The sequence below is a fragment of the Salmo salar genome, chromosome 03, assembly GCF_965601325.2.
Source record: "Salmo salar chromosome 03, fSalSal1, whole genome shotgun sequence".
Classification (NCBI taxonomy): domain Eukaryota; kingdom Metazoa; phylum Chordata; class Actinopteri; order Salmoniformes; family Salmonidae; genus Salmo; species Salmo salar.
The window spans coordinates 89,767,689-89,903,807 of record NC_138293.1 but is presented as its reverse complement, the minus strand read 5'-3'; the positions used below and the strand labels follow the sequence as shown (position 1 = coordinate 89,903,807).

Sequence of the window (136,119 nt, the reverse complement as noted above, 5' to 3'; positions counted from 1 at the left end):
ACGGTAATTTTTTATTTTTTTAGACCTTTATTTAACTAGGCAAGTCAGTTAAGAACACATTCTTATTTTCAATGACGGCCTAGGAACGGTGGGTTAACTGCCTTGTTCAGGGGCAGAAAGACTGATTTTTACCTTGTCAGCTCAGGGATTCAATCTTGCAACCTTACGGTTAACTAATCCAGCGCTCTAACCACCTGCTTTACATTGCACTCCACGAGGAGCCTGCCTGTTACGCGAATGCAGTAAGAAGCCAAGGTAAATTGCTAGCTAGCATTAAACTTATCTTATAAAAAACAATCAATCAATCATAATCACTAGTTAACTACACATGGTTGATGATATTACTAGTTTATCTAGCCTGTCCTGCGTTGCATATAATCGCTTAGGTACACGTTGCTCCAACCATAAACATCAATGCCTTTCTTAAAATCAATACACAAGTATATATTTTTAAACCTGCAAATTTAGTTAATATTGCCTGCTAACATGAATTTCTTTTAACTTGTGAAAATGTGTCACTTCTCTTGCAAACAGAGTCAGGGTATATGCAGCAGTTTGGGCCGCCTGGCTCGTTGCGAACTGTGAAGACTATTTCTTCCTAACAAAGACAGCCGACTTCGTCAAACGGGGATGATTTAACAAAAGCGCATTTGCGAAAAAAAGCACAATCGTTGCACAACTGTACCTAACCATGAACATCAATGCTTTTCTTAAAATCAATACACAGAAGTATATATTTTTAAACCTGCATATTTAGCTAAATGAAATCCAGGTTAGCAGGCAATATTAACCAGGTGAAATTGTGTCATTTTGCGTTCATTGCACGCAGTCAGGGTATATGCAACACTTTGGGTAATTTTTCAGAATTTTATGTAATTATGACAACACTGAAGGTTGTGCAATGTAACAGGAATAACGTTTTGTTTTCGAGATGATGGTTTCCAGATTCGACCATATTAATGACCTAAGGCTCGTGTTTCTGTGTGTTATTATGTTATAATTAAGTCTATGATTTGATAGAGCAGTCTGACTGAGCGATGGTAGGCAGCAGCAGGCTCGTAAGCATTCATTCAAACAGCACTTTCGTGCGTTTTGCCAGCAGCCCTTTGCAATGCATTGTGCTGTTTATGGCTTCAAGCCTATCTACTCCTGAGATTAGGCTGGTGTAACCCATGTGAAATGGCTAGCTAGTTAGCCGGGTGCGCACTAATAGCGTTTCAAACGTCACTCGCTCTGAGACTTGGAGTAGTTTTTTCCCTTCCTCTACATGGGTAATGCTGCTTCGAGGGTGGCTGTTGTCGATGTGTTCCTGGTTCAAGCCCAGGTAGGAGCGAGGAGAGGGACGGAAGCTATACTGTTACACTGGCAATACTAAAGCGCCTATAAGAACATCCAATAGTCAAAGGTATATGAAATACAAATCGTATAGAGAGAAATAGTCCTATAATTCCTATAATAACTACAACCTAAAATATCGTACCTGGGAATATTGAAGACTCATGTTAAAAGGAACCACCAGATTTCATATGTTCTCATGTTCTGAGCAAGGAACATAAACGTTAGCTTTTTTACATGGCACATATTGCACTTTTACTTTCTTCTCCAACACTTTTTTTTTGCATTATTTAAATCAAATTGAACATGTTTCATTATTTATTTGAGGCTAAATTGATTTTATTGATGTATTATATTAAGTTAAAATAAGTGTTCATTCAGTATTGTTGTAATTGTCATTATTACAATAAATAAACAAATAAAAATTGGCCGATTAATCGGCATCAGCTTTTTTTGGTCCGCCAATAATCGATATCGGCGTTGAAAAATCATAATCAGTCGACCCCTAATTATAACCTATACAGCTATCAGATGTGGGCGTTAACAAGCAAGAACTGAGATGGAAAGATGGAGAAAGGTCAAGGGAAGCTATTTTCATATAGAGGGAGGGGACTCTATATGTTTTGCAAAGACAGAATACTATAAAGGTAGGACACTGTAAAATGAGAATTTAGTATTTTCCATGGAGAGGCTCGGCTTTGCGACGTTTGTAATAAAGTCTATATTGAATTCACAGGTTCTAGTAAGTGTTATATTTCTGAGTCAATATTCCACGACAGCCCATGGATGGAAACGGACAGTGCCCCAAAACCTTAAATTCCTTCCCTGTGTAGGCCTATATACATTTGTATTTAGAAAGTGACAGGTCCATTAACACAGTCTAGCCTATGTCATCACTATTTGAATTTTGGATTTGTAAGGGGTGCGTACTGGCGGCAGAGAAGTCAGATGCAGGAGAGCAAAAAAAATGTGTTTCCAACGGCGCAGTTTAATAATATAAACCACCGGAAAACAGAACAATCAATAAATGGGTACAAAACCCAACGCACACCAGACATAACGTGCACAAGCACTTACAATAAACAATTCCGGACAAGGACATGGGGGGAGCAGAGGGTTAAATACACAACATGTAATTGATGGAATTGAAACCAGGTGTGTGGGAAGACAAGACAAAACAAATCGAAAATGAAAGGTGGATCGGCGATGGCTAAAAGACCGGTGACGTCGACCGCCGAACGTCGCCCGAATAAGGAGAGGGACCGACTTCGGAGGAAGTCGTGACAGGATTAAAGAAGTTTCAATATAAACCAAAGTTGATCACATTCACATTTTCTCTTAAGACAAATACATTGTCTCAGGCCATAAATACATAGTGTTACCACTTTGTTTCCCCTGGCCAGATGCTTCTACACCTGCATTCCTTGCTGTTTGGGGTTTTAGGCTGGGTTTCTGTACAGCACTTTGTGACATCAGCTGATGTAAGAAGGGCTTTATAAATACATTTGATTGATTGATTGATTGATGGGACAGGACATATAGAGGCTTACAGTTGATCAGACTGATACTGCAGGTCAGATCACTAATGTTTAGGTGTAGGCTGCTACAACATTTCTCTAAAGAGTTTTTGCTTGTGTCTTTCAGGAGTGAGTTATTTTCTGTTTGCTAAAATAATACCTTATGAAAGTGGAATGCACACTCTGAATTCTATAGACTTGTGCCATGCCTGACCTGCGATTTCCGGGAATCTGATTGGACACAGAGGTGGCAGTGGCACCACAGGTCCCAGATTGTTGGGGCCATTTTTTCTCTCCTGATGGTAACCAGGTAACATTTTGGAACCTAGTCGTAGCAGGGACCTTAACTCCTTAATCTTGTCAAAATTGGCCTGTGTGGGCCAAATAAAAATGTTTCTAACAGAAGAACTATAAAAAGGATATGCAAGACATGGTAGCAATTGGATGGGGACACCAAAGGTGCGGACAAAACAGTTCACCTGACACAAGACTGAATCCAAACATTACACTGTGGAATTTATGTGCATTTTACATTTACTGTGCTATTTACAGCATTTGTCAATAACGAAATCTGAAAATACTCTGTAAACATTCAGTAATATTAATAAGAATTTTCGTTTACATTTTTCATTAGGTGCAAGATAAGAAAAAACGATTACAACGGTTTGAGTGAGAGGTCCAACTAGTGTCTCCAAGTGGCAACACAACTCTGCAAACTGTAAAATGTTCCTAAATCATTTCAATGCTCTATTATGACTCAAGGAAAGAGCCTTAAACTATAAGGTGCTTTTTTGAGCGCTCCTAGCTTTGCCATGGAGGAACTGAATTAAACACACTTGTAGTTTACAATCCAAAAACATTCCATTATAAATCAATCTGGGTTAGGTGGGTGGGCATCATTTGAAAGGTATTCTATTGCCAACATGGCAGTGTTAGCCCAGCTAGCACATAATGTTCTGAGAACCATTTATTTCTTAGTGCTTGGTGTGAGTGAGGTTGTCCTATGGTTATATTGCATAAAACCTTCCCACAATGCAGGCCCATCATTAGGGGTGGGCCTTAGATGGCCTCGTTACCTCCTTGCCTGTCCAAATAAAATATAAAAATATTGATCATTTATTTGATAGAGACTCATGCAGATAGAAAGATGTATCTGACGTTGTGTGGACGAAAATAGTTCAGCATGTCATACTATTTCTGGCCAGACAGCATCAGATACATGGGTTACATACAGTAAGACAGAGTGGCGCTGTTTCGCTCGCACAGATGCTTTCTCTGGTATGATAGTTTCAGCAGAGAGGAAGAGGTGAAGCGAGAGGACACACTCTCGCAAAAAATCTGTGCAGAATGAGCCCAATGCGTTTCTATGGGCATTATATGCAGACTTAAACTTGTCGCCTGCCTTCCTGCCTGTTGGATGACTCCCATTGTTAGGGTGGAGACATGAGCATCTCGTCATTATAACAGATATCTGGTTTCAGTACAGTTGCGAATTGGAAAGGAAAGTTGGTGGGTGCACAGTGCACTGTTCTGATGCTGGATTCCCCTAAAGTAAATGTATGTTTTACCAAAATTATATAATTACTCATGTCTAAATAAAATAATTAAACATACTTCACCAAAGACCATGACTTAACCATGGAGTATCATTAGCTTCTTTAAAAGAAAATAGCTCTGGATTGTTTCAAATTACAAGTGCATAAAAATGTTGTTAGCACGCGTGACAAGATAAATACTTGATTATTGAATTGTGGCTGTCAGTGAAAAGAAACTAAAATATGTGTGAAGATAACGTGTTTTGAGTATAATTAAAAATATTGAGATGAAGAAGGGGAGGGGTGTGTGGCGGGGAGGGGTGTGTGGCGAAGATATGGCGCGTTTCACTCCAGAATGCATGCACTCAGCTCTCCAGAATGCATGCACTCAGCTCTCCAGAATGCATGCACTCAGCTCTCCAGAATGCATGCACTCAGCTCTCCAGAATGCATGCACTCAGCTCTCCAGAATGCATGCACTCAGCTCTCCAGAATGCATGCACTCAGCTCTCCAGAATGCATGCACTCAGCTCTCCAGAACGCATGCACTCAGCTTTCCAGAACGCATGCACTCAGCTCTCCAGAACGCATGCACTCAGCTCTCCAGAACGCATGCACTCAGCTCTCCAGAACGCATGCACTCAGCTCTCCAGAACGCATGCACTCAGCTCTTCAGAACGCATGCACTCAGCTCTTCAGAACGCATGCACTCAGCTCTCCAGAACGCATGCACTCAGCTCTCCAGAACGCATGCACTCAGCTCTCCAGAATGCATGCACTCAGCTCTCCAGAACGCATGCACTCAGCTCTCCAGAACGCATGCACTCAGCTATCCAGAACGCATGCACTCAGCTCTCCAGAACGCATGCACTCAGCTCTCCAGAATGCATGCACTCAGCTCTCCAGAATGCATGCACTCAGCTCTCCAGAATGTGCTCAGCTCTCCCAACAATTCTTGCACATTCATTGTTTCATTGTGTGAATTGTTTGCCCTTTGTTTATTTTGATAAATTCTCCATTACATATGTACCAGTAGGCCTACTAGTAGTAGGCCTACTGTTAATATCCATCGTTTGGTTACATAGAGTTCTGTTAATGCCGGTAGTAATTAGATTCATTTACCGTTCTCACTCTCCGAGTGGAAACATTCGCAGAGTTCAACCTGCTAGACTTTATTTCATAACCATCATTTACGAGTTTTGTCATGTTTTTCATTTACCTTTGTTTGGAGTGCCCCATGTGTGCAATGAGCATGTGTCTGGTTTCCCTCTCCTGATAATGCAGCCCGACCTCACATTCAATTCGCGCATATATGTACATAATGTATTTCAGCAGATTTCGTGCGTTTTTGTGTTGTTCAATTCGTGCGAAAAGACACGAATTTATGAGCTACTTAATTAGTGCGAAAAGACACGAATTTACGTGCTACTTAAATCGTGCGAAAAGACACGAATCTAACCAGTAGAATCTAACGTGATAGCCTGTATTTAATTATTTATTTTACGTTATGAATATATTTTGACTTTATCTAATCCCTATTAAAACACTGTAGTTGTATGCCTATATGTACTTTTTTCGATTTTTCTGAACAGACTTTCTGGATAATATTGAGTGAGCGTGCATAAAAGTAAGCCTAACTGACCTGCTGTGGGCATATGTAGGAACATGCCCATTAGGGGATATCGGATTTCTGATTGTCTTAACTCACCACGTCCACCACTAATAAGCTGAGCTTCTTCACCTCACACAGTAGACTTGAGTCAACGAAGTCATTTTTTTTTTACACATCCATTACATATAATAATAGTTCCTCACTGTATTTGAAAAGTCTTTCCAACACCCGATATTCCCCAAGCCTCGATATGAAATAGCAAAATATCATGATCTGATGATCCCATATATGATATATCCAGTGGAAACGAAATTTTAAAAACAAAGCTGTCTGTCCGGAGCTCACTGGTTCGGGATACTCTGAGGGCCCAGAATAGGCCTTCTCTAGTTGATACAATGTTGCAAGTTCACTAGCAACTGCTTCGGCCCAGACCCAGTTGAATTATTTGGTAGCCTACAATGTTGCACTTCACCAGCTATGGCTCAAGTCAAGACAGATAGAAAGTGGGGCAGACAGGCAGAAAAGAGAGATTAATGTGATTGAAAGAACCTGCATTTTCATCAGGATATTTTCTTCTGTTTTTATTTCTTGGGTTTAGGATGATGTATTTTACTTAGTTGAAGATGGAAGTTACTGTATAGGCCTACTTCTGCATTGGCCTATAGGCTCTAAGTTCCATGCGTTAATTTATTTAGCCACCAATGAATGGATCACGGTGTATCAATGTGTCCACATGGCAGAGGCTGGTACTCTTGCATTAGTTGAATTTTAATTCACATTTTTATGATTAACCAAGTGAAAAACAATTAGAAAAACCAAAAGGTTATTATTGAAATGAAACTGTTCCACGAAATACTGTTATAAAAATGATCAACTGGTAAGTAGATCGGTAGAAGTTGTAGGATAAGTTGTAAGCTTCCCCAAACTTGAAACTCACGAGCGGCCTATGGTCTTTACTCTTACACCGTTAAAAAGCGTGCCTGCCTGTAGAAATCAAATGCCCTTCCAACTGATTCCTTCTGGCGCTGGCCACAACTTTCTGGGAATGGTGCAGGATACCCAGCTAGCACATAACGTTCTGAGAACCATATGTTTCTTAGGTGGAAATTTCAGTACTTCAGCATAACGTTTGTTACAGGTTAGCTTATGGTTCTGTTAAAAGTAATGTTCTTAAATTGTTCAGGGAACATTAAGAAACAACATTCTTCTGTGGGAATTGCAGTACTTCAACATAGCATTTTCTACAGGTTTCCTCATGGTTCTATTTAAAATAATGTCCTAAAAAAAACTCAGAGAGCGTAAAGAAACAAAGTTCTTCTATGGAATTTCAGTACTTCAGCATAACATTTTCTGCAGGTTTCCTCATGGTTCTATATAAAGTCATGTTCTCAGCACATTAAGAAAACTTTCTATAAAAACCACACAAAAACATTGGTAACGTTCAAAGAACGTCATAAGAATGTTATTTAAAAACATATATTCTGTTCTTAGCATCAAGAAACTCTATCCTGTGTGTGTGTTCAGGTGTGTTGCCCGTACCCACTAATTGTCCACACCTGATCTTAACCTCCCTGGGCAACAGCCAGTGGAATCGCGTGGCGCGAAATACAAATACCTCAAAAATGCTTTAACTTCAATTTCTCAAACATATGACTATTTTACACCATTTTAAAGACAAGACTCTCGTTAATCTAACCACATTGTCCGATTTCAAAAAGGCTTTACAGCAAAAGCAAAACATTAGATTATGTCAGGAGAGTACCCTGCCAAAAATAATCACACAGCCATTTTCAAAGCAAGCATATATGTCACAAAAAACAAAACCACAGCTAAATGCAGCACTAACCTTTGATGATCTTCATCAGATGACACTCCTAGGACATTATGTTATACAATACATGCATGTTTATATCAAAAACCAGCGTTTTACATTAGCATGTGATGTTCAGAACTAGCATACCCACCTCAAACTTCCGGTGAATTAACTAAATTACTCACGATTAACATTCACAAAATACATAACAATTATTTTAAGAATTATAGATACAGAACTCCTTTATGCAATCGCGATGTCAGATTTTAAAATAGCTTTTCGGCGAAAGCACATTTTGAAATATTCTGAGTACATAGCCCGGCCATCACGGCTAGCTAATTTGACACCCACTAAGTTTGGCCCTCACCAAACTCAGATTTACTATAAGAAAAATTGGATTACCTTTGCTGTTCTTCGTCAGAATGCACTCCCAGGACTTCTACTTCAACAACAAATGTTGTTTTGGTTCCAAATAATCCATAGTTATATTCAAATACCTCCATTTTGTTCGTGCGTTCAGGTCAGTATCCGAAGGGCGAGCGCATTTCGTGACAAAAAATTTCAAAATATTCCATTACCGTACTTCGAAGCATGTCAAACGCTGTTTAAAATCAATTTTCATGCTATTTTTCTCGTAAAATAGCGATAATATTCCAACCGGGCGACGTTGTATTCATTCAAAAGCTGAAAGAAAAAAATGGAGAATTCACATGAACGCGCATCTCCAGTGTCACTGCTCACAGCATGACCACTCACAAAATCTCCTGCTGTTTTTCGCCCAGAGATTGGAGAGACGTCATAACACTTTCTGGCGCCTTCTGAGAGCCAATGGAAGCCTTAGAAAATGTCACGTTACAGAAGAGATGCTGTATTTTCGATAGAGATGCCACAGAAGGAGAACAAATTGTCAGACAGGGCACTTCCTGTATGGAATCTTCTCAGGTTTTGGCCTGCCATATGAGTTCTGTTATATGCATATTCTCGTTTCTGGGCAAGAGTAGTAACCAGTTTAAATCGGGTACATTTTTTATCCGGCCGTGCAAATACTGCTCCCTAGCCCCAACAGGTTAATGACTGCTTTTTTCCTTTGAAAGGGGTCTGTTTGAATAGACTAAAATGAACAGCTTTGTGTGAGTTAAAAAAACATGGCATGCTAGTTCCATCCTGGTGGTGCAGTGGAATAATTCCATGGATTGAGAACAGAGCATGTGAGCGGAGCTGGAGCGAAGCTGGAGCGAAGCTGGAGCGGAACTAGAGCGTTCTCAAATCTGACTGAAGCGCGGAGCAAGTTGCCCAATGGCTGTAGCGTCGGGCCTTCTCGCCCCCTCCAATTTTGCTCCATTACCACTCCAGTAACACTCACTTCACAAGCTTAGGGCATGCCCGGCCCAGCATGCATTTATAGGCTATTTGTGTGCTGCTATAGCCCCTTGCTTTAGCTACTGTCATGGAGTTCGCAAATATTTTCATAACGAAACTGATAAAACACAAAGGTGTGAAATCAAGGTGACTTACAAAGATTAGGAGGACCAAGAGCAAGAGAGGGAGTGTGGTGATGTAGTGTCCCAACTAAATAATCATTGTGAAATCTGAAAAGACATCCCGAAAGCATGATGGTGTACTACGTGCACATTCTAACAGAAAGGAACGTGGTGGGTAGCTAGCTAGGTGTGTCATTATAGCAAAGTATTTAAAAACTAAAAATAACTATGATCACTAGTCACTTTAATATGCCACTTTAATAATGTTTACATATCTTGCATTACTCATCCCATGTGTATATACTGTATTTTTATACCATCTATTGCTTCTTGTCTATGCCGCTCAGTCATCGCTCATCCATATATTTATATGTATCTATTCTTATTCCATCCCTTTACTTAGATTTGTGTGTATTAGGTATTTGTTGAGGAATTGTTAGATTACTTGTTAGATATTACTGCACTGTCAGAACTAGAAGCACAAGCATTTCACTACACTCGCAATAACATCTGCTAACCATGTGTATGTGACCAATAAAATTTGATTTGATTTGAATGGCTGACAATGGCTGTTGATATGTAACACAACATAGCATGCTTGCTAGCTTGTTAGCACCAACATCAGGGCGAGGCTAGCTTGGCTAGGTGAGTTACCACTATAATAGTATCTCAGCCAGTCAGAGAAGTAGGGTAAAGTTGCTCAAGCTCTGCTCGCCCTGACCAAAAGTTATGCCTCCAGTGTAGCAGGTAAAAAATGGACTTATTTTGCAGCACCCCTACTTGAATTTTTTGCAGTTTGGTTGTTTTCAGTAAAAAAAAATCCCCTGCCTATTGGGACAACCACAGAGCAGGCTCCACTTGCCCGGCTGCCATAAATGCCATAAATTGTCCATTGTTCACTTAAACAATAGGGATGAACCAGAAAGATCAGCTTTAGGCTACGCCTACTGGAATTCCTCACTGTTTTTTTCACCAATCACCTGTTGGCAACTTTAGAGCCTCACTTGACCCAGTGTCAGGCTATGGGTAACTGGTGCATGGAATCAGGCGCAGGAGAGCAGAGATGAGTGTACAATGTAATTTATTCCACGAACAGCACCAGTATAAAACAAATACTAAAGGTGCGTGAACTACCGGTCACTCGTAAATAACGGGCGTAATAACGAACCCGGCAAACAATACCAGCCAACAAGTTACGACCTGAACATTTTATACAAACACGCACACAAACATGGGGGAAACAGAGGGTTAAATAATGAACATGTAATTGGGGAATAGAAACCAGGTGTATAGAAAACAAAGACAAAACAAATTAAAAATGGATCGGTGATGGCTAGAAAGCCGGTGACGTCGACCGCCGAACGCCGCCCGAACAAGGAGAGGGACCGACTTCGGCGGAAGTCGTGACACCCAGGCAATGGGGTAACTCTTAAAGTCCCTGGTACAACTACATTGTACATACAAAAGTATGGGGACACCCCTTCAAATTTGTGGATTGGGCTATTTCAGCCACACTCGTTGCTAACAGGTGTATAAAATCAAGCACACAGCCATGCAATCTCCTTAGCCAAACATTGGTAGTGGAATGGCCTTACTGAAGAGCCTTCTTTAATCCAAAATGTATTAAATCAATAAGTAGTGATGACATAGGCTAGACTGTGTTATACAACTGTTATACACCAGAGGTCTGTCTGTAATAAAGCACTGCTCTGCTTTCTTGACATCACTATCAACAAAACAAGTCCTACAAGCCCTAGTTTTGTCGCACATGGACTACTGCCCAGTCGTATGGTCAAGTGCCACAAAGAGGGACATTGGCAACTTACAACTGGCCCAGTACAGAGCAAAAGTACATGGAGAGCTAGCATTAATAATATGCATGTCAATCTCTCCTGCCTAAAGTGGAGGAGAGATTGACTTCCTCACTGCTTGTTTTTGTGAGAGGTATTGACGTGTTGAATATACCGAGCTGTCTGTTTAAATTACTAGCACACAGCTCAGACATCCATGCATACCCCACAAAACATGCCACTAGAGGTCTCTTCACAGTCCCCATAGCTAGAACAGACTATGGGAAATGCACAGTACTACATAGAGCCATGGCTACATGGAACTCTATTTCACATCAAGTAACTCAAGCGAGCAGTAAAATCAGATTTAAAAAGCAGATAAAACAACACCTCACGGCACAACCCGGACTGTGAGGACACACACGCACACATTGTAAATTGTAGTAATGTAGTATTATGCATTTTATATTGTACATGTATAATATTAGAGTAATGATGTAATAATGTCTTGTATGATATATTGTTTTATTTATGATGTAGGCTGTTGTTTTGTTGTGATGTAATTGTTTTATTTATGATGTAGGCTGTTGTTTTGTTGTGATGTAATTGTTTTATTTATGATGTAGGCTGTTGTTTTGTTGTGATGTAATTGTTTTATTTATGATGTAGGCTGTTGTTTTGTTGTGATGTAATTGTTTTATTTATGATGTAGGCTGTTGTTTTGTTGTGATGTAATTGTTTTATTTATGATGTAGGCTGTTGTTTTGTTGTGATGTAATTGTTTTATTTATGATGTAGGCTGTTATTTTGTTGTGATGTAATTGTTTTATTTATGATGTAGGCTGTTATTTTGTTGTGATGTAATTGTTTTATGTATGATGTAGGCTGTTATTTTGTTGTGATGTAATTGTTTTATGTATGATGTAGGCTGTTGTTTGTTGTGATGTGAATTTATTATTCCTGTTTGGAACCCAGTAAGAGGAGCTGCTAAATACTACAAATACAAAATACTTTTGCCAAAGTGATACACTCCTATTAATTTAAAATAAAATAAAATGTTATTCGTCACATGCGCTGAATACAACGGTGTTGACTTTACCATGAAATGCTTGCTCATGAACCCTTCCCAACAATGCAGAGTAAAAAACAATATTATTAAAATAGTAACACAAAAGGAATAGTACCAGATCAATGTGCAGAGGTACGAGTTATTTGAGTTAGATATGTACATAAAGGCAGTGTAAAGTGACTAGGCATCAGGATAGATAATAATAAGGTATTTGAGGTAGATATGTACATGAAGGCAGGGTAAAGTGACGAGGCATCAGGATAGATAATAATAAGGTATTTGAGGTAGATATGTACATGAAGGCAGGGTAAAGTGACTAGACATCAGGATAGATAATAATAAGGTATTTGAGGTAGATATGTACATGAAGGCAGGGTAAAGTGACTAGGCATCAGGATAGATAATAATAAAGTATTTGAGGTAGATATGTACATGAAGGCAGGGTAAAGTGACGAGGCATCAGGATAGATAATAATAAGGTATTTGAGGTAGATATGTACATGAAGGCAGGGTAAAGTGACTAGACATCAGGATAGATAATAATAAGGTATTTGAGGTAGATATGTACATTAAGGCAGGGTAAAGTGACTAGGCATCAGGATAGATAATAATAAGGTATTTGAGGTAGATATGTACATGAAGGCAGGGTAAAGTGACTAGGCATCAGGATAGATAATAATAAGGTATTTGAGGTAGATATGTACATGAAGGCAGGGTAAAGTGACTAGACATCAGGATAGATAATAATAAGGTATTTGAGGTAGATATGTACATAAAGGCAGGGTAAAGTGACTATCTCTTAGAAACAAATATTGCAACCATGACTTAAAAAGAACTGATGTTGGCACAAGATGGATGGACAGTTGGAGCATAACTAACACAGTTACAGTTAACTAAAATGTACACTTAATCCAGTATAAACTAATGTATAGAATTTATTATGCAAGAGACAAATTCTACAGCACAACAGCAGGGGGTCATGTCCTAAGTGTAAAACTAATAATGACTCAATAAACCATGCTTTCAGAACCAATAGAACTAACAGGGCTGAGCTTGCTTTATGCATGGTTGCATCATGTTGGTCTATAGTGCCTTCAGAAACTATTCAGACCCCTTGACTTTTTCCACTTTATGTTAGGTTATAGCCTTATTCTAAAATTGATTAAAACAACATTTTTGTTATCAATCTACACACAATACCCCATAATGACAAAGCAAAAACAGGTTTTAAGAAATGTTAGCTAATTTATAAAAAATATAAAACAGAAATATCACATTTACACAAGTATTCAGACCCTTTACTCAGTACTTTGTTGAAGCACCTTTGACAGCAATTACAGCCTCAAGTCTTCTTGGGTATGACACTACAAACTAGGGACACTGGTATTTGGGGAGTTTCTTCCTTTCTTCTCTGCAGATCCTCTCAACCTCTGTCAGGTTGGATGGGGAGCGTCGCTGCACAGCTATTTTCAGGTCCCTCCAGAGATGTTCAATCGGGTTCAAGTCCGGGCTCTGGCTGGGCCACTCTCGGACATTCAGAGACTTGTCCCGAAGCCACTCCTGCATTGTCTTGGCTGTGTGCTTAGGGTCCTTGTCCTGTTGGAAGGTGAACCTTCGTCCCAGTCTGAGGTCCTGAGTGCTCTGGAGCAGGTTTTCGTCAAGCATCTCTCTGTACATTGCTTCGTTCATCTTTCCCTCGATCCTGACTAGTCTCCCAGTCCCTTCCTGCTGAAAAACCTCCCCACAACATGATGCTGCCATGCTTCACCGTAGGGATGGTGCCAGGTTTCCTCCAGCCGTGACGCTTGGCGTTCAGGCCAAAGGTTTCAATCTTGGTTTCATCAGACCAGAGAATATTATTTCTCAAGGTTTGACAGTCTTTTGATGCCTTTTGGCAAACTCAAAGCAGGCTATCATGTGCCTTTTACTGAGGAGTGGCTTCCATCTGGCCACTCTAACATAAAGGCCTGATTGTGGAGTGCTGCAGAGATGGTTGTCTTTCTGGAATGTTCTCCCATCTAGAGGAACTCTGGAGCTCTGTCAGAGTGACCCTCCGGTTCTTGGTCACCTCCCTGACCAAGGCCCTCCTCCCCCGATTGCTCAGTTTGGCCAGGCGGCCAGCTCTATGAAGAGTCTTGATGGTTCCAAACTTCTTTCATTCAAGAAGGATGGAGGCCACTGTGTACTTGGTACACTGCAATGCTGCAGAAATGTTTTGATACCCTTCCCCAGATCTGTGCCTCGACACAATCCTGTCTCGGAGTTCTGTGGACAATTCCTTTGACCTCATGGCTTGGTTTTTGTTCTGACATGCACTGTCAACTGTGTGACCTTATATAGCCAGGTGTGTGCCTTTCTACATTTTTATTTGTAATTTTTTTTATTTCACCTTTATTTAACCAGGTAGGCAAGTTGAGAACAAGTTCTCATTTACAATTGCGACCTGGCCAAGATAAAGCATAGCAGTTCGACATACAACAACACAGAATTACACATGGAGTAAAACAAACATACAGTCAATAATACAGTAGAAAAATAAGTCTATATACAAATGAGCAAATGAGGTGAGATAAGGGAGGTAAAGGCAAAAAAGGCCATGGTGGCAAAGTAAAAACAATATAGCAAGTAAAACACTGGAATGGTAGATTTGCAGTGGAAGAAAGTGCAAAGTAGAAATAGAAATAATGGAGTGCAAAGGAGCAAAATAAATAAATAAATAAATACAGTAGGGGAAGAGGTAGTTGTATGGGCTAAATTATAGATGGGCTATGTACAGGTGCAGTGATCTGTGAGCTGCTCTGACAGCTGGTGCTTAAAGCTAGTGAGGGAGATAAGCGTTTCCAGTTTCCGAGATTTTTGTAGTTCGTTCCAGTCATTGGCAGCACCATTTACCAGTTGTGCACTCATTCTCAGAGAGTCGTTTTTGCAGTGGTGTAAAGTACTTAAGTAAAAATGCTTTAAAATACTACTTAAGTCATTTTTTGGGGTATCTGTACTTTACTTTACCAGTTATATTACTTCACTACATTCCTAAAGAAAATAATGTATTTTTTAGTCCATACATTTTTCCTGATACCCAAAACTACGTGTTTACATTTTAATGCTTAGCAAGACATGAAAATGGTCCAATTCACGCACTTATTAAGAGAACATCCCTGGTCATCTACTGCGTCTGATCTGGTGGACTCACTAAACACAGATGCTTTGTTTGTAAATGATGTCTGAGTGTTGGGGTGTGCCCCTAGCTATTCATAAGGTAATACAATTGTGCCGTCTGGTTTGCTTAATATAAGGAATTGGAAGTTATTTATACTTTTACTTTGATTACTAAGTATATATTAGCAATTACATTTACTTTTGATACTTTAGTATATTTAAAACCACATACTTTTAGACTTTTACTCAAGTAGTATTTTACTGGGTGACTTTCACTTTTACTTGAGTCATTTTCTATTTAGGTATCTTTACTTTTACTCAAGTATGACAATTGAGTACTCTTTCCACCACTGCGTTTCTGTTTGTTTGGGGATGTCTGTAGACATGGCAGGAGTCACAGAAGAGTTTTAAAATTGCCTTTTGTCCGCAGAGCGGCGTTTCTAGTTTTGCCTACTTCTCTAGTGAGTGTTGATCGACACTGGAAGCAATATTTAGATGTTGACCCATCATTTATTTTCTTTATTGTGTATAAAATATAGATTTGCGTTATTCATTTATTTGTCAGATTAGATAAAATTACAGAAGTCTGGATCTCGGTGTCCTCATATGTATACTGAACAAAAATAGAAATGCAATATGCAACAATTTCAAACATTTTACTGAGTTACAGTTCATATAAGGAAATCAGTCAATTGAAATAAATCAATTAGGCCCTAATTTATGGATTTCACATGACTGGGCAGAGGTACAGCCATGGGTGGGCCTGGGATAGAAATAAGCTTTTTGTGTGTATGGAACATTTCTGTGATCTTTTATTTCAGCTCATGAAACATACTGTAGGACCAACACTTTACATGTTGCGTATATATCTTTGTTCAGTGTATTTACAGTTATGATTGGAGAATCTGACTTTGTCAAATGACAAAGAAAAGGACACACTTAAACATGTCATTCCCTGTTAGTTGTGCACTTCAGAAGTGTATGCTTCAGTTGATGACCTTGTTAGACTGCTTTCCCTCTTCAGGAAGTCCACAATATGTGATTTGTCCATTACACGAAAGAGGAAGTACTGTAGCTAACTAACAGGTTTTGACAACATGTTGAGGTTGTTTTCACAACTTCGAGAATGATGAAATGCTCAGTGTATACCAGTTACTTGACAGAAAAATAAGAAGTATAGTGTATAAATTAAGATGGATGATAGCAACCTCTTGCAATACTGATTGTGAAATCTTTTTTTTTTGTTGCTTTGACACATCAAACCACATTTTCCCTTTTCTCAAACGTATGAAATCATCCGTCTCTATTTCAAAAAGTTTACAGATTTAAAAATAAATGCACAACAACGATATAAAAAGAGAACTGGCTGAACTTTAAGCCATATAAGTTGCTTTGATTGTCTCAGCTACACAAAAACAAAATGGTATCTTATTGCTTCACCAATCATCTTGCCTATATCTCTGGGACTTTATTATTTTGGTTGTAGGTTAACATCTGATTTCCTGTGATAACCACTCAACATGTCTTAGTAGAGAGTGAAATATATTTATCGTCATGTGTGCCAGATCAAACCTCTTGATACTGGGCCCAATATGAGATCTCTCTGCAGGAAAAGGCTGTGAGATGGCTGTAGGCCTATTGTACAGTGGCTCTAGGAGAACGTGCCTGTCTTGATAGTGGCGTACTCTGTTTCTCCACCTCTCTCCAGACTCACTACTGCGTTCCTTTTTCCTTTCATGTGGACGATGGTGGAGTATGTCACTGAGGGATCCTCCTGTAGAGAGGGACAGTAAGAGACACAGGCACTGCTGCTGATATCTATAGGGATGCACAGATTCACACTCATTTACACTGTAGATAATGTTTATACTAACAAACACACCCCCTCTCTTTCACTCACTCACACACACACACACACACACACACACACACACACACACACACACACACACACACACACACACACACACACACACACACACACACACACACACACACACACACACACACACACACACACACACACACACACACACACACACACACACAGTACTTCTCTTACTGGAGCACTGAGGGGTGTTGTTGTCTCCTCTTGGTTGTTGTTTCTGGGTTCTTGAACCGTATCATACATTACAGAGGGATCATCCTAGAGAGGAGAGATACAATGAGACACCACAGGTGGCTGGTGGCACCTTAATTGGGGAGGATGGGATCATAGTAATGGCTGGATTGGAATCAATGGAATGGTATTGAACCCGTTTTCTATGTGTTTGGTGCCATTCCATTTTCTCCATTCAAGCCGTTGTTATGAGCCGTCTTCCTCTCAGCAGCCTCCTGTTTGAGACGAAACAGTGACATCCACAGCACAGAAATAGCACAATGATCGAGACGTTATCTTTCTTGAGACCCTAATTTGGCCACTGAATTTGACATGACTTGATCCAGTAACAGTCTTTAAGACACACACAAACACACTGTCTCTTACTGGTGCACTGAGCGGTATTGTTATCTTGTCGCCTAAACCAGTGTTTCTGTCTGCAATCATGGCACACATTGCAGAGGACTCATCCTAGGAGACAGAAAATAAGACACACCTACAGTAACCTTGTCCCATTAACCATATAATACCACAATGATAAGTGGGATGTGAAAAGTGGAGTAATAAAGCCTCTCTTGAAAAAGCCAAACCTTGACACAGAAAATATAAAAAACTATCGGCCTATATCGAATCTCCTATTCCTCTCTAAATTTTTGAAAAAGCTGTTACGCAGCAACTCACTACCTTCCTGAAGACAAACAAAGTATACGAAATGCTTCAGTCTGGTTTTAGCCCCATCATAGCATTGAGACTGCACTTGTGAAGGTGGAAAATGACCTTTTAATGGCATCAGACCGAGGCTCTGCATCTGTCTTTGTGCTCCTAGACCTTAGTGCTGCTTTTGACACCATCGATCACCACATTCTTTTGGAGAGATTGGAAACCCAAATTGGTCTACACGGACAAGTTCTGGCCTGGTTTAGATCTTATCTGTCGGAAAGATATTAGTTTGTCTCTGTGGATGGTTTGTCTTCTGACAAATCAACTGTAAATTTCGGTGTTCCTCAAGGTTCCGTTTTAGGACCACCATTGTTTTCACTATATATTTTACCTCTTGGTGATGTCATTTGGAAACATAATGTTAACTTTCACTGCTATGCGGATGACACACAGCTGTACATTTCGATGAAACATGGTGAAGCCCAAAAATTGCCCTCCCTGGAAGCCTGTGTTTCAGACATAAGGAAGTGGATGGCTGCAAATGTTCTACTTTTAAACTTGGACAAAACAGAGACGCTTGTTCTAGGTCCCAAGAAACAAAGAGATCTTCTGTTGAATCTGACAATTAATCTTGATGGTTGTACAGTCGTCTCAAATAAAACTGTGAAGGACCTTGGCGTTACTCTGGACCCTGATCTCTCTTTTGACGAATATATCAAGACTGTTTCAAGGACAGCTTTTTTCCATCTACGTAACATTGCAAAAGTCAGAAGCTTAATGCAGAAAAAATGAATATATGATTTTGTTACTTCTAGGTTAGACTACTGCAATGCTCTACTTTCCGGCTACCCGGATAAAGCACTAAATAAACTTCAGTTAGTGTTAAACACGGCTGCTAGAATCTTGACTAGAACCCCAAAATGTGATCATATTACTCCAGTGCTAGCCTCTCTACACTGGCTTCCTGTTAAGGCAAGGGCTGATTTCAAGGTTTTACTGCTAACCTACAAAGCATTACATGGGCTTGCTCCTACCTATCTTTCCGATTTGGTCCTGCCGTACATACCTACATGTACGCTACGTTCACAAGACGCACGCCTCCTTACTGTCCCTAGAATTTCTAAGCAAACAGCTGGAGGCAGGGCTTTCTCCTATAGAGCTCCATTTTTATGGAATGGTCTGCCTACCCATGTGAGAGACGCAGACTCGGTCTCAACCTTTAAGTCTTTGCTGAAGACTCATCTCTTCAGTAGGTCCTATGACTGAGTGTAGTCTGGCCCAGGAGTGTGAAGCTGAATGGAAAGGCACTGGAGCAACAAACCACCCTTGCTGTCTCTGCCTGACCGTTTCCCCTCTCTCCACTGGGATTCTCTGCCTCTAACCCTATTACAGGGGCTGAGTCACTGGCTTACTGGTGCTCTTCCATGCCGTCCCTAGGAGGGGTGCGTCACTTGAGTGGGTTGAGCCAGTGACGTGATCTTCCTGTCTGGGTTGGTGCCCCCCCTTGGGTTGTGTCGTGGCGGAGATCTTTGTGGGCTATACTCTGCCTTGTCTCAGGATGGTAAGTTGGTGGTTGAAGATATCCCTCTAGTGGTGTGGGGGCTGTGCTTTGGCAAAGTGGGTGTGGTTATATCCTGCCTGTTTGGCCCTGTCTGGGGGTATCGTCGGATTGGGCCACAGTGTCTCCTGACCTCTCCTGTCTCAGCCTCCAGTATTTATGCTGCAGTAGTTTATGTGTCGGGGGCCTGGGTCAGTCTGTTATGTCTGGAGTATTTCTCCTGTCTTATCCAGTGTCCTGTGTGAATTTAAGTATGCTCTTTCTAATTCTTTCTTTCTTTTTTTCTTTCTTTCTTTCTCTCTCTAGGAGGACCTGAGCCCTAGGACCATGCCTCAGGACTACCTGGCCTGATGACTCCTTGCTGTCGCCAGTCCACCTGGCCGTGCTGCTGCTCCAGTTTCAACTGTTCTGCCTGCGGCTATGGAACCCTGACCTGTTCACCGGATGTGCTACCTGTCCCAGACCTGCTGTTTTCAACTCTCTAGAGACAGCAGGAGCGGTGGAGATACTCTGAATGATCGGCTATGAAAAGCCAATTGACATTTACTCCTGAGGTGCTGACCTGTTGCACCCTCGACAACCACTGTGAGTATTATTAGTTGACCCTGCTGGTCATCTATGAACATCTGAACATCTTGACCATGTTCTGTTATAATCTCCACCTGGCACAGCCTTAAGAGGACTGGCCACCCCTCATAGCCTGGTTCCTCTCTAGGTTTCTTCCTAGTTTCTGGCCTTTCTATGGAGTTTTTCCTAGCCACCGTGCATCTACACCTGCATTGCTTGCTGTTTGTGTTTTTAGGCTGCGTTACTGTACAGCACTTTGTGACATCAGCTGATGTAATAAGGGCTTTATAAACACATTTGATTGATTGATTGATTGTTCTATCTATCTTCCTTTCCCATCACTCTCAATGTGATAGAGATTCTGAATGATTTATTTACCTTTTTCTCTCCTTCTGTTTTGCCCCCACTACTTTTCTCCTCCGTGTTTTTCTTTCCTGGGGATTAATAACAGAGTTTAATACACAAAACAAATAATTTCCACATTCCACTGAAGTCATTGCTTTTCTGAGTGGTTGCAATTATGGAATACATACTGTACCTTTGTTTCTCTTGTATATGTACAAAGCCACTCCAGCGATGATCAGTATGACTGGTAAAACAGCCAGTAAGATGTATTGGATTGTATTGTTTTGTTGAGGGGAAGCAGATGGATCTTCTCCTGAAGTCCCCAATGTGTCTGCCCCTAAAGGACATGACAGTGTTCTGTCAATCTAGAGTGTAACAGATACCATGGGCTCCAAAATTACTGGCACCCCGACTAGCAATGCACAAACAATACTTAAAAAAATATAAACAATATAATTATAGAGATAAACTCAAAATACCAACATGTGAGAAATACTGTACTTTATTAATGTTTCAATGGAACCAACCAAAATCATGCAATTATTTAATACAAAATAAATTTTACCAAAATCAAGGTTTCATAATTATTGGTACTCCTCATTCAGTACTTAGTGCAACCACCTCTGGCAAGGATAAAAGCATGGAGTCTTTTCCTGTAATGTTTGACAAGGTTAAGGAACACATTTGGAGGGATTTTGGACCATTCCTCTATGCAGATCCTTTCAAGATCCTTCACAATCTTGGGTTTGCGCTTATCAACTGCCCTCTTCCACTCAGCCCACAGGTTTTCGATTGGATTGAGGTCCGGCGACTGAGATGGCTATGGCAGAACATTGATTTTGTTGTCACAGAACCATTTCTGTGTGGATCTTGAGGTATGTTTTGGGTCATTGTCTTGTTGGAAAGTCCACCTACGGCCAAGTCCCAGCCTTTTGGCAGAGGCAACCAGATTGTCAGCAAAAATTGCCTGATACTTGGTGGAAATCATTATGCCATCATTCTTAACCAGTGCCCCTGGACCTCTGGAATTAAGTCAGCCCCAAAACATCACTGACTCCCCTCCATATTTCACCGTGGGTATGAGGTTCCTCTCCTTGTATGCATCTATGTTTCGATATCAAACATGCCGATGCTGTATCTGACCAAAACGTTCAATTTTGGTCTCATCTGACCAGAGCACCTTGTTTCGGTCATAATTTAAATGACGTTTGGTAAACTCCAAGCGCTTGCGTCTGTGTCTTGGGGTCAGAAAGGGCTTTCTTCTGGAAACCCTTCCAAAGAGCCTGTGGTTGTGGAGGTGGCGTCTGATGGTGCTTTTTTAAACCTGGTGACCCCAAGACGCCACCAAGGCCTGCAATTCTTTCACAGTGATTCTTGGGGATTTTGTTGCTTCTCTCACCATCCTCCTCTCTATCCTGGGGGGCAAAATGCCCTCTATCCATGAGGTTTTCAACTGTTCCATATCTTTTGAATGTTTTAATAATTGTCCTGACAGTGCTCAGTGGTATATTCAATCGTTTGTGGATCTTCTTGTAGCCATTACCAGATTTATGACGGTCTACGACCATCTGTCTCTTTTGAACTGCCAGTTCTTTTGTTTTCTTCATGGTGTTGGATGACAGCGGGATATTGCATGTGTGTTACCTCATTTTTATACCCTAGTGAAACAGGAAGTGGTGTAATGGCTCAATATAGTTCCTTAAGACTTAGATAAACTTAAATATGTGGAATTTTATTTGTGGTTTAATTTTGGTAGATGTTATTTACAATAATCTTTAATGGTGCCATTAATTGTGAAACGTTGATTTGGAGGACATTGATTTTTAATTAAATCAAAAAATTATTTTGGTTGGTTCCTTTGAAACATTAATAAAGTACAGTATTTCTCACATGTTGGTATTTTGATTTTATCTCTATAATTATATTGTTTATATTTGTTTAAGCATAGTTTGTGCATTGCCAGTCAGGGGTGCCAGTAATTTTGGAGCCCACTGTAGCTTGGCTGTGTGCAAAAGAGAACTCTTCCAGTACAGTCCAATACAAGAGATTATGGGGTCAGCTTGACTACTGATTTTTGTTCAAAGTTCTGTAAATGTACTGGCCCTTTGATGGGAATATGGGTTATATAAACAGAAACATACATATAAACGATTTCATTTTAATATTATTTTTATGGAGAACAATTTCATAACAAACATTCACTGACCTTTAGGTGACGTTGTTGGTATTAGGAATGTTGTGCTGTCTAGTCAATTCGGTTGAGTTAATGGTGTGCGTTTGGTGGTAGTGGTTGTGAGGGGTTGGTATTTCCGTAACAGACAAGAGGAACATTAGCCAGAGCAAAAGCACATTACAAATCTATATTATGTACCTAAATCTAATGAGTAGAACAGTTGGTGAAATGTGTTATCAATTTCACTCAACTCAGTCTGTCAGGTCAGGTAATCTACGTACTGCAGTGCTGTTGGCCTGGAAGGGCCCTCGTTTTACAGTATGTTGTTACAATATCTACAGTATGCTGTTACAATATCTACAGTATGTTGTTACAATATCTACAGTATGCTGTTACAATATCTACAGTATGCTGTTACAATATCTACAGTATGCTATTACAATATCTACAGTATGCTGTTACAATATTTACAGTATGTTTTTACAATATCTACAGTATGCTGTTACAATATCTACAGTATGCTGTTACAATATCTACAGTATGCTGTTACAATATCTACAGTATGTTGTTACAATATCTACAGTATGTTGTTACAATATCTACAGTATGTTGTTACAATATTTTGTTACAATATCTACAGTATGTTACAATATTTACAGTATGTTACAATATCTACAGTATGTTACAATATTTACAGTATTTTACAATATCTACAGTATGTTGTATACAATATCTACAGTATGCTGTTACAATATTTACAGTATGCTGTTACAATATCTACAGTATGCTGTTACAATATCTACAGTATGCTATTACAATATCTACAGTATGCTGTTACAATATTTACAGTATGTATTTACAATATCTACACTATGCTGTTACAATATCTACAGTATGCTGTTACAATATCTACAGTATGTTGTTACAATATCTACAGTATGTTGTTTCAATATCTACAGTATGTTGTTACAATATCTACAGTATGTTGTATACAATATCTCCAGTATGCTGTTACAATATTTACAGTATGCTGTTACAATATCTACAGTATGCTGTTACAATATCTACAGTATGTTGTATACAATATCTAGAGTATGCTGTTACAATATCTACAGTATGCTGTTACAATATCTACAGTATGCTGTTACAATATCTACATTTTGTTGTATACAATATCTACAGTATGCTGTTACAATATCTACAGTATGCTATTACAATATCTACAGTATGTTGTTACAATATTTTGTTACAATATCTACAGTATGTTACAATATTTACAGTATGTTACAATATCTACAGTATGTTACAATATTTACAGTATGTTACAATATCTACAGTATGTTGTTACAATATCTACAGTATGTTGTTACAATATTTTGTTACAATATCTACAGTATGTTACAATATTTACAGTATGTTACAATATCTACAGTATGTTACAATATTTACAGTATGTTACAATATCTACAGTATGTTGTATACAATATCTACAGTATGTTGTTACAATATCTACAGTATGTTGTATACAATATCTACAGTATGCTGTCACAATATTTACATTATGCTGTTACAATATCTACAGTATGCTGTTACAATATCTACAGTATGCTGTTACAATATTTACAGTATGCTGTTACAATATCTACAGTATGCTGTTACAATATATACAGTATGCTGTTACAATATATACAGTATGCTATTACAATATCTACAGTATGCTGTTACAATATTTACAGTATGTTTTTACAATATCTACAGTATGCTGTTACAATATCTACAGTGTTGCTGTTACAATATCTACAGTATGTTGTTACAATATCTACAGTATGTTGTTTCAATATCTACAGTATGTTGTTACAATATCTACAGTATGCTGTTACAATATCTACAGTATGCTGTTACAATATCTCCAGTATGCTGTTACAATATCTACAGTATGCTGTTACAATATCTACAGTATGCTGTTACAATATCTACAGTATGTTGTATACAATATCTACAGTATGTTGTTACAATATCTACAGTATGCTGTTACAATATCTACAGTATGCTGTTACAATATCTACAGTATGTTGTTACAATATCTACAGTATGTTGTTACAATATCTACAGTATGTTGTTACAATATTTTGTTACAATATCTACAGTATGTTACAATATTTACAGTATGTTACAATATCTACAGTATGTTACAATATTTACAGTATGTTACAATATCTACAGTATGTTGTATACAATATCTACAGTATGTTGTTACAATATCTACAGTATGTTGTATACAATATCTACAGTATGCTGTTACAATATTTACAGTATGCTGTTACAATATCTACAGTATGCTGTTACAATATCTCCAGTATGCTGTTACAATATTTACAGTGTGCTGTTACAATATCTACAGTATGCTGTTACAATATCTACAGTATGTTGTATACAATATCTACAGTATGCTGTTACAATATCTACAGTATGCTGTTACAATATCTACAGTATGCTGTTACAATATCTACAGTATGTTGTATACAATATCTACAGTATGCTGTTACAATATCTACAGTATGCTGTTACAATATCTACAGTATGCTGTTACAATATCTACAGTATGTTGCTACAATATCTACAGTATATTGTTACAATATCTACAGTATGTTGTTACAATATTTGTTACAATATCTACAGTATGTTACAATATTTACAGTATGTTACAATATCTACAGTATGTTACAATATTTACAGTATGTTACAATATCTACAGTATGTTGTATACAATATCTACAGTATGTTGTTACAATATCTACAGTATGTTGTATACAATATCTACAGTATGCTGTTACAATATTTACAGTATGCTGTTACAATATCTACAGTATGCTGTTACAATATCTCCAGTATGCTGTTACAATATTTACAGTATGCTGTTACAATATCTACAGTATGCTGTTACAATATCTACAGTATGTTGTATACAATATCTACAGTATGCTGTTACAATATTTACAGTATGCTGTTACAATATTTACAGTATGCTGTTACAATATCTACAGTATGTTGTTACAATATCTACAGTATGCTGTTCCAATATCTACAGTATGCTGTTACAATATTTACAGTATGCTGTTACAATATCTACAGTATGTTGTATACAATATCTACAGTATGCTGTTACAATATTTACAGTATGCTGTTACAATATCTACAGTATGCTGTATACAATATCTACAGTATGCTGTTACAATATCTACAGTATGCTGTTACAATATTTACAGTATGCTGTTACAATATTTACAGTATGTTGTTACAATATCTACATTATGCTGTTACAATATCTACAGTATGCTGTTACAATATCTACAGTATTTTGTTACAATATTTACAGTATGCTGTTACAATATCTACACTATGTTACAATATTTACAGTTTGCTGTTACAATATCTACAGTATGCTGTTACAATATCTACAGTATGCTGTTACAATATCTACAGTATGTTGTATACAATATCTACAGTATGTTGTTACTATATCTACAGTATGTTGTATACAATATCTACAGTATGCTGTTACAATATTTACAGTATGCTGTTACAATATCTACAGTATGCTGTTACAATATCTCCAGTATGCTGTTACAATATTTACAGTATGCTGTTACAATATCTACAGTATGTTGTATACAATATCTACAGTATGCTGTTACAATATCTACAGTATGTTGTATACAATATCTACAGTATGTTGTATACAATATCTACAGTATGCTGTTACAATATTTACAGTATGCTGTTACAATATTTACAGTATGCTGTTACAATATCTACAGTATGTTGTTACAATATCTACAGTATGCTGTTCCAATATCTACAGTATGCTGTTACAATATTTACAGTATGCTGTTACAATATCTACAGTATGTTGTATACAATATCTACAGTATGCTGTTACAATATTTACAGTATGCTGTTACAATATCTACAGTATGCTGTATACAATATCTACAGTATGCTGTTACAATATCTACAGTATGCTGTTACAATATTTACAGTATGCTGTTACAATATTTACAGTATGTTGTTACAATATCTACATTATGCTGTTACAATATCTACAGTATGCTGTTACAATATCTACAGTATGTTGTATACAATATTTACAGTATGCTGTTACAATATCTACACTATGTTACAATATTTACAGTTTGCTGTTACAATATCTACAGTATGCTGTTACAATATCTACAGTATGCTGTTACAATATCTACAGTATGTTGTATACAATATCTACAGTATGTTGTTACAATATCTACAGTATGTTGTTACAATATCTACACTATGTTACAATATTTACAGTATGCTGTTACAATATCTACAGATGATTTCCAAAAGTGAGTAGATAATATCAATAGTGGTGTTGAAAAATTATTGAAGTGATTAATCAGAATTGTCTGTCTTACTTTGAATATCAATTTTGATGTCTGTCACTTGAGTCTCACTGATTCCACACCTGTACCACCCCTGATCGTCCTCAGTGACGTGTGAGAGGCTGAGAGAGAGGTTCCTAGGAGAGGTGTTATTAAACATCTCCACTCTGCCTCTGTAGAGATCACTCTGGGTTGATATTATCTCAGGTGGGAGGTGGGTAGCCTGGGTGACCAGTGAGATATAGCTACGGGTGGGTGCTGCTATGGTGACCAGTGAGCTGAGATAAGGCGGGGCTTTACCTAGCAGAGACTTGTAGGTGACCTGGAGCCAGTGGGTTTGGCGACGAGTATGAAGCGATGGCCAGCCAACGAGAGCGTTATTGGATACTTATTTTTCTAATTACAGAAAATGGTAGATCTCTACAACTACTACCATACACACCTAACCATATCATTCATTTTTTATCCATTTTGCATTTTAAGTTTCCTGTTTTACTTTCTATATATACAGCGATGTAAGCTTGATATTAGCTGCATCTCCTACCTTTAACAGTGAGTTTGATGTCACTGTATTTTTCACGGCTGATTTGGCACCTGTACCACCCCTGATCGTCCTCAGTGACGTGTGAGAGGCGGAGCGAGAGGTTCCCTGGAGCGGTGTTATTAAAGATATTCACTCTGCCTTTGTAGAGATCACTCTGGGTTGGTATTCTCTCAGGTGTCTGGTGATCCCTGAGTTTAGTCCATGTGAAGCTGGGAGGTTTAGCCTGGGTTTTACTACAGGAGCAGGGCAGGAGAACAGACTGGCCTGGGGATCCATTGACCACCCTTGATCGAGGGTCTGACAGAGTGCAGCCTGTTGAAACACAAAGCAATGTGTTATTGGATACTTCTTTTTCTGATTACAGAAAATCATAGCTCTCTACAACTACTACCATAAACACTTAACAAACAATTACAACAAACATTACAAACAATACTACTGCTACCTGTCTTAAACCTAATCATTTGAAATGGCTGATATATTTTAACATGGGCCATATCATTAATTGTGTATAGATTGTTTTATTTAAGTGTGTTTCCTGTTTTACTTTCTATACAGAGTGATGTAAGCCTGATATTAGCAGCGTCTCTTACCTTTAACAGTGAGTTTGATGTCTCTGTATGCATGACTGATTCCACACCTGTACCACCCAACATCGTCCTCTGTGACGTGTGAGAGGAGGACAGAGAGGTTCCCAGGAGAGTTGTTATTAAACATCTTCACTCTGTCCCTGTAGAGAGAATCCTGTGAGGGCTTGGTTAATATCTCATGCTGCTGATTGAGTCTAGTCCATGTGACGCTGGGAGGTTTAGCCTGGGGTTCAGTACATGAACAGGTCAGGAGAACAGACTGGCCTGAGTAGACAGTGATCTCATCATAGTTAGTGACTGACAGAGTGCAGCCTGTTGAAACACAAAACAACATTCGGCAGAATGTTTTTAATGTCATTGCAGGATTACAGAGCTCCATTAACAATACACATCAAATATGACATCTGTATGGATAGTAACTATCAACAGATTACTTTGCGTCATTTTACATTTTGCTCGTACTTTAAACAGCAATCCACTTAAGTTGACTTTGGAACATCGACAGGTCTGAGATTTCATCAGCATTTTATTTATTTAAAATCGATGCTATAAAACATTGTTATTAAACCATACAACCAAGAAACCCATTTAAATCTGTATTGGAAAAAAAAAATCAACCAGCAACATTTTCTGTGTTTCCTGTTTACTGAAGCAGACTGTATGTATTTTTAATCTGCAAGATATTCTGATAACTTTCTATTTCTCAACACATGCCAGATGTTGTTTGAATACATTTATCTGACACTTTTACTTATGCAGGGTAGGTAGGAGGTTTTCTTTGCTATAAATATTACATAGTCTACATGTTAGGATATTGTAGGACTCACCTGCAGTGCTATGAAGGAAAGAGCTGATCAGACACACAGAGATCCACATGGTGACTGTCCACTAATGTTGAGCGATATGATGGGAACCAAGATAGAAACTGTTTGTTCAGTGTTTGTTATGCTTAAAGGTTTGCAGCTGTTTTTATCTTAATGTCAAATCATTTCTGGGTAACAAGTAAGTACAAATCTGGCGTCTGAAGTGGCCACACAGCATTTACAGCGATGCAGCCTCCACAGAAGTCAGGGCATTCATACTTCTTGCTTCACGGAGCAGAGCTGTTGTGAAGGAAGTTGTCAAGGACCTGAGTTTATGTTTATACTGGACGTACCGCCCCACCTACTGTCAAACAATCATGTCAATGTGCAGCTATGCAGAGCCCTCTGCATTGTTACACAATTTGGGAGGCTCATGGCATTACCGTACGGAACTTGATTTGGCCTCTGCAAGCCTCCGGAGGCTCCGCAATTGCGTCACACCCTCCATACGGAGCCTCCGCAGCGCATTACTGGAACAAGCAAAAATCATATTTTTACTGTAATTGTTTTCAATTCAAATGGTCAAAAAGACACAAATAGCTTCTTAGCAAAGAGCAATTTCTCAAGCAAAATTCTTGCTTGAATTTGCAAGGACTGTCTGGGAGTAGTCTGAGTTGTGACTGAAAAACTGAAAACTAGGTGTTATAGGCAGAGATGTTTGGAACTCTATTTCTTATTGTTTTATTAAATAATTTACTGCCTGGTGACCAGGCAGGCCAAAACGCCAACCCACCAAAACAGACTGACTAAAAGGGCATTATCATAATTTTCACAATTTTAAAATATTATTCCAACCTCATAGTGTGGAAATATAAAACCAAGGGAATATTACATTTTTGACTGCACTGGGCCTTTAAGGGACTGAATTTGACATACTTCTCCCCCTGAGTGTTGACTGCTAATGGAATTTCTGAACGTGTGACTGTAGTCCGGGAAATTGGTGTATGAAGGCCGTTTTCCTCACTTCCTGACTCTCAACCCACATCAGGTTCCAGGCCTCTCTAACAGGCCTCTCTGCTTCTCCTTTTCTCTAAATAGTGCTATTACTGTCATTAGAGTCAGCTATTCTCAGACTGAAATATGTCTATGTAGGAGATGATTATCTAACAAGACAACTATCTTCCAGTGTAGTATGCGTAGTATAATGTAATGTAATGAGAGTTACTCGTACCCTTAATCAGTCCCTTTCCTGTGCGTGTGTGTGTGTGTGTGTGTGTGTGTGTGTGTGTGTGTGTGTGTGTGTGTGTGTGTGTGTGTGTGTGTGTGTGTGTGTGTGTGTGTGTGTGTGTGTGTGTGTGTGTGTGTGTGTGTGGTGTGTGTGTGTGTGTGTGTGTGGAATTCTTCTTCTATCCTCGTAGGGACCTGAAATCCCCAAAAGTCCCTACAAAGATAGTTTAAAAAAGTTAAATTCTCCCCGTGGGGACATTTCCCAGACAAAGGCTATTTTAAGGTTAGGAGTTACACTTCGGCTGTCCCCATAGCAGAACCCTTTTTGGTTTCAGGTATAACCCTTTTGGGTTCCATGTATGAACCCAAAAGTGTTCAACCTGGAAGCAAAAAGGGTTCTTCAAAGTGTTCTCTTATTTAGGTTGTAGATAGCACCTTTAGGGTTGGAATCAGAGTTAGGTTTAGGGTTAGGTGTAAGGATTCGGTTTAGAGTAAGGGTTAGGGTTAGGGGAAATTGGATTTTTAATGGAAATACATTTTAGGTCCCCACGAGGATAGAAAAATAAGCATTTGTGTGTGTGCATTGATTTTGTTTCTCATTCTCACTCAGATATCATTAGCATTGTATAAGTCATGGGCACATGTGTAGCTTTAGAAGTGCAACAAAAATTATCGCTACACAATAGCAAAGTGGGTAGAATTGCGGAAAATGTGCTGTAAAACTGCAAAAGAAACTCTGCCCCATGGCAAAATGTGTAGAATTGCAATTACATTTGTAATATAATTACAAAGTTTTCTCATGACAAAATGTGTAGAACTGCAAAAAAAATACTTTAAAAGTAAAATGTTTCTCTCCACCGTCAAGAGGGGGGTCACTAAATTGTTTTGCTGCGAGATGGGGGGCCCTCAACCAAATCTCGCTTGGGGCCCCCAAAAGGCTAGAGCCGCGAGGGGACCATTGGGCAATGCAAGCATGGCTGAACATAGCTGGGCTAAAGTTGGGCACAGCTGAACTTTATGCAAATATATATGCAAATATTCAGTTATGTGACACGCGAGTAACCAAATCTCGCTTGGGGCCCCCAAAAGGCTAGAGCCGCGAGGGGACCATTGGGCAATGCAAGCATGGCTGAACATAGCTGGGCTAAAGTTGGGCACAGCTGAACTTTATGCAATATATATGCAAATATTCAGTTATGTGACACGCGAGTAACCAATCGAAGCTCACCAGAGCTTCTAACCCTTACTGGATTGGCTGACAAAGGCTGCTGATACGTATCACTACTTAGCATGCTTGGTAGCACCCACATAAGGGCGAAGCTAGCATGGCTAGGCAAGTTACCCCTATATAGTCTATCTCGGCCAGAGCAATAGGATAAAGTGGCTCAGCTATGCTCGCCCTGAGTAAAAGTTACGCTTCCAGTGTAGCAGGTTCAAAAAACCTACATTTTTTGCAGCACCCCTACTGGAATTCTTAGCAATTTGGTTGTTTTCAGGTTTTTTTTACTCCCCTGCCTATTGCGACAACCACAGACCAGGCTCAACTTTTTAAAAATGTTTTATTTTTATTTAACTAGGCAAGTCAGTTAAGACAAATTCTTATTTACAATGACGGCCTACCCCGGCCAAACCCTAACGACACTGGGCCAATTGTGCGCTGCCCTATGGAACTCCCAATCACGGCCGGTTGTGATACAGCCTGGAATTGAGCCAGGGTCTGTAGTGATGCCTCTAGCACTGAGATGCAGTGCCTTAGACCGCTGCGCCACCCGGGAGCCCCAATAGGGATGAACCAGAAGATCAGTTTTAGGCTACGCCTACTGGAAATCCTTACCGTTTTGTTGTTTTAAGTTTTTTTTAAATCACCTGTGGCAAAAATGCTGATCAATCACTATGTCATACCCTACTCAGAGATGATTTAAGGTCTGAAAAGCACTTTCCCTTTGGCCAGGTCAGCAGTATTTTTTGGTTGCCCTAAGAATATCGTCTCTTACCTGAAAATGTGAAGATAGTTGTTTACATGCACACATGCCATAACTTGTCTCTCTTGAGTCCGTTTTTGACCTCATGACTACCAAGTATACAAAGAGCCAAAAGTGTTTTTACGAATGTCTATAAAAACAAAAACAAATTCCCCATTATAAAAACATTGTTACAGAAGAGCTACTGTCTCGCTCTCTCCACAGACCACACATAATGCCAATGCTGTCAAGTGGTCAAGCCTCCACCCTTATTCATTGGTTCTGTAATAAACAGATATACTATTGAACTTTGTTCCCACAACAGTTAAAAATACATCAGAGTTGCTCTGTGATGCTGAGCTAACCAACCCTGCTGGAGCACTGAACAGCATCTATGGCTGACGTCATATTGACAGAGGTTTGTTTGACCAGCAGCGATCACAGTCAGTCTGGACTGATCACAGCTGCTGGAGTGGACAAGGTTACAATAATAGAAATATAATTACTAAATAGGATAAAGCCCCTTACACCACGGCAATTTGACTGGTACACTTAATATGGCTGCCGGGCCACCCTTTATGGGTCGTTGACTTAAATGTGAATGTCTGTTCCAGTAATTGTATGGTTCTAATCCTTTAGAGTACCCAGGAGTCCAGTACTGCGCTAATTATGTGCTTTTAGAAACTGAAGGTCTCATATAGGGTCAGAGAGGAGTTTGGTCAGAGAGGAACTCAGCCTCCATAAGGAGTATTTACAACTGAATATGATTGAAGGAAGGACCCCATCTAGTGGAGGAATAATAGACATGGAAAAAACATAATCCTCTTCCCTGTATGTTCAAACGCCTTTTATTCAAGTGCATGCATACATTTTATGTTAATATAGTTTTTTGCATAATTTTAATCTAAGAACAGTGATACATTTGGATATGCTTTCAGCATATGTAACCAAATCAATCAAATATTGTATTTCCAAAACTACAGTACTGTCATTCCAAACTCTTATTAAAAACTGATTGGCAACAGGGACATAATTATTAGATTTGTGGATGTGTGTTAGGAGAATTGTTGCATCTGTGCCAGGCAGTGTTATCATATGTATTCTGGTCTCACCACGAAGCGAAATACATACTGGCCTTCAGGACAGGGGTAGGACAGGGCCAGACTGCTGTTAGTAGGGATCTGGGCCATGTCGTTCTTGAAGTCCTGGACGTGAAAGACATACCTGCCCTCACATGTTAGGAGCAGTTGGTTGCTGAAGCGAACACTGTTGGTCTGGTTTTGTCTGAGGCTGCTTTGGAGAGAGAGACTGGCAGTGGGGAAGGAAATACACCTGGAACATTCTCGTTGGTTCTTAAAGACTCTTGCTGACCAATTGACAGGGTTGGTTTCCTTGGTCTGGTAAATCCCACTATTGTGGTTTGGTGTTGTGAATGACTTGACATAGTCTGGGGCTGGAGTGGAACTTGAGGAGTACACCACATGATTGGCTGATGCCTGATCATAGGAAAATCTACTCCAAAAATATAAATCATGCCATTGTCCTTCTAACAATGTAATTCACAAATTAACATTACTTAAGTGTGATGAATAGAGAAAGGGAAATATCAGATTTCATGAGTATATTCAATATAATCCAATATAAAAGCAAACATATTATATTCAGCACTAAGGACAAAAGTTAATCTCGTATTTTCAGAGACATTTGACATTCAGATTCTTGAATATCTTACCTCTTGGTGTCTTGCTGCGCGCGTCGTGGTTCTTTTAAAAGCCTTGTAAAATGACACTGCTTATATAGATTTTATTTTTATTGAACCTTTAACTAGGCTATAGCCACAGGGGTGAAAGTATTTACTAATGTAATCAAAACTGCACATCTGCAACTGGATTCTCTAAATGTAGTGTGACATCACAGGGGGCTGGTTGCACAGCTTGTTGTTTTAGTTTGATCACCAATAGATTAGACTGACTGAACAAAGAGACATCAAGGATTAGCTCAAGCCTAATCTCATCAACCTTTGACAAGAAAAAACAATGGCTAACCCTAAATCCTAACATGATTTTAATACATTTGTATTATGTTCAATCAATATTCAGAATTAACAGCGTTGAACAAATGACAAATGCTTTGGTAAGCGCACATCCATATGACATGATAATCAATAACACACACGTGCTAATCAATATCAAGGTATATTCATAGTACCTAACCTAAAAGTTGATGTGATAGTTACGTAATGCAGACAAATAGTCATCTTCTTTGAGGTTAATGTCTCTTGATTTTGTATAATTCCCAACCCCACCCAATAAAAGACTCATGGTGTATCAAGATCGATTTTACTCAACAAGCACCAGTACAACAAAACAGGATGTTGTGAGATTCTGATTTCGTTCTATATTCCTTTAAAAAACATATTTTCATAAAGGTCAATGGAGTCACGTAGGGCAGGTTTTTATTTTTTGCATTTTCATTGTTGGACATAAAAGACTAAAAACACCAGAAAATCAGCTCCAAGTGATTTTAATTTTGGAAATCTGTTCCAAAGTATTCCCACGCATAACAGAGAGACACGTGATCATATACAAATGTAAGCAAGGTTTGAAATTATGTTTTAGTCAAATAAATCTCTTCGGGCTTCTTGTGGTCAATCTCCAGTCTAGAAATGATTTGTAATTATGTTCCGGCCCGCCGACTATCCGCTCAAGAACAAAATCATCCCACTGCTGAAACCGGTTGATGATCCCTGACGTAGGGTATAGTGTCCTGAAGTATATGATTTAATGTAGTAAAAAGTAAGACGAAACTGTGTTATACATTGGGGGGAATCTAGAAATCCATTATTTCTGCATTATTATCTGCATTTTATGAGTTAAATCACAGTTTAAGATTCATTGATTATTTGTACATTCATTCTTACAAAGTCTACATTACATTAGATGAACAGCTGTTGGCGTAGGTAGAGGATGGCCATCAAGAGGACATCATCAACTAGAGAACTTTGTTCAGGTAGCCTAGGCAACTCTCAGCTCCCATTTACTGAGCAGTTAGAATGTCTCTGCCCTGAAACCTTGAGTTGAGTTTATTAGGGCATGCAACAAAATTATTATTTTAAATGTTTTGCAACATAAAACAAAGAAATGACAGGTAGCCCCCCCGGTTTCAGTCCGTTTTCTTCCATTTGATGCCTAATGAACACGTCCCTGCTCAACCTCAGGTCACACCAAAATGGCTTCTGATCCGTGATTGATAGATTGGGCTACGTGTCGTCTTCACAGTCAATTAACAAGCAGCAAGTTAACTTTTGAGTGCATGGAATGTCAACAACTATGTTCCACATAGCTACTATATATATATATATATATATCCTCGAAAGGCATCGGCTCAGTCTCTTCCTTGTTTTCCTAAATGAACTCCAGACCCTCATACTTCACGTCTCCTATATTGGTTTCAGGTAACAGGATCTGGCCGTCCAGTGTGAATGCCATTATGTACGAGGCGATTTTCCCAGCGTCCTCCTCCGACTTGAGAGCCACGATGATCTGATCGTCCGTGTCGGGGACAAACTTGAAGGAGGAGAAGCCGTGCGTGGGGTTATGCGGGCCCACCCGGTTCACGGTGACGTCCTTGAAGTCCGGGGAGCAGCTGAGGACGAGGTTGGCAGCGCGGCGCTCGTCGGCCGTCTCGTCGTAGCGCTCTTTGCTAGCGCGGCGTGGGAGGAAGAACCAGCGCTGCAGGCTGTCGCTCCACGCGGCCGACTCGTGGATCAGGTAACCTGCGGAGAGAATGTCATAAGAATCTGAATATCATAAAGAATGCTAATAGTTTGCATAGATAGCCTAGCATATACAGCTGGAGTTAACACAGTCAGCATCAGCAGCTCTCACCTGGAGGTTCGATCCCAGCTGCGGACCTCAGGAGGTTGTACTTGGGGACCCAGTTCTGGTGTTGCACGTCCCCCCGATGGCCCACCACCTTTACCCACTCAGGGTTGTTGTTGACCACCTCTCCCGTGGTGGTTGTCCACTCTTTCCCCAGGCCACCCACATACAAGTGCTCGTCCTTCACCGCTAGCCACTCAGCCTTGAACCCTGACAGAGGGTCATTGGGACACACATCAAGATGTTATGATCCACTGAACTAGTGTACAGACCTTTTGAATGCACTAAAGAGTAAGAAAGTATTTAAGAGAAATATACTCTCTCACTTGGCTTATAAAGGATACATACACTGAGTGAACAAAATATTAGGAACACCTGCTTGTTCCATGAGAGACTGACCAGGTAAATCCAGGTGAAAGCTATGATCTCTTATTGTTGTCAATTGTTAAATCCACTTCAAAATCAGTGAAGCTGAACGGGAGGAGACAGGTTAAAGAATGATTTTTAAGCCTTGAGACATGGATTGTGTATGTGTGCCATTCAGGGGGTGAATGGGTAAAACGAAATATTTTAGTGCCTTTGAACAGGGTATGGTAGTAGTTGCCACAGGTTTGTGTCAAGAACTGCAATGCTGCTGGGTTTTTCATGCTCAACAGTTTCCAGTTTGTATCAAGAATTGTCCACCACCCAAAGGACATCCAGCCAACTTGACACAACTGTGGGAAGCATTGGAGTCAACATGGGCCAGCATCCCTGTGGAACGCTTTCGACAACTTGTAGAGTCAATGCCCCGATGAATTAAGGCTGTTCTGAGGGTAAAAGAGGGTGCGATTTAATATTTGGAAGGTGTTCTTAATGTTTTGTACAATCAAGTGTTTACAAATGAGAATGAGATCCAACAAATTCCATTGCCATGGTTGTGGTCTACCCCAGATAAGGTTCTTCAACAGACCCCTTAGAGTAAATAAACAGATTAAGTTCCAAATCTGCCTGCCTGGTCTACACAGTGAGACACTCACACAATCCCAAATGGACCCCTAACCCCTACTCCATATTCACTTATAGAGATCTGAGAAGATTAAATAGGCGTAAGCAACATGGTGAAAATTCAATCTACCCTATCAGAAGGCAAGATGAAGCAATTACCATATAATTTATACCTATTCAATCCTTTCAGATCTACAGGAGTGCCTAGGAAGAATGGGTTGGGGGTCGATTCTGCACTTGAATTTGGCTCATCTGCCTCACTGACCTTTGGAGACGGAGCCGTCCCCGTCAGGCAGGATGACCCAGGGCACAGCCTTGCTGCCGTCGATGTGGTAGACCACGCCCGTTCGGTCGTCCACGCTGTACAGTTTCCCACTGAATACCACCAGCTCTGACAGCTCCATGCCCCGGCCCTTCTCCGCCAGGTGGCTCTCCAGCAGGACCCTCTCCGCGTCCCATTCCACGGCCACCTTGGTGCCACTCTCCGACACCAGCAGGTGGCCCCGGCGCATGTAGCTGAACCACGTCAGCTTCTTGTCACTGCGCGAGTCCGTGTCCAGGTCGGCGATGACCCCGATGCGGTAGCGCGTGCCCTGCGGCGTCCGCTCGGGAGTGCTGAGCGGGTAAGTGTCATTGTAGCGGTCGGCCACCTCCATCCCCGTGTGGCCAGATTTCCAGTTACGGGAGCTGGGGGCCTCAGAGTGGGAGCCCGGGTTCAGGTGCATGTAGAGGAGGACCAGGGCAATGGCCAGGGTCAGGGCTACGATGGCCCTCAAATTGAGGCGGAATCGGGGGTCTGGGGTGTTGGTCATGGAGGCCAACATGGGAAGTCCTCCGACTGAGATGCGCAGGGGGTTCATAGACGGATCATTCTGCTCCAGTTGGGTGTAGCCTGGAGAAACAGGCATGGGGGAGGGACCTGAAAGGTTAGGGAGAGGAGAATGGAAGGGTCACAGGTCTGATTTCTAAGGGAGAGGCTGCCCTCCTCAGCTACAGTACACAGGTAGAATCTCAATTGTATTTCCTTGATTCCTCTCCTCGCCTCCTCACACAACACACTCACACCAGTAGATCACCATGTATTGTAGTTATTACTTAGGCCTAGATCCTATAGACAATCAGTGTTGCAGAATATTTCACAAGTCTTCAGACTCTCAATCATCATGCTTATCTCAGTGCAATTTCGAGAGATATAATGCAGCTTTAGAATGTGACGGCACAATAACAACCCCACAACCGCTGAATAACTCCTTGAAGATGGATTAGGTGTTTTGATTTTACATGTGTTAAGTCTTTCACAAGAGACTTATATCAATGCCATCAGTGAAACACCAAATCAGTACATAAACATTCATAAAAAATAAATCATGTGTGAGATTTCACACCAGACAACATTATACAATACACACCAGCTTCATTCAGATCCAGCTTGCCTGTAAAAAACTTAAAATAATTATATAATCTCTGCTCACAAGGACGTTCTTCTTTAAGGGTCACCTCTGTCCATATAGCAGACCACTGAAATAACACTAGCTTACAGATCCTGAAGAGAATGTCTATGTACAGCCAATGAGCATCCCACAGCTCAGTTCTGCTGTGAAGGAGGACGAAGTGGGAGCTACAGGTGAGACCAATAGAAGCTGGCCACAGGTGTGCAGGCAGTGTGTCGACGTGGATCCTGGGAGTGGCCCATTCAGTGACATAAAATGGGACAATATTTCGTGTGAAACAGGTAAAGCAGGAAAGATAGCAAGTAGGCACCCGGAAACCACCCCCACAACCATGTCACTCAAAACTCTCAGTCAGATGAGGGTGTTCAAAAACCAGCCTACTTTTAGGATTTGGCTAAGCTAACAAGTGGTGAACAGGTAGAGTAGTCTTTATTAACACAAGCATTTCGCTACACCTGCAATAACATCTGCTAAACACGTGTATGTGACCAATAACATTTTATTTGGATTTATTATCCCAGAGGGAGCTAATCTCAGTAGAAAATCTCATGTGTTCTGCTTACCAGATACTCGATCAACATCACTCATGAGAGAGATAGCCAACAGGCGACAGAATAAGGCAATGCAATCCTGCCTACGTTTTGGTACATCTAAATAAGAAACTGACTACCACAGCATTACTGGTGGCCTTTTTTGATAGTATCTGTCTCCATACATCTGAAAAAATGTATTCTACACTCAATGTAGCCTAAATGTTGGCTGATGATGTTTGATACATACTTCAGTCTGAGACTCCCATCGTTGAAGTCATTTGTGGTGACGTCAAAATGATGGGTATTGTACAAAACATAGTAATCAGTGATTGGATCATCTCTAACCAATCAGAGTAGCAAAACCAATGACGAATTTTCAAGTATTCTGACTCTGGCTCGACTCATTGGTTTCTGGGACCAATCAGAACTGTTAGAATGTTTTTACATTCTAGAAATCATCATGGAGGTACTCAGATCCAGATTCATGGCGGAGAAGAAACAAATGCATGTGGGCGCGGCGTAGCCTAAATGTTAGATGAAAAAAATCTCAAATGTGAATCGGGGTGAAAGGCAGTATCGAAATCTAATGAAGCATCCATTTGAAACGCGCTCTCAGAAATACACCAACATGTACACCCTCAACAATATCTTTGTGACCTCGCTTTGAGTCGGTTCCAGGAGCGACACATCCTGTGACCAGGGTATAATGTCTCTAAAGCCAGCAGCAGCAGCCCCTCTTCTGCTCAAAGGCTCTTTTATACCAGGACTGTGGCCAGGGCCCCCAGCCAAACAGAAGTCCATTATGACACCCTGAGACTCTCTGCTCTGTGGCAGACTTCCCTCTCTGGCATGCTAGTCTAACACACAGGCACGCACACAGCAGCTGGTTGAAACTAAATCACCAGAAAACAGATTGTTGTTTGTGCACCCACACTAAGAAGTGCCTGAGGTGTGAGCATGTAGGTCCTCAAACACACGGCATCAATTACAGGGTAAAGTATCTGTGATGGATGGAATCCCAACTACAGACATCACACACTATAGTACATATCTCCAACATGTCTCTCCTCTAGCCAGGTCCCAGATCTGTTTGGGCTTTATAGCAAACTTTGTTGGTCATTGTCATGCCATACATATGAGTAGGTGAGGTATAGGCAAGCACGCACAAACTGATCTGGGACCAAGTTACCTCACCTCCATATAGTACCTCACAAAAAACTCCTCAAATCACAGAGTCCATGCAGGATCTGCTGTCACTGAAACAAACAAGAGCTCTGGTAGTATGGAGTTACCCTTTCTCCTCCTCCTTCCCGAACGCTGGCTGACTGTCATCTCAATTCCACAACCGCACCAATGGACCAGCTACACTCTTCTGTTGCCCTAGAGTTAATTGAATGCTGAGCAGTGAACTCCTTAGTTATCAGCTGAAAGGGATTGGCTGTGCAACCGTGACTAAGGGTAGCAACAATGGTGGTGAACTTTAACTAGACTTGGGGGATTAGTATTGATTAACCACCGCAAGTCCAAAGGGGAAAACCTAGCAAGGTAATTGACACAACTACTCTTCACCACTCTTGTCTTGCTTGACCTTTGTGCATGTGTGGACTGCAAGTCTAGGTAAAGTCAACATATTGTTCCACTAGTCTGGCCTCGTTCCATACCGTATGATCTCTAGCCTGGCCTCGTTCCATACTGTATGTTCTGTGGCATGTAGTCTGGCCTCGTTCCATACTGTATGTTCTGTAGCCTGGCCTTGTTCCATATTGTATGTTCTGTAGCCCGAAGCCTGGCCTTGTTCCATATTGTATGTTCTGTAGCCTGTAGCCTGGCCTTGTTCCATATTGTATGTTCTGTAGCCCGAAGCCTGGCCTTGTTCCATATTGTATGTTCTGTAGCCTGTAGCCTGGCCTCGTTCCATACTGTATGTTCTGTAGCCTGGCCTCGTTCCATACTGTATGTTCTGCTGAAAAAGTTTATATCGTTCAACTTTTCAACATGACAACGAATGATAGGCTAAAGAGTTGGCTATAGAACATACAGTATGGAACGAGGCCACACTACAGGCTACAGAACAAACAGTATGGGACGAGCCCAGACTAGAGGCACAATCTGTTGACTTTACCTATGCTTGTAGTGCACACATGCACAAAGGTCAAGGTTCAAAATTCACTGATCTAGTATCAGCCGTTACCAAAAAACAATCTCTTATCACTATGACAATTTTAGACCCGAGAACACACCAAGGTGTGTCTGCGATGCAATGTCATGATGGTGGTGTCTTCAAAGTCGCCTGGCCCTAGATCTGTTCGTGCTACCAAGACAATGACAATAGCAGTTTGCGAGACAGTAAAAACAGACCTGGGAGCAGGCTATATTATTCAAATAGGTTACCAACGGAGTGTTGACTGGTAAAACCACGGTGGAAGTCTGAAATGCATGGACTATAACATGTTTTGTTTTCATCATTATAATAAGTCTACTTTATTATCCACCCACTCTGATCATCCATTTGAATGGTCTTTGTGTCATTTTAAAGACTTTGTGATATGTTTCCCTGCACTACAATGCACTTTAAAGTAATCGCCCATTTTGTCTAGATGTCTATTAAATTTGACCTATAATTAATTACAATATGAGAAAAGTTTTTTTTTTTTTTAATAAGTACGTTAAAAAGCATATTTTCTGTTTTTGAATGGTGTGGGCGTACCTCAACAACAGAATGGTGTGGGCGTATGCTGGTCATTAAAAATATTCACACAACTAGACTGCTGATTGGCCAGCTACATTATCCTCTATGAGGATATAGCCAGCATATCTGGAAAAAATCTGTTTGAGGTGTGTGTGTATATATATATATATATATATATATATATTTTTTTTTTTTTTTTCCCTTCTCCAATTTATGCTTTGGCCACAAGTATGAGTATAGGATGAGTCAACAACATTTGGGTATGAGGTAACAGAATATGAACTTTCAAAAGTGATTTTCAGTGGACAGTTACTTTAAATAAATATGAATTTGAGAATTTCACCCATGTCAGGATAAAGCAAAGAAGTTAGTTACACGCAGATATCGGTTCTAATTATAAACCACTGTCTCTTAGCAACTTTTCAAAGAAGGGCAACATCTGCAGAAACGGTCTTCAACAGCCATATAATGGACTTCGGCGCTACAAAGGTTATATGTCATTAAAGGACACAGGTGTATCAAGACAATAAATGGTTCACTGTGACTGCTGTTGGGCAGGGGTTGCAGAATGAGCATAGACTAACTGTTTTCTGCCTTTCAACTGAGCATACCATGTGATGGTACCTGATGGTAGCAAATTCAGGGGTAACCCTGACCGGGACTCGAACTCGGGCCCAGCTACTCAATAATTTATCTGTTAGGCCAGGAGATCCGAACCTCGTGACAATGTTGCTAGGTGATTAACCTCGGGTAGCAACATCGTGGGAGGCATCCCGTCTGTCTAGAGACTACTAGGTGACAGGTTAAGGTCACTGCAATAGGTCTCTAGGCCTAGTTGTTTCAAGTTCTTTTTGGATTGCCATAGTTTATGCATTTACATTGTTTTGAATATGTTGAATGACAATATTCACATACAAGCATTCACTATTCAAAGTAGGGTATCTTCCTACTGATGCATCATCTTGTCTTTTACATTCCTGCAGTTATAAATGACAAGACTAGATACTGGTTCTACCTACAGTGCTGTGTGATCATGTGGTTGGTTTATAATGGGGTTTACAACATTGTTAGACTGGCAGACTTCCACTGACATTGCGGCTGTATGTCACCCCTTTGCTGCTATAACATCGTCCACTCTTCTGGGAAGGCTTTCCACTAGATGTTGGAACATTGCTGCAGGGACTTACTTCCATTCACCCACAAGAGCATTAGTGAGGTCGGGCAATTAGGCCTGGCTTGCAGTTGGAGTTCCAATTCATCCAAAAGTTCTCCAATGGGGTTGAGGTAGTGTTCTCCTGACCCAGACTTGTCCTTCGGACTGCCAGATGGTGAAGCGTCCAATGGCGGTGATCTTTACACCACTCCAGCAGACACTTGGCATTGCACATGGTGATTTTAGGCTTGTGTGCGGCTGCTCAGCCATGGACTCCCATTCCATGAAGCTCCCAACTAACAGTTATTATGCTGACATTGCTTCCAGAGGCAGTTTGGAACTTGGTGTGGAGTGTTGCAACCAGGACAGACTATTTTTACATGCTATGTGCTTAAAAATACCACTTTGTGGCTGAGCCATGCTCCTAGGTGTTTCCACTTCACAGTAACAGCACTTACAGTTGACAGGGGCAGCTCTAACAGGTCAGAAATTTGCCAACTGACTTGCTGGAAAGGTGGCATCCTATGACGATGCACGTTGAAAGTCACTGAGCTCTTCAGTAAGGCCAATCAACTGCCAATGTTATACACCTGTCAGCAACGGGTGTGGCTGAAATAGCCGAATCCACAAATTTGAAGGTGTTCACATACTTTTATGTATATATAGTGTATTTTAAATCACATGCCAACTCGAGCCCTGATTATCACACTACTGACATTAGTGAGTAGGCCTAATTCGAACATGAAAAGGGGAAGTACATGTGACAACATATGAGTGCTCCCGTTGAACTAGGATACGCTCTAGAATTGTCGGATAATATTAAATAAAGGCGACACGAAGCTTCATGGGTGCGCAGCTGTTACAAATAATGTCAGAACGATACTCACTACAAGTGATATGCCGCCAAATAACAGTCCGATATTGGTTTGATTGGCGACAACACAGCTTCGTTTAAATCTAGGCTACAGTGTTTAGTCTCCATCATTTGCATCATCAGGGAAACCATGGGCTACTTCCTCGTTCAGTGACAGTTTAAAATAAGTCCCGCCCAGTCAACGAAATCTACCTAGCCTACGAATTGAAACGTATTCTGGATTACTATGCGCTGCTTGCGTAAACTGTGGATGAAAGTGTATCAATTGCTTGTAACGTTAAAACGTATCTAATATGCGTCATTGCGACACTCCAGAACTCATTGCAATGCAGGTGCAACAGAACATCTAAAATCATTGGCCGTGTTCGAGGGATAGAAAACTATGTATCAGGGTAAATTGTGACTGACTGAGCAGTAGTTATTTATGATACAAGGTTTCTTTGTAGATCAGTCAGACGGTAGTCGCCTGCAATGTCGAACAAGCTCATGTCCTTCCATAATAGCAGTGACGGTGCTAGACTTCAAATTCCACTCACTGTATGTTAGTAGTGAAAGGTTCCTGGCATTGGCATACATTGAAAAATTTGACAAGAGTCATGGGTTGTTTATGTTGCACAATGTCTGTGTTTTCAGTAAGCTCCACGTCCAATGTGAAACATAACTAGATGTGACACAGGGCCCACCCAGAGAGAGAGCACAAGTAGTCTTACTAGTTCTAGTTGTAAACCTTATTTATCTACTTTTAACCAGCTCCTTTACTCTCCCTCCTTAGCGGCTGCTCAAATATTTGCCTTTGGAATACACCCTTCTTAAAAAAAATGGACAGTCTCCAAACAGGAAAAGTCTTTATTTGGCAAAGGTTCGGTTGTAATGTGGTAGGCTTTTATAAGGCACTTTGTGCAACCGACTGCAAAGCCTCTCAGTGTAATCTTCAAACCTGAGAGCATAAGTGGTGATATCACTTCATCAGAGAGGAAGTAAATAAATTAGCTTGTACCAAAGATATACCAAGAACAAATGGCAGGTTATGGCTGCACAATATGTCGTTTTTTGATGAAGGTTCTTAGTCTGGTATGGAAGTCATTGTCATGTCCAGGAGGATTAAAAGGCATAGGTTATTTACAAAACAATTTTCAATCGAATATCACAATGCTGCCTGAGGAAGACTAGTAGTCAAAACACGTTGCAGTTGTGTGTCCTAATGTAGTATGCTGACTTCTCCCATATGTATTATTTTGTAAATATATTCTGTTAATAGTTCACTAAAGGTTATTGCAAGGTACTGGCCGCCTACTCGTTTTCTTTCAATGGAATACCATTAAATTCAATATATTGTATATATTACCTACTGGATGGTATTTTGCTAAACTCATCTATGAGAATTCTGAATGAGTTTGTCTGAAGAGGTGTGTGTCGGGGACAAGAACACTCCAGAACTGAATAAAACCTTTCCAAGGCACGTTCGGAATAGATGAAGGTAGGAGACAAACAAGTTGAGGAGAGGGCCTTCCTGATACTAAACAACACACACCCTCGTTTACCATATATATTACAGACTTGTTTGAAACTACAATAAAAAAAATCTAATGAAAGGGTTAACATGACCCGGGAGCATGTTCTAGAAATGACATTCAAATGACAAAAAGATAACGTTTCCAGACCAAGATTAATAAACCTATTCCTGGATGAAAACCTATTTGCAATGGAGATTTTCCATTAAAAGCGTGAGTTTCAGTCCAGGAGTAGGTTTAAACTGGGCACGGGAAATAGGCTCTTAGTGAGTTCAGCGGTGGGTTTTAAAAGCATTGATATACAGTACTCGTTAAGGGTAGCATTTTTCAGAGAGTGCACCCATTATTGGGACAAATAAAAGTATGGGTTTGCAGAGAAAAACAAAAACAGTCTTTGTTTGTCAATAATTTAGCAATACATTTGATTTCTAGATATATGGCAATAAGTTCTGATATCCTGGGCTGGCTATAATGTTAAAATACATTGAAATTATCAAAAGGTATTTGTATATGCACTATACCATATAACTGGATTAGGCAGCATAGAAAAATACAGTTTGTGTCCATAGCATAGCCTCATTATTTGCAATACAAACCAATGTTCCCAGCGACATATGTTTTAGTGGTTTGATCTGAACTTCAGTGTCCACATGACTGCATTACATATGTTACAAGACAAACAGTACAGAGAACAACAGAAATAACATATGGCAGTTACCTCAAGTGGTGATGGCACTCTGAATCTCATATTTTTCCATGGCATTCTAGGTTTTACCCTAGTAACAGTTTTCCTTAGATTCTACCTGAAGCTCAGCTCAGCTCAGGCCCTCTAGTTGTATGTATAAAAATGCATTCACAATCTAAACTACAATATGAATACCAACTTAAATCATGTCAACACACCCTTCATTATGTAAGCGAAACACCAGCTATGACTTACACAGTTAGGTAAAGGAGAGGACCAGTGGAGTGCTGAGATCAGTCCACATAGCTGAGGCACCATAGCCTGGTCCCAGATCTTTTTGTGTTTGGCATGACAATGGCCATAGAAGTTGGCAAGACAGCACAAACAGATCTGGGACCAGGCTACAGGCACCAATGGCAACTTAAAAACTCAAAAACATCCTCCCCCCCAAATCTGGTCAATGGTTCAGTCCCTCAGTAAGACGGGGGCTGGTATGGTGCTGGATGCTCTTGGTTTTGGGGGGTGAAAGGGGACTGCTGGTAGCCCTCTGGCCCACTGGTGGGGTACGGGGGATAGGCGGAGGTGGATGGGTAAGGGGTGCTGTAGTCATTGGCTGGGTCTGTGTAGCCCTGGTCAATGTCATTCACTCCTTGGCGGTATCTTGTATAAGCAAATGTAGTCAATAGAGCCTGTGAGAGGAAATATTGGTAAATACGTTTTTAAAAATCCCATAACGTGTCACAAAGTGCTCATACAGAAACCCAGCCTAAAACTCCAAACAGCAATGCAGATGTAGAGCATTATGTGCATGTTACAATTACTGCCAGAGAGTGTTGTGTGTAAGATAAGTAGAAGATTCTAGAATGCCTGGTGCGCTGGCGCTTGCACACTTGATTTAGAAAACCTCTAGCTGGACAAGAGACAGAGCCATGAATCCTGACTGGCAGCCTCATCAGTGATTAGCCTCTCCCCATCTGTAGTTATATGTGAATATGGGTCTGAAATGCTATGCTACAGTATTTAATCTATATACATTTCAAATTATATAGCTGCATTATCACTGTTAATATGTACATGTATTCTCCTTTCCTTATAGAACCACAAAGATAACTTCTATGTGTGTGTGTGTGTAGCTGTGTGGTGGTGACCAAGAGATAATACATCTCTGGAAAAGGATACATCTGCCTTGTTCTTGCCTGACAGCCTGTAGCAAGTCAGAACGCTAACAATCAGCATGAATTACTAGCGGGTGAGAGCATTCACTGTCGACCGCTCAGACCAGCTGCAGCTAGCCGTTTCAAATAGTAACATGCCAGTTGAGAGACAGAGACAAAAAAAAGAGAGCGAGAAAGACTGACTCACCCAAGTGACAATGGAGAAGAAGGAGAAGGCCACTACGGCTCGGGCGGCGTCAACAGGGATGCCTGCTACTTCGGTCGTGTGAGACCACTGATTGGCCAGGACACAGAAGCAGATGAACCAGAACAACGTCCACACTCCTGACAGACAGAGGAGGGAAAGTAAAGTTTATGGTAACATTTCCTACTAATTCCTTCTTCCTAATGCATTATAAGTGCATTCATAACACCATATGAGCAACTACACTATGAGTGTAGTTATAGATGTTTATAAGCAGTGCACCTTTAGTACCTAACTTGTTAAGTATAGTGAACTGTGCATGACATAAGGCATTATAAACCTGCTTGTAATGCATTGTAAGGAAGCTATTCATAGGAAGTGTTGCCAAGATTATCGTTGAAAAATCTGACCATAAGTCTCAGTTCTGGGTGCCAAACTACAGCCTTACAGATTTAGCATTGGAGTATCACTCAACAAACAAACAAAAATCCCCTAACCAGAGAAGACCAAGTCGCCAGTGACAATGTTCTTCCTCTCTTTGGCGTTGCTGATCTGAGGGAAGTAGGCGTCCAGTATGATGAAGATGACGCAGGCGAGAAAGGACAAAATTCCGATACCCACTCCGAAGCCGCATGCGCTGTCATTCCCGTTGAACATGCATTTGGTGTCAGGCAGGTGTGAAGGGTTGACATAGCCTTCTCCAGTGATGGTGGCAAACACCACTATGGAAAAGATCTGAAGAGACAACATGTCGGTTAGAACACCTTGGGGTCCGTCACATAGGCCTGTTATTATATAAGACTTATCATATTATCACATAGGCCTGTTATCATATAAGACTGTTATCATATTATCACATAGGCCTGTTATCATATAAGACTGTTATCATATTATCACATAGGCCTGTTATTATATAAGACTTATCATATTATCACATAGGCCTGTTATCATATAAGACTGTTATCATATTATCACATAGGCCTGTTATCATATAAGACTGTTATCATATTATCACATAGGCCTGTTATCATATAAGACTGTTATCATGTTATCACATAGGCCTGTTATCATATAAGACTGTTATCATATTATCACATAGGCCTGTTATCATATAAGACTGTTATCATATTATCACATAGGCCTGTTATCAAATAAGACAGGTGTAGCACAGTGTTAGACAACCTGTAACCAATCACATGAGGACATACAGTATGTCCTGGGGAAAAAAACATGAAAGGTAATATGTCTGGAGGGATGCGTAACGGTAGAGGATAACTTCAAGGGGAGGGTGTTCAAGTTGTCACATGAACAAGTACAGTGAAATGCTTAACTTTCAAGCCCTTGTGTGTGTGTGGTATGATTTTATGACATGGTCACAAGAGTGGTACAGTACAGTATGTGACTGATATCTGGGGCTCTGGCTCAGGGGTTGACCTGTAGTAGATGTGGGCAGCCTTATGAAGCCGACCTGTAGTGGATGTGGGCAGCCTTACGAAGCCGACCTGTAGTGGATGTGGACAGCCTTATGAAGCCGACCTGTAGTGGATGTGGGCAGCCTTACGAAGCCGACCTGTAGTGGATGTGGGCAGCCTTACGAAGCCGACCTGTAGTGGATGTGGACAGCCTTACGAAGCCGACCTGTAGTGGATGTGGACAGCCTTACGAAGCCGACCTGTAGTGGATGTGGACAGCCTTACGAAGCCGACCTGTAGTGGATGTGGACAGCCTTACGAAGCCGACCTGTAGTGGATGTGGACAGCCTTACGAAGCCGACCTGTAGTGGATGTGGACAGCCTTACGAAGCCGACCTGTAGTGGATGTGGACAGCCTTACGAAGCCGACCTGTAGTGGATGTGGACAGCCTTACGAAGCCGACCTGTAGTGGATGTGGACAGCCTTACGAAGCCGACCTGTAGTGGATGTGGACAGCCTTACGAAGCCGACCTGTAGTGGATGTGGACAGCCTTACGAAGCCGACCTGTAGTGGATGTGGACAGCCTTACGAAGCCGACCTGTAGTGGATGTGGACAGCCTTATGAAGCCGACCTGTAGTGGATGTGGACAGCCTTATGAAGCCGACCTGTAGTGGATGTGGACAGCCTTATGAAGCCGACCTGTAGTGGATGTGGACAGCCTTATGAAGCCGACCTGTAGTGGATGTGGGCAGCCTTATGAAGCCGACCTGTAGTGGATGTGGGCAGCCTTATGAAGCCGACCTGTAGTGGATGTGGACAGCCTTATGAAGCCGACCTGTAGTGGATGTGGACAGCCTTACGAAGCCGACCTGTAGTGGATGTGGGCAGCCTTACGAAGCCGACCTGTAGTGGATGTGGGCAGCCTTACGAAGCCGACCTGTAGTGGATGTGGGCAGCCTTACGAAGCCGACCTGTAGTGGATGTGGACAGCCTTATGAAGCCGACCTGTAGTGGATGTGGACAGCCTTACGAAGCCGACCTGTAGTGGATGTGGGCAGCCTTATGAAGCCGACCTGTAGTGGATGTGGGCAGCCTTACGAAGCCGACCTGTAGTGGATGTGGATAGCCCACACCCACCCGCTACTCTATCAACCACAATATGTGCATTCTATTGGAATTCCCATTGGAACCCTTTGGACAGCTGTACTGGTGAGTGGGTAAAATCACTGAGGAAGCCAAGCCAGGACACACAACCATATTACATAATTGCGTTGTTTGCTCTATAACCTGATATATCACGGTAGCAAGGCATATGGCCGAGACAATAAGAAGACACAGTGGCGGAATAAATTCAACCACACCTTTGTTCCATCACAAAATCGGAGAGCAACATCTTTCCAGTGAAGATCACAAACTGTTACATGAACTACTACAGCATGGTCAAGCAAGTTAATGTTTCCAGCATTTTCGGCCTTGTAAACAACTATTGATTTAGAACCACGGAGTTACTGCAAGTCTCAAAGAAAACAGGAGCTGCCTCCACTATTCCAGCACCATTTCAACATCATCAAATCACCTATGCTTAGTCTAATACAATGACAACTAAGATATCAAAAACAGTTGTCCAATTAAGCTAAATACAATATGGCTGTCTATGGTACTGATTTGTGTGCATGCGCGCAAGTAAAAAATTAAAAATAAACTATACATATTGACTCACCCAGAAACGTCAATGCCATCCTCCTCTCTTTCATGACTCTGTCATACAGTACACACTTTTCGTTTTTGTTTTCCTAGGCTACCTGGCTAAAATGCTTGCTCGCTAGCCTAACTTCCTTTCGTGGGCAACGATGAGCTATCTAGTTAACATTAGCCTACTACATCTAGCTACATACAGTTGAAGTTGGAAGTTTACATACACTTAGGTTGGAGTCATTAAAACTCGTTTTCAACCACTCCACAAATTTCTTGTTAACCAACTATAGTTTTGGCAAGTCGGTTAGGACATCTACTTTGTGCATAACACAAGTAATTTTTACAACACTTGTTGACAGAGATTATTTCAATGTATCACAATTCCAGTGGGTCAGAAGTTTACATACAGTAAGTTGACTGTGCCTTTAAACAGCTTGGAAAATTCCAGAAAATGAGGTCATGGCTTTAGAAGCTTCCGATAGGCTAATTGACATCATTTGAGTCAATTGGAGGTGTACCTCTTTGCTTGACATCATGGGGAAATCAAAAGAAATCAGCCAAGACCTCAGAAAAGAATTGTAGACCTCCACAAGCCTGGTTCATCTCTGGGAGCAATTTCCAAACGCCTGAAGGTACCACGTTCATCGGTACAAACAATAGTACGCAAGTATAAACAACATGGGACCACGCAGCCGTCATACCGCTCAGGAAGGAGACGCGTTCTGTCTCCTAGAGATGAACGTACTTTGGTGCGAAAAGTGCAAATCAATCCCAGAACAACAGCAAAGGACCTTGTGATGATGCTGGAGGAAACAGGTACAAATGTATCTATATCCACAGTAAAACGAGTCCCATATCGTCATAACCTGAAAGGCCGCTAAGCAAGGAAGAAGCCACTGCTCCAAAATCACCATAAAAAAGCCAGATTACGGTTTGCAACTGCACATGGGGACAAAGATCAATCTTTTTGAAAAAATATCCTCTGGTCTGATGAAACCAAAATTGAACTGTTTGGCCATAATGACCATCGTTATGTTTGGAGGAAAAAGGGGGAGGCTTGCAAGCAGAAGAACACCATCCCAACCGTGAAGCACGGGGGTGGCAGCATCATGTTGTGGGGGTGCTTTGCTGCAGGAGGGACTGGTGCACTTCAAAATAGATGGCATCATGAGGCAGTAAAATTATGTGGATATATTGAAGCAACATCTTAAGACATCAGTCAGGAAGTTAAAGCTTGGTCGCAAATGGGTCTTCCAAATGGACTATGACCCCAAGCATACTTCCAAAGTTGTGGCAAAATGGTTTAAGGGCAACAAAGTCAAGGTATTGGAGTGGCCATCACAAAGCCCTGACCTCAATCCTATAGAACATTTCTGGGCAGAACTGAAAAAGTGTGTGCGAGTAAGGAGGCCTACAAACCTGACTCAGTTACACCAGCTCTGTCAGGAGGAATGGGCCAAAATTCACCCAACATATTGTGGGAAGCTTGTGGAAGGCTACCAAAAACATTTGACCCAAGTTAAACAATTTAAAGGTAATGCTACCAAATACTAATTCAGTGTATGTAAACTTCTGACCCACTGGAAATGTGATGAAAGAAATAAAAGCTGAAATTAATCTCTCTCTACTATCATTTCACATTCTTAAAATAAAGTGGTGATCCTAACTGACCTAAAACAGAATTTTTACTAGGATTAAACGTCAGTAATTGTGAAAAACTGAGTTTAAATGTATTTGGCTAAGGTGTATGTAAACTTCCGACTTCAACTGTATTTAACTTCCATCCTCTCAGGCCAGGGAGACAATGTATGAATGTATGGTTAGATCAGAACTGCCGTAATAGTCATTACCCAGTATGGAGAATCAAATTCCCATTTCTATCCATGGATAATTTAGAAAAGGGATTATTACCAGAGGACAACGACACAACAAGATGCAACAATTAAAGTTTTTCCTGTAATTGACTTTTGGCTTGTGATTAGTGTGAAGCCAAATCCAAACTGTCTTCCCTTGACTATTTTGTTGGTGTGCCAGGCCCATTCACAGTTGAGCTCACTCAGTTTAGATCAACGCTGATTGCCTATTTTATTTTTATCAAGGGAAGCCAAATGCTTCCTGGCTTCCCTTGCATTCAATGCTACTGGCGGCAACAATGTCATGCTCCTTTTGACCAGACAGCATCAGATAGGCTACACATACAGAGGAGCACTGTTTTACTTGATCGGCTGCTTTACACAGAGAGACGAAAAATACCTGATTTTCTTTTTTTTCTGGGTAAATTTTTTTGGGGGTTGCTCAGGGCAAGTGAACTGAGCAGCTGCGAGTTGCGTTGAGCTTGCTCTGCGGTTACCCCATTGGGTTTTTCAGTGAAAACAACCAAACTGGGGTCCCATGACCTGTATCCCATGATGATTTCCGATTGGAATCCAATGGGATTTTCCATAAGGGCTTCAGCTTTTGGTTAGCTAGCTCAGTGCATCCAAGATCCATTTCTTCTTGACATTGAAGTGTAATGCAACATCAATGAACAACATGTTTTTCCCCATTAAACTAAACATAGTCAATCTTATAATAATAGATAGTTGCATGCAAACAAATTGTCATCACAGCTATCTTTTTACAGGGGTACGGAAGTGATGGGATGACCGTGGTGTGGTGGATCTGTCATACTGACAGTTTATCAGACAGTAGCTAAACAAACCTCTTCCACGTCATGCCAGCGAGCTAAAGTTACAGCAGCAAGCTACTGACATCTGTAGCTCAAAACTATCATCATCAACAGGTGGCAAAACGCGTTGGTTTTGGTTGACACAGCTAAACTGGTCACGAGGAAAAGTTCCCTCCTATGACACAGCTGGATAGCCTGTTTGCTAGCATTAGCCAAGTGTCATTCGAAACTTTTCCACAACTGCAACAACATCACAAACTAGAAAACAGGTCAATAACTCTTGCATGTTGTCTTCTTGCCTCGTTGAGCAAAGCTTTTCCATAAAAAGACAATACAACTGTGATGTGTACTGTAGTTAAACAGACAGCTAGCTATGGTTGTTAGCTAGCTAACGTTAGCTACTTCAAAAGTTTCCCAAGATAACACGATTAGCTGGCTGTCAACCTAGAGTAAATCACTCACCCAGCTCAAGATGCGGACTATGGTTTGAGGTTGTTTAATAAAGCTCATAAAGTCGAAGGCACCTCCGGCCAGCGAGGCCCCATAGGCACCAGATTCCATTTTATATGTGTTTTTATGCCGATTAATATGTCCCAACTTCAGCTAGAAAATGACTATGCGCACGTGTCATCTGTGAAGTTGCAGTTCTTTGGTTTTGTTTTCACTCTCATTTCCCGAAAAGTTAAAGAACCGCCCCGACCATGACCACGTCATCTCTAGTAAATCTTTTTTCAAAGGACTAATAATTGCTTCAAATAAATAGGCATACTGCTACTCTCGCAGTGACCTTTTTACCGTAGTGTTCAGTATTGTTACATAATCACACATTTTCAAAGGGTGTGTACAAAATAAATAAGCATCTATCCTCTCTCTATGTCTGTGTCCCCTTACACACACCCCATTGTGTACACAATGGCTTGTATTTTTATTAACTTGTTATCAACTATTAGTTTTCACACGTTTTCCGAATAATAAGTAGGCTTATGTAGCCTACTGGCTGACATCATTGTGGTGTGGAAGAGAGCAAGATAAACAACAATTCTGGCTATAGTGTATAACATCTTTATTGTCAAGGTTATAGCTCATCTTTAAGGCTATGATGGTGGCATCCACAGGAGGTTGGTGGCACCTTAATTGGGGAGGACAGGCTCGTGGTAATGGCTGGAGCAGAATTGTTGGAATGGTATCAAATACATCAAACACATGGTTTCAATGTGTTTGATGCCATTCTATTTGCTCCATTCCAGCCATTATTATGGTCCGTTCTTCCCTCAGCAGCCTCCACTGGCCTCCCAATCAGCAAGGATGCTGCCTTTTGACTGGGACACAGGCTGTGTTTAATTATATATTTTTTTACCTTTATTTAACTAGGCAAGTCAGTTAAGAACAATTTCTTATTTTCAATGACAGCCTAGGAACAGTGGGTTAACTGCCTTGTTCAGGGGCAGAACGACAGATTTTTACCTTGTCAGCTCGGGGATTTGATCAAAATCAAATCAAATCAAATGTATTTATATAGCCCTTCTTACATCAGCTGATATCTCAAAGTGCTGTACAGAAACCCAGCCTAAAACCCCAAACAGCAAGTAATGCAGGTGTAGAAGCACGGTGGCTAAGAAAAACTCCCTAGAAAGGCCAAAACCTAGGAAGAAATCTAGAGAGGAACCTGGCTATGAGGGGTGGCCAGTTCTCTTCTGGCTGTGCCGGGTGGAGATTATAACAGAACGTGGCCAAGATGTTCAAATGTTCATAAATGACCAGCATGGTCAAATAATAATAATCACAGTAGTTGTCGAGGGTGCAACAAGTCAGCACCTCAAGAGTAAATGTCAGTTGGCTTTTCATAGCCGATCATTGAGTGTATCTCTACCGCTCCTGCTGTCTCTAGAGAGTTGAAAACAGCAGGTCTGGGACAGGTAGCATGTCCGGTGAACAGGTCGGGGTTCCATAGCCACAGGCAGAACAGTTGAAACTGGAGCAGCAGCACGGCCAGGTGGACTGGGGAGAGCAAGGAGTCATCATGCCAGGTAGTCCTGAGGCATGGTTCTAGGGCTCAGGTCCTCCTAGAGCGAGAGAGAAAGAAAGAAAGAGAGAAAGAGAGAATTAGAGAGAGCATACTTAAATTCACACAGGACACCGGATAAGACAGGAGAAATACTCCAGATATAACAGACTGACCCTAGCCCCCCGACACATACACTACTGCAGCATAAATACTGGAGGCTGAGACAGGAGGGGTCAGGAGACACTGTGGCCCCATCCGATGATACCCCCGGACAGGGCCCAACAGGCAGGATATAAACCCACCCACTTTGCAAAGCACAGCCCCCACACCACTAGAGGGATATCTTCAACCACCAACTTACCATCCTGAGACAAGGCCGAGTATAGCCCACAATGATCTCCGCCACAGCACAACCCAAGGGGGGGCGCCAACCCAGACAGGAAGACCACATCAGTGACTCAACCCACTCAAGTGACGCACCCCTCCTAGGGACGGCATGGAAGAACACCAGAAAGCCAGTGACTCAGCCCCTGTAATAGGGTTAGAGGCAGAGAATCCCAGTGGAGAGAGGGGAACCAGCCAGGCAGAGACAGCAAGGGCGGTTCGTTGCTCCAGAGCCTTTCCGTTCACCTTCACACTCCTGGGCCAGACTACACTCAATCATAGGACCTACTGAAGAGATGAGTCTTCAGCAAAGACTTAAAGGTTGAGACCGAGTCTGCGTCTCTCACATGGGTAGGCAGACCATTCCATAAAAATGGAGCTCTATAGGAGAAAGCCCTGCCTCCAGCTGTTTGCTTAGAAATTCTAGGGACAATTAGGAGGCCTGCGTCTTGTACCGTAGCGTACATGTAGGTATGTACGGCAGGACCAAATCGGAAAGATAGGTAGGAGCAAGCCCATGTAATGCTTTGTAGGTTAGCAGTAAAACCTTGAAATCAGCCCTTGCCTTAACATGAAGTCAGTGTACGGAGGCTAACACTGGAGTAATATGATCCCATTTTTTGGTTCTAGTCAGGATTCTAGCAGCCGTATTTAGCACTAACTGAAGTTTATTTAGTGCTTTATCCGGGTAAGTAGAGCATTGCAGTAGTCCAACCTAGAAGTAACAAAAGCATGGATTAATATTTCTGCATCATTTTTGGACAGAAATTTATTTATTTTTGCAATGTTACGTAGATGGAAAAAAAGCTGTCCTTGAAACAGTCTTGATATGTTCTTCAAAAGAGAGATCAGGGTCCAGAGTAACGCCGAGGTCCTTCACAGTTTTATTTGAGACGACTGTACAACCATCAAGATTAATTGTCAGATTCAAAGGAATATCTCTTTGTTTCTGGGACCTAGAACAAGCATCTCTGTTTTGTCCGAGTTTAAAAGTAGAAAGTTTGCAGCCATCCACTTCCTTATGTCTGAAACACAGGCTTCTAGGGAGGGCAATTTTGGGGCTTCACCATGTTTCATTGAAATGTACAGCTGTGTGTCATCCGCATAGCAGTGAAATTTAACATTATGTTTTCGAATGACATCCCCAAGAGGTAAAATATATAGTGAAAACAATGGTGGTCCTAAAACGGAACCTTGAGGAACACCGAAATGTACAGTTGATTTGTCAGAGGACAAAGCATTCACAGAGACAAACTGATATCTTTCCGACAGATAAGATCTAAACCAGGCCAGAACTTGTCCGTGTCGACCAATATGGGTTTCCAATCTCTCCAAAAGAATGTGATGATCGATGGTATCACAAGCAGCACTAAGATCTAGGAGCACAAGGACAGATGCTGAGCCTCGGTCTGATGCCATTAAAAGGTAATTTACCACCTTCACAAGTGCAGTCTCAGTGCTATGATTGGGTCTAAAACCAGACTGAAGTATTTCGTATACATTGTTTGTCTTTAGGAAGGCAGTGAGTTGCTGCGCAACAGCTTTTTCAAAATATTTTGATAGGAATGGAAGATTAGATATAGGCCGATAGTTTTTTTATATTTTCTGGCTCAAGATTTTGGCTTTTTCAAGAGAGACTTTATTACTGCCACTTTTAGTGAGTTTGGTACACATCCGGTGGATTGAGAGCCATTTATTATGTTCAACATAGGAGGGCCAAGCACAGGAAGCAGCTCTTTCAGTAGTTTAGTTGGAATAGGGTCCAGTATGCAGCTTGAAGGTTTAGAGCCATGATTATTTTCATCATTGTGTCAAGAGATATAGTACTAAAACACTTTAGTGTCTCCCTTGATCCTAGGTCCTGGCAGAGTTGTGCAGACTCTGTACAACGGAGCTTTGGAGGAATACGCAGATTTAAAGAGGAGTCCTTAATAAGCTTTCTAATGATCATGATCTTTTCCTCAAACAAGTTCATGAATTTATTACTGCTGAAGTGAAAGCCATCCTCTCTTGGGGAATGCTGCTTTTTAGTTAGCTTTGCGGCAGTATCAACAACAAAAAATTCGGATTGTTTTTATTTTCAATTAAGTTGGAAAAATAGGATGATCGAGCAGCAGTGAGGGCTCTTCGATACTGTACGGTACTGTCTTTCCAAGCTAGTCGGAAGACTTCCAGTTTCGTGTGGCGCCATTTCCGTTCCAATTTTCTGGAAGCTTGCTTCAGAGCTCGTGTATTTTCTGTATACCAGGGAGCTAGTTTCTTATGACAAATGTTTTTTGTTTTTAGGGGTGCAACTGCATCTAGGGTATTGCGCAAGGTTAAATTGAGTTCCTCAGTTAGGTGGTTAACTGATTTTTGTCCTCTGACGTCCTTGGGTAGGCAGAGGGAGTCTGGAAGGGCATCAAGGAATCTTTGGGTTGTCTGAGAATTTATAGCATGACTTTTGATGCTCCTTGGTTGGGGTCTGAGCAGATTATTTGTTGCGATTGCAAACGTAATAAAGTGGTGGTCCGATAGTCCAGGATTATGGGGAAAAACATTAAGATCCACAACATTTATTCCACGGGACAAAACTAGGTCCAGAGTATGACTGTGGCAGTGAGTAGGTCCAGAGACATGTTGGACAAAACCCACTGAGTCGATGATGGCTCCGAAAGCCTTTTGGAGTGGGTCTGTGGACTTTTCCATGTGAATGTTAAAGTCACCAAAAATTAGAATATTATCTGCTATGACTACAATGTCCGATAGGAATTCAGGGAACTCAGTGAGGAACGCTGTATATGGCCCAGGAGGCCTGTAAACAGTAGCTATAAAAAGTGATTGAGTAGGCTGCATAGATTTCATGACTAGAAGCTCAAAAGACAAAAACGTTGTTGTTGTTTTTTTTGTAAATTGAAATTTGCTATCGTAAATGTTAGCAACACCTCCGCCTTTGCGGGATGCATGGGGGATATGGTCACTAGTGTAACCAGGAGGTGAGGCCTCATGTAACACAGTACATTCGTCAGGCTTAAGCCATGTTTCAGTCAGGCCAATCACATCAAGATTATGATCAGTGATTAGTTCATTGACTATAACTGCCTTTGAAGTGAGGGATCTAACATTAAGTAGCCCTATTTTGAGATGAGGTATCACAATCTCTTTCAATAATGGCAGGAATGGAGGAGGTCTTTATTCTAGTGAGATTGCTAAGGCGAACATCTCCATGTTTAGTTTTGCCCAACCTAGGTCGAGGCACAGACACGGTCTCAATGGGGATAGCTGAGCTGACTACACTGACTGTGCTAGTGACAGACTCCACTAAGCTTGCAGGCTGGCTAACAGCCTGCTGCCTGGCCTACACCCTATTTAATTCGATCTTGCAACTTTGCGGTTACAAGTCCAACGCTCTAACCACTAGGCTACCTGCCGCCCCAATGTGCCTTGGACATGAAAACATTGCATTTTGACCGCCAAATAGAAAACATTTACTGGTGTGAGGTCTGCATATCACTGTTATTCACTTCAATATTTTAGATTCTCTAACTAATATCGTCTCAAACAACTGCTATCATATCCCACTTAACTCCATTCATAATGTAGGTTTACCAGTAGACGACAGCAGAAACACAGATAAGGGATTCCTGCTGTGAAAGACAGACAGTTTATTATGGATTATATATTCACTTAATTTTAGTCTTTAGTGATGTGCCAATGCATTTCAGTTGTGCTCCACTGTAATGCAGGATTGCAATTAGAATGTTACATCATTGACTTACAAAATGCATTCAAACTGTTTAGAATTAACTTGACATTCATTTGCAAATATTTTATTAACGTTTTTGAAACTTTTCGCATAATGAATACACCTCTATTGAGGATAATGTATTTAATTGGTTGAGTCTGCGCCAGAGAAAGACGCTCGAGCTGAAAGTTGCTGAGCTGAGAGTTCCATGTGCCGTAAGTGTGAACAAACAGGCAGAATCTCTTCCGTTTGATTGGTGGTTTGGGGCTGTGCATGGCAGTCTTAAAAAATTAAGTCTTCAAAAATGGTGAGGGGTAGAACATACATCGATAATGCAAGTCTTCTGCATCAAACTATTCAATTTGAAGTTACTTTTTGCAGTTACAATACATATGCAGTTTTGCTAAGTCATAAGCTACTGCCTATGAATAATGATTCAGAAGTTTAGTGTACTGACTGGTGTTGTAGGTTCTATTGTGTTTCCTTCTGGAAACCTGTCATCTCTCTGTTACTCTCATCTCTCTGTTAATGACGGGATGTTAAAGTAGAATTGAGCTGTGTTTTGTAGCCCATGTCTGTCCACAATTGCATACTCTTAAGGAGATACTGAATTATTGTGTGTGCTTTGTTGTTCCTCGTTGTTAGTTGTAGTTTCACAAACACTCTCTTTGTCTGGTTGTACATAGTTGGTGCATAGAACATCATTAGTTTGGAATAGGTCAAGGTTTAATCTTAGTTAACCCAGAACAAAAATATTGCGTAATTTGTTCAGATGCTGGATTATGGTACCATTTATGTTTATGCAGTCTGTTCACGAGAGATTAGTCAAGGTCTAAACATCCCATTCAAAAGTTCCTTTATCGCAGTCCAACTACTATATGGTTATAAGGGAAGGGAACACTGCCTCTCGCTAACCAAGGTTGATTTAAGGAGCAAACTGAAGCAAAGAGCTTTTGGAGGACAGTGGAAGTTGAAAAAAGTGCTTCTTTATTGCAGTGACATTTAGGAATTTTAGATTCTCCCAGACTGTCTAGTGTTTATTTAGTGAATGTTAGTTATCAAAGACAATCTTATTTAAAATATATAGCTACACTATCTGTTCTACCTTACTTTATATGTGGTTTCAGTAGTTAAAGTGTACACAGAATTCTTTTTACAGAAAAATGATTTTCTATGTATTATTTTATTTTTATTTCACCTTTATTTAACCAGGTAGGCCAGTTGATAACAAGTTCTCATTTACAACTGCAACCTGTCCAAGATAAAGCAAAGCAGTGTGACACAAACAACAACACAGAGTTACACATAAACAAATGTACAGTCAATAACACAATAGAAAAGAAAAATTGAAAAATCTATGTGCAGTGTGTGCAAATGTAGAAGAGTAGGGAGGTAGGCAATAAATAGGCCATAAAAGAAAAATAATTACAATTTAGCATTAATACTGGAGTGATATATGTGCAGATGATGATGTGCAAGTAGAGATACTGGGGTGCAAAAGAGCAAGAGGGTAAGTAATAATATGGGGACGAGGTAGTTGGGTGTGATATTTACAGATTGACTGTGTACAGGTACAGTGATCGGTAAACTGCTGACAGCTGATGCTTAAAGTTAGAGAGGGAAATATAAGACTCCACCTTCAGAGATTTTTGCAATTCGTTCCAGTCATTGGCAGCAGAGAACTGGAAGGAAAGGTGGCCAAAGTAAGTGTTGGCTTTGGGGATGACCAGTGCAATATACCTGCTGGAGCGCGTGCTGGTGGGTGTTGCTATGGTGACCAGTGAGCTGAGATAAGGCGGGGCTTTACCTAGCAAAGACTTGTAGATGACCTGGAGCCAGTGGGTTTGGCGATGGATATGTAGTGAGGGCCAGCCAACAAGAGCATACAGGTCGCAGTGGTGGGTAGTATACGGGGCTTTGGTGACAAAACGGTTGGCACTGTGATAGACTACACCCAGTCTGTTGAGTAGAGTGTTGGGGGCTATTTTGTAAATGACATCGCCGAAGTCAAGGATCGGTAGGATAGTCAGTTTTACGAGGACGTTTGGCAGCATGAGTGAAGGAGGCTTTGTTGCGAAATAGGATGCCGATTCTAGATTTAATTTTGGATTGGAGATGCTTAATGTGAGTCTGGTAGGAGAGTTTACAGTCTAACCAGACACCTAGGTATTTGTAGTTGTCCACATATTCTAGTCAGAACCGTCCAGAGTAGTGATGCTAGTCGGGCGGGAGGGTGCGGGCAGCGATCGGTTGAAGAGCTTGCACTTAGTTTTACTAGCATTTAAAAGCAGTTGGAGGCCACGGAAGGAGTGTTGTATGGTGTTGAAGCTCGTTTGGAGGTTTGTTAGCACAGTGTCCAAAGAAGGGCCAGATGTATACAGAATGGTGTCCGTGGCGGTCCAGAATATATTCTGTATTCTGCAGTGAGCCTGCATGTTATGGTCTTTGCAGATGTTTTAGTTATTGAAGCCTGTGGTGCTATTTGTCCTCTGGTCTGTTTCTCTATTTTGGATATGTTCCAGTGACCCCAGTTGCCTTGGGAACATTGGAGTCTTGCGTTTGATTAATCATTGTCCTGAGAATTGGAAAACATAACACCGACAAACAGGAGCTATTTTTTCGTCAATCGTTGCATAATTCATATTGAATGTGTTTTATTTGTAGATAAAACCAAGAATAAGGGAAAGGGGGATACCTAGTCAGTTGTCCAACTGAAATGTGTCTTCCGCATTTAACCCAACCCCTGTGAATCAGAGAGGTGCGGGGGAACAGTGGGTGACTTCCTTGCCCAGGTTACTGGCCCAAAGCTCTAACCACTAGAATAACACTGTGCTGTGTGTGTGCGCGCATTTGTTTACGCATTTACAAGTATCTGTCCATTCAGCCGTCTGTGGATGCATGCACGTGTACCATAGCCCTCTGTCTGGTATAACCCTCTACTATTCCATTGCTCAACGTTCACCAGGAGTCTTAGGGGTGATGATATGGCCCAGGACTCTATGTGCCAGCTCATTAGGGTGACGGGAACAGGTCTGGAGAGTGGCAGTCCTGAAGCCCTGGAAATGGAGGTCCTTACAACGGAAGGCAGAGGTACTTCTATGTGTGGTTGTATCCCAAATGGCACCTTATTCCCTATGGGCCCTGATCAAAACTAGTGCACTATGTAGGCAATCGGTTGCCTTTTAGGATACACCCAGTTTGTTACAAGTGCAATGTTTTCCAGTGAACTGATATGCTCATTGAGGTGAGGACTGATACCTTCTAACCACTACATCCATAACAGTATTAGCCTGGTCCTATACTGTGCTGTAGCCAACTTGTCTTTATCGTTGCCATGCCTACTTGTATGACAAAGAACATAATACACAGAGGAGTTGGCTAAAGCACAAACAGACAACCACCAGATTCGTGTTCATTAGGCACCAAATGTAACAAAACTGACTGAATCAAGGAGAGGCGACTTGGACTTGTTCAATAAGAAATGTTTGCAGTTGAAACATTTTTTTTTAAGCATTTTCCATTGCATTCCCTAATGAACACAACCAAGGCCAGTGGAGTGTGTCTTACTGAACAAATGTGATTAATCATATTCAATCATATGTTCCCCACAGATAGGCAGGCCAGCCAGATGAGTGATGTCAGAGAGCGGGCAGATGAGAGGAGGCTGCAGAGGAGTGAGGAATCCATGCAGACCAACCTTTTGGTCAGGAGCCGCTGGTCTGCCGCCACCCTGAGGGTCCTGTCCTCCATGCCCAGTCGCAGCGTCGGTGAGACCATCCTTTCTGTGACAAGCCGGTTTGTTAAGGGGAAACCTCGGGGTTGTGTTTATTAGATACAGAAGGGAAGAAAACGGCTTGAAACCGTGAGGTTTTACCACGTTGTGCTCTAATGAACAAGACCCAGGCCAAAGGTTTTTGTGTGACTTATAAAGAGACTATGGGTGATATTTTGAGAGCGTACAAAAATGTTGCAGTTCCTCTTGTATCTGCCCTGTTACCCATGTGGCTCAGTTGGTAGAGCATGGCACTTGCAACGCCAGGGTTGTGTGTTCGATTCCTACCGGGGAACAGTATGAAAACCTATTCACTCACTACTGTAAGTCGCTCTGGATAAGTGTAAACGCACCACACACATTTTAAATACGTACAATGGTCGAATCTATTGGGGGTATAATCCAATTATCTTTTTTAATACTAGCAATGTTTTTGGATGGTCAAAATGGGTGGCCTAAGTACATTAATAAGTCATTAGATGAGTTTCCTGTCTCTTGTCTTACTGTGTCAGAAGTTTCAGAAAACTACTGGAGGAGAATATGGCCTACGCAAAAGCCACTGACCTCACAAGTGGTTGATGTTTGAATAAACTACTGGGGTGTATTCATTAGTGCACACCATAGCGAACCATGTATGCTGTGCAACAGAATACTTATTGGACAAGTTCAGGTTAATCCCTCCCTGTATTGGCCGTTTGTTTACGTTTGGTTCCTAGTGAGTACACCCCGGTAGTAAATGTAATCTTCCTCCTTTTAAACCTCAGGAAATGGTCTCTCCTCACACAGGGCAGCAGAGTCGTCTTGAAATCATCTCCCAGTGCAACATCCGTTCTACTCAGCTGCGCAGGTACCACCGCCAGACCCAAGACGTTTTCCTCTCCTCCAGACCTAGTATCCGTGGCTATGGGATCGAGGCAGACTCTGAGGATGTCTGTGAGGAAGGTGAGTGCCATCCCCAAACCCACTTCACCGTCCACCTCTGAAGGCAATAGTCTTTCACCAGCTTTGAGGGGCCTTTTACCATCCTCACTACAGACACAGGACAATGTGTATGGCATTTGAAACTAGACAGTTTTAGATATTTTTACCAATGCTGTATGAGGTGAGCACCTCTTGTTCAACCTTTGAATAAATTCCTTTGAATAAATTCCCTGACTGTCCCTCCGCTGGGAGTCAGTGTCTGTTTTGTGTGCTCTGCTGAGATGGGCTGTACCAACAAGAATGACTCCGCTGTTAAAAGTTAAAGATATCAAGGTTTGGTTAGAAGATGCTATACTGAACAAAAATGCAGCAATTTCAAAGATTTTACTGAGTAACAGTTCATATAAAGAAATCAGTCAATTGAAATACATGTCATTCGGCCCTAATCTATGGATTTCATATGGCTGGGAATCACAGTAGGTTGTTGGCACCTTAATTGGGGAGGACGGGCTTGTGGTATTGGCGGAGTGGAATAAGTGGAATGGTATCAAACACGTTTTTTTTTTTGGTCACAGATTTGATGGTCACAGATACCTTAAAAAAAAAGGTAGGGGCGTGGCTCAGAAAACCAGTCAGTATCTGGTGTGACAACCATTTGCATCATGCAGTGTATCTTCTTCATATAGAGTTTATCAGGCTGTTGATTGTGGCCTGTGGAATGTTGTCCCACTCTTCACTGGCTGTGCGAAGTTGCTGAATATTGGCAGGAGCTGGAACACACTGTCGTACATGTCAATCCAGAGCATCCCAAACATGCTCAATGGGTGACAGGTCTGGTGAGTATGCAGGCCATGGAAGAACTGGGACATGTACAGCTTCCAGGAATTGTGTACAGATCCTTGTGACATGGGGCCGTGCATCATCATGCTGAAACATGATGTGATGGCGGTGGATGAATGGCACGACAATGGGCCTCAGAATCCCGTCACGGTATCTCTGTGCATTCAAATTGCCATCGATAAAATGCAATTGTGTTCGTTGTCCATAGCTTATGTCTGCCCATAACCATAGCCCCACTGCCACCATGGGGCACTCCGTTCACAATGTTGAAATCAACAAAACACTTTCCCTCACATCTGCCATCTGCCTGGTACTGTTGAAACCGGGATTCATCCGTGAAGAGCACACTTCTCCAGCATGCCAGTGGCCATTGAAGGTGAGCATTAGCCCACTGAAGTCGGTTACGATGCCCAACTGCAGTCCGGTCAAGACCCTGGTGAGGACAACGAGCACACAGGTGAGCTTCCCTGAGACGGTTTCTGACAGTTTGTGCAGAAATTGTTTGGTTGTGCAAACCCACAGTTTCATCAGCTGTCTGTGTGGCTGGTTTCAGATGATCCCACAGATGAAGAAGCTGGATCTGGAGGTCCTGGGCTTTTGTGATTACACGTGATCTGTGGTTGAGGCCGGTTGGACGTACTGACAAATTCTCTAAAACAATGTTGGAGGCGGCTTATGGTAGAGAATTTAATGTTAATTTATCTGGCAACAGCTCTGTTAGACATTCCTGCAGTCAGCATGCCAGTTGCGTGCTCCCTTAATAGCCAGGCAAATGCAAGCCTGTCTCTAATATTCGCCGGTTGTGTTCAATGATTGAAGCAAATAAATGCCTGGGCTATTTAATGGAAGTTTTACTGTATCCTTTTAACTTTATGTGTGGATTACAGAGACCAAGAGACAGGAGCTGGTCAACAATCTTCAGAGTCTGTCGGCCGGTGTGTCACGTCCTGACCAGCAGATGGAGCTAGTGTTTTAGTTTTGGTCAGGACGTGGCAGGTTTGTGTTTGTTAAATGTTGGGTTGATGATTGGGACTTCCAATTGAAGGCAGGTGTGTATAGTTGCCTTTGATTGGAAGTCCTATATAGGTGTGTGTGTTTGTCTTTGGGGTTGTGGGGAATTGTTCTGTGTTGAGCCTATGCTTTGCCAGACTGTTTGTTGGTTGTGCGTTCATTCTCATGGTTTGTTATTTTGGCATTCATTTTGATAGTTAATAAAAGTCAAGATGAGCCTGCACATACCTGCTGCGTTTTGGTCCTCTTCTCTCCAGTACGACATTTTTAAGGATGAGTACAACTTATTTTGTGACAGAATTCCCCACCAAAAAAGGACCAAGCAGCGGAAGAAGGCTGGCGAGGTAAGGGAGACCGAGAGGCACCCCCAAGAATTTTTTAGGGGGGGGCACAAGGGCTGTTTGACGGGGCAAGAGCTGCCCGCCAGTGAACAGTCGTCACCAGAGCTGCCCGCCAGTGAACAGTCGTCACCAGAGCTGCCCGCCAGTCAACAGTCGTCACCAGAGCTGCCCGCCAGTCAACAGTCGTCTCCAGAGCTGCCCGCCAGTCAACAGTCGTCACCAGAGCTGCCCGCCAGTCAACAGTCGTCACCAGAGCTGCCCGCCAGTCAACAGTCGTCACCAGAGCTGCCCGCCAGTCAACAGTCGTCACCAGAGCTGCCCGCCAGTCAACAGTCGTCACCAGAGCTGCCCGCCAGTCAACAGTCGTCACCAGAGCTGCCCGCCAGTCAACAGTCGTCACCAGAGCTGCCCGCCAGTCAACAGTCGTCACCAGAGCTGCCCGCCAGTCAACAGTCGTCACCAGAGCTGCCCGCCAGTCAACAGTCGTCACCAGAGCTGCCCGCCAGTCAACAGTCGTCAGAGCTGCCCGCCAGTCAACAGTCGCCAGAGAGGCCAGACTGCCCCCGACCTGCCGGAGTGGCCAGACTGCCCCCGACCTGCCGGAGTGGCCAGACTGCCCCCGACCTGCCGGAGTGGCCAGACTGCCCCCGACCTGCCGGAGTGGCCAGACTGCCCCCGACCTGCCGGAGTGGCCAGACTGCCCCCGACCTGCCGGAGTGGCCAGACTGCCCCCGACCTGCCGGAGTGGCCAGACTGCCCCCGACCTGCCGGAGTGGCCAGACTGCCCCCGACCTGCCGGAGTGGCCAGACTGCCCCCGACCTGCCGGAGTGGCCAGACTGCCCCCGACCTGCCGGAGTGGCCAGACTGCCCCCGACCTGCCGGAGTGGCCAGACTGCCCCCCAGCGGCCAGACTGCCCCGACTGCCCCCCAGCGGCCAGAATGCCCCGACTGTCCTGAGCGGCCAGAATGCCCCGACTGTCCCGAGCGGCCAGACTGCCCCGAGTTGCCAGACTGCCCCGACAGCCTGGAACGGCCTGCACCTGAGCCACCTCCAGGATAGGTGGGTTGGGGAGGGAGGGTGTAGCACAGTGCCGTCGTTGACGGCAGCCACCCTCCCTTCCCTCCCTTATGGTTTAGGGGTTTTTGTTGGGGTATTGGGGATTTTGTTGTTTTTCTTTTTTAGGTGCATTCCGGGGTCTGCACCTTGAGGGGGGGGGGGGGGTACTGTCACGTCCTGACCAGCAGATGGAGCTAGTGTTTTAGTTTTGGTCAGGACGTGGCAGGTTTGTTTGTAAAATATTGGGTTGATGATTGGGACTTCCAATTGAAGGCAGGTGTGTATAGTTGCCTTTGATTGGAAGTCCTATATAGGTGTGTGTTTGTCTTTGGGGTTGTGGGGAATTGTTCTGTGTTGAGCCTATGCTTTGCCAGACTGTTTGTTGGGTGGTCGTTCGTTCATTCTCATGGTTTGTTATTTTGGCATTCATTTTGATAGTTAATAAAAGTCAAGATGAGCCTGCACATACCTGCTGCGTTTTGGTCCTCTTCTCTCCAGTACGACATTTTTAAGGATGAGTACAACTTATTTTATGACACGGTGTGCGTGTGCTGCGTGCCATGCCCCTCAGTCTGGCTGAGAAGACTAAGCTGAGGTGTGTGCCATATTCTCTTCCTTGTTTGTAATTGATTATCTTAATTGTTCCAGGACACCCTTTGCTTTACATGATGCCAATGTAAAATTTGACAATAAACAAATTACACGAAAGCTACTTAAACCCTTCTCTCTCGTCATTGCTGAATCTTTAAACACCCCTTTTACAGTCAACATCTCTCCTTAGGAAACTTGCATTCAGTGACAAAGTTGGACAGTCCATCTTGAGCAGCCAGGTTCCCTGCTGTAGCCTCCTTAAGCGAGTGAGTATAACCAAGCTATCACTAGCATAAAACATGATGTTGGCAATTTCATGGCTATCATTCAGATGTAAAATCTGAGGAAAGTGCTCCAAGCCTGACGTTAATCTCTGCACAGAGATGTTGGGCATGAAAGTAACTCTGCGTCATGTGTCCACAGACTTTGTATCACATCTTGTTCGGATGTCTCTTCATCCTCAGTTCCCTGCAGTTGTGGCAGGTGGCTTTGAAGAGGCTGGGCGGCCGCTTTGGCACTGGTGTGCTCTCCTACTTTCTCTTCATCAGGACTCTTCTGCTCTTCAACGTCTTCCTCTTCTTCATCAACGGACTGTTCCTGGTCCTCCCCCAGACCATCCACCCGCCCCTTCACACCCCCAGCTCCCACAGAGTCACAGGCCTGGAGCTGTTCACCGGCACGGTAAGATGAGGGTCATGATTGGTTGGTTGGTAGATTATGTTCATCCACAAGGTTTTGACTTTGTTTAAACTCCACTTATCGTCCTAACAAAATGTGACCGATTGCATTGTTACAATTTCTGGCATGCACCAAAATCTCTGCTGTGTGCGGTGAAGTGGTTGTTGAGCCTCTACAGAGTACACCTAGTGGAGTGTAAATCCAGCATACGCCAATAAAACAACAGCTGCTGTCATACCTAGCTATGTCACAACGCAATGCCCACCCATACAAATGTAAAGCACCTGCAAAAGCACTTCTATATCAAAACACTACATCAGTGTTGTCAGTCTGTTTCTGAAACCACACCACCTCTCTTCCCTCTCAGGGTTATCTCTCTAACTCTCTAATGTTTTATGGCTACTACACCAACTCCACCATCAACACCAGTTGTAGACCTGCTGAAGCCACCGCCGGGACTGGCTGCGGCACCACCAGTGACCCACACATGATGGCCTACAACATTCCCTTAGCCTACTTCTTCACCATCGGCATAACATTCTTTATCACCGGCATCGTCCTCGTTTACAGGTTGAACAACAGGCCTCAAATCTTTTGAAGTGCTGATATAGGATCAGTTTATCGTTTTTAGGCTGCGTTCACACAGGCAGTCCAATTCTGATATTTTGTCCAATTATTGGTGAAAGATCTGATCTATTTGTTCAAAAGACCAATTACCCGCAAAATATCAGAATTGGGCTGCCTGTTTAAATACAGCCATTGATCATAATGTGAATACGACCCTGATCTATTCATTTGGAATCTCTGTTAGCCTGGTCCCAGATCTGTTTGTGCTCTATAGCCAACTGCTATGGTCCGTGTTGGTATGAAAATGCCCATAAGAGTTGGCAGGACAGATTTGTGACGTTTTCCTCTTTTGTTGGTCTTTCATGGGAATAATCAAATGTTTTCATTGTATTTGTCTTAGCATGTCCAAGTCCTTTGGGAGGAGTTTCCGTGTGTTGAAGTCTCAGGGAAACTTGGCCATAAAGGTCTTCTGCTCCTGGGATTTCAAAGTCAGTAAGAAGATGTCTGTCAGGCTGCAGTCTGAGAATATCACCACCCAGCTCAAGGTACGGTACAGGATCATGTTCATTAGGGCTCACAGTGTAAAAAAAGAAACGAAATTCTAGCCAAAAAACTCAAATAAGCATTTCTTATTAGACAAATCCAAGTAGTCCCTCCCTGTTTCAGTCTGTTTATTCCATTTTGTGCCTAATGAACACGAGCCAGGGGTTTCCAACTCCAGTGCTGAAGAGCTAACATCAACAGGTGTGCACGTTTTTGCACAAGCCCATCACTAATAGACCTTATTCAGCCAAATGTGGTCCATGATTCACTGACCATTTGTTTTAGGTGTGATGAACCATGATCATTTGCTGATCATTTGGATCAGGGATGTTAGTAATGGGCAGGAGCAAAATCCTGCGTAGACTGTAACAAACAAAATAGAACAGATCGGATAGAGGCCTGATCAAGCTCATATTCTATGCACACAGTCAGAGACTGAAGGCCACTCCCAGTCAGTCAGAGACTGAAGGCCACTCCCAGTCAGTCAGAGACTGAAGGCCACTCCCAGTCAGTCAGGGACTGAAGGCCACTCCCAGTCAGTCAGGGACTGAAGGCCACTCCCAGTCAGTCAATTTGCCTCTGATAGATCTGCATATTTACAGTATCTAAAGGACAGCTGTTCTAGCTGGTATTGAAATACACACCGGATCTAGGTCTAGGTGTTTGTGGTGTAGCGTGCCTATAGAAAGCTACATTCTTGCCCAGTGTCAACAAACAAGAATATGCATCCATTTTAAGATGTGCAAATAAGACTAAGTTAGGAACAAGGAACTACATTATGACACAGATTAAAATACTGACTGGGAAAGTTATTTTTCACAAACACTTTGGCTACTGATAAAAATGAGCTGTATTGTCGGATTGTTGGTTATTGTGTACTGTCCTTGTTAAATAAATAAATAAATAGACGGTCTCTTCGTTCTTTCCAGGAGCTGTTGTCGGAGGTGAAAGGCGGAGAGGAGGAGAAGGGCAGGCTTTCTGGGATGGCAGTGCACCTGCTAGCATGGAGCATTTCTCTGGGGAGCACCTTCTTCTGTGCACTCGGCATCCACTGCTTTGCCAAGGACATGCACCTGGTTAGTGTGTGTGTGTGGTAGGGAGGAGGGGGGGACTCGTATCACACCATAGAACGCTATGCAAATCCAGCCGCAGCTAAGCTGTTGCACCCTTTTCACACTGCTGAGCCAAGCATGAGCTGTACTGCACTGGCCTGGTTAGGCATCCTCTATAGCTGCTGGCACTGTGCTGGAGAAGACAATGTGGAAAGAAAATGGGCTATACGTACCAGCACAGTACAGTTCAGGTTTGCACAATAGGGGTATTACTGCCAGAGTTTTTTGTGGCTGCTCTCTCAAAGGTAGATGAGCCTTTACCAAGGAAAGGGAGAGCTTACTCTGTCACTGACCCACTGCTGATGTTGTCACACCAGCCCATTAGCTACCTTCCAATTTTCATACTAGCATACCACATAGAATACACTGCCCAACACTGTACATAACTTCCTTTTAAGTAGAACATTAGTGGGTGGATATTGGCAATACATAACTTCCTTCTAAGTAGTAAGTTAGTGGGTGGATATTGGAAGAGGGCTATCGCCAATTTACTTTCAAGTATTGCCACAGTTTTTGGGGGATAGGGTTTTTTCAGAGTTTGTCTCTGAGAATCAGACAGGAACGTTTTTTGTTTGTTGCAGAATTATGCTTTGGTGAGTCAACAGAGGAAATCACATTGTGAAATCAGAAAGCAGCTTAAGACATGTAGTTGCCTGCAAAACAAGACAGGGAGATGTCTCGGGGCCTACTCGAAGGGAATGCAACATTCTCAATGTTGGAGTAGGTCAGAAGCCTGGTCCCAGATCTGTGGTGTATAGCCCACTCCTATGGACTTTGTCATGCCAAATAACACAAACAGATCTGGGAGGACCAGACTATAGTCAGCGATGTAGAGCCTTACCTTAATGTCTGTCTGCACTGCAGTGTTTCTATAGCCAGGTCACAGATCTTTGTTCTGTATAGCCAACTCCTATGGTTGTACGTTTGACAATGACCATAGGAGTTGAGAAGACTGATCTGCCACCACTGCCCACCCAACTAATATTCATAGCAACAATGTTCTGAACATTGTGCCCAAAGGATAACGCCTGTAACACACCTGGTCTCTACTGTAGGCCTATGCAACACTCCTGCTATTTTGTTACACTCTCTTCTTGACAAGACAGTCCTTTGTTTAATGTTTTTCCTTCAATATGACCAGAGGAGACTTGAGGATGCAGAGGGGGAGGTCAGTTTGGTGCATGAGGCTCGTCTGCTGGCTCTGCCTGGGGTTGTGTCCTGTGGGAACCTGCTCCTCCCTGGTCTCTTCAACCTCATGTCTTGGATGGAGAACTTCAACTCGCCCACTGTATGTCTCTATGTTTCCATCTTCAGGTAAATACGACTAGAACTGTTTTCAGAGATGTTCAGTGTTTGACACATATTAGTACATTAGCATTCTGGTAACTTTCCCCAAGTTACAATATTTTTCCCAAAAATCATGGTTGAAGGATTCTGGATTTCCTGCTTATTCTGGGAATCTTCCAACTGGGCTTTCTGAAAAAACAGCTAATTTTGGTGAAAATGACAAATGTACAACCCTGGTTGTCCAACAAGTTAAGTTGGGGAATTATCTTACCAGAGCTAATGTCACAATCCAATATGAATGGAAATATGTAAATTACATGTTGCTTAGTCTATATTTACCATTCATTTTGGATTGTGACATTAATGGGCTCCCGAGTGGCGCAGCGGTCTAAGGCACTGCATCTCAGTGCTTGAGGCGTCACTACAGACACCCTGGTTCGATTCCAGGCTGTATCACAACCGGGTGTGATTGGGAGTTCCATTAGGGTGGTGCACAATTGCCCCGGGTTTGGCCGGTGTAGGCCGTCATTGAAAAGAATAATTTGTTCTTAACTGACTTACCTAGTAAATAAAGGTTACATTTTAAAACAATTTTGGGGTTGAAGCATACTGCTAGCTCTACATAACCAGTAGTGTGGAATGTGGACAAATCTTCAGTCTACAGAAAAACATCTGACGAGTGTAATGTCCCTTTTTAATTCAAAGCATGACTGACAAGCAACAAATGTTCTAAGGAGGTTGAAATGTATGCATCTTTCCCCAGTGACATTCCCATATACCGTAAATTCCGGACTATAAGCCGCAACTTTTTTCCCAGCTTTGAACCTTGCGGCTTAATATATGGATTTTTCCCGCTTTCAATTTTTTTTTCTCCAAAAAAACACATTCTGTGACGTGCTCAGTTTTTTGGCGGCATGAAGCTTTCATTAGACCAATGAAATTGCCGAACGGGTTAAGGTCAAACAACTTTTTTGTTTACTGTTTAGATTAAATCGAGCGCTCTCAAACTTCCCATCATTCTGATTACGGTAGTCATTTTGTCACCCTCATCATGGCAAAGACACGGAGAAATACATATGATGCAGCTTTCAAGTTGAAGGCGATTGATCTGGCTGTTGGAAAAGGAAATAGAGCTGCTGCACGGGAGCTTGGTCTTAATGAGTCGATGATAAGACGTTGGAAACAGCAGCGTGAGGAATTGACTCAGTGCAAAAAGACAACTAAAGCTTACTGCACATTTTTTGTTACAAGCCGTGTTTCGTTAAAGCCTGTGTAAAGTTCATTTGTTTCAATGTACCGGTAGGCAGCTGCGGCTTATTTATGTTCAAAAAAATTAATAATTTAATTCAGTGGGTGCGGCTTATATTAAGGTGCGCTTAATAGTCCGGAAATTACGGTAATCAAGTAGCACAGGGAACATTTTGTTGGCTCTTACGTGGACAGAAAGCCAATCCAACAAGTGCCTGTATCGGTACATGGTGCACAGTGGAACCCAATGGGCGGTATTCTGAATGTCTTGTGAAGTTTCGTCTTGAGATAAGTGGGGGGTTATTTCAGATGTCAAGTTAACTGGTCTGTACATGAGCCCATAACACAATCACAAGATGTTTCACACAGACACAACCATTGAGTCTTGTTTACTTTTCACTATATTAAAAAAAGAGATACCGTTTGGAAAGAAGTAGAGGGTCCTCAACCAACGTGAGTCGAGGTGAAACCTAAAAATGTGTAAACATCATTGGACAGGAAAAGGCGCAACGCTGGCTCACCATTCACAATTCTTAGTTTTATTAGGCAACTTTAAAAGATTGACGTTTCAGCTGTCAAAATAATCACAAAGGGAATGGACAAGTTTCATATAGGGCACAGGGAAGACAATTGGGGAGAACCCGCTTCAGCTGATGGTGCTAATGAGACAGTGGTGGACCATACAGGGTGGTACTCAAGGTGTGGGTTACTATGGTCAATGTCTCCACCTAGTGATGAAATACAGAAGTGGAAGACGTAAAAATCTATTGGAAAACTGGGGTAGTTTTTTTTCAACTGCAGTAGGTGAAATTGATCAAATACATGTTGAATATGTTGGGTATTGGAAAATAAACAGGGCTAAGCAAAACCAGGGATAGCAACAAAGAAACCATCAACAGCTTAGGCAAAGAGGTCTAACAACTGGTTTGGACAACAGTTAGTGAGCTAGAAACTCCCTCCATGTGTAAACCTCGAAGTAGAAATGGGAGGGTGTTGTCAATGGCCCTTCATAAAAGTATACTATACCACAGATACCATAACTTCAGAGTAATCCTTTTTAGGTGCTCCTATCAAAGTGGTTAACAGAGGCCCAATGGGGGGGGGGGGGGGGTAATAAAGCTCTCCATCCAACGGCCAAAGTAGTACAGCAGGGTCATGTTCATTAGGCATCAAACAGAAGGAAATGAACTGAAACAGAGGGACTACCTGGTCTTGTCCAATAAGAAATGCTCATATTTGCTGTACGTTGCTGTACGTTTTTAAAAAGCGTGCCCTAACAAACTCAACAAATGTTCCTTCCTCTCTAACAATATCTGGAGCCGTGTATCAAGCTTCTCAAAGTAGAAGTGCTGATCTAGGATCATCTCCTCCCAGGAAATGTAATGTTATTATTTGTGATCTGAAAGGCTAAACCAGTGCATGGATATTGTCATCTATTGCCGTAGTAACAAACCCCCCCCCCCCTCACAGTGCGACCCCAAACTGTTCAAACCTCTCTTGTTGGCAGAGAGAAAATGTTGCAGTTTTAAAGCTAATTTCCTGCAATTCTACATGTCTAATGCGTGTTCATATGATACCTGAGTGACTCAGCAAAATCAATGGGGGGCCCTGGGCACGTAATCCAGCCACGATAACTGCAAGATTTAGATAGATAACTGATTAGCCTAATTTACCTAACTGACATGTAGCTGGTTAGCCAACTTACCTACAGTGCATTCGGAAAGTATTCAGACCCCTTGACTTTTTTCACATTTGTTACGTTACAGCCTTATTCTAAAATTGATTCAGTTGTTTTTCCCCTTCTTCAATCTACACACAATACCCCATAATGACAAAGAAAAACAGGTTTCTAGAATTTGTTTGGAATGTATACAAAATGTAAACTGAAATATCAGATTTACATAAGTATTCAGAACCTTTACTGAGTACTTTGTTGAAGCGCCTTTGGCATCGATTACAGTTTTGATTCTTCTTGGGTATGACGCCAGAAGCTTGGCGCACCTGTATTTGGGGAGTTTCTCCCTTTCTTCTCTGCAGATCCTCTCAAGCTCTGTCAGGTTGGATGGGGAGCGTTGCTCTGTCAGGTCTCTCCAGAGATGTTCGATCAGGTTCAAGTCCGGGCTCTGGCTGGGCCACTCAAGGACATGGAGATGTCCCGAATCCACTCCTGCGTTGTCTTTGCTGTGTGCTTGTTGTCCTGTTGGAAAGTAAACCTTCACCCCAGTCTGAGGTCCTGAGCAGTCTTCATCAAGGATCTCTCTGTACTTTCCACCGTTCATCTTTCCACCTGTATTTGATCCTGACTAGTCCCTGCCGCTGAAAAACTTTCCCACAGCATGATGCTGCCACCACCATACTTCACCGTAGGGATGGTGCCTGGTTTCCTCCAGACGTGAAACTTGGCATTCAGGCCAAAGAGTTCACTCTTGGTTTCTTCAGACCAGAGAATGTTGTTTCTCATGGTCTGAGAGCCTTTTGGCAGACTCCCAGCGAACTGTCATGTGCCTTTTTACTGAGGAATGGCTTCCGTCTGGCCTCTCTACCATAAAGGCCTGATTGGTGGAGTGCTGGAGCGATGGTTGTCCTTCTGGAAGGTTTTCCCATCTCCACAGAAGAACTCCAAACTTCTTCCATTTAAGAATGATGGAGGCCACTGTGTTAATGGGGACCTTCAATGCTGCAGACATTTTTTGGTACCCTTCCCCAGATCTGTTCCTCGACACAATCCTGTCTCGGAGCTCTACGGACAATTCCTTTGACCTCATGGCTTGGTTTTTGCTCTGACATGCACTGTCAACTGTGGGACCTTATATAGACTGGTGTGTGCCTTTAACACAGGTGGACTCCAATCAAGTTTTAGAAACATCTCAAGGATGATCAATGTAAACAGGAAGCAACTGAGCTCAATTTCGAATAGAAATTTCTTATGTAAAAACTTGTTTTCACTTTGTCATTATGGGGTATTGTGTGTTAATTGATGAGTTTTATTTATTTAATACATTTTTAGAATAAGGCTGTAACAAAATTTGTAAAAGGTCAAGGGGTCTGAATAATTTCTGAACATAAGAAAACTGCCCATGTACTTACACATTTTGAAATTGCACCTTGTGCATTTTATTATAACTCAACAGCAGCAAGTTGAAAGCCTGACTAAGTTCCCCCCAAAAAAGTCAGGACCCGCTGTGTGTATTGACCCGTTCTGGGTCCGGATCCGGACCACAGTCCTCCATTTGAGTATGGCTGGGATAAACTGACCCTAAGCACTCTTACTCTGAGACACTTGATACTGTACATCCTGTTTTTATACAGGAACTTACTGCTGAAGGTGAGCATTCTTGGAGTACTGTGCTACCATTGGCTGGGGAAAATTGCAGCTGAACCAGAGCAACATGGTCTGCAGGAAAGACACCTGATTCTTGTCACCATGATGTCTGTCATAAAACAACATGTCACCTTCAAATGAAGGTCCCCTTTCATGGAAACATTAGTAGCTAAGAATTTATTGCCCAAATTAGTAGTAGTAGGGGACAGTTCTAAATTGATTAGGGGGGCTGGTCCAACTCATGGTGTCATACAAAAAATGTACCTCCCTCCTCAGCTTAACTACTTCCACATGACCCTCCCCTTTTCACTGTAAAATAAATTGCACACCCTCCCCCCTCATAGAATTAACTCAAAATAATGTTTACGACCACAAATAACTAACTGTAGCAACCCTGTGTTTATAAACATGGATATCAATTTTGCCACTTCGGCATGCTTTTGTGGCACGATTGATGCCATGCAGGTTGAGGGTTGGCCGACCACTACGGAGGAGCTCACTCTCCCTGCCTGTTTCATTACACTACAATCAGAGCCGGATGCAGACAATGATCAGCTAGGGGGAAATCAGATTTAACATTTTAATGCCATATGTATAATGCACCACACAACCAATAAACAAAGCATACCAATTTCATGCACTTCAATATCATGATTTGCATTTTCAGCACCACAACAAATAGACTGACAATCTTGACCAACTGGAAATACATCCCTCCCTACCTTGTAGGCCTACCCAGTATTGAAGGCTTGTGTTGACAATCTCCGACTGTCATTAAACTGTCATTTTGGTGTTTTGTAACAGATGCCTCTCTGTTTGTCAAATGGCCGCTGCACAGTTTGGATTGATCTATTTTTTTATTTGTCACAAGTCCTCAACTGGCAGCTTCATTAAATAGTACCCGCAAAACATTAGTCTCAACGTCAACGGTGAAGAGACGACTCCTGGGTGCTGGCCTTCTAGGCGGAGTTCCTCTGTCCAGTGTCTGTGTTCTTTTGCCCATCTTAATCTTTTTTTATTGGCCAGTCTGAGATATGGCTTTTTCTTTGCAACACTGCCTAGAAGGCCAGCATCCCGGAGTCGCCTCTTCACGGTTGACATTGAGACTGGTGTTTTGCGGGTACTATTTAATGAAACTGCCAGTTGAGGACTTGTGAGGTGTCTGTTTCTCAAACTAGACACTCTAATGTACTTGTCCTCTTGCTCAGTTGTGCACCGTGGCCTCCCACTCTTTCTATTCTGGTTAGTGCCAGTTTGCACTGTTCTGTGAAGGGAGTAGTACACAGCGTTGTACGAGATCTCCAGTTTCTTGGCAATATCTCACATGGAATAGCCGTCCTTTCTCAGAACAAGAACAGACTGACAAGTTTCTGTCACGTCCTGACCATAGAGAGTCCTTATTTTCTATGGTGGAGTAGGTCAGGGCGTGACTGGGGGGTTGATCTAGTTTATTTATTTCTATGTGGGGTTCTAGGTTATATTTTCTATGTTGGCGATTTGTATGATTCCCAATTAGAGGCAGCTGGTTATCGTTGTCTCTAACTGTGGATCATACTTAAGTAGAATTTTTTCCCACTTGTGGGTTATGGGATATTGTTTATGTGTAGTTGCATTGTCGTCACGTTTCATTTATTCTTTATTCTTTTTGTATTTTGCTTAGTTTCACTTTCTAATAAAAGATGTGGAACGCTACTCACGCTGCGCCTTGGTCCGTCTATACACACGAACGTGACAGAATATCCCATCAAACCAGGACCAAGCAGCGTGACCAGGAGGAGCAGGGATCCTGGGCACGGGAGAGAAGAGAGTGGAGGACTTCCCGGACGTGGGAGGAGATCATGGCAGGAGACAAGAGCCCGCCATGGAAGCAGGCGGAGGCAGCGAAGGAGGATCAATGACGACTCCGGGGTTCGCAACCACGAAAGAAGCCCGAGAGACAGCCCGAAAAAGTTTTTTTGGGGGGGCACATGGAGTGGTCGGTGGAGCCGAGGAGTGAAACACACGGTGTCTCCAGTGCGCATCCACAGCCCGATGCGTTCTGTGCCAGCTCCTCGCACTTGCCTTGCGAAAGTGGGCATCTGTCCAGGACGGGTGGTGCCAGCTCAGCGCGCCTGGTCTCCAGTGCGCCTCCTCGGTCCAGGATATCCTGGACCCCACTGCGCCTTCACAGCCCAGTGCGTCCTGTGTTAGCTCCCCGCACTTGCCGTGCGAAGGTGGTCATTTGTCCAGGACGCATTGTGCCAGCTCTACGCTCCAGACCTCTAGTGCGCCTCCACGGTCCAGTATATCCTGTGCCTCCTCCTTGCATTCTCCCTGAAGTGCGTGTCCTCAGTCAGGTACGTCCTGTGCCTGCTCCCCGCACTTGCCCTGAAGTGCGTGTCACCAGTTTGGCGCCACCTGTGCCAGTTCCACGCACTAGGCCTCCAGTGCGCCTTCCCAGTCAGGTACGTCCTGTGCCTGCTCCCCGCACTCGCCCTTAGGTGCATGTTACCAGTCTGGCGCCACCTGTGCCGGCCCCAGGCATCAGGCCTCCAGTGCGCCTTCCCGTTCCAGAGCTTCAGGCGACAGTTCCCAGTCCAGAGCTTCTGGCGACGGTTCCCAGTCCAGAGCTTCCGGCGACGGTTCCCAGTCCAGAGCTTCCGGCGACGGTTCCCAGTCCAGAGCTTCCGGCGACGGTTCCCAGTCCAGAGCTTCCGGCGACGGTTCCCAGTCCAGAGCTTCCGGCGACGGTTCCCAGTCCAGAGCTTCCGGCGACGGTTCCCAGTCCAGAGCTTCCGGCGACGGTTCCCAGTCCAGAGCTTCCGGCGACGGTTCCCAGTCCAGAGCTTCCGGCGACGGTTCCCAGTCCAGAGCTTCCGGCGACGGTTTCCGGCACAGAACGTGACAGTTTCAGAAGAAAGTTCTTTGTTTCTGGCCATTTTGAGCCTGTAATCGATTTCACAAATGCTGATGCTCCAGATACTCAACTAGTCTAAAGGCGGCCTGTTTTATTGCTTCTTTAATCAGATCAACAGTTTTCAGCTGTCCTAGCACAATTGCAAAAGGGTTTTCTAATGATCAATTAGCCCTTTAAAATGATAAACTTGGATTAGCTAACGCAACGTGCCGTTGGAACACAGGAGTGATGGCTGCTGATAATGGGCCTCTGTACGCCTATGTAGATATTCCATAAAAAATCTGCCGTTTCCAGCTACAATAGTCATTTACAACATTAACAATGTCTACACAGAAACACACATTTCTAAATGACCCCGACTTTTGAACGGTAGTGTGTGTGATACATATGTATGTATATGTATATGTATGTATATGTATATGTATATGTATGTATATGTGTATATGTATATGTATATATATATGTGTATGTATATATGTATATATATATATGTGTATGTATATATGTATATGTATGTATATATGTGTATGTATATATGTATATGTATGTATATATGTGTATATATATATGTATATGTATATGTATATATGTATGTATATATGTATATATATGTATGTGTATATGTATATGTATATGTGTGTGTGTACACACAGTACATGGATTTTTAAGTGACCGGTATTGCACAATAAAGTCGGTGACTTATTTTCCATTGTGGTCCCTATTTTTAACAAATACATATACAATTACATAGATACAGACACATTACATAGATACTGTCACGTCCTGGCCAGTATAAGGGTTAATTGTTATTGTAGTTTGGTCAGGACGTGGCAGAGGGTATTTGTTTTATGTGGTTCAGGGTGGTGTGTTAGTTAGGAGGGCGTTTGATTTATTATGTCCGGGTTTTGAGTTATGGTCTATGTTTATGTATTTCTATGTGTAGTCTAGTAAGTGTGTTTCTATGTTGAGTTAATTGGGGTGGACTTCCAATTGAAGGCAGCTGTTTGGTGTTGCCTTTGATTGGAAGTCCTATATTAGTTGGGTGTGTTTGTCTTGTATTGGTGGGAGATTGTTCTTGGATTGCTGTGTTGCCTTCAAGACTGTTATTGTGTCATTCATCGGGTTGTTATTTTTGTATACGTGTTTGTTTGGTTTTTTCCTTCTTTTCCCGTAAATAAAGAGGATGAGTATACACATACCTGCTGCGTTTTGGTCCTCCATTTCTAACGACACCCGTGACAGAATCTCCCACCAACTAAAGACCAAGCAGCAGAAGAAAAGGGACTTCGAGTTGGACTGGCGGGAGAGATGGACCTGGGAGGAAGTTCTGGACGGGGCTGGAACTTGGCACCAGGCTGGGGATTATCGCCTCCCGCAGTGGGAAATTGAGGCAGCCAAGGCAGAGAGGCGGAGGTACGAGGCCTTGGACGCGCAGAGGGAGAAGCATGAGAGGCACACGGGTAGTTTGGCTAGGCCTAGGAAGAGCTGGAAGCCAGCTACCCGTTATATGGAGGAGCGTATGAGGTGGAGAGCGCCATGTTTCGCTGAGGAGCGCACTATCTCACCCATACGCACGCACAGTCCGGTGCGCGTAATTCCAGCCCCTCGCAGGTGCTGTGCTAGAGCGGGCATCCAGCCTGGTAGGAGGATGCCTGCGCAGCGCATCTGGTTGCCGGTACGCCTCCGAGGACCAGGCTACCCAACTCCCGCTCTACGCACGGCTACCATCAGGCCCCTGCACAACCCAGTCCGCCCTGTACAGGCATCCCGCTCGTGCAGGGCTACTAGTTCCATCCATCCAGGACGGGTTGTGCAGGAGGTAAGATCAAGACCGCCTGTGCGCTTCCATAGCCCTGGGTTTCCAGCTCCTGTCTCTCGTGCGGACCCGGAAGTGCGTCAACCCAGTCCGACTCGTCCTGTTCCCGCTCCCCGCACTAGCCTGGAGGTGTGTGTTCCCAATCTGGTACGCCCAGTACCAGCACCACGCACCAGGCTTCAAGTGCGTAAACCCAGCCTCGCCAGTCAACAGTCACCAGAGCTGCCCGCCAGTCAACAGTCACCAGAGCTGCCCGCCAGTCAACAGTCACCAGAGCTGCCCGCCAGTCAACAGTCACCAGAGCTGCCCGCCAGTCAACAGTCACCAGAGCTGCCCGCCAGTCAACAGTCACCAGAGCTGCCCAGACTGCCCCGAACTGCCGGCGCGGCCAGACTGCCCCGAGCTGCCGGAGCGGCCAGACTGCCCCGAGCTGCCGGAGCGGCCAGACTGCCCCGAGCGGCCGGAGCGGCCCGACTGCCCCGAGCGGCCAGAACCGGAGCCACCTCCTGATATAGGTGGGTTGGGGAGGGGGGGTGTAGCACAGTGCCGTCGTTGACGGCAGCCACCCTCCCTTCCCTCCCTTTTAGTAGAGGGGAAATTTGGTTTTGTTGTTTGGGGTTGTGTTTTTTTTTTGTTTTTAGTTTTTTAAGGTGCTTCCGGGGTTAGCACCTTTAAGGGGGGGGGGGTACTGTCACGTCCTGGCCAGTATAAGGGTTAATTGTTGTAGTTTGGTCAGGACGTGGCAGAGGGTATTTGTTTTATGTGGTTCAGGGTGGTGTGTTAGTTAGGAGGGCGTTTGATTTATTATGTCCGGGTTTTGAGTTATGGTTTATGTATTTCTATGTGTAGTCTAGTGAGTGTGTTTCTATGTTGAGTTAATTGGGGTGGACTTCCAATTGAAGGCAGCTGTTTGGTGTTGCCTTTGATTGGAAGTCCTATATTAGTTGGGTGTGTTTGTCTTGTATTTGTGGGAGATTGTTTTTGCATTGCGTGTTTTTGTGAGCCTGCAAAACTGTCATTTGTCGTGCTTATTGTTTTTTTGTTTTTCGTGGTCAACATTCTTTAATAAATTAAGAAAATGAACATCAACTCTACTGCGTATTGGTCCACACTTTCAGACGACGATTTCGCTATATCATCGGATGATGAAGAAACTCGTGACAGATACAGACACATTAGAGACAACAAAATGCTTGACATCCATGTGAGTATGAGGGGGGAGTTTAAGTGCAATTGTTACAAGCTTGTTTTGGCTGGTCTGTAGCTTGTTCTTTAGATGTTTGGGACTGCTGGTGAACCATGATGTGCAGGCATAATCAAAGTTACACTGGACTAGCGCACTTGCCAGAGTCTTTATGGTGTCTAGCCAGGTTTCCATCCAATTGGCAACAGATTTTCATGTTAATATTCTAAAATCTGCATCAAAACTATATGCTCAGTTGTGTTTCCATCAAATGTTACTTTTGCAGTTAAATTCCCATGTACCGAATAAAAAATAAAGTGAAAGGGGTTTCCATGGCATTTTCATCTCTAGGCCTACTGATGGCTGTGTCACAAAGTATGCGTAGCTGTAGCGAATGTACCCACTCTAGTACTGGCACATGCACTGTAGCCAGCAGCTCACAGATACAGTGGGGGCATAACCTACTACATGATGAGATTTCTTATATTTGTCAAACATCAGCCAATCATCATATCACCAGAATAAGACCCTCGATATTTATTGAAAGGAGCATCAAGCTCATCACTGTGCACTTTCACCACCCTGTGAAGTTCCTCATAACTTATTTCATCTGTATCCTAATAAACAGCATGCTTTCCCATGACGCCGTGACATTTTTATCCAACATGTACTTTACTTGCATAAAAAGGTAGGATGGAAACCTGGTTAATGTCAAGCCATTTTGAGGATGCTGGAATGATATTCTGGACAAACGTGCGCAGACCTACAGGAGAGTTTAGAAGTAGCCTAATCAGATTAAAACATTGACTGGGTGTGTTAATTCCACATATAAAAGGTAATGCATGTTAAAAGTAAAATTATAAATATTTAGGCTACATTAAAGCGTTGGTTCTTTATGTAGATTGATGAGGGGGAAAAACAATTTAATCAATTTTAGAATAAAGCTGTAACGTATCAAAATGTGGAAAAGGGGAAGGGGTCTGAAGACTTTCCGAATGCACTGTAGGTGTGTGAGGAATAGTAGCTTGGATTGCAGAGGCAGAGCGCACATGAAGCTTTCCTGAATAACTGAGCATGCCAGGAGAATACTGTATGTGGCCACATTTTATAATAGGACGACTTGGGAGAATGATGATCTGCAACAGATAACACATCTCAGTATCAGAAGTAAAAATACAGCCAGACTAGCCTACTACTGTGCATTTCTAGACCTTATAGACGGTCCAGAGTAGACCCACAACTGATCCAAATGGAATTAAACATTCAAATCACAGGGCTTTTGCACCATTATTCAAGTTACTGTACATATTCACTGCAGCCTAGAGTAGAATGTTGTACTCACTTGAAAACAATAATGCAATTATTAATTGAGGTGTTGTAGTCTAGGTGGGATCATTCTATTGTCCCTTAATAACAAGATCAATAGGTGAGCTTTTTGACCTGTGTGTTTCATGGCTTAACTGTTCTTTCACGCGCAATGATGCACCAGGCCTCTCTGCTGCCTATCAGCTGTTCCTTTTTGTTCTTCTGGATTCATATTTAAAATGTATGCAGCTTTCAATGCTTTTGTAACCGATGTGAAATGGCTAGTTAGTTAGCGGTGGTGCTCTGCAAGGGCCGTGGCTTTTGTGGCGCGATGGGTAACGATGCTTCGTGGCTGTCAGTTGTCGATGTGTGCAGAGGGTCCCTGGTTCGAGGCGAGAAGTGGGACGGAAGCTATACTGTTACACTTTTATGTGTGGTATGATTGACTATTGCAGATATGGACATACGATCCAACTACAACTATTGTCACTGAATGGCGGATAGAGCTCAGAAAAGCATAGTGCATAAGGGAAGTACCAAAACTCCTTGATATAGGGGAGGCTCATCTGCTTGCATGAGGACATTTGGCAAGGTTGGAAGAAATGATATTATAAAACCTGCAAAAGACCAAAATGTAAATCAGTGAAAAATACTCCCTACCCTCCCCTGTGTACATAAAAAAACTCCCTACCCTCCCCTGTTCCCAATACAAAATGTACATAAAAAACTCCCTACCCTCCCCTGTTCCCAATACAAAATGTACATAAAAAACTCCCTACCCTCCCCTGTTCCCAATACAAAATGTACATAAAAAATTCCCTACCCTCCCCTGTTCTCAATACAAAATGTACATAAAAAACTCCCTACCCTCCCCTGTTCCCAATACAAAATGTACATAAAAAACTCCCTACCCTCCCCTGTTCCCAATACAAAATGTACATAAAAAAACTCCCTACCCTCCCCTGTGTACATAAAAAACTACCTACCCTCCCCTGTGCCCAATACAAAATGTACATAAAAAACTCCCTACCCTCCCCTGTGCCCAATACAAAGTATATATAAAAAACATACTACCCTCCCCTGTGCCCAATAAAAAAATATACACAACCCTCCCCAAAGCACTTAAAAAAAAAAAAATTGTTGGAAAACCCTCCCTTATTTTGGACCACCCCCACATACACACCTCCTAATGTAGGCCTTGCAAGTGAAGCAATTTTGCTGTCCCACAAAATGAGTTCCCATATTTGGGATAGTATAGACTCTTTCAGATGACAATTAGTCTGTTAATGAGCTCCCACCACAGTTGTTGTAATGTAACTTTTGGCTTTGGTATCTTGGTCTGTCTCTACAGTGCTGGGAGAGCTTTGTTGGTCAGGAGCTGTATCGTTTCCTGCTCGTGGATTTCATATTCACGGCAACACAGTCTTTGGAGAATTTATTTGGAAGTAAGTGTTTTGTGGTAATAATTCCTGTAAGATGTACTGATACTCCTGTCTGTATCCCCATGTTGTGGAGATTTGTTTGTGTTAACCTACAGTACCAGTCAAAAATTTGGAGACGCCTACTACTTTGGAAACGTTTTTCTTTATTTTTACTATTTTCTACATTGTACAATAAGAGTGAAGCCATCAAAACTATGCAATAACACATATGGAATCATGTAGTAACCAAAGAAATGATAAATCTAAATATATTGGAGATTCTTCAAAGTAGCCACCCTTTGCCTTGATGACAGCTTTGCACACTCTTGGCATTCTATATGTAGTCACCTGGAATGCAAAAACCATCAAGTGCTATGATGAAACTGGCTCTCATGAGGACCGCCACAGGAATGGAAGACCCAGAGTTACCTCTGCTGCAGAGGATAAGTTCGTTAGAGTTACCAGCCTCAGAAATTGCAGTCCAAATAAATGCTTCAGAGAGTTCAAGTAACAGACACATCTCAACATCAACTGTTCAGAGGAGACTGTGTGAATCAGGCCTTCATGGTCAAATTTCTGCGAAGAATCCACTACGAAAGGAAACCAATAAGAAGAAGAGACTTACTTGGGCCAAGAAACACGAGCAATGGACGTTAGACTGGTGTAAATCTGTCTTTTTGTCTGAGGAGTCCAAATGTTGAGATTTTTGGTTCCAACCGCCGTGTTTTTGTGAGACGCAGAGTAGGTTAACGGATGATCTCCGCATGTGTGGTTCCCACCGTGAAGCATGAAGGAGGAGGTGTGGGGGTGCTTTGCTGGTGACACTGTCAGTGATTTATTTAGAATTCAAGGCACACTTAAACAGCATTGCTACCACAGCATTCTGCAGCGATATGCTATCCCATCTAGTTTACGCTTAGTGGGACAATGACCCAACACACCTCTAGGCTGTGTCTATTTGGCCAAGGAGGAGAATGATGGAGTGCTGCATCAGATGACCTGGCCTCTACAATCACCCGACCTCAACCCAATTGACATGGTTTGGGATGAGTTGGACCGTGGAGTGAAGGAAAAGCAGCCAACAAGTGCTCAGCATATGTGGGAACACCTTCAATACTGTTGGAAAAGCATTCCAGGTGAAGCTGGTTGAGAGAATACCAAGAGTGTGCAAAGCTGTCATGGCGAAGGGTGACTGCTTTGAAGAATCTAAAACACTTTTTTGATTACTGTATGATTCCATATGTGTTATTTCATAGTTATGGCTTCACTATTATTCTACAATGTAGAAAATTTGTAAAAATAAAGAAAAAACCTTGAATGAGTAGGTTTAGAATGAGTGTGTCCAAACTTTTGACTGGTACTGTGTATTCTACTATTTTCATATTCGCTCTACTTGCTTTTTGGAGATTCTATCTGGACATATTTGAGTGACTGACCAGCTGAGCATGTTTTGAAGATGTTTGTGTTGATAATTCATGTGCGATGTAACTGGTATTCTATTTTCACTGTGCTTGACATGCTCTCTGGGTCATTTCTGAGGAAGTCGGAAGTGAAGTTGTGAGTGCCAGAACTGCTTGAGCTTGTTTGTTTGTTTGTTTGTTTCATATTCACTGTGAGATGTAGTGACACTACTATTTTAATGTTGACTGTGCTCTACAGTCTTTTGAAGGATGGTTCAAGAGTCCATTACCTTCATTAGTCAGACAGCTAAACAGTAACCAATACAGGTTTTGTAATATTTGTATGTGATTGTATTTCTGTTCTTGTCATATTTGCAGACATTCTGTATAGTATGTTCAAGTTGTAACTGCCAAAGTGTATTTGTGAAATGGAAATTGTAAATAAGTATACCTTTTTTATAGAAGTTGTGCGTGGCAGACCTGCTGAACATGTTGTTTTAGAATTCCTGTAAAATGTACTGATACTCCACTCTGTTTCCCCCCCATAGGCTGTTTGCTCAAGGAGTGCTGAGGAGAAGGAGGAAGCCAGTGTTTGATATCGCCCGTAACGTACTCGAGCTCATCTATGGGCAAACCCTCACCTGGTAAAATGCCTGTTCGCATGCCATGAGTCGTCTCACCTCGTATCTCTGTGACATAATTGTTTTTGTCATGCTACGTTAGATGCTGCGGGTGCCGTCAGACCTGGGTCGTCTCTCTTTCTTTTGATGATAATGTCATTGAGGTTTCTGTGGTATTTATGTCTCCTTCTCTGTCATTTTTCCCACAGGCTAGGCGTGCTCTTCACTCCTTTACTCCCAGCTGTGCAGATCCTCAAGCTGTTGTTGTTGTTCCATATGAAAAAGGTAGGTAGGTCCCAGCTCAGAGCTCCACCAATGTAACCATTACACAGTAAAGGTAGGCCCCAGCTCAGAGCTCCACCAATGTAACCATTACACAGTAAAGGTAGGCCCCAGCTCAGAGCTCAACCAGTGTGACTATTTCAGTGACAGTGGTACACTCCTCAAAAGAGGTCAAACTATCATGTCTAAACTCTGCACTTGTCATAACCAGAGGCCCAAAAAGTGTTGACAAACGATTAGGTAAGTAAAGGTCCCATCCAGAAACTTAAGGTCCCCAACTTAATTCCCACCCGTTCATGCTCTGTGTGCATGTCTTCTTTCACCTTGTTCACTTTGGCCCGAGCCACTTCCTTCAATTGAAAATGAACAGGATCCGCCATTTTGTTGCCAGCTATCGCACTCAGTGGAAACCTCAGCGCTGTTAGACTCATTAGTCTTTCTTCTTTTGTTGCTGTTCACCCTCCTCAGAGCAGTCTACTGGTGAACTCTCTTGTTGCTTTTCTCCCTCAGAGCAGCATACTGGTGAGCTGCCAGGCACCCAGGAAGCCGTGGAGAGCCAGTCAGATGAGCACCCTCTTCATCTCTCTGCTGTGTTTCCCCTCCTTCCTCGGGGCCACCGTGTCTGTGACCTACACCATATGGACGTGAGTCTGTCCAACACACACACACACACAAACGCTGTCTGACACACACACACACACAAATATATCAACCTATACCAATGTAGGCGCACGTATGAATGCATACAGTACATGCACCTTTTCTCTTTTGAGTCTATGTTGCTATGTTTCTCAAACATATTTTTTTATGATGAAGTGTGAGTAAGTTACCATAGTTCTATTAGGGATATAATTTCTGAACTGAACATTTTCAAAAATGGCTGGAAGTCACCTTTTAAAATGTAACATCCCTTCAAAAGTACGCATCTCTGGAATTGTGCTGGGAAGGACAACATGAACAGAAAATATATTTGAGCCAGAACAGTACGCTTCAGGTTGACACTGCAGTATGAAAAGGATGTTGTGGTCCAAATGTTGCTTCCACTCTTCCCTTCTCCCCCCCATAGGATTAAGCCCTCCTCTGGCTGTGGTCCTTTCAGGAACCTCCCCTTCATGTTCCACTCAGGCAAACAGTGGGCCCAGGAGCTGAAGAGTACCAACCCCAAGCTGGCCTGGCTCAACTGGGTACACAGCTGCTTGGTGGAGAACCCCCTCTTCCTGTTCCTGATGGGAGGTGTCTTTCTGTGAGTCAGCATCCAACAAGGACATTCTTTGGACTGCTCTGGATATTTCTTGTTATGTGCCGTTTGGCTGACACTATTATGCAAAGCCACTAACAGTACAGTGTATGTTTTAAGTATGTTACGTTCACCTACCTGGCAGTTCATTTTTCCTCTCTTTTTTTTCAGAATGGCCATTTACATTCACACCCAAATTTTAGACGGCCAAAGGAAACTAATCAGTCTGCTACAGGTGCAAATAGAAAATGTGTGTGTGTGTGTGTGTGTGTGTAGACAAAAAACTTCTGTTTCATTAAATATTCTTACAAAGATTATTGTGATCTGTGTGTTGGTGGTTACTCATCTGTTCTTTCTCATCACCAGGAGGGGAAGGACAAGAAGTTCTTAATTACTAGACTGCAGGCCATCCATGAGGAGAGGCAGTACCCACTGTCCCCTTCCGCCTGGCCTCAGCCACAGGGCAGTGAGGTGAGTGACCCTGACTGTGCCGTGTTCATTAGCGTACGCAACGGAAAATGTTCAGCAACAGAAAATTTAAATGTTCAGCAACAGAAAATGAAGTCCAGGTAGGCCCTCCCTGTTTGTGTGCTTTCTTCTGTTTGGTACCTAATGAACATGGCCCTGAACATGGCCCTGTTGTATGACCTCCAAGAGCTGCTGCTATGATTAGTCTGTACCAAAACCATGATGTTGTCTTCTGACAGATCTGTCTTGTCCTGCAAACACAGATTCAGGTTGATATGTTAGTCTAAACAGATTCAGGTCATTGTGTTAGTCTAAACAGATTCAGGTTGATGTGTTAGTCTAAACAGATTCAGGTTGATATGTTAGTCTAAACAGATTCAGGTTGATATGTTAGTCTAAACAGATTCAGGTTGATATGTTAGTCTAAACAGATTCAGGTTGATATGTTAGTCTAAACAGATTCAGGTTGATATGTTAGTCTAAACAGATTCAGGTTGATGTGTTAGTCTAAACAGATTCAGGTTGATGTGTTAGTCTAAACAGATTCAGGTTGATATGTTAGTCTAAACAGATTCAGGTTGATATGTTAGTCTAAACAGATTCAGGTTGATGTGTTAGTCTAAACAGATTCAGGTTGATATGTTAGTCTAAACAGATTCAGGTTGATATGTTAGTCTAAACAGATTCAGGTTGATATGTTAGTCTAAACAGATTCAGGTTGATATGTTAGTCTAAACAGATTCAGGTTGATGTGTTAGTCTAAACAGATTCAGGTTGATATGTTAGTCTAAACAGATTCAGGTTGATATGTTAGTCTAAACAGATTCAGGTTGATGTGTTAGTCTAAACAGATTCAGGTTGATGTGTTAGTCTAAACAGATTCAGGTTGATGTGTTAGTCTAAACAGATTCAGGTTGATATGTTAGTCTAAACAGATTCAGGTTGATATGTTAGTCTAAACAGATTCAGGTTGATATGTTAGTCTAAACAGATTCAGGTTGATGTGTTAGTCTAAACAGATTCAGGTTGATGTGTTAGTCTAAACAGATTCAGGTTGATGTGTTAGTCTAAACAGATTCAGGTTGATGTGTTAGTCTAAACAGATTCAGGTTGATGTGTTAGTCTAAACAGATTCAGGTTGATGTGTTAGTCTAAACAGATTCAGGTTGATGTGTTAGTCTAAACAGATTCAGGTTGATGTGTTAGTCTAAACAGATTCAGGTCATTTGTGGAGTTTTCTGTTAAATATTACATCAGTTTTCCTTATGTCATTTCAGGTTTAATATGTTTTAATGGAAGATTCAATTATTCCAGAGTATTCATTGGATGCTGTATGTTGAACTTTGGACTCCCATCACATCAAGGATATTTGGCTGCTATCAACCAGTCAAAGTGAACTCAAAGTGGAGTGATGTGTGTGGTGAAGGACACTGAGCCATTTCTTGTAGAATGTAATTAAGACTGATATATGTTCAAGACTATCGGAATGTAAAGTAACTGAGACTGATATGTATACAAGACTATCGGAATGTAAAGTAACTGAGACTGATATGTATTCAAGACCATCGGAATGTAAAGTAACTGTGACTGATATGTATTCAAGACCATCAGAATGTAAAGTAACTCGAGACTGATATGTATTCAAGACCATCCAAGGTGTGTTTTGTACTAGTATGGTATTTCCAATGTGGGCCATAAATGGCTAATTGCCTTTTGTGAATATATTTTTAAAAATATATTTATTGTATCTGGGCTGCCTGTCACCGCTTTCAAGCTTCGATGTACACTGAACAAAAATATAAATGCAACATGCAACAATTTCAACGATTTTACTGAGTTACAGTTCATATAAGGAAATCACTCAACTGAAATAAATTCATTAGGCCTAATCTATGAATTTCACATGACTGGGCAGGGGCACAGTCATGGGTAGGCCTGGGACGGCATAGGTTCACCCACTTGGGAGCCAGACCCAGCCAATAGGAATGAGTTTTTCCCCACAAAAGGGTCTTAGTACAGACATAAATACTCCTCAGTTTCATCAGCTGACCAGGTGGCTGGTTTCAAACGATCCCGCAGGTGAAGAAGCCGGATGTGGAGGTCCTGGGCTGGTGTGGTTACACGTGTTCTGCGGTTGTGAGGCCGGTTGGACATATTGCCAAATTCTCTAAAACCATGTTGGAGGAGGGCTTATCAAATCAAATGTTATTAGTCACATGCACCAAATACAACAATGCAGTTTAAAAAAATATATTAAAAAAAAAATACAAAGAAGAAATAAAAAGTAACAAGTAATTAAAGAGCAGCAGTACAATAACAATTTGGTAGAGAAATTAACATTACATTCTCTAGCAACAACTCTGGTTTACATTCCTTCAGTCAGCATGCCAATTGCACGCTCCCGCAAAACTTAAGACATCTGTTGCATTGTGTTTGACAAAACTGCACATTTTAGTGTTGCCTTTTATAGTCCCCAGCACAAGGTGCACCTGTGTAATGATCATGCTGTATAATCAGCTTCTTGATATGCCACACCTGTCAGGTGGATGGATTATCTTGGCAAAGGAGAAATGCTCACAAGGATGTTAACAAATTTGTACTCAAAATTAGCTGTTTGTGGATATGGAACATTTCTGGGATCTTTTATTTTGGCTCATGAAACATGGGACCAATAGTTTACATGTTGCGTTTATATTTTTCTTCAGTATACTATATTATGTTGGTTGTATTTTTCTTCTTTGTACTCAGTTAATATTAAATTGGCACTGTCTATGCATTTCATTTAATACATTTGTCTTACTGACATGTCACCTAACATTACTGACATGTCAAATCAAAGTTTATTTGTCGCATGCGCCGAATACATCAGTTGTAGACCGAACCGTGAAATGCTTACTTACAAGCCCTTAACCAACAATGCAGTTCAAGAAGAGTTAAGAAAATATTTACCAAATATACAAAAGTAAAAAATAATAAAAAGTAACACAATAAAATGACAATAACGAGGCTATATACAGGGGGTATCGGTACAGAGTCAGTGTGTAGGTGTACAGGTTAGAGGTAATTTGTACATGTAGGTAGGGGTGAAGTGACTATGCATAGATAATAAACAGAGAGTAGCAGCAGTGTACAAAACAAATGGAGGGGGGTGTCAATGTAATAGTCCGGTGGCCATTTTGATTAATTGTTCAGCAGTCTTATGGCTTGGGGGTAAAAGCTGTTAAGGAGCCTTCTGGTCTCTGACAATTTTATGGGCTTTCCTCTGACACCGCCTATTATATAGGTCCTGGATTGCAGGAAGCTTGTCCCCAGTGTTGTACTGGGCCGTACGCACTACCCTCTGTAGCGCCTTACGGTCAGATGCCGAGCAGTTGCCATAGCAGGCGGTGATGCAACCGGTCAGGATGCTCTTGATGGTGCAGCTGTAGAACCATTTGAGGATCTGGGGACCCATGCCAAATCTTTTCAGTCTCCTGAGGGGGAATAGGTTTTGTCGTTCCCTCTTCACGACTCTCTTGGTGTGTTTTGACCATGATATATCGTTGGTGATGTGGACACCAAGGAACTTGAAACTCTCGACCCGCTACACTACAGCCCCGTTGATGTTCGGTCCGCCTTTTTCCTGTAATCCACGATCAGCTCCTTTGTCTTGCTCACATTGAGGGAGAGGTTGTTGTCCTGGCACCACACTGCCAGTTCTCTGACCTCCTCCCTATGTGCTGTCTCACTGTGAATGGTTTGTCCTCTGACAAATCAATTGTACATTTCGGTGTTCCTCAAGGTTCCGTTTTAGGACCACTATTGTTTTCACTATATATTTTACCTCTTGGGGATGTCATTCGAAAACATAATGTTAAATTTCACTGCTATGCAGACGACACACAGCTGTACATTTCAATGAAACATGGTGAAGCCCCAAAATTGCCCTCGCTAGAAGCCTGTGTTTCAGACATAAAGAAGTGGATGGCTGCAAACTTTTTACTTTTAAACTCAGACAAAACAGAGATGCTTGTTCTAGGTCCCAAGAAACAAAGAGATCTTTTGTTGAATCTGACAATTAATCTGGATGGTTGTACAGTCGTCTCAAATAAAACTGAAGGACCTCGGCGTTACTCTGGACCCTGATCTCTCTTTTGAAGAACATATCAAGACTGTTTCAAGGACAGCTTTTTTCCATCTACGTAACATTGCAAAAATCAGAAACTTTCTGTCCAAAAATGACGCAGAAAAATTAATCCATGCTTTTGTTACTTCTAGGCTGGACTACTGCAATGCTCTACTTTCCGGCTACCCGGATAAAGCACTAAACAAACTTCAGTTAGTGCTAAATACGGCTGCTAGAATCCTGACTAGAACCAAAAAATGTGATCATATTACTCCAGTGCTAGCCTCCCTACACTGGCTTCCTGTTAAGGCAAGGGTTGATTTCAAGGTTTTACTGCTAACCTACAAAGCATTACATGAGCTTGCTCCTACCTATCTTTCCGATTTGGTCCTGCCGTACATACCTACACGTACGCTACGGTCACAAGACGCAGGCCTCCTAATTGTCCCTAGAATTTCTAAGCAAACGGCTGGAGGTAGGGCTTTCTCCTATAGAGCTCCATTTTTATGGAATGGTCTGCGTACCAATGTGAGAGACGCAGACTCAGTCTCAACCTTTAAGTCTTTACTGAAGACTTATCTCTTCAGTAGGTCCTATGATTAAGTATAGTCTGGCCCAGGAGTGTGAAGGTGAACGGAAAGGAGCAACGAACCGCCCTTGCTGTCTCTGCCTTGCCGGTTCCCCTCTTTCCACTGGGATTCTCTGCCTCTAACCCTATTACAGGGGCTGAGTCACTGGCTTACTGGTGTTCTTCCATGCCGTCCATGGGAGGGGTGCGTCACTTGAGTGGGTTGAGTCACTGACGTGGTCTTCCTGTCTGGGTTGGCGCCCCCCCCCTTGGGTTGTGCCATGGCGGAGATCGTTGTGGGCTATACTCGGCCTTGTCTTAGGACGGTGAGTTGGTGGTTGGAGACATCCCTCTAGTGGTGTGGGGGCTGTGCTTTGGCAAAGTCGGTGGGGTTATATCCTGCCTGTTTGTCCCTGTCCGGGGGTATCATCGGATGGGGCCACAGTGTCTTCTGATCCCTCCTGTCTCAGCCTCCAGTATTTATGCTGCAGTAGTTTATGTGTCGGGGGGCTAGGGTCAGTCTGTTACATCTGGAGTATTTCTCCTGTCTTATCCGGTGTCCTGTGTGAATTTAAATATGCTCTCTCTAATTCTCTCTTTCTGTCTTTCTCTCGGAGGACCTGAGCCCTAGGACCATGCCTCAGGACTACCTGGCATGATGACTCCTTGCTGTCCCCAGTCCACCTGGCCGTGCTGCTGCTCCAGTTTCAACTGTTCTGCCTGCGGCTATGGAACCCTGACCTGTTCACCGGACGTGCTTGTTGCACCCTCGACAACTACTATGATTATTATTATTTGACCATGCTGGTCATTTATGAACATTTTAACATCTTGACCATGTTCTGTTATAATATCCACCCTGCACAGCCAGAAGAGGACTGGCCACCCCTCATAGCCTGGTTCCTCTCTAGGTTTCTTCCTAGGTTTTTGGCCTTTCTAGGGAGTTTTTCCTAGGGAGTTTTTCCTAGCCACCGTGCTTCTTTCACATGCATTGCTTGCTGTTTGGGGTTTTAGGCTGGGTTTCTGTACAGCACTTTGAGATATCAGCTGATGTACGAAGGGCTATATAAATACATTTGATTTGATTGTTGTCGGTGATCAGGCCTACAGTACCACTGTTGTGTCGTCATCAAACTTAATGATGGTGTTGGAGTCGTGTTTGGCCACGCAGTCGTGGGTGAACAGGGAGTACAGGAGGGGACTAAGCACACACCCCTGAGGGGTCCCAGTGTTGAGGATTAGCGTGGCAGACGTGTTGTTGCCTACCCTTACCACGTGGGGGCGGCCCGTCAGGAATTCCATGATACAGTTGCAGAGGGAGGTGTTTAGTCCCAGGGTCCTTAGCTTAGTGATGAGCTTCGTGGGTGCTATAGTGTTGAACGCTGAGCTGTAGTCAATGAACAGCATTCTCACATAGGTGTTATTTTTGTCCAGGTGGGGAAGGGCAGTGTGGAGTGTGATTAAGATTGCGTGATCTGTTGGGGCGGTATGGGAATTGGAGTAGGTCAAGGGTATCCGGGAGGATGCTGTTGATGTGAGCCATGACCAGCCTTTCAAAGCACTTCATGGCTACTGATGTGAGTGCTATGGGGCGGTAATCATTTTGGCAGGTTACCTTCGCTTTCTTTGGCACAGGGACTATGGTGGTCTGCTTTAACCTCTATGGGCTAGGTGGGACGCTTGCGTCCCACCTACTCAACAGCCAGTGTAATCCCGTGGCGCGTTATTCAAATTCCTCAAAAATGCAAAAACTTCAATTTTTCAAACATATGACTATTTTACACCATTTTAAAGATAAGACTCTCGTTAATCTAACCACACTGTCCGATTTCAAAAAGGCTTTACAACGAAAGCAAAACATTAGATTATGTCAGCAGAGTACCCAGCCAGAAATAATCAGACACCCATTTTTCAAGCTAGCATATAATGTCACATAAACCCAAACCACAGCTAAATGTAGCACTAACCTTTGATGATCTTCATCAGATGACAACCCTAGGACATTATGTTATACAATACATGCATGTTTTGTTCAATCAAGTTCATATTTATATCAAAAACCAGCTTTTTACATTAGCATGTGACTAGCATGTGACTAGCATTCCCACCGAACACTGCCGGTGAATTTACTAAATTACTCACGATAAACGTTCACAAAAAGCATAACAATTATTTTAAGAATTATAGATACAGAACTCCTCTATGCACTCGATATGTCCGATTTTAAAATAGCTTTTCGGTGAAAGCACATTTTGCAATATTCTCAGTAGATAGCCCGGCATCACAGCCCGCGTCGACCCCATGCCTTGTTTTCTTTCGTCTGTTTACCTAAACGCAGATTCCCGGTCGGAATATTATCGCTTTTTTACGAGAAAAATGGCATAAAAATTTATTTTAAACAGCGGTTGACATGCTTCGAAGTACGGTAATGGAATATTTAGAAATCTTTTGTCACGAATTGCGCCATGCTCGTGACCCTTATTTACTCTTCGGATAGTGTCTTGAACGCACGAACAAAACGTCGCTATTTGGATATAACGATGGATTATTTTGAACCAAACCAACATTTGTTATTGAAGTAACAGTCCTGGGAGTGCATTCTGACGAAGACCACCAAAGGTAATCAAACTTTTGTAATAGTAAATCGGAGTTTGGTCAGGGCTAAACTTGGTCGGTGTCTAAATGGCTAGCCGTGATGGCTGGGCTATCTACTGAAAATATTGCAAAATGTGCTTTCACCGAAAAGCTATTTTAAAATCGGACATATCGAGTGCATAGAGGAGTTCTGTATCTATAATTCTTAAAATAATTGTTATGTTTTTTTGTGAACGTTTATCGTGAGTAATTTAGTAAATTCACCGGATGTTTGTGGGGGGTATGCTAGTTCTGAACGTCACATGCTAATGTAAAAAAGCTGGTTTTTGATAAAAATATGAACTTGATTGAACAAAACATGCATGCATTGTATAACATAATGTCCTAGGGTTGTCATCTGATGAAGATCATCAAAGATTAGTGCTGCATTTAGCTGTGGTTTTGGTTTTTGTGACATTATATGCTAGCTTGAAAAATGGGTGTCTGATTATTTCTGGCTGGGTACTCTGCTGACATAATCTAATGTTTTTCTTTCGCTGTAAAGCCTTTTTGAAATCGGACAGTGTGGTTAGATTAACGAGAGTCTTGTCTTTAAAATGCTGTAAAATAGTCATATGTTTGAAAAATGGAAGTTTTCGGATTTTAGAGGAGTTTGTATTTCGCGCCACGCCCATCATTGGATATTGGAGCAGGTGTTCCGCTAGCGGAATGTCTAGATGTCAGAGGTTAATGCAACTGCAGTCATAAGATGACAATGTAAACACAGCACGCATGTTTCAGAGTAAGAATAAAGAGTAAGAGTAAGAATAAAAAAGGTAAAAGTTGCTTTAATATGCTTGCAGTCAACCCCTAGTGATGTAACTGCCTACGTCAACACCTTCTACTCATGAGACCAAGCCCATGCATATACAGTTATACAAACTTGCATGAGAAAACAATAGTCCTGTGTTTTCTAAGGGCTCAGCAGTACTTGTCCATTCCCATGTGGCTTACAGTGGTGTGTCTGACTTGTCTCTTATCTATTTACTCCCCTGCAGGAGTCTGTGTCTATGTATCTCTTTTAGCCTTGAGGCGCTTTCTCACAGACACCCTGTTTTGACTGCAATAGCTCACACATCTGCTCAGACCGTTTCTTATAAGAGGCAGAGACTAGGAAAGAACTGTGGAACAGTATTAAACCTTATAATGCATATATTGCTAATCTGTGGTCCAGGACCCTATAAATGTAGTGGGGAAGGGTATTATAGCCCTTCCCCTTCTATTAATACAACATAAGCATAATCAATTAATATAATACATCAATCATTTGGTGCAGCCCCTATCATGACCCCAAGATGACCCTCATCATTTCCTATTGTTATTTAACATTCATTCCTAGGAGGCAACATATCACAATGGGGAGGAGGGGGGAACAATGCCCTTTTACTCAGAAATTTCTGTGGAATTCAATCCAGTAATATGTGAGTTATGCTGCAGGGTGAGTAACATGGAACTTGTAGAAAGCCAAGAGTAGGATTGCAACATCTTCTTGGGAAGCAGGAAGAGAAACCTTGTACCCACCCCGAATCCACCTGTTGAATTCTATCTTATAATGGGTTTTCCTAGGCAATGCTCTTAGGGCTACCAAACAAACAGGTGGAAGTATTTCTCTACGACCTCTGTTGGTATGTAAGACAATATATACTGCTCAAAAAAATAAAGGGAACACTTAAACAACACATCCTAGATCTGAATGAAAGAAATAATCTTATTAAATACTTTTTTCTTTACATAGTTGAATGTGCTGACAACAAAATCACACAAAAAAAAATCAATGGAAATCCAATTTATCAACCCATGGAGGTCTCGATTTGGAGTCACACTCAAAATTAAAGTGGAAAACCACACTACAGGCTGATCCAACTTTGATGTAATGTCCTTAAAACAAGTAAAAATGAGGCTCAGTAGTGTGTGTGGCCTCCACGTGCCTGTATGACCTCCCTACAACGCCTGGGCATGCTCCTGATGAGGTGGCGGATGGTTTCCTGAGGGATCTCCTCCCAGACCTGGACTAAAGCATCCGCCAACTCCTGGACAGTCTGTGGTGCAACGTGGCGTTGGTGGATGGAGCGAGACATGATGTCCCAGATGTGCTCAATTGGATTCAGGTCTGGGGAACGGGCGGGCCAGTCCATAGCATCAATGCCTTCCTCTTGCAGGAACTGCTGACACACTCCAGCCACATGAGGTCTAGCATTGTCTTGCATTAGGAGGAACCCAGGGCCAACCGCACCAGCATATGGTCTCACAAGGGGTCTGAGGATCTCATCTCGGTACCTAATGGCAGTCAGGCTACCTCTGGCGAGCACATGGAGGGCTGTGCGGCCCCCCAAAGAAATGCCACCCCACACCATGACTGACCCACCGCCAAACCGGTCATGCTGGAGGATGTTGCAGGCAGCAGAACGTTCTCCACGGCGTCTCCAGATTCTGTCACGTGCTCAGTGTGAACCTGCTTTCATCTGTGGGCGCCAGTGGCGAATTTGCCAATCTTGGTGTTCTCTGACAAATGCCAAACGTCCTGCACGGTGTTGGGCTGTAAGCACAACCCCCACCTGTGGATGTCGGGCCCTCATACCACCCTCATGGAGTCTGTTTCTGACCGTTTGAGCAGACACATGCACATTTGTGGCCTGCTGGAGGTCATTTTGCAGGGCTCTGGCAGTGCTTCTCCTGCTCCTCCTTGCACAAAGGCGGAGGTAGCGGTCCTGCTGCTGGGTTGTTGCCCTCCTACGGCCTCCTCCACGTCTCCTGATGTACTGGCCTGTCTCCTGGTAGCGCCTCCATGCTCTGGACACTACGCTGACAGACACAGCAAACCTTCTTGAAACAGCTCGCATTGACGTGCCATCCTGGATGAGCTGCACTACCTGAGCCACTTGTGTGGGTTGTAGACTCCGTCTCACGTGAAAGCACCGCCAGCATTCAAAAGTGACCAAAACATCAGCCAGGAAGCATAGGAACTGAGAAGTGGTCTGTGGTCCCCACCTGCAGAACCACTCCTTTATTGGGGGTGTCTTGCTAATTGCCTATAATTTCCACCTGTTGTCTATTCCATTTGCACAACAGCATGTGAAATGTATTGTCAATCAGTGTTGCTTCCTAAGTGGACAGTTTGATTTCACAGAAGTGTGATTGACTTGGAGTTACATTGTGTTGTTTAAGTGTTCCCTTTATTTTTTTGAGCAGTGTATATATCATTATACTTCTAGTGAAAGATCACATTTTAGGTTTTTTATTGCAGAAAATAAAGTCTACAAAGGAAATATTAATTGTATCTTGCTCTAACAGGTTATTTTCATGTTAAGTTAATTATGACTGATACATTTTTTTATATATTTTATAAAGCATAGAAGAAGTTACGCTGATCGATTTTGTTTTTGTCTGAAGCAAATATCCAAAGACTACAGCTTTTCACAGGGTTAAATGAAATGAAATATTGATTTATTCTGTTTCCCTCTAGTTATGGAGAAAATGGAGCCTCAAAGGAGAGCGTACATATCCCTCCCTAAAAAAAACATGATTGATTTGGCCGAAAAGTGTAAACTGGTAAACAAACACTTATTTTTCTGACCATCCTAAAACACACTTACAGGTGTAGGATCTTAATTTGACCAGTTTGTCACAGTAGGAAAATAATCCTGCAGCAACAGGAAATGTGGATTATAATTAATGGACATTTTTAGTTATGCCAAATAAAGTCTTTGATTTGCTGCAACAACAGGAGTATCACATTAAGGTCCGACATCTGTAGTTCTTAGTAGCCTATGAATGGATGTAGTGTATTTTCATAGTATTCCTATTACAGACACACAATATAGTTACTTTATTATGATTAAATTTTAAAATAAAAATATGAATGGCTTTATTTTGTATCTGTTGGACAGGATCATTTGCTTGTCATTAAGGATCTCAGCACTAACATAAATGAAGGATACCTACAAGCTTAATTCCGACAGTGGGGCAGCATTACAGCATGCACGGTAGGCTGATAAGTCATTATATCAATTATTGTAATATTAGCCTCACGTGGATAAGGCCTAAACCATACCTTTTTAAAGGGGCAATCTGTAGTTTTAAACAACATAGCATCCACCCCTCCACCTTTTTTACACTGCAGTCAGTGGAGTAAAACAAGCTTATATTTTGCATTTTAATGGGGTAAGACAGTTGAATTAATCTCATGAGGTATTTAGAAGTTATATTCATCAAGAATCAATGGCTGTATATCAGTAATTTAAAAGTCCATAAATGGATGTCGCTATCACAGATTGACCCCTTTAAATCAAAGTATTTTCTTGGATTATTGGCGTTTTTATTGGTTATGGTGATGGTCCATCCTTTGAAAACAGATCAAGAAGACTCCACAGAACTCTGACTCAAAGAGTGCCAGTGCGTTGGGATACGTGAGGTTTTCCTCTGAGGAGGAGGCAGATAGGGCAGACTGGGCGGGTCCTCACTATATAGGAGGCATGGAGGTCAAGGGAGTTGTCAGTCTGAAGGTAAATCAAAACGGAGCATTGGGCAAAAACTTGTTGACTGAATTTTGTATTTTTTCACCCAACTTTTCACCTAAATCCGCTGACATTTTTGTTGTGATTTCACGTTGAAAACATGTTTTAATGAGAGTTGTGTTGACATGGTTGTGTGTAGGTTGCTTTTATCCAGCACATGCAGCCAGTCTTATCGATATGTCACTGTCAAGGGTCACAGGTCTTTCAGCACCAGTCTCAACAGGGCGAGTCTGAGTCAAATCTCAAGTCTCTCTCTTCAGAAACAGATGTGTGTTATGATCCATGCAGGTTAACATTGCGTTGCAGGTTAGACTCTTCTAGGTCAAAGGTCAATTTGTTAAAAAAAATATATATTTTCATTCAATCCTTGACTAAATGTTTTAATAGTCAAGTCTAAAGTCATATGCAAGAGTCCAACAGAAGTTACGAGTCACTGTTTTTGCAACTCTTTTACCATGCTAAAATCTAATCTTCCATATAGATGGATGACCCAGAAGGTTGAGGTCAGCCCAGCCAGGTCTATCCGTGGACGGTCCATGGGTCTGTTCATCAATTGAGCATCTTCGAGAATGTATCAGAGGTTGGATGATACTGTACCTACATTATTTATAAAAAAACCATCTAAACTGGATGGGATACATGGATTATTTGTTGAAAAATAAATGTAGATCATAATTTTTTTCTATGATTTGGTTTGATTGTAACAATTTGTTTTCAGGTGTCTTATGTACCTTGATTTACTGATTGTAATGAAATGCCAATTGTTTTCAATGTTGTAAATATTATAAGGCCTATGTTGCATCATATTCCGTTTCATGTTTCCTACATGATCCCCAGATATAACATTCTTGATTTGATTATAATTTTGCCGATAACATTTGAGTAATAGATTTAATTTCTGTTTTGTAATTTGAGTAAGTTTAACTTTTAGTAGAATAACCAAAGATATTACTAGAAAGGGACACTTCCTAAAGAAAATATGTGTGCTTGCTAGAAGTATTTATGATAGTGACAGCAGTAGTAATGATTGATTGATTGCATTTATAAGGCCCTGAAAATCTGCGATATGGAGAACGCTGACTGAATCCAGACATTAAAACAGAATTTAACAATGTTCAAAAATGTATATAACTAAGTAGGGATCAACAAAATGTAGCCTATTGAAAATGAATACATTTGCCCAAGTTTATCATGTCATAAGACATGAACACAATGCATCAGTGATTCGTATTTTCTGCAACTTCCTGCATTCGCCATCACACTGCCCTATCTAATCTGGACAAGAGGAATGCCTATGTAAGAATGCTGTTCATTGACTACAGCTCAGCATTCAACACCATAGTACCCTCCAAGCTCATGGCCCTGGGTCTCAACCCTGCCCTGTGCAATTTGGTCCTGGACTTCCTGATGGGCCGCCCCCAGGTGGTGAAGGTAGGAAACAACATCTCCACTTCACTGATCCTCAACACTGGGACCCCACAAGGGAGCGTGCTCAGCCCCCTCCTGTACTCCCTGTTCACCCGTGACTGTGTGGCCATGCACGCCTCCAACTCGATCATCAAGTTTACAGACGACACTACAGTAGTAAGCTTGATTACCAACAACGACGAGACAGCCTATAGGGAGGAGGTGATCGTCAACAAAACAAAGGAGATGATCATGGACTTTAGGAAACAGCAGAGGGAGCACCCCCTATCCACATCGACTGGACAGCAGTGGAGAAGGTGGAAAGTTTGTTTTAAGTTCCTCTGCGTACACATCACGGACAAACTGAAATGGTCCACGCACACAGACAGTGTGGTGAAGAAGGCACAACAGCGTCTCTTCAACCTCAGGATGCTGAAGAAATGTGGCTTGTTACCTAAAACCCTCACAAACTTTTACAGATGCACAATTGAGAGCATCCTGTCTGGCTGCATCACCGCCTGGTACGGCAACTGCACCACCCATAACCGCAGGGCTCTCCAGAGGGTGGTGCGGTCTGCACAAAGCATCACCGGGGGCAAACTACCTGCCCTCCAGGACACCACCTACAGCACCCGATGTCACAGGTTTGCCAAAAAGATCAAGGACAATAACCACCCGAGCCACTGCCTGTTCACCCTGCTATCATCCAGAAGGCGAGGTCAGTACAGGAGCATCAAAACTGGGACCGGGAGACTGAGAAATAGCTACTCTCTCGTGGCCATCAGACAGTTAAACAGCCATCACTAGCACAGAGAGGCTGCTGCCTACCTACAGACTTGATATCATTGGCCACTTTAATAAATTGATCACTAGTCACTTTAATAATACCACTTTAATAATGTTTACATATCTTGCATTACTCATCTCATATGAATATACTGTGTTTTATACCATCTATTGCATCTTGCCTATGCCGCTCTGTCATTGCTCATCCATATATTTATATATTCTTATTCCATTCCTTTACTTAGATTTGTGTGTATAAGGTAGCTGTTGTGGAAATGTTAGATATTGTGGCACTGTTGGAACTAGAAGCACAAGCATTTCGCAATAACATCTGCTAACCATGTGTATGTGACCAATAACATTTGATTTGATTTCCTTGTCTGTATGTGTGGTGCGCAAGCCTGCCACTTTGTGTAGCTGTTAGCGAGGATTCTAATGAAAAGTCTTCTGGTAGATGGAAAGGCTTTCCCATAAACCTTTTCAATTAGATGTTAACTACAAAGTAGCCTATGCTTACCTTACCAATCAATACAGTGGGAATTTGTTTTGTGAACTCTGCCATCACATGTGCACTCCAAAACACTTCTAAACTGCCTCTTGCTACTGTAGGTGCACACTCCTACTCTTACGATAAGTGCCATGGGATATTTAGTGACAGAGAGTAAGGTCACACGTTAACGTCTCATCCGAAAGACAGCACCCTACGCAGGGCGACGTCCCCATCACTTCCCCTGGGGCATTGGGATTTTGATCTTAAGACTAGAGCGAAGAGTGCCCCCTACTGGCCATCCAACACCACTTTCAGCAGCATCCAGGGACCGACCAGGAATGACCCTGCTTGGCTTCATAGGCAAGCCAGCAGTGGGATGCACGGTGGTATGCTCATGGTCCTAATAGGGTTTTCATAGGCTATGGGTTCTGGACAAACTGGTTAGGTAGTGAAATATGAAGCTCTGCTCCACTGCTTTGGTTAAAAGGGTATATTAGCTTTCAAATGTTTCTAGTCGTTTGTTTTAATGAAATGCTGACTGTTCCAAAACCGCTAAGGATCAATGTATTTTGCCCCATGTATACCTTATCCATACTGTGACCATGATCATTAAAAATGTGGGTTGGTGACTCTGGGTAAGGGCCGATACAAGCTTAACATGTAGTTCTTCACACCTGTTTGTACTTGGGCAGAGCTACATTTTTTGGAGCAATTTGCACTCTCCAGTTCATGCAGAGATGTTTTTGTTCTCTTCCCATTTGTGGTGAAAGCAAAGAAGAATCACGTTGAAAACGCCACTGGTAGTTAATTTGAAAGAACACCAAATGCATAAGTCAAACTGCCACAATATGCCGGCCCAGGTTTAAACAAGAGCATGGGGAGCTCTGCCTAACATATACAGGTTGTTAAAGTTTGGGTTGAGTGGAAAAATAAATAAGTCTATAAAACTTGCAAACTGTTATTTCTCCTTCACCATTAGTATAAAACCTGAATCATTCAAGCTTCTCTTTTTAGCCTGGTTAAAGTGAAGGAGAACACAGCTAATATACAACAAACAAAACAAATTCAAAACAGGTTCTGGTGCAGGTTTGACGAAATCACTAATGACACATTTATTTAACATATCAATATGACATCAAACTGAACCCAACGGCTCAGACGAGCTCCAGCTACCCGTTTTTACATTGTGTCCTAAAAACAGATTTTCACCAAGTAAAATGAATATATTGCCAGATGTTTCATGATGCTTGTACTCGAAGTAGATCATTTTAAGGTTATTGTTACGCACGCCTCTAGAAAGAGGGAACGCAACACCCTGCTACAACTTAACTCTCCGTGGTGTGAAAAAGGTATGGGGGTGTAGGTGTGAGCAAGGATGACAAAAAGCAGAGAATACCACTTACTGGTAATTTATTCCTTCACGCGGTAAGTTTGGGAAAAAGGGGCTGGACGGAACCAAAGCAAAGAAACTAAATATCAAAGCCCCCTCTCCTACAATACCTGCCTACCCACTACTTACCTAACTAGCACCACCTGGTGCACTAACCAAAATACAGGGGATGGTCCACCCAGATCTTTCCTAGTGTGCATAGACAGTAAACTACTACAGGTTATGTATGCCCGTGGGTCTCTTGCCTAAGCACTCCCTAGGTGCCTTCCCCTTCCCCCCTGGGAACAAATGAAACAGAATATTCCAAATGTCTTCACAACAAACTGAGAAAAAACAATTAACTCAGGACATTAAAGAAGCTCTCTCTGAGCAACAAACTAACACAGAACATTACAATCAGCTCTCACAGCAACAACTACACAGCACATACCAACTGTCTTAGCAACCACCAACATGCTATAACTCTCAACCATTATCTCTGTGTCTACCTCCTGATCAACAGAACTGGGGCTTATATAGCTTCAGAAGAAGTTAGTAATTGGAGACAGCTGCGTCCTGACGAGGGCGGGGTCAGCTCTCCAATCATCAATGTTGATTGACCAATCAGCTGCTTGTAGAGAATTTCAGGAATCCATTTCCTGAAATACATACATAATACACAAACCACAACACAGAAACTGGGGAACGTAACAGTTATATAGATAAGTTGGGGTAATAAGCTTCAATATGAGGTCCTAAACCTACCATGAATGTGCATCCTTGTAGATGTGTGTGCTAATATAGTCAAAATGTTTGCCTTGGGTTAAATTGAGGGTTGGCCATGGGGTAAATTGAGCCAATGGTTGAGCCAAAGGCAAGTAGAGAAAATTGAAGTGTTTTATTCCCAGGCATAAGGCAAGGCATTATCACTGGAATATGAGGTAACAACAGGGCCTGTCATATGTTAAAAGTTGTCACGTCCTGACAAGTATAAGGGGTTATTTGGTCAGGACGTGGCAGGGGGTGTTTGTTTAGAGTGTTTCGGGGTTTGTTGGGCTATGTTCTTATGTAAGAGGGGTGTTTGTTTTATGTGTTTCGGGGTTTGTGGTTAATGTTCTATGTTAGTATATTTCTATGTTCATTCTAGTCTTTCTATTTCTATGTTTAGTTAATGGGGTTGACCTTCAATTGGAAGCAGCTGCTCCTCGTTGCTTCTAATTGAAGGTCCTATTTAAGAGGGGTGTTTTTCTGTGGATTTTGTGGGTAGTTGTTCCTTGTTTAGTGTATGTGCACTTGACAGGACTGTTTCGGGTTTTGTGTATGCTTATTTGTTTCTCCTTCTTCAAAATAAAAAGAAGATGAGTATACATATTCCCGCTGCATTTTGGTCAAATCCTTACGACAAAAGTGTTTTTGAAAAGTACAAAGTGTTTGTTGGGAAATAAAGATATACATGGTTTTAAAAAGGTAGTGGTAATATTGTATTCAGTACAGAAATGTGTAGGCAGCTTAACCCTGTCCCGCAGCTCAATTTACCCGGGGTAAGGGGTACGATAACTTTTTTCAAAACTGTAATATTTACATTAATTCTGATTATATATGCAGATATCTTTGTTAGAAATAATATTATGTTTCCCTTGATTGGGTGATGCTGAATGTAAAAAAATTGCTTGACTTATCCCACTCTCCCCTACTCTAGGAAATAGACATTTACTAATAAACACAAGAGCACAGGTCTAACTGTAGTCAGATTAGCTGGGAATTGATTGACGTCTGTCCATGGTGCTGAAACCCCACTATTGCAGTCATTTGCTTTTCTGGTTGTTTAGCACAGCATGCATGGGATATTCACCAGTCAACACAATTAGCGGCTTATTAGCTAATGAATGCCATTTTCACTATGCTATAATAACATCATAATATCTTACCAGTCTGCCAACAGTGCTTCACGGGCCTACATTAAAACTAGGCTACATATAAAAAAATAGTTTGGACTTTGAGTTGATGGATTTGCAACAAATACACCAAGAAACAATTAGATTCCTGTGTATATTTCTCAATTTACAGTGGTATAATTATGTCTGATTATGTCAAATTTTTGGTCTGGTGTTATATACTTTTAAATAGCATTTCCAGTTTGAACAGGAATCTCGGGATGCCTGGGAAAGACTTGCAATTTTCTCAGGATGGAAAATATGGTGGTCTGAACTGTTGCCTGAGGAAGTGAGCGGTTAGATAGATGGTGTATGATAATTGATGGCTGTGATTGTTGTGATCTCTTTGGCCAGTGTAATTCTCTACCTCTAATACAGCATGTTTATCTGACTGGTTTTCCTTGGGAAAGCCCTCTTGTGGATAATCTTATGACTTTACAGGAGTAGAGCCATTGTACCCCCTACTGGCTGTAAAATGAAACTCAACCATCTCTCTCTCTCTCTCTCTCTCTCTCTCTCTCTCTCTCTCTCCTATTTTATCTCTCTCCTATTTTATCTCTCTCCTATTTTCTCTCTCTCTCTCCTATTTTATCTCTCTCATCTTCTCTCTCTCTCCTATTTTCTCTCTCTCTCTCTCTCTCTCTCTCTCTCTCTCTCTCTCTCTCCTCTAACCCTGTGACTTTTCTGTGTCTCTGAAGGTGGATATAAAGATCTTTCTCTACCAGGTTCACCTGTCAGAAGAGGTGTCGAGGGCAAGCACATAAAATTCAAGCCCTGTCACACCTACCTGGTCAAACCGCTGCTGTGACACACACACACACACACACACACACACACACACACACACACACACTGATATACACTCACCTCCGTATCCCACTGGGCACACCACATATTTTCAACGTGGATAATTGGGAAATATTGGGTTGAGACGTTAATCAATGAGATTACCCACTCAAAAAAGACAGCTAAAAGTTGGTTGAATTTCCAATGTTTTATCACTATGCTTTCAACCATCTAAAAGCACAACCAAATTCCAATGGAAAAACAATGTCTGATTTTTGGTTTAGTTGTCACCCAAATATCTTTCACTGCGCGTTCAACCATTTAAAACCACAGCAATGTTTAAATGGGAATACAATGATATTTTATTTATACAACAGATGAATGTGTTATCACTCTGCTTCATTTAATAGCAGAACCAAATGACCTGGATTGCAGTTGAAATGACATTAAAAGTGAAAGTGATCAATGCCATTTGAGATTCTGCTCAGATTATTTTCACATTTGTGAAGATCTCCACAAACCTTCAACAACCTACTGTATGTATGCTATCTTCAACCTGCACACTTTATATGATTACATAAGAAGAAATGTATAGTTACAGTAACTATGGATGTGTTACTCATTTAAAGTTTATTGTTACATTAGTTTGTAAGATAGCCTTAACTTTAGGCTATTTACTGTATTACAAAAGTATTATTGAATTGTGTTTGGTTGACAAGGCAACCACATATCAACATATAAAGGAGATGTGTCTACTGCTTGGATAGTTCCATCTGAGCCACTAGCTTAATAGCATTATTTTAACTTTTATTGTTGGGTGAGTTGGAGACGTGAATCCAACATGTAATTTGTTAACTTGTCGAAAAGTTAATAGGCTATTTATTGTATTTCAAAAGTGATATTGAATTGAGTTTGGTTGTCAATGCAACTAAATATCAACATTTGAAGGATATTTATCTTCTGCTTGGATAGTTCCATCTGTTAAAACTGTAAATGCACTTTAAATAAAGTTTGATTTGATTTAGTCCTATTATTTAATTTAGATTTTTGGTTGAGATGGAGATGTGAAACCAACATATCAATTATACATTTCTAGACAAACTGGAATAACATGGTTTGTCATAGGCTATGGCTTAGTTCATGAGTTATTTTGTGGTGGTTTGTAGGTGTGGAGTTATTTTAGTGGGTTATACTGTATATTCAATCAATCAATTCATCTTTCCATCTACCTAATTTTTCAGCTATAACCAGTCACTACCATTATTACTGCAGTCACTACCACTACTGTAACTTATTTCACAACCATAAATAATTTAAAGACAAACTAGCAAGCACACACATTTTCTTAAGACATTTATTATTTTCTACTTTTCTATTTGGTACTATTTTTCCTTTGGAATAGAAGTGGTCACTCCTTGATGGTTTGCGCGATGCGTTTTACGTAAAGAATCACGGACTCGATGCAGCCAATCACTGCTGAGAGCGCGTTGATCGACACAACAGAAAATGTCGGAAAGCAGCGCGGAAATCACATTCAAAAAGGTAAGAGAAAGTTGCCAAAATACTATTCATTGTTCTATGTTGTGAGTCACATCATTTCGACTAAAGCAAGATCACAACCCTCATTTTGTAACTAAAGAAAGATCACAACCCTCATTTTCAAGTTAGACTGAGCGGACTGTATGGAGCAAATTCAGCGGGGTAGCTAGCTAGATTATCAGCCTACTGGATACTTTTGACAACAATGGCAGTTGTTTTTGGAAGCAATTCACTACAGTAACTTTAATGTACTGTTGTCGAACATGGTGTTATTCAGAATCATTGGTTTTTTCTTTCTTTTTAGGAGACGGTAAGCAAACTCCTGTCAAGCTTCTTCAAGGAGGAGAAAACTAAAGGTGATTTGCTTGCAATTGGAGTTGTTTATGGAGCTATCCTGGAAAAGATTTGGACCTGATCATGTTTAGTCAAATGAAGCAACAGTTGTAGGCTGTTAGCAAAGTCATCGCCGTTTGACCTTTTGTTTCTTTGTTTTTCTCAAGTCGGTGCCGATGCTGTCCTCCTTATGGCAGAGATGCTACATGTGTTTGTTCAAGGTAAGTTCAAACGATTGATTGTGTCTGTAATGTACATGGAAATCAATGGAGGTATTTATACAGACTGAGATAATGGTGTTTATATAACTTCAATATGAGATGAAGATATCAGGGCCAGGATTTGTAAAGCTTCTTAGAGTAGGAATACTGATCTAGGATCAGATGTGTCCCCCTATCCATATAATCGTATTCATTATGATCTAAAATGCTGAATGCAAAACTGTGCCTAGATCAGCAGTCTTTACTCCGAGTTGCTTTAGGAATACAGACCCTGACTCTTTATTTCTCAGAAGCTGCGCAAAGAACGATAAAACAGGCTGAGGCAGAGGACTGTGACAGAATTGACATAGAACACTTTGAGAAGATCCTGCCTCAACTGGTGTGTAAATATACCCATGTATTCTATTTAATATCCTCTCCTATTATTATCAAGGAATGACCATATAAGAATCAAGTCATAACATATTTCATTTATTCCCCAGCTGTTGGATTTCTAGTATGACTTCAGGCCAGAAGATGGCGCCAGAGAGCTATCCAGTCCTCCATTCAGAATTCGAGAGATTGACCAACTCTTGGAGGACAATGGAAGTAAAGAAAAAGGCTTCTGTTTTGTTTGTAAAAGTAAAGAAGCACTTTATGTACTTACATTGCCCTCCAAGAGTGGCTGAATCTCCTCTCTACTTTTTAATTCATGCACCTTGGTTGGAGAGAGGAAGGGGCAGTGCTCCCTTCCCCCAGTCCTCCATTCAGCCCATGTAGGATATTATATTCTAATTAGTCCTTTGAGTTACATTGCACACGGTCTCTAATGAACGCTGTACATTTTGTTCTGTGGTTTTGCCTCAGTTTGTTGTTTGAAACGATTTGAAACCATTGTTAACTAATAAAAGTTGTGTGCTTTTGTTTATTACATCGGTCTGTGACACCTATTTTCTGGGGGAAACGTGTATTGTAAACCTAAAAGTGCTTTATTGTAATCAGTTGTGTGATAGGAAGTCACATCTAGTACTCCAGCAGCATTGGGGGACGATCTCGTGTTTGACAATAAAACATATACAGTGACCTTATTGGGACAGCACTTTGGATTTGAAATGATACAATCACTATGAGGTTAAGTTGCAGACGGCCGCTTTAATTTGAGAGTATTTTCATTCATATCAGGTGAACCGCTTTGAAATTAGTGGGGGTTTTGTACATAGCTCCCCCTTTTGTAGGGGACCAAAAGTATTGGGACAAATTCAGTTGTGTATTAAAGTAGTCAAAAGTTTAGTATTTTGTCCCATATTCCTAGCACTCAATGACTACATCAAGCTTGTGACTCAAACTTGTTGGATGCATTTGCTGTTAGTTTTGGTTGTGTTTCAGATTCATTTTCTGCCCAATAGAAATTAATGGTAAATAATGCACTGTGTCAATTTGGTATCACTTTTATTGTAAATAAGAATAGAATGTTCCTAACACTTCAACATGATTATGGATGTGACCATGATTATGGATGGCCCTGAATGAATCGTGAGTAATGATGAGGTTAAAGTGCAGACTGTCAGCTTTAATTTGAGGGTATTTTCCACATGTGGATGATACCATGATTACGTATGGTCCTGAATTAATCATGAATAATGATGAGTGAGAAAGTTAGACGCACAAATATCATACCCCTAACAAATGCTAACAATAATAATACAATAATGGGAGGTTAGCACTTTTCTTTGGGGGGGGGGGGGGGGGGTTATGATATTTGTGCAACTTTCTCACTCATTATTCATGATTAATTCAGGACGATCTGTAATCATGCTATCGTCCACATTGATGTGGAAAATACCCTCAATTTAAAGCTGACAGTCTGCACTTTAACCTCATAGTCATTGTATCATTTCAAATTCAGAGTGCTGGAGTACAAAGCCAAAACAACAACAAATGTGTCCCAATAATTACGGAGTGCACTGAATATGTTTATATATATTTAATACAATAGAAACAGAAACCAGGGGCCATGTTCAGGACTAAGAAACATTACAGAACATTTAGAAATTGTGTGGAACAGATATGATTGTCTTATGCATTAAGGTCATTGTTTGTACATTGCCTATCAATTGACTTCAGATGATCTTAGCCCTAAAGATGATCTTTATGTTTTTGGGAACCTGCACCCCAGAAAGTTTTGCATAAATGAATACACCCCAGTAGTGCAGTCCTCACTCTTTTATACAGCCCACCTGTGTCTGGCTCTGCAACAACAGGTGCTTGCAGCATGCTCTCTCTGGCTGGCTTCACCCACCACTCCACCCCCCATCAAAGGCTCCTGGAGCAGTTGGAAGCAATTAGAGTAATAAGGGGAGCAGCCAGGCCCTTGGATGATGACAAGTGGCAGGAAAAAAGGAGTACCCCCTCCGGACACTTTGAAGTTCCTCTTCTGCTGTCCTGCGATGTTTAGTTAGGAGGGGAGGGGAGGAAAGGGACTTCGAGGTACAGGCCAGGGGAAAGTTGAATGGAGTGTGCATGCATGAGTGTGTGTTTTTGTCTCTGTGTGTGTGTCAGCCAAACCGTTGCAGAGACCACACGCGTAGATCTTCCATTTGAAAAGAAGAAGCAAAACAGAAGGAATTGGAACATGGCCCACAGGGGAAGAGCAGGGTGTAATTGTGATGGTAAATAAATTAGGCATGTGGGGGGGGGGGGGACTGGGTTATTTTACCCTGAGAGAGCCTGATGACTGGGTTATTCTAACCTGAGAGAGCCTGATGACTGTGGGTTATTCTAACCTGAGAGAGCCTGATGACTGTGGGTTATTCTAACCTGAGAGACCCTGATGACTGGTTTATTCTAACCTGAGAGAGCCTGATGACTGTGGTTTATTCTAACCTGAGAGAGCCTGATGACTGTGGGTTATTCTAACCTGAGAGAGCCTGATGACTGGGTTATTCTAACCTGAGAGAGCCTGATGACTGTGGGTTATTCTAACCTGAGAGAGCCTGATGACTGTGGGTTATTCTAACCTGAGAGAGTCTGATGACTGTGGGTTATTCTAACCTGAGAGAGCCTGATGACTGTGGGTTATTCTAACCTGAGAGTCTGATGACTGGGTTATTCTAACCTGAGAGAGTCTGATGACTGTGGCTTATTCTAACTTGAGAGAGTCTGATGACTGTGGTTTATTCTAACCTGAGAGAGTCTGATGACTGTGGGTTATTCTAACTTGAGAGAGTCTGATGACTGTGGTTTATTCTAACCTGAGAGTCTGATGACTGTGGGTTATTCTAACCTGAGAGAGTCTGATGACTGTGGGTTATTCTAACTTGAGAGAGTCTGATGACTGTGGTTTATTCTAACCTGAGAGAGCCTGATGACTGTGGTTTATTCTAACCTGAGAGAGTCTGATGACTGTGGGTTATTCTAACCTGAGAGAGTCTGATGACTGTGGGTTATTCTAACCTGAGAGAGCCTTCTAGCCGGCATGGTCTTTGGGCCCTGGTCGAATGTAGTGCACCATGTAGGGAATAGGGTGCCATTTGGGACAGACCCTAGCCAGCGTGGTTTCACTGTGAGTCAGCATAGCTGTACAGCACCTCACACTTTATTTGTAGAGCTGATGAATGACTCACTGGGCTTACAACTGCTGCTAACATATACAGCTGGAAGTAACGTGGGGGGGATTTGTGTCATAGCTAGCCCTGCTGGGTGCTCAAGGATACAACACCTGGCGTTTGACCTGTAGTGTCTTAGCTCTTATTACTTATATAATAAGAAATACTCTGAATACCAGGAGTCGAACTGGAGCTTCACATTTACTAAAACGAGTTAGTACCAGAATAACATAGAACAACACTGCGCATGACCAAGGGTGCTCCATTCTTAAAGGGGGCATCAGTTATTAACAGAACATAACATGACCCAGCCCCTTTGTAGAGAATTAGATCTAGACAATCCCGTGTCCAGCACTGCACATTTATGGAGCCATTTTTACTCAGCAACCTAAAAGTGATGTGTTTATTGAGCGTATGTCTGCAGTGCACCACACAGCAGAGACTAAACTAAACTATAAAATGGGTCAGCCACACACATTTTGGTAGGTATAGGTGACAATTCTCCTAAAGCCCAGGTGTCCAACTCATTCCATGGAAGGCAGTGTCTGTTGGTTTTCACTCCTTCCTTGTACCTGATTGATTAGTTAAAGGAAAAAATCCACCCAAAACCACTCATTCCTTTAATTGCAAACATTTCTACAAACCTTTTTGATTATTGAAAAAAAAAAAAATATTTCACCTTTATTTAAAACCAGGTAGGCTAGTTGAGAACAAGTTCTCATTTACAACTTCTACCTGGCCAAGATAAAGCAAAGCAGTGAGACACAAACAACAACACAGAGTTACACATGGAATAAACAAACGTACAGTCAATAACACAATAGAAAAAAAAGAAAGTCTATATACAATGTGTGCAAATGGCGTGAGGAGGTAAGGCAATGAATAGGCCATAGCAGCGAAGTAATTACAATTTAGCAAATTAACACTGGAGTGATATGAGCAGATGATGATGTGCAAGTAGAAATACTGGTGTGCAAAAGAGCAGAAAAGTAAATAAAAACAATATGGGGATGAGGTAGGTAGATTGGATGGGCTATTTACAGATAGGCTAAGTACAGCTTTACCTAGCACAGACTTATAGATGACCTGGAGCCAGTGGGTCTGGCGATGAATATGTAGCGAGGGCCAGCCGACGAGAGCATACAGGTCGCAGTGGTGGGTGGTATATGGAGTTTTGGTGACAAAACGGATGGCACTGTGATAGACTGCATCCAGTTTGCTGAGTAGAGTGTTGGAGGCTATTTTGTAAATGACATCACCGAAGTCAAGGATCGGTAGGATAGTCAGTTTTACGAGGGTATGTTTGGCGACGTGAGTGAAGGAGGCTTTGTTGCGAAATAGGAAGACGATTCTAGATTTAATTTTGGATTGGAGATGTTTAATATGAGTCTGGAAAGAGAGTATACAGTCTAGCCAGACACCTAGGTATTTGTAGTTGTCCACATATTCTAAGTCAGAACCATCCAGAGTAGTGATGCTAGTCGGGGGGGGGGGTGGGTGCGGGCGGCGAATGGTTGAAAAGCATGCATTGAGTTTTACTAGCGTTTAAGAGCAGTTGGAGGCCACGGAAGGAGTGTTGTATGGCATTGAAGCTCGTTTGGAGGTTTGTTAAAACCTATTTGGGATAGGTGGGGCGCTAGCCATCTCGACAACATCCTGTGAAATTGCAGAGCACGAAATTCAAAATACAAACATTTTAATATTAAACATTAATGAAAATACCAGTGTCTTACATTGTTTTAACTTCTTGTTAATCCAGACGCTTTGTCAGATTTCAAAAAGGCTTTACGGCAAAAGCATACCATGCGATTATCTGAAGACAGCGCCCCGCGTACAAAAGCATTAAAAACATTTTCCAAACAAGCAGAGGCGTCACAAAAGTCAGAAATAGCGATAAAATAAATCACTTACCTTTGAAGATCTTCCTCTGTTTGCAATCCCAAGGGTCCCAGCTGCATAACAAATTGCCGTTTTGTTCGATAAAGTCCTTCTTTATATCCCAAAAAAGTCAGTTTAGTTGGCGCGCTTGATTCAGTAATCCACCTGTTGCCCTCGTTCAAAATGCATACAAAGGAATCCCAAAAGTTACCAATAAACTTCGTCCAAACAAGTCAAACAATGTTTCTAATCAATCCTCAGGTACCCTAATATGTAAATAAACAATCAAATTTAAGACGGAGAATAATATGTTCATTACCGGAGATAAATAACGAAGTGCACGCCCTCATCAACGCACGCCACAAGACTACAGTCAAAATGAGAGCCACCTAGAAAAACTACAAATTCATTTTCATTCTAGCTCATTTTTCAAACAACAAGCCTGAAACTCTTTCTAAAGACTGTTGACATTTAGTGGAAGCCCTAGGAACTGCAATCTGGGAGGTATTCCTTTGATTTCCCCATAAACAAGCATTTGAATGGGCAGACAGCTCATTTCGCCAGTTTTAGAAACTTCAGAGTGTGTTCTATCAAATACTACCATTATATGCATATCCTAGCTTCTGGGCCTGAGTAACAGGCAGTTTACTTTGGGCACCTCGGTCATCCGAACTTCCGAATACTGCCCCCTATCCCGAAGAAGTTTTTAACACAGTGTCCAAAGAAGGGCCAGATGTATACAGAATGGTGTCGTCTGCATAGAGGTGGATCAGAGAATCACCAGCAGCAAGAGCGACATCATTGATATATACAGAGAAAAGAGTCGGCCTGAGAATTGAACACTGTCATACGCCCATAGAGACTGCCAGAAGTCCGGACAACAGGCCCTCCGATTTGACACACTGAACTATGTCAGCAAAGAAGTTGGTGAACCAGGTGAGGCAGTCATTTGAGAAACCAAGGCTGTTGAGTCTGCTGATAAGAATACGGTGATTGACAGATTCGAAAGCCTTGGCCAGGTCGATGAAGACGGCTGCACAGTACTGTCTTTTATCGATGACGGTTATGATATCGTTTAGTAGCTTGAGCGTGGCTGAGGTGCACCTGTGACCAGCTCGGAAACCGGATTGCACAGCGGAGAAGGTACGGTGGGATTCTAAATGGTCAGTGATCTGTTTATTAACCACTTAGTGATCCCTTCACGCGCCAATCCCTTTAGTGGGATCGATTTGACAACATCCAGTGAAATTGTAGCACGCCAAATTTAAACTACAGGAAAATCAATATTCAACATTCACGAAAATATAAGTCTAATACATCAAAATAAAGCTTAACTTCTTGTTAATCCAGCCGCTGTGTCAGATTTCAAAAAGGCTTTACGGCGAAAGCATACCATGCAATTATCTGAAGACAGCGCCCAGCACACAAAACCATACAAACATTTTCCAGCCAAGTAGAGGAGTAACAAAAGTCAGAAATAGCAATACAATTAATCACTTACCTTTGATCATCTTCATATGGTTGCACTCACAAGACTCCATGTTATGCAATAAATGTTCGCTTTGTTTGATAAAGTCCCTCTTTATGTCCAAAAACCTCCATTTTGTTGGCACGTTTTGTTCAGTAATCCATTGGCTCAAAGGCAGTCACAGCAGGCAGACGAAAAATCCAAATAGTCCCAGTAAAGTTTGTAGAAACATGTCAAACGATGTTTATAATCAATCCTCAGGTTGTTTTTTGTCTAAATAATCAAGAATATTTCAACCGGACAATAGCTACGTCAATATAAAGGAAAAACAACGAAAGACGTGCTCTCAGTAGCGCGCACCAAACAGCTCTGGGACTTTACACTGTCCACTCATTGAAAGTGGACTTTCTCCCTCATTTACAGAATAAAAGCCTGAAACAATGTCTAAAGACTGCACATCTAGTGGAAACCATAGGGAATGCAATCTGGGTCATATCCCTTTATATGGTGGATAGGGTTTCAATGGAAAAACTGGATGGATTTTCCTCAGGTTTTCGCCTGCCATATCAGTTCTGTTATACTCACAGACATTATTTTAACAGTTTTGGAAACTTTAGAGTGTTTTCTATCCAAATATGCATATCCTAGCTTCTGGGCCTGAGTAAAAGGCAGTTTACTTTGAGCACAATTTCCATCCGGACGTGACAATTCTGCCCTCTAGCCCAAAGAGGTTTAACTTGGCTTTCGAAGACTTTAGAAAGGCAGGGTAGGAAGGATATAGTTCTGTAACAGTTTGGGTCTAGAGTGTCACCCCCTTTGAAGAGGGGGATGACCACGGCAGCTTTCCAATCTTTAGGGATCTCGGACGATATGAAAGAGAGGTTGAACAGACTAGTAATAGTGGTTGCAACAATGGCGGCAGATCATTTTAGAAAAAGAGGGTCCAGATTGTCTAGCCCAACTGATTTGTACGGGTCCAGGTTTTGTAGCTCTTTCAGAACATCTGCTATCTGGATTTGGGTGAAGGAGAAGCTGGGGAGGCTTGGGCAAGTAGCTGCGGGGGGTGCGGAGCTGTTGGCAGGGTTGGGGTAGCCTGGAGGAAAGCATGGCCAGCCATAGAGAAATGCTTATTGAAATTCTCAATTATCGTGGATTTATCGGTGGTGACAGTGTTACCTAGCCTCAGTGCAGTGGGCAGCTGGGAGGATGTGTTTTTATTCTCCATGGACTTTATAGTGTCCTTTTTGGAGTTAGAGCTACTGGTTGCAAATTTCTGTTTGAAAAAGCTAGCCTTTGCTTTCCTGGCTGACTGCGTGTATTGGTTCCTGACTTCCCTGAAAAGTTGCATATCGCGCGGATTATTCGATGCTAGTGTAGTCCGCCACAGGATGTTTTTCTGCTGGTCGAGGGAAGTCAGGTCTTGAGTGAACCAAGGGCTATATCTGTTCTTAGTTCTACATTTTTGAAAAGGGCATGCTTATTTAAGATGGTGAGGAAATTACTTTTAACTTCTATGGGCTGCGGGACACAGCCAGTGAAATGTCAGGCTGAAAATTCAAAAACAACAAAATGTCATAATTCAACTTTCTCAAAGATACAACTATTTTACACCATTTTAAAGATAAACTTCTCGTTAATCTAACCACATTGTCCGATTTCAAAAAGGCTTTACAGCGAAAGCAAAACATTAGATTATGTTAGGAGAGTACATAGACAAAAATAATCACACAGCCATTTTCCAAGCAAGGACATGTGTCAATAAAACCCAAAACACAGCTAAATGAAGCACTAACCTTTGACGATCTTCGTCAGATGACACTCCTAGGACATTATGTTACACAATACATGTATGTTTTGTTCGATAAAGTTCATATTTGTATCCAAAAACAGCATTTTACATTGGCGTGTGATGTTCAGAAAATGTATTCCCACCAAAACGTCCAGTGAATGTGCACATCAATTTACAAAGATACTCATCATAAACGATGACAAAATATATAACAATTATTTTAAGAATTATAGATAGACTACCCCTGGATGCAACCGCTGTGTCAGATTTTAAAATAGCTTTACGGAGAAAGCACATTTTTCAATATTATGAGTACATAGCTCAGCCATCACGGCGAGCTATTCAGACCCCCGCCAAGTTCGGGGCAACCTAAACTCAGAATTAGTATTAGAAATATTCTCTTACCATTGCTGATCTTTGTCAGAATGCACTCCCAGGACTGCTACTTCCACAAGAAATTTTGTTTTTGTTCGAAATAATCCATATTTATGTACAAATACCTCCGTTTTGTTCGTGCGTTCAGATCACTTATCCAAAGGCATAACGCGCGAGCGCGGACCGAGAGACGAAAAGTCAAAATGTTCCATTTCCGTACATAGAAGCATGTCAAACGCTGTTTAAAATCAAATTTTATGGTATTTTTAATGTAAAATTGCGATAATATTCCAACTGGACAATAGCATATTCATTCAAGAAGAAAAAGAAGGAGGGGCGCGCTCGTGGGACCAAGCATATCCAATCCCTTTGTTGCCAGGCAGACCACTCAGTAACTGAGCTCCTATTATCTGCCCAGTGACAGGAAAATGCTCAAACCACTTTCTGAAGGCTTTAGACAGCCAATGGAAGCCTTAGAAAGTGCAACGTCCCCCGCAGACACTGTAGTTTTGATAGAGAATCAAAAGAAGAACTACAATTCTCAGACTTTTTTTGCCTGCCATATGAGTTCTGTTATACTCACAGACACCATTCAAAGAGTTTTAGAAACTACTAATAATATGCATATTCTAGTTTCTGGGCCAGAGTAGTAACCTGTTTAAATTGGGTACGTTTTTCATCCGGCCGTGAAAATACTGCCCCCTAGCCCAGACAGGTTAAAGAACGACCAGGCATCCTCAACTGACGGGATGAGGTCAATATCCTTCCAGGATACCCGGGCCAGGTCGATTAGAAAGGCCTGCTCGCAGAAGTGTTTTAGGGAGTGTTTGACTGTGATGAGGGGTGGTCGTTTGACTGCGGACCCATAGTGGATGCAGGCAATGAGGCAGTGATCGCTGAGATCCTGATTGAAAACAGAGGAGGTGTATTTGGAGGGAAAGTTGGTCAGGATAATATCTATGAGGGTGCCCATGTTTACGGATTTAGGGTTGTAACTGGTTGGTTCCTTGATCATTTGTGTGAGATTGAGGGCATCTAGCTTAGATTGTAGGACTGTCGGGGGGTTAAGCATATCCCAGTTTAGGTCACATAACAGAACAAACTCTGAAGATAGATGGGGGCAATCAATTCACATATGGTGTCCAGGGCACAGCTGGGAGCTGAGGGGGGTCTATAACAGGCGGCAACAGTGAGAGACATTTCAGGAGAGATTTTTTTTTTTAATTAGAAGCTCGAACTGTTTGGGCATAGACCTGGAAAGTATGACAGAACTTTGCAGGCTATCTCTGCAGTAGATTGCAACTCCTCCCCCTTTGACAGCTCTATCTTGACGGAAAATGTTGTAGTTGGGGATGGAAATCTCAGAATTTTTGGTGGTCTTCCTAAGCCAGGATTCAGACACGGCAAGGACATCAGGGTTGGCGGAGTGTGCTAAAGCAGTGAGTAAAACAAACTTAGGGAGGAGGCTTCTAATGTTAACATGCATGAAACCAAGGCTTTTTTGGTTACAGAAGTCAACAAATGAGAGCGAATGGGGACATGCAGGGCCTGGGTTAACCTCCACATCACCCGAGGAACTGAGGAGGCGTAGGATGAGGGTACGGCTAAAGGCTATCAAACTGGTCATCTAGTGCGTTGGGGACAGAGAATAAAAGGAGTAGATTTCTGGGCGTGGTAGGATAGATTCAGGGCATAATGTACAGACAGGGGTATGGTGGGGTGCGGGTACAGTGGAGGTAAGCCCAGGCATTGAGTGACGATAAGAGAGATTGCATCTCTGGACGCACTAGTTATGCTGGGTGAGGTCACCGCATGTGTGGGAGGTGGGACAAAGGAGGTATCTGGGGCATGTTGAGTGGGACTAGGGGCTCCGCAGTAAACTATAACAATGATAACTATCCTAAACAACAATATACAAGGCATATTGACATTTGAGAGAGACATAAAGTGAGGCATAAAGCAATCACAGGTGTTGATTGGGAGAGCTAGCTAAGACAACAACGGGTAAGACAACAACAGCTAATCAGCTAAGACAACAACAGGTAAAATGGTGATGAATGGGCAGAGAGGGTCAGTTAGCTACACACCGGGCCTGAGTTCGAGGCTGGGGCCGACAGATAAACAACAAAAAAATAAACAAAATGGAGTACCGTGATTAATGAACAGTCCAGCAGGCAACAGCTATGTAGCCAAGTGATCATAGGGTCCAGTGAACAGCAATAGATGAAACAGGGAAGTCGTTGGGTAGTCATTGCTACGCTAGCCAGCGGGAGACACAGTGTTCAAAGTTAGCAGGCCGGGGCTAGTAGAAGCGTCTGCTCCGACGTCCGGCAAAGGTCGGTTGAGGGCACAACGGATGAAGTTACGTCGGCAGACACTTGGAGTAACTCTATAGCCACTCGGAATAAGGCTGTAACGTAACAAAATGTGGGAAAAGTCAAGGGATCTGAATTCTTTCCCAATGCACTGCATATGTAAAACTATTGATTTAGTTTCTGTATGTGTAAGTAACTGAACAATTTCAAAGTATTGCATTGCAATTGCCACAAAGATACTGTAACTAATCATAAAGATGTAAATTCACAATGTGTGTATTATATGAGAAGACATGATTCCACAGGGACAGTTAACTTTACAGTTAACTTTGATATAATAATTGTGCCTAGTGTCCGTAGATATTTGAGATGCATAAACATTAACTGTAGTCAACCTCCAATATTGAGTACTATTACAAATCTCCACTGAAGTGCTCTTGGAAGATCTCTGTAATGGTAGTGAAGTAGTGGCGCTACCCAACCACTTTTCTCCTTCTGCATCTTAGTGGAACTAATGACATCTGAAGGCAGCATTACTAAACATATGAAAGCAGTTAGGACGAGACTGGGGAGGAGTGTCGAAGAGAGTAATGAGTTGAAGGTTTTCTAGATCGTACATTAAAGGCTAGGGAGTGTCGACAGCCCATGTCTGTATCCCAAATGGCACCCTTTTCTCCACAGTGCACTATTGGGCCCTGGTCAAAAGTAGTGCACTACGTAGGGAATAAGGTGGTGCCATTTGAGACACAGCCCATTCCAGACGCATTGGAGAAGCTCCGGAGCAAGGAGGCTTTTACCAGGAGACACACACTGGTCCGTCTCCAATCCAATGACTGGTCTTGGACACACGTGGGATAAGGCCGTGCTCGTGGCTGTGGCTATTAGTGTGATGGTGGCCGTCATGATCCGTACTGACGTTATGGAAGCAGCAGTAGCCATGTCTGGCCTCTCCTCGAGCTCTGTTCTCTACAGAAACAAGTAGCGAAAGAGAAAGAGAGAAAGAGAGAGAGATATATATATATTAAGTGAGAGAACGCCAGACTGCTATGTTTGAGGGCCTCTTCTCCGGCCCAAGAAAGGTCTTTAAAGACAGGAATTTCAATAAGCTTTTTCCAGAATAACGTACTCAAAATCCAATATCTATGATAATAATAAAATAAATATTATAGCAAATGTGGGGGTAGCCGGACCAAGATACAAACCCAGGTTCAGCAACTGTCAACTCAACACCTTAGCTGTCACGCCAAGATATCCGAACCTCTTGATGAGGTTGTTAGGCATTGGGTTAAGGTCGCTACAATATGTTGTCCTTTGTATCATTAAGGAAGGGTTGATGTCATTCATTAAGGTAGAGTTAATGTCATTTATTAAGGTATTTTTAAATAATTTTTATTTAACCTTTATTTAACTAGGCAAGTCAGTTAAGAACAAATTCTTATTTACAATGACAGCCTACCCCGGCCGAACCCGGATGACGCTGGGCCAATTGTGCACCGCCCTATGTGACTCCCAATCCTGTCCGGATGTGATGCAGCCTGAATTCAAATCAGGTACTGCAGTGACACCTCTTGCACTGAGATGCAGTGTCATTCAGTAAGGTAGGGTTGATGTCATTCATTAAGGAAGGGTTGATGTCATTCAGTAAGGTAGGGTTGATGTCATTCAGTAAGGAAGGGTTGATGTCATTAAGTAAGGAAGGGTTGATGTCATTAAGTAAGGAAGGGTTGATGTCATTCAGTAAGATAGGCTTGATGTCATTCAGTAAGGTAGGGTTGATGTCATTCAGTAAGGAAGGGTTTATGTCATTCATTAAGGAAGGCTTGATGTCATTCAGTAAGGTAGGGTTGATGTCATTCAGTAAGGAAGATTTGATGTCATTCAGTAAGGTAGCGTTGATGTCATTCATTAAGGAAGAGTTGATGTCATTCAGTAAGGAAGGGTTGATATCATTCATTAAGGTACTGTTGATGTCATTCATTAAGGAAGTGTTGATGTCATTCATTAAGGTACTGTTGATGTCATTCATTAAGGAAGGGTTGATGTCATTCATTAAGGAAGGCTTGATGTCATTCAGTAAGGAAGGGTTGATGTCATTCAGTAAGGAAGGGTTGATGTCATTCAGTAAGGTACTGTTGATGTCATTCATTAAGGAAGGGTTGATGTCATTCATTAAGGAAGGGTTGATGTCATTCAGTAAGGAAGATTGATGTCATTCAGTAAGGAAGGGTTGATGTCCTTCAGTAAGGTACTGTTGATGTCATTCATTAAGGAATGGTTGATGTCATTCAGTAAGGTACTGCTGATGTCATTCAGTAAGGTAGGGTTGATGTCATTCATTTAGGAAGGGTTGATGTCATTCATTAAGGTAGGCTTGATATTGTTTCAACAGAGTCCGAAATTACAAGGGTTGAGGTCACTACAATATGTTGTCCTTTGTATCATTAAGGTAGGATTGATATCATTCTGACTGTGTTAAAAGGGTTGAGGTCAGTAATGAGAAACATGTAAAGTTCTTCTGATGTGTGATGCTGTATGTTCTGGTTCTGAGTTAAGATGGTCTCCTTCATATTCATCCTGATGTGCTCTAATGCTTGGACTGCTAGTCTTCTCTTGTCTTACCTGAAAGGAAACAAACAAAACAGAATCTTCACTGTAACCATGGTTTAACACACACACACACACACACACACACACACACACACACACACACACACACACACACACACACACACACACACACACACACACACACACACACACACACACACACACACACACAATTTGATAATAACACTCATCTTCTGTAAACAACAGAAACACATTGAGAGAATAATGGTAACACCCTATGCCAGCATGCACACATCTACGATTATCAACGACAGGTCTCGTTGGTGATTATAGTGGTGGTGACAGTGGGTGATGGAGTTGGGCCTTGGCTGATGTCGCTTTTTTAGGGTGGAGTGAGTCTGGACTTCAGCATCAATCTTTATTGTCCCTATGAGGGTAGGTCAGGATCATGTCAGTTTTTAGGGTGGAGTGAGTCGGGACTTCAGCATCACTTTATTGTCCCTTTGAGGGTACGTCAGGATCATGTCAGCTTTTACACCCCCCGCCGGTTTCCATCGTTCTGTTTGAGTCCACGATGACTCAGCCTCCCAATATTCTGTCTTCACTCCTCCAACTATTTTCTTCTCAGGCCCAGACTATAAGGTTGAACTACAGTTATACACCCAGTAGGATTCTGTCTCAGACTGTTTGGCCTGCTGTAGCAGTACAGTAGCTGAACCACTGGATGTACCACATACAAGTACCACTTTAAAAGAACAGCTTAGGAGGCACAGAAAACATGGAGTATTTTTCCATTTCAAAATATTGGCAGTATCTGATAGGTCATTTCATAGTGTGTAGGATTTTCTGTAGGATTTTCATAAACACTAGCAATACATGCTATCAGTCAATCACAAATCATGAAAACTTACAAACACATATGCTACTCACAAACATTAACAACACTGTATAACAGACACATGTGTACACTTCATGCATACTGTACACAGTCGCATGGACGTGTGTGTATGTTTCTGTATGGCCCTAACATGCCCTAGTTTGTATGTCTCGAGGAGAGAGGATGTACCCTAACCCTAGTGTTGAGAAGAGAGGATGTACCCTAACCCTAGTGTTGAGGATAGAGGGTGTATCCTAACCCTAGTGTTGAGAAGAGGGGGTGTACCCTAACCCTAGTGTTGAGGAGAGAGGGTGTACCCTAACCCTAGTGTTGAGGAGAGAGGATGTACCCTAACCCTAGTGTTGAGAAGAGGGGGTGTACCCTAACCCTAGTGTTGAGGATAGAGGGTGTATCCTAACCCTAGTGTTGAGAAGAGGGGGTGTACCCTAACCCTAGTGTTGAGGATAGAGGGTGTATCCTAACCCTAGTGTTGAGAAGAGGGGGTGTACCCTAACCCTAGTGTTGAGGAGAGAGGGTGTACCCTAACCCTAGTTTTGAGGAGAGAGGGTGTACCCTACCCTAGTGTTGAGGAGAGAGGGTGTACCCTAACCCTAGTGTTGAGGAGAGAGGGTGTACCCTAACCCTAGTGTTGAGGAGAGAGGGTGTACCCTAACCCTAGTGTTGAGGAGAGAGGGTGTACCCTAACCTTAGTGTTGAGGAGAGAGGGTGTACAATAACCCTAGTGTTGAGGAGAGAGGGTGTACCCTAACCCTAGTGTTGAGGATAGAGGGTGTACCCTAACCCTAGTGTTGAGGAGAGAGGGTGTACCCTAACCCTAGTGTTGAGGAGAGAGGGTGTACCCTAACCCTAGTGTTGAGGAGAGAGGGTGTACCCTAACCCTAGTGTTGAGGAGAGAGGGTGTACCCTAACCCTAGTGTTGAGGAGAGAGGGTGTACCTTAACCCTAGTGTTGAGGATAGAGGGTGTACCCTGACCCTAGTGTTGAGGATAGAGGGTGTACCCTAACCCTAGTGTTGAGGAGAGAGGGTGTACCCTAACCCTAGTGTTGAGGAGAGAGGGTGTACCCTAACCCTAGTGTTGAGGAGAGAGGGTGTACCCTAACCCTAGTGTTGAGGAGAGAGGGTGTACCCTAACCCTAGTGTTGAGGATAGAGGGTGTACCCTAACCCTAGTGTTGAGGATAGAGGGTGTACCCTAACCCTAGCGTGTGTGCACTGAATGTAAATACCCAGACGGTGTGCTCTGCCTGCTGTTTCCATGGCCGTGACACAAACACAGTGGGGGGGTTCCAGGGGCCCCGGACGGAGCCTCTCTGAAGGGCCCTCATCCTGAGGCCAGGCTTCGTTAGGGAGCCACTGGGCCCACTGGGTGGTTCTGATTAGAACATACCTGGCAGTTTGAGCTACTTGGGCTGGGCCGGCCTGGGATCACTCCTAACTGGTTTTGGCGCTTTGCTGTTAGGCCTGGGCCGGGGATGGGCTGCTGCTGTGCCCTGCCTATTGGCTGGGGTTTTGGACGACTTAGGGGGCGGAAAGGACTCTTCCGGAACCAGTGAGGTGGATGATGGGGTCAGCGACCTTGGCATGCAGCAGAGGAGGGAAAGAGGGAAGCAGAAGGAGGGGGGATGTACAATTAGGTGGAGGACTGGGGCTATTTCGGGAGCCATGGATTCTATCGTAGACACACACACACACACACACACACACACACACACACACCGTACTGTGGCCTACATGACCAGGTTACAGGTAGACGATAACAAGAGTAAATCCACTTACATAACACACATAGTGCACAAACTGAATGGGGGCAGACTATTCAATTAATGTCGGGAAGCCTCCCTCTAATAATAAAGTGCTGCTTTGTCTAAAATGACGTCAAAAGGGGTGTGGGGGGATCAAGTCGTACTCCAAACGAGCTGATTGGCCCTGCGGGACCAGAGGTCAGCAGATCAAGCTATTTTTAGGAACGATCAAAGTGCCTGAAATAAAAATAGTGCTGCACGGGCCCTCTGGGTAGCGTACCTGTCTATCAGGCTTATAGCGGGCTGGGAATATGAGCAGGGGAAACGTTTGATGATATTTCGAAAGGCGCAAGTAATGACCGAAATGTCTTTAGCTGCCAGCGGGGCGGACACAGTGTGATGTTAGGCCTTTGGTTAGGCTGCGGAGAGGAATGGTTATCCCCCTGCGCGTGGCTGCTGTTCACTGGACCAGTAAGTGGAAGGACTAGTCTAAGGGCTACTACTACAGGGACATATTAGGGATCTACTGTCCCAGTCATGTGGGATGGTGCAGCTACAGTTTAAAGGCCTTCCATAGACCTCATGGTATGGTCATCTCTGGCTAGCAGTAGCAACAGAGACTAGGGCTAAACACAACTTTAAATAGGTAAATACATTTGAGAATTTTCACTCTTCAGTTAGTTTTCAAGATCGTAAGAATTTGCCCGGCCCAATTCACATGAGGCAGACAAGCCCACAGACAGAATTCATTCATTTTCAATCTGCTGGACTAAGATAAGTATATTAACACAATTCGTAATGCGCCAAACAAACCTGAGTGAAATTATCTGTCCAACAACACAAGAGGTTCAGAATCAGTTCTTTACTCTCTCCTCCACAGTGGTGGAGAGATGAGGGGGTGGAACAATGGAGAATTGAGGGGGGATGGGGGGGTGGAGAGATAAGTGGGGATGAGGGGTGGAGAAATGAGGGGGATGAGAGGTTGGAGAGGTGGAGAGATGTGAGGGGGTGGAGAGATGTGAGGGGGTGGAGAGGTGAGGAGGGATGAGGGGGTGGAGAGGTGGAGAGATGAGGGGGTGGAGAGGTGGAGAGATGGGGGGGTGAGGGGGTGGAGAGGTGGAGAGATGAGGGGGAGATAAGGGGGTGGAGAGATGAGGGGGAGGTGAGGGGTTGGAGAGATGAGGAGTGAGAGGTCAGGGGGAGATAAGGGGGTGGAGAGATGAGGGGGAGGTGAGGGATTGGAGAGATGAGGGGTGAGAGGTCAGGGGGAGATGAGGGGGGGTGGAGAGGTGAGGGGGTGATAAGGGAGTGGAGAGATGAGGGGGAGGTGAGGGATTGGAGAGGTGAGAGGGAGATGAGGGGGTGGAGAGATGATGGGGTGGCGAAGTGGAGAGCTGATGGGGGGATGAAGGGGGTGGAGAGGTGAGGTTGAGATGAGGGTGACCACCGGAACCCTAGATTAGCCCTGGTGGTGAGTCATTAGGACAGCTTTCATGTGGACAAGGAGGGCTGATGTGAGATTGCAGGAGAGGTCAGAGAGCAGGGGTTTAGAGTCAGAGGTCACACCACAGTGTTGTGGTGGTGTCATTCAGGGTTTCCTGTTTGGTGAGTTCTACAAACGCACTGCAGTAATCCCACTGTGTCGTGGTGGTGTCATTCAGGGTTTCCTGTTTGGTGAGTTCTACAAACGCACTGCAGTAATCCCACTGTGTCGTGGTGGTGTCATTCAGGGTTTCCTGTGTGGTGAGTCCTACAAACGCACTGCAGTAATCCCACTGTGTCGTGGTGGTGTCATTCAGGGTTTCCTGTGTGGTGAGTCCTACAAACGCACTGCAGTAATCCCACTGTGTCGTGGTGGTGTCATTCAGGGTTTCCTGTGTGGTGAGTTCTACAAACGCACTGCAGTAATCCCACTGTGTCGTGGTGGTGTCATTCAGGGTTTCCTGTGTGGTGAGTTCTACAAACGCACTGCAGTAATCCCACTGTGTCGCGTGTTCAAAGAAGGAACAGAACGAGCATCTATGTAATCAATCAAATTTAATCAAATGTATTTATGAAGCCGTTTTTACATCAGCCCGAAGTCACAAAGTGCTGTACAGAAACCCAGACTAAAACCCCAAACAACAAGCAATGAAGATGTAGAAGCACAGTGGCTAGGAAAAACTCTAGAAAGGCAGGAACCTAGGAAGAAACCTAGCGAGGAACCAGGCTCTGAGGGGTGGCCAGTCCTCTTCTGCTGGTCATCTATGATCTTATTCATTATGTTATAAAAGGCCAAACTGATCCTAGATCAGCACTCCTACACTGAAATGTCTTGTGAATATGAACCCTAGTCTGAGCACTCCACCTGTCAGAGACACCAGGACCACGGTAGTGGTCAGGAGGGAGAACACGTCCTGAATACATCCATACTATCAGATATGCAGATATAGGACTGCTAAAAAAGTTAGGACCTCACTTGATGTTTGTGTAGATGTGGTCAGGTTCTTTCCCATATACGTAACATATCCTGACAGAAACTAATGTCTCAGCATTGGGTGATGATTTGCATGTCAGCACAGACACGGTGCTTTGAAGAAAAGGATATGCAAAACAACCCGGCTCCTTTTTATATTTAGGACATTTTACCATTTGACATGAGCGTCTGAGTGAAGTCAGACTTTCTGATAAGTCAGACTTTCACCCTAACAAGCTACAGTGTCCAGAAGAATGGTTCAAAACAACAGTCATATCTCACTCTTTTCATTTCAGAGGCAAAAGGACATAGCTTGAAGCTGACTGACAGATGTCTATCAGTATTGGAAAATGTCATGCCATGCTTTCAGGCTTTTACAGTATTTCTTCAAATCAAGGTTTCCCCCCTGACTCAGCCTTGTCTCATAGACTAGATGTAAAATAGTATACAATTAATAATAATAATGATGATACGAAATGCTCTGAGACCAGGATGCCTGACTAGGGTAACATGCCAGCTCTATATCAGGGTTCAGGTTTTCAGGGTAAACATTGCAGATGCCTGAGAGCAATTCATATTGTGGATGTTTGCGTTAAAGGTAGTCTCAGCGAAATGACGTTGATGCGAGCAGCACTGCAGATATTGAGATGAGCGAGACGCAAGACTTCGCTCTAGCACAGTCACACACTGTATCTGCGCATGTACACGGGTTCGCCTCACCCTGTTCACAGCGTGGTAGCCAGGGCACCAAAACAGTGGAGAAGTTGAGCCTTAAGCTTCAACGCTCTCAGTTGTTGCAGAAATTGACCCTCTATGTTGTTTACTTTCTGCATCTACGTCATATCGCTGAGTCTGCCTTTAATGCATGAACACACTGCACGATCACCACCTGTATGTATCACCATGTGTATTTATTTCTTTATTTTTATTTAACCTTTATTTAACTAGGCAAGTCAGTTAAGAACAAATTCTTATTTACAATGACGGTCTACCCCGGGCCAAACCCGGACGATGCTGGTCCAACTGCGTGCCGCCCTATGGGACTCCCAATCACGGCCGCTGCGCCACTCGGGAGTAATGGTGAAGTTGCCCCTAAACGCTGACCTTGGGTCAGTTTTGCATTTCTCCCACTAATGGTTAGGATTAGGGGAGGGGAAGCTGATCCTAGATCTGTACCTAGGGGAAACACTGTATCATCCCGGCCTGGAGTTATCGCCACCACACTCTCTAGCACTAGAAGATATGGTTGTAATTGGCCCGTTTAGCACTATGCACAGCTGAATATTGGGTTTGTAATGCTTTTATAAAGCTTTTGCATGGCCACTGGTTGCTACGGGTTTAACCAAGCTACACTTTAAAGAGAGATCTTCAGATGTATTTGGAAGATGGGCAGGGGCTCTTTCAGGAGGTTGTTTGTTCTACCATTGGGGTGCCAGGACAGAGAAGAGCTTTGACTGGAATGAGTGGGAGCTGGCCCCTCATTGGGGTGGAAGCAGTGCTTAATTTGTAAATTGGGAGGTACCTGAACAACAGGTTAGCAGGAGAGGGGAGTGACCTGGGGGGCTCTGAGTTACCAGAACGCATGAATAAAAAAAATCCCCTTTTTAATAATTAATTGCATGAATTATCATTGCTTTTGCTTAAGTAGCATAGAGCAGTAGAGGCACTTGCAGAAGTTGCACACATGGGGATCCTTTTTTGTAGTCTAGGGTCCAGGAAAATGTTTGCCTTTTATAAATGCATTTCATGTGATTCTACATCATTTTAGATGACTGGAGACTTTAGCAGAATCTTTTTTAATACTTCACAAATGATCGAAATGACAGTCAGTCTACATTGACACTGACAAACTGAGAATCTGAGATCAATAAAAAACGACCTTGTCTTGAATCCATCAACAGCCTAGTCCTGGGTGTGTGGAGGAAATTATAGTTTTAAAAAAGCTTTCCGTTTCACTTCCTCACCCAATAATGCAGCAGCTCACTCACCGGGGATGGCCGATGTGCTCATGCCAAAAGATTATCTCTCTTGTTTAACTTTGTCAAACAAAGCTGTTTGCTCAATAGTCCTATTTGGAAGTTGATATCTTGATAGCCTACAGACAGATTCTTCTTCTCTTATCATCAGGATCCATTTTCTTTCCAAACTGCGTTTTCACGTGATTGTATTTGAAATATTGTGAAAGGCCTGTTTTGGCTGCATGCTCTTCACTGACAGATTTTCAGCGGTTCATGACTGTAGGCATGCCTTTTGACTGGGCTACACACAATCCACAGCCAGGCATTTTTTAAATAAGCTATTTATCCTCTGTGACTCATTTATAGTCCTACACCTGGTGTACTATTCAGAATGAGAGCATGTATTTCTGAACAGACAGCAGTAATTCTGTAACTTTGGAAAATGTATTTCAATTTATCAGGGGTGCTGCGGCACCTTTCCCGTGGCTATGATTCTTTAAGGAAATGAATGACGAAGTGCAACGCTGGAGAGATGAGAGTTGCAGGCTCATGTCTATCAGAGCAGGGAGAGGGAGAGAGATCATAGAAGGTGAATCTCATTCTAGTTCTGTGAGAGATACAGGCGCGCTTCTCTCTCTCACCACAGCAATGGCCACGCATTGTTCTATAGTCTATAGGCTACAATGTTACACAAACCCTAAAGCCGGGCCGGCACAACACTTATCAAATCTTACAATGTCAGGCAGATTTTCACATAGAAAATTGCTTTTATTATCATTTTTAAATTGCAAATAGTGACAATTATTGTTCATGCCACGAGAGGTACTGGATCCTGGAAAACGGGTTCCAGAACGAAACAGTCCAGAACTGAGAGGTGACGGATCCTGTTCAAATGAAGCACTGAGTGGAAGGGCCAGAGGTGGCAGAACAAAGTGCTCGGGTTGGGGTGTAGGGTTTGACCATAGACTGAAGGTAGGGAGAGGCGGTTCCCCTTGCTGCTCCATAGACAAGCACCAGGGTCTTGAACTGGATGCGAGCTTCAACTGAGACCCAGTGGAGGGTGTGAAGGAGTGGGGTGACGTGGGACAATTGGTAGAGGTGTGTGTTTGGGGGGAGGGACCCAGGATGACATGTACTGTAAAAGCACACCTGTGACAACTGCTGATGCAAACATGGCTTTATAAATCATTTTGATTGATTGGTTGATTGACCCACCCAATGATGGCCTCTTTTGCCTGTAGGACAGAGACCCTGGAGTCCAACAGACACCATTTGAGGTACCAGGCTGGGTGAAACAGAAACACATCACATGAATGACAACAGCCAGATGTGACATACCTGTGTGCCTAATACGCTTTCCAGAACCTAACCACATAGTTGTACTGCTACAGTATAATTAAAACATATATATATATTATTTAACCTTTATTTAAATAGGCAAGTCAGTTAAGAACAAATTCTTATTTACAATGACGACCTACCCCGGCCAAACCCGGCGAATCGAACCAGGTACTGTAGTGATGCATCTTGCACTGAGATGCAGTGCCTTAGGCCGCTGCGCCACTCGGGAGCATAATCATGGTATATCACTGGGAGATAGGAGATAGAGATTATAGGAGACATACAATGAGTGTTCAAAACATTAGGAACACCTGCTCTTTCCATGACATAGACTGACCAGGTGAAAGCTATGATCCCTTATTGATGTCACTTGTTAAATCCACGTCAATCAGTGTAGATGAAGGGGAGGAGACAGGTTAAAGAAAGACGTTTAAGCCTTGAGACATGGATTGTGTATGTGTGCCATTCAGAGGGTGAATGGGCAAGACCAAAGATTTAAGTGCCATTGAGCGGGGTATGGTGGTAGGGGCTAGGCGCACAGGTCAAGAACTGCAAAGCTGCTGGGTTTTTCACGCTCAACAGTTTCCTGTGTATATCAAGAATTGTCCACCACCCAAAGGACATCCAGCCAACTTCACACAACTGTGGGAAGCATTGGAGTCAACCTGGGCCAGCATCCTTGTGGAACGCTTTCGGCACCTTGTAGAGTCCATGCCCCAATGAATTGAGGCTATTTTGAGGGGAAAGGGGGTGCAACTCAATATTAGGAAGGTGTTCCTAATGTTTGTACACTCGGTGTAATTTATAGGACATGTATATTATAGGAGATATTGATTATAGGAGAGATTGATTATAGGAGATATTGAATATAGGAGATAGATTATAGGAGATATTAAATATGGGAGATAGATTATAGGAGGTATTGAATATAGGAGATATAGATTATAGGAGATATATATTATAGGAGATATAGATGATAGAATATATAGATTATAGGAGATATAGAATATAGGAGATATAGATTATAGGAGATATAGAATATATAAATTATAGAAGATAGAGATTATAGGAGATGTAGATTATAGGAGATATAGATTATAGAAAATATAGATTGTAGAATATATAGATTATATATAGAAGATATAAAATATTGAAAGTATAGACTATATAGATTATAGGAGATGTAGATGATAGAAGATATAGATTATAGGGGATATAGAAGATATAGATGATAGAAGATATAGATTATAGGAGATATAGATTATAGAAGATATAGATGATAGAATATATAGATTATAGGAGATATAGATGATTGAAGATATAGATGATAGAATATATAGATGATAGAATATATAAATAATAGAATATATAGATTATAGGAGATATAGATTATAGAATATATAGATTATAGAATATATAGATTATAGAAGATATAGATTATATGGAGATATAGATGATAGAATATATAGATGATATAATATATAGATTATAGAAGATATAGATGATAGAAGATGTAGATTATAAGAGATATAGATTATAGAATATATAGATTATAGAAGATATAGATTATAGGAGATATAGATGATAGAATATATAGATGATATAATATATAGATTATAGAAGATATAGATGATAGAAGATATAGATTATGAGATATAGATTATAGGAGATATAGATGATTGAAGATATAGATGATAGAATTTATAGATTATAGGAGATATAGATGATTGAAGATATAGATGATAGAATATATAGATAATAGAATATATAGAGTATAGAAGATATAGATTATAGGAGAAATAGATTATAGGAGATATAGATGATAGAAGATATAGATTATAGAAGATATAGATTATAGAATATATAGAAAGAGATATAGTATTGATATATTATGTAGGAGATATAGGGTCATCCAAACCCTTCATTTATGCATGGGAAATAAAGTAAAACCCATAAATTACACAATAAGTACTCTTTTATAGTATCTCTCTTCAAACATAAAATGCATCATTAAACACACTTTGAATTGAGCTGTGTAGGATGGGACAGATTGACAAGCTCCTAACATTCACCTCCAGACATGAAAGTGCACCTGTTATACTGCCCCGTTCAATTCAAGCCAACGCAAAGGAGCAGTAGTGAAAACTAAGCTAGGGTCAATAGGAAGAGCAGCAAAGTAGCCGATTTAAAGGCAAACTTTCTTTCTCATGGGGAGGGAGAAAGGGAGAGGCAATTCAAGCCTCTTTTGGTCTCCCTCCTTGGCAGGAAATCGAATAAAACAAAGAGGGAATAGAGCGAGGTGATTTACCAACATGTCTTGACATCAGAGTGGAAATAAACCAGAGCTGCTGGAAACAGGTTGGCCTGGAGGAGAAGAGGGTGGTTATTACACACGTGGCTCAGAAAGCACGGCGCAACACTCTCACATCACAGAGACATCACAACTGGAGCTGGCCTGGGAGGCACACTGCCTGTAGCATACAGTACACAGCTGCTGCTTGGCCTTGTCCTGTATATGGAGGACCAGGAACTGTGAATACACGCCAGCTGATGTCATAAAATACTTAAAAGTGTTTAAAAAAGTGTTGAACTTTTAAGTGTTAAAGTGTTGAGATTTAAAAAGCAGAGTGTAACGTGACTTGCTGGCAACACTATGGCTTGTTATTCTGGAACTGTTGACATGAATGACCTTTCTCTGAGAAAGAGAGAGAGAGAGGGGGGTGGAGAGGAAGAGAGAGTGAGACAGAGAGAGACAGAGAGACAGAGAAAGAGAGAAAGAGAGAGAGAGAGACAGAGAGACAGAGAGAGAGACCGAGAGAGACAGAGTTGAAGTGAGGTTTTGACCTTACATTAGGTTGCATGCACGGTACTCCATCCTGCTCTAACACTCTCTCCTTCTCCAAGTGCTTAGCCACTCATGTCCAGACTCAAAATGTAAACCCCCTCCAAGAACAGCAACAGAGCAGATCCAATCTCAACGAGCTGTAATTTAAAAAACGTCTCCCCTGGAAAAACAACAATAAATTTGCGAAGGCCTTCAAAAGAGCCGTCTGTGCTCTTACCTTTTTGTACATAAAACAAAAGTACCGCTTGTTCTGAGACCACTTCAATCGCTCCCCCCTACGATGGAAAACACATCTAACAACACACTGAGACAAAGACCATGAGATGTAGAGAGAGAAGACAGGAGAGGGAAGAGAGAAAGGCCTCCTTTGAATTTGATTTATGGAGGATTTTATGGTATCAGACTAGGAGGGCTGTTGACTGAACAAGCACTTTCATTTTTTAGGCCTGTGTGTGTGTGTGTGTGTGTGTGTGTGTGTGTGTGTGTGTGTGTGTGTGTGTGTGTGTGTGTGTGTGTGTGTGGTGTGTGTGTGTGTGTGTGTGTGTGTGTGTCAGGCTTGCAGCAGTGATGTCTTACTGTGGTGTTTTGTGTGAGAGAGATAGAGAGACAGTCAGAGAGACATTCAGAGAGACAGTCAGAGAGAGGTGACCAAAAGAGCACCATGCCAGACAGTGACGAGCGTTGGAACAACATCACTCCTCATTTGAGGTCCTCCAGATGAAAGAACACACGTATGTCCTAATATGTACACCATACATGTAGCATGTCGTCTTTGTGTGATGTCTGATGTTGCATGTATGTCCCAATATGTGCACTGTGCTGACTTCTGAAGACCGCTGGTGCCACTTACCCTGATCCACCAGGATGAACTGGGGGTGAATCTCAAAAGTATTTTCCTTGAATTCTTACTTCCTCTCTCCTTGCCTCCGTCTCAAAATGACAGAGGGAAGGGTGGGGAGAGAGAGGGAAGTGTGGGGAGAGAGAGGGAAGCGAGGAAAGAGAGAGGGAAGTGAGGAAAAAGAGAGGGAACTGAGG

At 42.2% G+C, this 136,119-nt stretch overlaps 4 protein-coding genes and 1 pseudogene across 15 annotated transcripts; 2 read left to right on the top strand and 3 right to left on the bottom strand.

Moving 5' to 3' along the window:
• Positions 1-15,798: 15,798 nt before the first annotated feature.
• LOC106606433 (polymeric immunoglobulin receptor) lies at positions 15,799-29,368 on the bottom strand. Of its 4 annotated transcripts, XM_045715686.2 has the most exons (9): positions 29,086-29,368; positions 28,262-28,570; positions 27,669-27,980; positions 22,743-22,781; positions 20,730-20,873; positions 20,570-20,625; positions 17,794-17,877; positions 17,371-17,454; positions 16,103-17,082 (listed from the first exon to the last, which is right to left on the bottom strand). In XM_045715686.2, the coding sequence occupies exons 1-9, from the start codon at positions 29,132-29,134 to the stop codon at positions 16,960-16,962; spliced, it is 1,200 nt and encodes a 399-aa protein (XP_045571642.1). In that variant the 5' UTR covers positions 29,135-29,368; the 3' UTR covers positions 16,103-16,959. The 4 variants fall into 4 exon arrangements, with proteins under 4 accessions (XP_014058105.1, XP_045571642.1, XP_045571643.1 ...); XM_014202630.3 differs by lacking the exon at positions 17,794-17,877 and having other exon boundaries at positions 15,799-17,082; XM_045715687.2 differs by lacking the exon at positions 22,743-22,781.
• A 5,203-nt stretch (positions 29,369-34,571) lies between these two features.
• On the bottom strand, positions 34,572-43,931 carry cant1 (Soluble calcium-activated nucleotidase 1). 7 transcript variants are annotated; one of them, XM_014202602.3, is made up of 4 exons: positions 42,978-43,778; positions 37,383-38,036; positions 36,137-36,340; positions 34,572-36,024 (listed from the first exon to the last, which is right to left on the bottom strand). In XM_014202602.3, exons 1-4 carry the CDS (start codon positions 42,997-42,999, stop codon positions 35,654-35,656), a joined length of 1,251 nt encoding a protein of 416 aa, XP_014058077.1. In that variant the 5' UTR covers positions 43,000-43,778; the 3' UTR covers positions 34,572-35,653.
• A 714-nt stretch (positions 43,932-44,645) lies between these two features.
• LOC100194517 (synaptogyrin 2-like) lies at positions 44,646-53,871 on the bottom strand. Of its 2 annotated transcripts, NM_001139603.1 has the most exon segments (5): positions 44,646-46,334; positions 46,467-46,702; positions 47,376-47,512; positions 47,870-48,107; positions 53,613-53,762. In NM_001139603.1, coding segments are annotated over 4 exon segments (690 nt in total). In that variant the 5' UTR covers positions 53,712-53,762; the 3' UTR covers positions 44,646-46,334; positions 46,467-46,486.
• Positions 53,872-62,247: 8,376 nt separating this feature from the next.
• On the top strand, positions 62,248-107,753 carry LOC106606424 (transmembrane channel-like protein 6; annotated as a pseudogene). Its single transcript, XR_014391807.1, has 19 exons — positions 62,248-62,353; positions 62,875-63,030; positions 63,822-63,977; positions 65,684-65,727; positions 68,221-68,478; positions 68,843-69,045; positions 69,443-69,587; positions 70,515-70,661; positions 71,839-72,011; positions 76,542-76,650; positions 85,106-85,199; positions 87,124-87,219; positions 87,405-87,480; positions 87,988-88,121; positions 88,544-88,720; positions 88,886-88,964; positions 89,081-89,185; positions 100,842-100,991; positions 107,688-107,753. The product of XR_014391807.1 is annotated as a transmembrane channel-like protein 6 (transcript).
• A 1,471-nt stretch (positions 107,754-109,224) lies between these two features.
• On the top strand, positions 109,225-110,778 carry LOC106606447 (centromere protein X). The gene is made up of 5 exons (XM_014202657.1): positions 109,225-109,317; positions 109,619-109,670; positions 109,815-109,868; positions 110,159-110,247; positions 110,351-110,778. The coding sequence occupies exons 1-5, from the start codon at positions 109,282-109,284 to the stop codon at positions 110,363-110,365; spliced, it is 246 nt and encodes an 81-aa protein (XP_014058132.1). The 5' UTR covers positions 109,225-109,281; the 3' UTR covers positions 110,366-110,778.
• Positions 110,779-136,119: the final 25,341 nt, after the last annotated feature.

What these genes read in the sequence shown, in the direction of transcription:
- LOC100194517 (XM_014202598.3), bottom strand. Translation starts at nt 53,711, where the DNA reads ATGGAATCTGGTGCCTATGGGGCCTCGCTGGCCGGAGGTGCCTTCGAC. An exon ending in TAGTCCGCATCTTGAGCTGG is followed by an intron (nt 48,108 to 53,612) that starts GTGAGTGATTTA and finishes TTGTCTCTTCAG; the next exon opens with ATCTTTTCCATAGTGGTGTT. An exon ending in TGGCGACTTGGTCTTCTCTG is followed by an intron (nt 47,513 to 47,869) that starts GTTAGGGGATTT and finishes TCTGTCTGTCAG; the next exon opens with GAGTGTGGACGTTGTTCTGG.
- cant1 (XM_014202601.3), bottom strand. Translation starts at nt 40,433, where the DNA reads ATGACAGTCAGCCAGCGTTCGGGAAGGAGGAGGAGAAAGG. An exon ending in GGGAAGGAGGAGGAGAAAGG is followed by an intron (nt 38,037 to 40,393) that starts GTAACTCCATAC and finishes CTAACCTTTCAG; the next exon opens with GTCCCTCCCCCATGCCTGTT. An exon ending in GGACGGCTCCGTCTCCAAAG is followed by an intron (nt 36,341 to 37,382) that starts GTCAGTGAGGCA and finishes ACCCTCTGTCAG; the next exon opens with GGTTCAAGGCTGAGTGGCTA.
- LOC106606447 (XM_014202657.1), top strand. Translation starts at nt 109,282, where the DNA reads ATGTCGGAAAGCAGCGCGGAAATCACATTCAAAAAG. An exon ending in CGGAAATCACATTCAAAAAG is followed by an intron (nt 109,318 to 109,618) that starts GTAAGAGAAAGT and finishes CTTTCTTTTTAG; the next exon opens with GAGACGGTAAGCAAACTCCT. An exon ending in CAAGGAGGAGAAAACTAAAG is followed by an intron (nt 109,671 to 109,814) that starts GTGATTTGCTTG and finishes GTTTTTCTCAAG; the next exon opens with TCGGTGCCGATGCTGTCCTC.
- LOC106606433 (XM_045715686.2), bottom strand. Translation starts at nt 29,134, where the DNA reads ATGTGGATCTCTGTGTGTCTGATCAGCTCTTTCCTTCATAGCACTGCA. An exon ending in CATCAAACTCACTGTTAAAG is followed by an intron (nt 27,981 to 28,261) that starts GTAAGAGACGCT and finishes GTGTTTCAACAG; the next exon opens with GCTGCACTCTGTCAGACCCT. An exon ending in CATCAAACTCACTGTTAAAG is followed by an intron (nt 22,782 to 27,668) that starts GTAGGAGATGCA and finishes CGAATTGACTAG; the next exon opens with ACAGCACAACATTCCTAATA.